Below are 144,179 nucleotides of genomic sequence, written 5' to 3'. Positions count from 1 at the left end.
TAAATAGAAAAATTGAGTAATCTTTGAAAGTATAATTGTATAAAACGTCAAAACAATAGCATTAAAATATTTGCTTTTTATCAATATATATATATATATATATATATAAACTAGATTACTATCCCGTGTGATACACAGGTTGGATATATAATATTTTGATTTTAATAAATGAATATAAAGATTTATAAAGTCGAATTTATTAGAAATTACAGAAGAAAACCAGAATCATGATGAAGTTATCATAAATCTAGAAAAACTGTTTATATATGATTGTGCATTTCTAGCTGGTAATACCTGAATTATATAAAAAAATAATATCATTAACCAAATATTTTGGTTCATAAATGGTATAAAAAACAAATATATTAACATGTTTTTCATATAAAGTTTCGGGATACATCACAACCGTAAAGAAACTTGATCATATTTAAAAAGTTTGTATAGGTGTATCTGTTTATACGAGTAACATTAAATTAAGTTGGCCCTATTTAAAAAGTCTATAGAAGTGTATCTGCTTTTGCTAGTAACATTAAATTATATATGTTTGATTTACAAACAAAATATGAGAAACTACCAAAAAGATTATCAGATGATTATGATAAATGGACAAACCAATATAATCTTAACAAAAAAAAGTTACTCATGCTTACTACGAAACACATATGATTATTCATAAATAAATACATATATTTATTTTACTTATATACTCTTTACAAGAAATAATGTACGCTAACTTTGCAGATAAGTTAGTTGCACAAATAAAAATGTAATATATAGATCTGTAACACCGTTTTGTTTACAATATAAAAAAGACAAATTCTTACACTGTTCATCGGTTAAATCAACAAAGTAGACATGTTCTATGTAACACCCTAGGCAAATCTCACATCGGCCGTGGACAGGAGAGATCCTTGATTCATAAGTAAATGCCCCGTCTCTTAAATCACCAATGCGTTTTGGGCTTAATGGTAGTGGATGATAGGAGAGCTCTATAGTTAAGCGTGCTCAGGTGGGAGTAGTAGCAGGATGGGTGACCTCCTGGGAAGTCTCCACATGGGCAACCAAAAACAAATCTGTGAGCTCTTCGTGGGCAAAGCGGAAAATATTGGTGGTGCGAGGGGCCGGATGTTACAAGTGGTATTAGAGCCACTCTTGTGCCGTTCGGGATGGTGGGGGTAAACCTCATCAGAGACGGTGAGTCCTCTAGGGTGTCGTCACGAGGTATACCTTAGGCAAATCCCACATCCTGGATTGGATGGTGGGGCAAACCTCATTGAGGACGATGAGTCCAAAAGGGAGGGTGTTTGTAACACCCTAGGCAAATCCCACATCGACCGCGGACAGGAGAGATCCTTGGTTTATAAGTAAATGCCCCGCCTTTTAAATCACCAACGCGTTTTGGGCTTAATGGTAATGTACGGGAGGAGAGCTCCACAGTTAAGCATGCTCAGGTGGGAGTAGTAGTAGGATGAGTGACCTCTTGGGAAGTCTCCACATGGGCAACCAAAAACAAACCCGTGAGCTCTTCGTGGGCAAAGCGGACAATACTGGTGGTGCGAGGGGCCGGATGTTACATTCTACAAATGCATCATTATCGGTTCTCAAAATTAGTCATAAACGTAACATTTACATCATATTTATTAAGTTTGTAAAGTCGTCTAATCAATTTTTTTCCCAATTTGAAAAATAAATGGGAACCTTTTGGGAACAAAGATCCATTGATATGAGCATATGCAACACAATTATCAATACAAACACACATATATAGCGTTAGAAATTAGAAACTAGTATTTAACAAATTCAATAATACTGTAAAAAATTTAAGACATTAACTTAGATTATCATAACTTCAAACAAAATCAAACAAGTAAACATATCGTAAACCTTAGAGGTTTATATCGAGTTTTGGAGAAATCATGAAAGTATTTATAGATAAATCGACATAACTGAGATTTGATAGATGGATAGCTTGGATTATGTGATTGATTTCTGATTCTCCAGATAAGATTTCAAACTGTAACTTTTTTGTGTCTGATACCATTTATGGAGAAAGTCAATTACGTCAGATATGATTTAGGGGGACACGAAAAGTCATCATGTGCGTTATAAATTATATGGAAATCAATACAATTTTTTTTATAACAAAGGATTGGTTACGGGATACCCATTTACCAAGTTTGATTATTTTTTAAAGAAAAAGAGTTTTAATGATTGAAAATAAAAACTTGCAAAATTGCACATATAGACATATATACTCTTTTTCATTACATGTGATTATATTTTTAATGCATGACGTATAAGTGTTTATGCGATTCTCACAATTTTCTACTTTAAATTAGTTTTGAACTGGACACGTGTATGTATAATATGATCAATTATAAAGATTACAGTAATATTGAAATGGTAAAAATCGAGCACTGATTCTTTAAGCTAAATCTTTTAATTTTGTTTTCTTAAATAATGATGATGATGATTTATGGAAGAATAATATGCACTCATGTGATTCATCTCCGGTGGAGATACTTCCATTCTTGGGGTTTCAAAAATTACAATAATATTACCTTACAACGATGCACCATTATTATTAACTAATTATAAAATAATTAATTCATAATAAGAGGGACATATTTAAAGAAAGGGCCAGTTACGAAATAATTTACCAATTTTGATTATCCTTTTATTTAATAAAGAAAAACTTACCAAGTTGCACAAATATAGTGCAATTAGGTGCCAAGTGGCACAAATAGGTTTTTGTTTATTATAATAGTAGAAGTAGATAGAAGCTTTTGAATGACCTTTTCGATTAACGATTGATATTTGTAAAAAAAAGTGTGAACAACCGCAACAAGATTTGTCACAGGCAAGTCCCCGAAAAGAAACGACGGGCGAAGTGAAATGTTTGGTAAAAACAATGAGGATTACGAATATTAATGTATCACACTGAATTTTGATTTCAATAAAGCAAAGAACAACATAAAAATTGAGGTTGAGATCGAATATTCACGTATCACCATGAATTTCGATTTCAATAAAACAAAATACAATATAAAATTGAGGTTGAAATCGAATATTCATGTATCACCATGAATTTCAATCTCAATAAAACAAAATAGAACATAAAAATTGAGGTTGAAATCGAATATCACGTATCACCATGAATTTCGATTTCAATAAAACAAAATACAACATAAAAATTGATATCGAAATTGAATATTCAAGAATCACCGTGGATTTCAATTTCAATAAAATAAATGCGACATAAAAATTGAAGTTGAATTCGAATATTCATGAATCACCATGAATTTCGATTTTAACAACACAAAATACAACATAAAAATTGAGATTGAAATCGAATATTCATGAATCACCGTGAATTTCAATTTCAATAAAAAAAGACAAAAAAATTGTAACATCCTAAAATTTTAATGATGAATAAAGGAAGTTATGTTTAGTGATTTCGCGTAATTAATTAATATCGGGTAAGGAGCGGGTCTTGGACTTGGATTAATTGAGATGGGTTAAATGAGAATGGGATTTCAGGGATATAAATACCCCCAAAATCCCAAAATATCTTCATTTTTACCATACTCTCTAACACTTCCAAAACACGCACACCACACACCTCAACCGCTGGCGGCCGGAAGAGAGAGGCGAGATCCGAGAGTGTGAGAGAGAGAGACTAGTTGTGATTAAGCAAATAAACAAGACCCAAACAAGCTCAAAAAGGTATGATTCTTGATCTTTGAAGTTTAAAGATCCGAGCTTTTAGTGTATAAACGACCGAAAATGGTCGGGAAGCGTAGTGGGTGATGTTGAACCGTAACAAGGGTGTTAAAATCGCTCGAAATGTTGGACAGAAACCGAAACTGCGGTTATCTGGGCAACTTCGCCTTCATCTGGGCAACTTCGCCTTCAAAGCGATGAACTTCGCCTGCAAGCCAAGTTCGCCTGATGAACTTCGCCTGCAAGCTAAGTTCGCCTGATGGCAACTTCGCCTAAAGCTAAGTTCGCCTGATGACAACTTCGCCTAGAGCTAAGTTCGCCTGAGGCTTAACTTTGCCTAAAGCTAAGTTCGGCTGATGACAACTTCGCCTAAAGCTAAGTTCGCCTAAGGTTTAACTTCGCCTAAAGCTAAGTTCGCCTAAGGTTTAACTTCGCCTAAAGCCAAGTTCGATTAGAAAATAAATTAAAAACCTAATGAAAAATGTGTTAAGACAGTTAAGACAGCTCGACCCCAGCCAGGGGCTCTGCCCCTTGGACCCTGCTAGGGGCTGCCGCCCCTAGACCCCGCTGCCAGGGGCGCTGCCCCCGGACCCCCGTTCGTTGTGGGTCATATAAAGATAGAAATACATTATGAGAAGTGATAGTTAATTGATACGTATACTTGTTATACAGTCAGCCGTGCACAACTGAAGAAAGGGATTACGATTAACGGTGAACGTAACCGTGTTCAGGTGAGTTCTAGCCCCATTTATGTGTTATGTTTTCGGGGCTGTGTGCATACTCGATATGTTTGTTAATACGCTTATCCTAAGAGATAAGTGTATGCCTTATGTGAATGATATGATATGTAGGAATGATTGCTTGATGGTACGTGAACGATCTTCGGATATTGCACGTACTGTCAGGTTGTAACGCTATGTGTAAGGTAAGTATGATATGTATGCTTATGTGTATGAACGTGATAAAGTTAATAAAAGAAGGAAATGACGGTTGCATGGTTGTATGGTTACGAAAAGGGTACCGAGCCCTAATAATACTCGTGGTATGATGTATGGTTGTATGGTAACGAAGAGGGAATCGAACCCTACTAATATTCGAGAACTAAGGAACCGAACCCTACTAATATTCGAGGAAAGAGGGAAACCGAGCCCTAATAATACTCGTGGAAAGAGGGAAACCGAGCCCTAATAATACTCGAGGAAAGAGGGTACCGAGCCCTAATAATACTCGAGGAAGGAGGGTACCGAGCCATAATAATACTCGAGGAAGGAGGGTACCGAGCCCTAATAATACTCGAGGAATGTAGGGCGTAATGCTCTTTATAACGTAAGATATGAAGGTAAGTTAATACAAAAGAAAGAATGAAAGTATGAAAGAATGAAAGTATGATAGTATGAAAGAATGAAAGTATGAAAGTATGAAAGTATGAATGAAAGAATATAAGTTTATGTGTATTGTATAGTGTATGATTAACTAGAACTCACTCAGCGTAGCTGACTTTTAGTATGCACGCAGGTGAGTAGGATGAGGCAGCTCGCTTGAGGAGACACGTGGCATTGAACAAGGGTCTGGCATCTGAAGACTTATGATGTTTTAATTTTAATGCTTTAATGTTGAAAGACAAAGGATGTTTTGAGACAAGTTATGAATTATGTAATGTTTTATGAAAGTTTTATATTCCGCGTAAATGTTTTAATTAACTATGATATTTAGAACTGTGTTTATGAGTAAATCCAACACGAAAGTAGGGCTACCGGTAACGGGGCCTTACAAAAATTGAGGTTAAATCGAATATTCACGAATCACCATGAATTTCAATTTCAATAACACTAAATACAACATAAAAATTGAGATTGAAATCGAATAACCATGAAACACCATGAATTTTAATTTTAATAATAAACGCGACATAAAAATTGAGGTTGAAATCTAATATTTAGTTATTCACGAACAACCACGAATATATAATATTAAGTTCGGAATTGAAGTATCCATGAACCACCATGGATTTTCATATCCCAACACAAATTCAAAACAAATAATGATATCAAACTTGAAACTGAGTGTTCATGTATCACCACCACTTATCAGATTTCTAGTTAAACCACATTGAAAACATTGAGGTTCAGAGTCATACATTGTATGAATCACCATGACTTGTATGCAATTTTTAAGAGTGGGAGTGCAACCATTTTCCATTCACAAAGGGAAGATGGTCACCTTGACGGCTTAAAGTGGAGGTTCGTATGGCGTTTGGTGGAGTATGTTTTGGCCTAATAGGTTCCACACCCTTTCCGACCCTCCCCCCCCCCCCCCCAGGTAAGCAACCAAGTCCCACGGCTGATTGGGATTTATGCGCATTGCTTATCCTTAGGTTTTGAAAACCTTGGTGTCAACGGTAGGGAAAACAAGGGTGTCCCCCTTCTAGTTACCATATACCCGCCACATAAAACCATCTTTAAGTATGGGAAAAATCGAAATCGAGTATGAGGATCGAAAATTTTTGAAAGAAAAACAAAATATAGATTTAGGCATAAGCCTTGGACTTGTGTGTGATGCTTGTGTGCATGATGCAAAATATAAAAATGCTTGTGTACATGGGGCAAATTATAACAATGTTTGTGTACATGAGGCAAAAAATAACAATAGTAATATAAAATAACATGTGCTTGAACAAGTAGGACACCACACAAAAAGCATGCAATTTGGAACTGATGCGGTGTGTGTTGCGTAGGTAATTAAGATTTGTTGATTCACACAAGATTGTGTTTTAAATTTATAAAATGATTTCTACTAGGACTAAACCACACACAAATAGGCAAGTGTACCTATCGTATATGTAGAATAGTATTGGTAAGAACCAAGTATCGATCCGTTGACACAAATAGTTTCTAATAATGAACCTTTGTTTATATAAGCCGGAGATAATAATCATTTAACGGTGGTTTTTAAACTATTTATTTTTAAATTAAAGTATATAAAATAGGTGAACAAGGAGATAAGTTTTTAGACGAGAAAATCAATAAATTAAAGGTTACCTTAATAAATCAAGAATTCACTTTATTCTTTCTTGACGATTATTATAATGAATATGTGATTAACTTGCTTTAATAATATATGACAGAATAACCCCTCATCTCTAAGTGAATTATCCTATGACAAAGAAGAAAGTAGAATGCGTATCTTCATGCGTATAATGAAAATGTCAATTTAAGTAAGCAAGTAGTTTTAGTGAAGTATAAAAATTAGGATTAACTTCGATTTCTCAAATACCAATTCTAACAGCTTCGGGTGGTTATAGTTTATTCACACAACCTCCCCTTGGTTGATTTAAGTAGATTATAATTACACATTCCTTTAACATATGACTTTTTTTACCTAGCATGATAACCTAATCAATCGTGTTAACAATTTTATTTCATAATTACCAAAACTAGAGAAATTGATCATAACTTGTATCTCATCATTTCTAAGTACAATACAAGGAAATATGTTTTGGATAGAATATCAAGATATTCTTTTTACTATTTCTATTTTCCAATAACATAAGTGAATCATTAATGAGTGTTAATCATCACTCTTGAATAAATGAATTATAATGACAAAACATATCTTATCAAAGGATAATTGCAAGATAACCATGTACTTCACGAAAACTAACTCACATATTCAATATAATTATCATTTAGTACAAAGCTTCTTCAAAGATTTTAGATGGTAAATGGAGGTTTAGCTCATAATGAGCATAATAATGAATATCAAAGGAGATGAAGATAACAAAAACATGACTAAACTAGAACACCATATGGATGAATCTTCCTTCTTCAATGGTGATGGATGATGATGATAGCCTCCAAGCCTTGTAACTCTCCAATGGATCTTCAACTCTAGTGAAAAGTGAGTATTTTTTAGTGAGGGCCCATCCTAAATCTCTCTAAGCATACTTGAAACAATGCAACATGCACTCCTATTTATAGGCTGTCTGGAGAGTCAGGCACGCCTCAGTGCTTGTTGAGGCACGCCCCATGTCCGGCTGTCCAAGCGCATTAACTGTTCTATCAGATCGTACACGCTGAATCACCATGGGGGCGTGCTTGGTGAGGCACGACCCCGTGTTTTTGGTGTCAGAAATATATTTTGTTTGTCTTTTCTGAACGGTGACCACAGGGGTGTGCTTCATGAGGCACGTCCCCGTGTCCAGCTGACATCAGATTTTGTCTCTTTCATTAGATTTTTGTCTTTTCTTGCATAGAGAAACATAGGGTGTGCTGCTTGCAACATGGGGGTGTGTTAAACTGTTTTCTTTGATTTTCTTTGTTTTTCTTCGCGTTTTTCATTTGTTTTTTCGTTTGAGGCTGGAATATACCTGAAAATAGAAATTAACATAATAAGTAGTTATTTAAACTAGATAATATAATAAAATATGCAGTTTTGGAGATTATTTGATGCTTAGAAGATTATATTTTTATATACATCAGGAACCCTAAATAAAATAAAACTATAACTAAACTAGAGCTTACATCTAACGACCTATCTTATAGTCACGGCTTTGATACCAATCTGTCACACCCCAAACGACGGCGAAATTTACAATCGGGGCATAACGTATAAATTGCACAAAACACATGTGACACTATTAAATTGGCAATATTATCATTTTCATATTAAATCTCAAGTACACAAGTTCGAAATGAAAATAACAACATAAGAAAGCAAACTAACTATTACATTATTTTATTAAAGTAATCTAAAGTCAAGCTGTAAGGCCCCGAGCACAGTGCCCTACCTTGTTATTGGATTTACTCATAAAAACAGTTCAAATATCAGAGTGAATTAAACTTTTTCGCGGAATAATAAAAGATCAACCATTCATTACATAACTTAATATTCTTGTTTAAAACATTCAAATTGTCTTAAAATAAAACATTGTGTCTTTCTTCTCTAGATACCAGCCACTCAGTCTATACCATGTGTCATTCTCAAGCCAACTCCTTTAACCTATTTACCTACGAGCATACTACAAGTCAGCTACACTGAGTGAGCTATAGTTAATCAGGCAGCATACATTACATTCACACGTATCCGAAGATACCCATTTCATAATCAACCTATTTGTCTTTCTTTCATACATACATACATACATACATACATACATTCTTTCATTATTTCATTCTTTCATACTTTCGTACCTTCTTATTTTATCTTACATAATGTATACATAACAATATTTTACTTTTCAGGAGCCTTTCGCCCATAACCTCAAAGATATTATAAGGGTCTGGTCCCTAACATCACAGATATTATAAAGGTCTGGTTCCTACAATCACAGATATTGTAAGGGTCTGTTCCCTGACATCACAGGTATTGTAACGGTCTGGTCCATAACATCACAAGTATTATAAGGGTACCATCACAGATATTATAAAGGTCAGGTCCCTTTTTTCCATACAACCATTCAACCATACATTCATCCCATACTTTAAGCTATATACTTTCACAAACATTTATATATACTCTTAACTCTTTCTATATCATGCAATATCATTTATAACACATACATATGGCATACGTTTATCACTTAAGGTAAGTGTATTAACTAATCATATAGGAGTATGCATAGAACCCCGAAAAACATAATAAGGAAAGGGGGCTAGAAACTCACCTGGATCCGGCTCCTTTCCGAATCTATGGTCACACCTCTTCCAGCTAGGCACGACTAACTGTGTAACAATTTCCAAACATCACTTAGCTACTCCTATTTAAACCATACTTCTAGGTTAGTAAAACCCCTAACGAATGGGGGTCTGGGGGCAGCGTCCCTGGTAGCCGGATTCTAGGAGCGGCAGCCCCTAGCAGGGTCCAAGGGGCAGAGCCCCTGGCTGGGGTGGAGCTGCCATGTCAGCTTGGAAAAAGTTTGTTTTCATTAATATGTCTTTACTAAAAATTTAATCAAAAAACGAATCGAATTTTGGCAAACGAATCGATTTGAGTTTTCAAACGAATCGAGTCGAGTTTCCAAGCGAAACGAATTGAATCGAATTTCCAAACGAATCGAATCGAATTTCCAAACGAATCGAATCGAGTTTCCTTAAACGAATTGAATCGAATTTCTGCCAATCGAATCTAATCGAACCTCTTCCTATCAAATCGAGTTTTCATGAACTCGATTCAAAACATGTTTTCGCGTCTTCCAGCTATATTCGCTTTCTTTTACCCCTTCAAGGTCCATTTAACCCTTTTCAACGAGTTCTTCGCCATAAGCACTTCATTTCTTGCTTTAACACGGTCCGAACGTCACTTGTTCGTCCCAGTTCATTCCAAACAACTTGTTTACAATCAAGTTTACGTTTTTCCAAAACTCTAAGGTCTGATTCACTATCATACCATGTTTCATAGCAATCCGACCTCAAATACTAAACCTTTAAATCAAAAGCGTACCTTTCTTGGATCTGGTTTGGTTCGGATCTGAGTTAACACGTGATCTAGATGGGTTTCCCGTTGTTTGGTGATGCTTGAACACGAAATCTGGCCTTCCTTTACTCCAGATCTGAATCCGGGACTAAAGGGGTGCGTTTGTGTGTGTTTTTGAGTGTGTATGAAGGCTAGGTGGTGGAAATGAGGAATTAGGGTTTTAAGAAGGTTTAGGGGTGTTTAGATACCCCCAAGCCCATGGACCTAAGGCCTATCACCATTAATCCATCTTTTATTTTTCCAAGTCCACGCTCTATTATTATTATTTACCCAATTAATTAATAACACACCATTAAGTAAACAAAATTCTTTTATTTATGATTATCAAAAGTAGGGTGTTATACAATCTAATGTCTTCGATCTTGGTAAATGCATCAAACTATTTTACCTGTAGCATATATAAAAAAAAGGTCAACTACAAATAGTTGGTGAATTTTCCACAAGTTTGATATAATATAATATGAGACAAAAATCCATACAATTCCATGAGACAAGTATGATATCTCAAGCGTAGATGAATTATGTAAAAATAACAAATGAGGCTCTTTTTTATTTGACACTAAGTCTTAATAATAAGAGGAACGTATGATCATATTTATTGAGTCAACTGCGGCTATGAGACAACAACAATAAATAAATAACACAAACTAATAATCGTTCGATGAGGCACAAAACATCAACAAGTGATTAACACACAAGTCCATGTATGAATTGTAGTTTTGAGGCAATGAGGCTAAAATAAAGTGTTTTTCTAGTTTATATATGCTACCCCCAAAATATGTAATAGATTAAAAAGGGGTATGAGAAACTCACTTGTTAAGTAAGCGAAAAATGATTAAGCAAGAGAAGATGTCTTAAGCGAGTGAGCCAACAAAGTTCTGTTTAACGAGCGACCTTAGATAAGAAAATAACTAGGGTCAAAATGAGGTTGAGGAAAGATAAGAAAAAGATGGCCGACAAGTTTTGTTTATAAATTCATAAATAAAAAGTTTGTTAAAAATATAATTTTATTCTATTTTTATAAGTTAAGAAAAAAACAAGTTAGTTATTTGACTTTTAGTCAACTTATTTTAGTTTTTGGGAAAATATAGGTTATAATATTTATTAGTTAATTTTAATAAGTTCGGTTTGTTGCCGAACCGATTATTATTTAAGAAATCAAGTTAATCGAGTGGTTCGTTTTTGGTCGGACATGAACTCGTCTTTGAGTCGGGTTTATGTCTAACATATTTGAAATTATAAGATGAAGTGCATGTTGGAAAGGTTTTGTTTGGTTTTATTAGTTTTGCAAAAGTTAGTTTTTTTAATATAAAATTTTTATAACCTAACATTAGACGGACTGACAAGCGGTAGTGAAACACAAACATTATTGTTGAGATAAGGTGTCAACATGGTGAATATCACACGATGTGTTGTACAGAAAATAATAAATTACCCGAGGATGAAATAAAAAAAAAAGAAATAAGAACTTGAACGGTTTAACTTTCTTGGTCAAACTTGGACTTTAACACTATTGCAACAAGCTATAGAGCAATATAGACTTTGAGTAAGAAATGAGTTGGGAAAGGGAAAATAATAGATGGAGGTGTGTTTATATAGCCATAAATCGTTAATAACAATGCAAAAAGAATTAACTTCAAGAACTAGTCAAAAGGCTAGTCTTAAGCAATAGTAATGGAGAATTAAATGGTTTGGTCTCAACTAATAAAAAATGAAGATATTATAATTTATAATATTTGAATATGGTCTAAGTACATAAGGATAAAACATTCTTAAAAATAATAAGTTTAAATAAATAAATAAAAGTGACTATATCAACTTATATATTAGTAGTACACATTTCATTTGATAAACTATATATTGTTTATCAGAGCTTACAAATTGACATGATATGAATGTTGTTTCATTAATCCGAGCGTAAAACTATTAGTGAATTCACAAACATATAAGACTTAAAGTTACTATAAAAATAACTAATATACATACATGAGAAGTAAATAAATTAATAGTGAAAACTTAGTCAAAAATCGTATGATTATGTAGATAATAACAACAACAACAACAATAATAAATTATAAAAAAATAATAAAAATGACATAAAATTAATATTTTTATTAATAAATCCGGATCCGAATTATATGAGAATTTTAAAATTGGTCGGGTTTCGGGTTTGAAAAATGACGAATGTCACATAACCCCTATAGGTAACTGATGTGCTAAAAGTAATCTAATAATTATTAACTAAAATTACGCTAATCTAGACACTAAGTAATACTCTAGACTCTCTAAAACTCGACTAAACTACTAACCGGCAAGTGAACCGATCGACTCTAGTAATCTAAGTAAGTCCGAATATCGAACCCACTAGACTCTTTAAACTACGTTTATTAGTTAATTAGACTCAACTACAGACACGACTTTATTAATTTATATTTAGTTGGGGGGGGGGGTTTCTTAATTAAAATGCTAATTTTAAATTATTATTATAAACTAATTTAAGAAAACAAGTAAATTAAACGAAAACACAAGTTTGACTAAATAAGATGATGTTGAGAAAACTACCAAGGCTAGAATCCCCTAAATTTCAGTTGTTTAATTAACCGGGAAAATATTTAGTTATGGACTGGAATTGTAAAATAGATACCTAAGAGAAAACCCGAACAGGACCCCTGACCCTTCTCAAGAGACACCTATGGGTTTCTAATAAGTTTTAACGCACACAAGTATTAAAAATCAAGTTTCCTTACGGTCACCTAATTATTATGACTTAGTTCCTTTATGCGAAATCCTACCTTATAGCGCCGAAATCAAAGGCAGTTTAATATATTTAATTGATTCAATAGACAATAATTAAATAATCAAACCTAGACGGACTCCTTACGAAAAACTAAATCTAGCAAGATCAAATAATAAAGATCTATCAATAACCTAGCACTTTACAAATTTAGGTTAGCAGTACACTTAGGTTTATTAATTAATAATTATTATTCCTATGATCTTATTGCAAATCAATCATAAAATAATCAAGAACACAAAGTACTTGACCTAATAGCAACCTATCATAATGACAAACAATAATCAAGACAACTACGGAATAATAACAACTAATCAAACAATCCTAAGTATCCATATGCATCAATTTAATATAATTAAACCTTTTGCTAAATCATAAAACCATAACGATAAATAAATCCCAAATCAAAACACAACATCAAAGTAGGTTCATCATAAGCCTAGGCAGTCTATAATGTTTAGCCTAGCATCTTAAAGTAAAACAAAACAATGATAAACGAAATCATGGTGAAAATAAATAAGAACGGAAAGAGTAAAGGCGATAAAACCCGTGGTCTTCGTTATTGATCGATTGGCACGTCACCGTATGATTCCAAGCCTCCAAATCCTCCAAAAGATCACCTCTTAAGCTCCCAAATTTGTCTCAGCCGTCTAGGGTATTCAGGTTATGTTTAAGGTTGAGTTTAGGGTTCTTTAAATAGGAAAATATCAAGCCCAAAGCCCAAAATTCGTAGAATCTTTTGGAAGGATGACCACAGCACCGCGTGGTGGGCTTTGGCCTCCCCACCGCGCGGCGCTTCGGATGAAGAGAGGGGGGGGGGGGGCGACCAAAACCAGTCCAGTTAGATTCTGATCTGGTCCGGTTCGTTTCCTAATGGTCTGGTTCGCCGGTTTAGCTCATTTTTGCTTGTTTTTCGCTCTTTTCAAGCACGAACAAGTCCCGAGACCTACATTATTCAAATATGTTAGTAGTATACAAAATCTAATAAAAACCAAACATAAACTAATAAAATATTATATAAAATATACAAGGGATTTATGTATATTAAGCATTATATTAGTAACAGACAAAAACAACAATCAAAACCTCTAAAGATACAAGTCTAAAATTCCATCCGCTAAGAACCAACACAGAAGAAACAATGGACTGGGGGGTGGCTGCTTTGGAAGGTAAGGCAGCAAACAATTCGCATAACTCCATAAGAAGGCAAAGCCAATCATTCGCAGAAGCGGAATATCAGCCGCATATGAGGCATAACCTTAACGGAAGAAATACTTTATTCGTAATAACTCAAAGAGTTAGGAGGAAGATACGTTGTGCACTAAGGGCGGAACAACGCACATCTAAGAAAGGAAAGACCAATCACAGGTCAATATTCCCTTGATGCCCATGATTGCACGGTGGACTAATCACAGAAAGCCAACATTGTACCTGCCAGTAACGTACACCACCATACATCAGCTGTCCGCCAAATCAGAAATCGTTAGCATGCTCAGTCATGAAAATAGAAGGTTCCATTGAGAAGGACAACTAGGCCGATCCTTCTCATTCTCTTCGGCTATAAATACTGAGAGATGATCAATGGTAAAGGGATCTGCAACCTTATTTCTCTAAGAATTACTCTACCACTTACCTTACTGATTCTCACGCCGGATGGTAGTTACGAGAAAAAACCCCATTCCCCTACTCGTAACAAGCTCACGGTGTTCTGTTTTGTAGGTGGAAGCTGCTAAAACTCATAACGATACACTCACGTCCACTCTCGATCGAGATACTGAACTAAGCCTTTGTGGGATTAGTTTGGTGTTTCTTCGTAAAGGTTTTGACACACAAATATAATAGCATGGTTAGTTAACGAGTTAGACCTAGACAACTTGGAAAGTAGATGATTACCGGTAATTCTAGTCCCATATTCATTGACTATCCGATTACTCATTACTCATAAGGTATTATAATACATGTTATTTTATTAGAAACTACCCGTTTTCATAGATGCATTTCTTACTAACCTTAACTTTTATATGATTTACTGAACAAGAAATTATTAATGTAAAAATTAAAAAGCCGGTGGATTAGTAGAATATCATTTTACAATATCACGAAGAAAAAAAAAATAATACGGGTAATCTTCCAAGTAAACACTTATGCCGTGAATCGGATTGCTTATCATCTAATACCATACAAGTCCTATCTTTTAAAAAACTAATTCCAAACCCGAACACTCATCTTTTAAAATTTACTTTAATTATTATAATTGTCAAATATATTTTATTAAGAGAAAATTATAGTTAATATAGTTCATAATGATATATTAAAACCATCATGTCTGATGAATTAATTTCTGATAACATAAATGTTATTTAATTGTATTATCAATTTTACAAATGGATACAACATAAAATAAAAGAGGTTTATGCCTTAATCAAATCGATTCGTTTTGAACCGGTAAAAAAAAACATCTTCTACTTTATCAAATTTTGTTTAGACTATGAGTTATACTTCATTTTCACTTTTCTAGACTATTCGTCTCATCAGCGCCTCAGTTTTTTCTTTACCCTTCAACCTTACAATTCAACATATATGTTATAGTTCATTCTTCACAATTTCATTTATTTATATTATTTAAAAACAAAAACACAGTGAAAAAAATCTGGTTAAACAGTAGTGCTCACTCATTAAGACCACGCCACTAGTGATGTGGAGGTAGGGACACGGTGCTCCAGTGTCCTCGTGCGAGCCATGTAGGCTCCCCGCCTGTGTGTACTTACACATGGCCCGAAGACTTATGAGTTAAATGTTAATTATTATAATTAAGCTATATGATAAAATCATGTTTTATATTTATTTTGAGACGTGACGGAACTAAGGAAGTTTATTTAACCTTATGAATATTCAACATGTGTATCTCGCGTTATGCATATATTAATGTTGTTTTTTGAGAAAGTGAAAAGTTGGTGAAGAGACGTTATGTCATTGTGACATTGTGTCCATAGGTAACTATCTCAACTAACTACTACTACAAGAAAAGCTTGAAACACATGAAAAATGTGATAAGTTTGACACAATAAAATCAATATTCATCATTTATTTATTATATTATCTTTGATAAAATTTAAAGTTGCACTACTATTAGATGTTGCTAACACGTTAAAAATGTCACTCAACACATTCCATTGTCACATCTCTAAAAGTTGCACGACAAAGATCTATGTTTCTTTTACGTTTTCTGGTACATTCCTTCTTGTTTTTTCTACGTGCACAATGAGATTAATATCAAATGAGTGATTACGTTTTTACATATAAGTTAGTTCCACAGGGTCGGCCCTAAGGGGGGCTTGGGTGGTCGACGGCCTCCAACCCGACACCCCGCTAGGTATGGATTTTTTTTTTAAATTTATATGTATTTTTATGAAAAATGAAATGTATATTTAATGTTTAAACTCAATTATATAACAACTAACTTTGTCTAGTGGTAAAGGGATATGACTCCCAACTAGGGCTGTCAATTTTACTCGAACCCGAAAACACTCGTACCCGAACTAACCTGACCCGAAGAACCCGAACCCGAACTTAAGTATTCGGGTTGGTTCTCGGGTTTTGATTTATAAGTTTTGGGTCAAGCCGAAAAACCCGAATAAACTTTTAGTTTTGAAATTAAATATATTTTTAGGTATAATAGGCTAAGTCTTAGGTGGTGTTTGTTTTTTGTCTGAAGATCTTCCTCGCCTCTTACGTCTGCATCGCGTATACCACACGCAGATCTTTAGGCTTACAGACTGTTTGGTTTTCTGAAGACATTTTATTAAAAAAAAAACGTCTTCGCGCCCTCTTATCCTAGAAGATACCTTCCTCTTTTCAGATTTTCTGCATAATCTATCTTATTCCAAACCCAGCCCCCTTTCATTCTACCTTCTCTTCCCCTTCACCACCGCGACCTCCACTGCCGCGCCGCACCACCGCACCACAGCGACCACCACCGCGACCTCCATCTCCGGCGCCGCAATAGCCGCCGCTCCTCCCTAGCCGACCGCAGCCGCTGCTCCTCCACCTAACCCAGCCGACCGCCACTGCTCCTCCACTTACCCCAACCGACCGCCGCTGCCTTCCTTTCTCTCCACATCACCACCGTCGCACGCTGCTCCGCCACCTCCAGCCCTAGCTGTCACCTCCACCACCATCTACCTTGTCATGCTTATTTCTTCAAGATTTGTTAGTCTATTCACCATTATTGTAATTTTTCTATTATTATTAGTTTGTTGTTGAATAAAGTTTGTAGAAGGTTTAGATTTATGAATGCGTTTTTGATATTTTGTTAAAATTGCACAATTATTACTAGTTTGTTGTTGATTAAAGTTTGTTGAAGGTTTATGAATGTTTGTTGTTTAATTATTGTTAAAATTGTACAATTATTACCAGTTTGTTGTTGAATAAAGTTTAAAAAAATCAGTTTATTTAATTTTCTGTTTATTATAGCAGTCTGCAAACGTTAAAAAACAAACAGTCTTCTTGTTGCAAACTGCAGAGGTTTGGTCCACCTCTTCAGTTGCAGATGCCTGCAGATATGGTCCGCAGACTGCAGACATTTTACCTCTTAAAAAACAAACAGCACCTTAGCCCCTAAAGTTATCAGAATCAAGTTCTAATCGACTGTGGTCATTAACTCATTATAACTATTATGGATCGAATGCTTATTATTAATTTATGTTTTTCGTTTATCACTAATAGCAACCGTAATTGAATAACCAAATCACGCTCGATTGAATACGATTATGGTTCAAGTTAGTTTTACTCTTCTTTTGAATTGTTTTATCAAGTTATGTTAGTTTATTATTTGATTATTTGTATTATAAGAAAACAAGAATCTGTTTTAATTTTAGCATTATCGTTTTTTAATTTGTTTTGTTTTTGTGTATTTTTTTCTAGGATACTCGAAACCCGATTAATCCAACCTGAAAAAACCCGGACTCGAATTACCCGAACTCGAAAAACCCGTGAGAGATTTGGGTTGGGTTTCGGGTCAAGATTTAAAACTTTGAAACTTAAAGAATCCGACCCGAAAAACCCGAAACCTGAAAAACGAACCCGTAGAGCACCCCTACTCCGAACCAAAAGGTTGTCGGTTATAGTCTCAGTTTAGAAATGTTTAAACCTATTTTTTATATAAAAGTTTTTTACACAACCCAAATTATAATCTAAGTCAATTTCAAAATTAATTTTTTTAAACCCAACAAAATAGTCTTTTTAGTTATGGTCCAGAATATTTTTTTGTCTTCGGCCTAATTTTTTTTCAATTCTCGAAGCCGACCCTGGTTTCACTGGTTTGGTTTTATTTGAAGATTTTCACGTATACCAACAAAACAAGTGATTCTTTTATGTTCATGTGCTTAGACCAGCGAACCAAATGACTCTTTTTTATGTTCATGTGCTTAGAACTATTACTGTGGCTTGGAAATGTTGGTGTGCATCTAACAGAATGTGAATATATATAACGAATATTGGATTTTAATATTCACAATTTTTATCCATTGGTTGTCGTTAAGCTCAACTTAAAAAAATGTATCATGACTTTCTTAATTAATTTCAAACTTGATCATAATAGTTATAAATTTATTATTAAGGTGGTCTAGTTGTATGAATTTTGTAACTATGATCGTCCTTACCAACTAATTTCGGTAAAATTTTCGGTTAAGTCTATGTAAAATAACCAAACTACCCTCAACAACAACGGCAATGACATATAAATGACCCCATTGCCACCCCAACCCCATCCTTACCTTTCTTCTTCCCCTACCCCCACCGTCCACGACCACCCTCTCATAAGAATAATTATAACTAGGTATTGAGGTCGTGTGTTGTGACGACATTCAATAAATTATAATTGCTGAAAGGTGTAACAAATTTGAGTTTTTACATCCTTATAACTTATAAGCGTTACAAAATAATCACTTATGTTAGAACTGCTTCTGTTTCTATATTAAGTACTTAGTTACATACATAAAACTATTTTCATAAAGCAAATACTATAAAAAAAACCATCTTTTGCTCATGAAAGTCCTTCTACTCTTTTCTTACATATAAAAGTCCCTTTACTTGGTAATGTTGAACATAACTATGAAGTGGCCTACAATAGGCCGTTAACTCAGTTATTAACAAATAAATTAAAAGAAATATGTTTTTTTAGGTTATCATCACCTAGCTTTGTAACATATAGGGGTGTTCTTTAGGTTCGTTTTCGGGTTTCGGGTTTTTCGGGTCGGGTTCTTCAGGTTTGAAAGTTTTAAATTTTCACCCGAAACCCAACCCAAATCTCTCACGGGTTTTTCGGGTTCGGGTAATTCGGGTTGGGTTAATCGGGTTTCGAGTATCATAGAAAACAAACAAACAAAAGAAAAAAAAGCGTAAAAGCAAAAAAATTTTAAAAACTACAATGTTAAAATTAAAACAACATATTCTTCTTGGCATATAACACAAATAATCAAATAACAAACCAATATCTTGATAAAACAATTCAGAGAACAGTAAAACTAACTCGAGCCTTAATCGTATTCAACCGGGCATGATTTGGTTGTTCGATTTCGGTTGCTATTAGTAATAAACAGAAAATATAAATTAATAATAAACAATCGATCCATAATAGTTAGAATGACAACAGTCGAATAGAGCCAGATTATGATAACTTTAGTGGCTAAGACTTTGCTTATTATACCTAAAAATATATTTAATTTCAAAACAAAAGGTTTATTCGGGTTTTTCGGGTTCACCCGAAACTTATAAATCAAACCCGAGAACCAACCCAAATCACTTCGGTTCGGTTTCGGGTTAGTCTTTTCTTGGGTTCGGGTTCTTCGGGTCGGGTTAGTTCGAGTTCGGATGCGGGTTTTTCGGGTTGGGTTTCGGGTAAAAGTGACAGCCCTGGTAACATACACCACCTGACCACCATGAAAGCCCCGTACATGCACCACAAATTTTTTCAACACAATAGCTACAAGGTTTAACTCTATACTCTTTTTTTCCTTTTAATGTCTTCCATGGCTTTCACACCTAAAGCTGAAGACAACTTCCTCATCAACCACGGTTCAAAGACGAACGCCATGGTCGTCGGCAAAGAATTTTCTTTCCGATTCGAGTAAACTCAGTACCAGTTTTCTATCTTCACACAAATCAATCCGTCTCTCCACACTTTTTCTAGCATTACCGTTAGGGTTTATCAGTGGCGTTTTGATATCAATTAAGCTAGAACCCACTTGGTTCGTCCCCATTTCTCCCCTTTTCACACTTGTGATATTAATTTGAGCAATTCGAATTTGAGTGTTTCGACAAATAGAGTTTTAATTTTGTCCAATTCTATGTTAAGGAATTTATAATCATTCAAACTGGCGGCTATTATATACCAGCAATCTCAAAATCCGGTTATTGACGGTTAGTAAAGTCAATTATTATTTTTTTTTGGAAATTCAAGAACTTAAAAACCTTTCATGCATCTCAGATTTTGAAAAATGTTAATATAATCAATGTAAGAGGTATGCCGAACTTGTAAGCCAGAGTATGTGACCGGGTGGGTAGCCGATGAGTTAGTTGACGGAAATATGGTGGTGTTAAAGCATTCCCGTCCTCTCTATCTCTAAATCCAAAATTACACTAAAAAACATTATATTTTCTTTTTCTTTGAATTAAATAATACTCGTTATACCTTTATCATTACCATTTTCTCTCTCTTTCACTCACAACCACTTTAAACAAATATTAAAAAATTATAGTGGGTGAACAGTAGCTTTTCAAATATACAGAAAATCACTGCATTTTCTTTCTCATATATTCACAACACCTTAAGCGACTTTCTAAATTATAAGAACCACACTCACAAAGTTTGATGGTTTGGATGTGAATGCTCCTAAATCCTAATGACTTAAAAAAACATATTTCTTTTTATTCATCTATTAATAAATAAGTTAACAAGCTCTTGTATGTCAGTTCATGGTTATTCTCAAAATTACCAAGTAACGGGACTTTTATATACAAGAAAAGAGTGAGGAACTTTCATGAGCAAAAACATAAAATATGTTTGTTTTCTATGGTATTCGTTCTTTCATAAATTGAGTTGCTAGTATTTCTACTTCCATAACTTACATACAGAATTACCTAATTACATGCATTGATAATGGAAGATATTCTTTTATTTAACGTTTGATATGTCAGAATGGGAGATAGAATAGAATCGACCATTGTGAGAGAATGAAAAGAAAGGTGTTTGGTTGGTTAATGGAATGGAATCACCCATTACCATGTCCATTCCATTCCCTCTAAACACCTTAAGGGTCTGTTTGGTATGGGGTGATGGAATTGAATGAGCGAGGGAATGAAATGGACGAGGTAATGGAATGATTCATTACCATTCCATTGAGATGTTTGGTTACCATGCAAGAATGAAATGGATTATTACTTTGTGTTGTTTGGTAGCCTAGAAAAAGCCGGATTAAAATAAAAATGGTGTTGAGTGACGGCGGGTGGTGGTGGTTGGAAAGTGTTGGAGGTGATATGGTGTAAAAGAGGGATGGAATGAAAAAAAAAACAAGGGTGATGGATGGAATTAATCTGAGGTGTTTTAGGGGGAATTAAATGGACATTGTAATGGTAACGGGTGATTCCATTCAATTTACCAACCAAACACCTTTTTTCTCATTCTTTCACAATGGTCAATTCCATTCCGTTTTTCATTCCTGCATATCAAACGCTACCTAAATTCATTCAATCCATCATCCTTATTTTTTTTTTCATTTCATCCTCACACCACATCACCTCCAACACCCACCCTCCCACCACCACCCATTTCAATCTCACCACAACCACCACCCGCCGCCCCACCACCGCTTCCACCACCACCCACCTCTCCGCCACCACCACCGCCACCCACCACCATCATCAACCTGTCACCACCACCTGCCAGCGCCGCTCACCACAGCCACCACCAACCATCGCTCCCGACCATTACCACCACTGCCTGTCGCCGCTACCACCTGTCACCCACCACAACCGCTTGTCACTACCACCTATCTACCCATCGCCACCAATCATCCCTCCCAGCTCCCGCCCATCGCCACTGCCGCTCACCACCACCACCACCTACCACCACCACCATTACTGCTCGCAGCCCACCACACCCGTTGTCACTCACCGCCATGTATATTTTAATCCGACCTTTTCTAGCCTACCAAACAACACCATGTAATAATTCATTTCATTTCCGCATGGTAGCCAAACATCTCAATGGAATGGTAATGATTCATTAGACTATCTCGTTCATTTTATTCCCTCGCTCATTCCATTCCATCATCCATTATCCAATATCAAACAGACCCTAGTTTTTCGAGTGAAGGTTTTTCAAAAGATTTTAAGCTTGTTTTGTACACTAAAGGAGAGTAATAATGTAACGCCAGCCAATTAAATTAAATAAAAGGATTTATTTAATAATAAATAACTACAGAAGAGTTTAAATACGGCTTTTAAGTAATGGTATGATTATGGATTTAGTAAGTGTCATTAATGACCAAGCTCCATAACCCTCCACCGCAGTTACACCTTAAAACACACGTTTAAGGTGGTGTTTGTTTTCTAAAAACAACTATGCTAGAGCGCTTCTATATGCACTGCGCAGACATGAGCTTTTACAGAGTTTTTTTTTTCTTGCAGACGTTTCATTGAAAAACATATGCGCGGGCTCTTCTTGGTGCAGATCTGGCCCAACATCTTTTTACCTCTTCTAACCTCTTTATAACCTCATACCATTATTCTCTTTCACAAACTCTCAACCCTAGCCACCACCCCTTACTCTTCCACTGGTCGTCGCCCCTCCATTGTCCGTCGCCCTCCACCGGCGTCTCCTCTCCACAACCCCTACTCCACCGATCGAAATCCAACACTCGAGGCATAAACCTATTGTAACCTGCTTCGTTACCTCTCGTCCCCGCTACTCTCTGCCACCGTTTTCTTTCTCTTCCAAACTTCAATGTTGACTGCAAGTGAAATTAACAACCTTTGATTTTTTTTATTTGCTAAAATTTTCATGTGATGATATTGAAATTAGTCATTAGGTTTTTGTGTATTTGAAAGTTGAAATCAATGTATATAGCATTCAATGTTGACTGCAAGTGAAATTAACAACCTTTGATTTTTTTTATTTGCTAAAATTTTCATGTGATGAGATTGAAATTAGTCATTAGGTTTTTGTGTATTTGAAAGTTGAAATCAATGTATATAGCATTCAATGTTGACTGCAAGTGAAATTAACAACCTTTGATGTTTTTTATTTGCTAAAATTTTCATGTGATGAGATTGAAATTAGTCATTAGGTTTTTGTGTATTTGAAAGTTGAAATCAATGTATATAGCATTTGAGAACTCATATTAAAAAGACCAAGGTTTGATTTTTGGTTGAGGAGATTCAAAAGTCCTAGGTTTGAATATTCTCAATTGATATAAATATGCTTAATTACTTTAGCAGATTGCAGAAGTTAAAAAAAAGCGCATTCTTATTAAAGACCGAAGACCTTTAGTCCTCTCTTTTTCTACAAAAGTCTACAGATGTGGTCCACGGACTAAAGACATTTTACCTTTTATAAACAAACTACACCTAAGTCCTCATCTTTCTCTAATAGAAAGTATCTTTTTAAGCTCATAGTCAAGTAGCAATCGTTCCATCGTATAGATCTATCCAAATCAACAAGAAAACGTGAAAGGGTCGACACCAAACAACATTTACAAAATTGAATCTAGCTCGATTACATTTAAGCTACGTTTAATTAAAAACGATGTACTAATCAAGCTCGTTTATAAACGAAAAGTTGTTGAACAATAGATCGGGCCATGTTATTTTGTAAAATTGCAAACTTGGTTTAGAAATCAAGTTTAGATCATGATATTGCAAAATAGGGCCTTTGAGTAGACTAGATCTCGCTTATAGGTCACGAGCTAGGACCATGCAAAATACTAGATATTCGTGATCATCTTGGATCACGCAAAAGAGATTTGGGTGATGATCCAGATCAAACGAAGTAGAAGAAAGGCGTGAGCCTCTCATGCGTATTAACCTTTTTGCGAGCTGGCCTCAATGCGCAATATAACCTTATTGCGCGTAACAATTCATATTTTGTGAAACTAGAACGTGTAAGCCAATAATGCGGAACCTTTATTATGTGAACTCCCAATCTGCGAGAATATGTCCAAATTTTGCATGAACTCGCCATGTTTTGTGTAATTGACCTTTTGCGAAAATGATCAATGATGTGTAATGGTTTGGTTGGCGATTGATCATTTATGTGTGAACCCATATTTCGTGATCCTCAAAATTCGTGATCATGGCCTCCGTGCGTGATGGGGTCCAAATAATTGCGTGACCAGTTTTGCAAGGAGGGTCCTTGACCCCCGTTTTGTGTATAGGATCGCTGACCCATTATGCGTGATGGGTCTATTTCAGTGTAAGTTAAGGTTCAATGAGAAGTAAGGACCAACTAGTATATATTTAGATCAATTTTTAACAGTTAAGGGCTGTGCAACGGTTCGGAACCGCGAGAACCGAACCGGAACCGGAACCAAAAATGACTAGAAAATAGAACCGGAACCTATATAGTAAACGGGTTTGGTTCTAGATCCGGTTAAGTCGGTTCTCGCTAATCGACTCTGTGCCAGAACCAGCTTAGTTTATTTATGAAATAGGTTGTGCAAATTTTGCAAATTGCAAAACATGTTTATATAATTGTATATCTTCTTTCACGATAAAATTAATTTAGATTACAACATGAACATCCATTATATTTTTAATTAAAACCTAGTTATTGAAGTTAATTAAATCATTAGTGGCCATAGATTAAAGAGATATCATATCATTTTATATTATATTACCTTGAAAACTTGAATCAAAATTGATCTTGGTTGCTATGTATAGAACGCAAAAAAATAATATTTGAATTAAATAATGATTGAATGGATGCCAACTAATAAGTTATCTTGTAAAAATGAGGATTGGTAAATTTACTTAAGAATTTTTAATATTCCGGTTCTTTGGTTTCACATCTAGAACCGTCGGTTTTACCTAGAACTGAACCAGGAACCGTTTAATACAAATACTAAGAACCGAGAACCGTAAGGTAACACAAATTAGCGGTTCTGAGGCACCGGCTCGGTTCCGGTTCCTCGGTTCTAGCGGCTCCAAACCGTTTCTTGCTCGCCCCTATTTAAAAGTAATTCGAGGGAGCAGTGTCAAGAAGTATTCCTAAACCAAAGTACTAAATGAATCAAGTGAATTTCTAGACCCCCTTCTCTTATTAATGTTTTAGGGCTAGTGTGTATATGTCATGTGTCAGTTATTGTATTAAAGCATTCAGTTGATAGTCGAATATTAGGTCGGATGGTTTAAAAGATCACACATTTGGATTTGATTCTTAAACGACAATTGAAAAATGGGGTTCGGGATATACACAAGTTAAAAGTTTGAAAACAAGATTTGAATTTGATAAAGTTATAAATTTTCAAAGGCTATTCAAACAAAAAACATGCATAAATCATACCAATTGGATATAATAAATCTTATATTCTTTTTGGAACGGCTTTAGTGAAATTTGTTGCCGCAGGACTCTGAAAGACTAACCACTTGCATACAACTCATCTTATCCGAGTTTGAAATGTAGAATAATGATGTTTCCTTTATTGGAATCAAGCTGGAACCCCATAAGGGGGTGGGGGTGGTTTAAAAACCATCACTTGCTCCCACCAATACAAGTGTGCCACCTCACCCCACCACTTTCTATTACTAGTGATGGAATTTTGGTGGGGGTGATGGTGTGGTGTGATGGAAATTTTTTTTTTTTGATATTTTTTTACAACTTAAAAATTAAAAACAATAGTAAATTAAAAAAAATAAAAGTTACATTAAACAATCTACTCCTCGTCCGAATTCGGAAATTCCAAACCTAAAGAACCTACAAGTTCAACTAGATCATATCTCAACCGATGGTGAATATCTTCGTTCCGCAAGTCTAATTGCACGTTCTCAGGAACGGGAACTTGAGTAGGAGGATCCGGCACCCAATCTGAAGAAATTGCACGTCCGTCTTCTTTTATTAGCATATTGTGCAATATGATGCATGCATATAATATGCTAGAGATCATGGGTTTTTTCATTGCACGAACCGGTCGACTAAGTATGCACCATCTACCCTTTAAGACACCGAAAGCTCTCTCGACATCTTTTCTTGCCGATTCTTGCAACTTCTTGAACGCCTTTTCCTTGACCTCGACAGGAAACAAAAAGGCTTTCACAAAAACAGACCATGCCGGGTAGATACCATCGACAAGAAAGTAGCCACGTCTGTAATATCTCCCGTTGACAAAATACGGACAGAAAGGTGCGGTACCATCTGTCACGCTTTGAAACAACGGTGATATGTATAGAACACTGATGTCGTTGTTTGAGCCAGGAACACCAAAATAAGAATGCCAAATCCATAAATCATTTGACGCAACCGCTTCAAGTACGATAGTCGGTCGTTTGATATCACCCCTAACATACGCCCCTCGAAACTCCCGTGGACAATTCCTCCATTCGATATGTGTACAGCCGATGCTACCGAGCATCCCTGGAAAATGCCTCTAGCCTCATGCGCAGCGTAAAGACGTGTAATGTCGTGTCTTGATGGTTTTCGTAGAAACTCTTTGCCATACAATTTAATAATCGCGATACAAAAGAATTTCAGACATTCACGTGAAGTTCTCTGAGACATTTGTAAGTATTCATCGAATTGATCGGGTGGGATACCTGTCGCTAATTGACGAATAGCGGATGTGCATTTTTGAAGCGCCGTAAAACTTCGTTTGCCCTTCGCGTCGTAAGATTCTTGAAACCATTCTTTGCTTGCTTCGACGTCCGCTACAATCTTTAAAAATAAAGATTTCGGCAAACGAAACCGATCCCTGAACGTCTCGTCATTGTATTTCGGCTCCTCCACAAAATAGTCGTTCATTAGCACTTCGTGGGCATGTATACGATCACGATCCACCATTTTTTTCTTTGGACGGCTCGGGCCTTCAAGTTCGTTATATAACAACGGGAACCATTCAACAATGTCATCGTCCGAAGACGAAGAGCTATCGGTGTTTAGCGGAAACGAGTTGCTCGGAAAATCCATATTTTTTTGTTTTGAATTGAAGTGGTGAAGAAATAGGTTTTTATAGTAGAAGATTGAGAGTGTTTTGAGTTGGATTTGATTTTGAGTTGGATTGAAATGGTTGTTAATTTATATTGTTTAAATTTTATTTTTTTAAATTTTTTTTACACCCAACGGTCGGATTCCTTGGTATTCACCACGTGATGGCCATCACGGCCGGACCCCCATCACGCGTGATAGGGGGACCGGCGGCGGTGTTTGTGAGGCCATCACGCGTGATGACACTTGTATAACGGACTACTCCGTCCCCTCTAAGCCTTCTGTATAACTCTTGGCATATACTTGGTTGGAAGTTGGAACCTCGTGTATTCCTATTATTTTTACACTTAATCCAGCTGGTATTTGCTAACTTAACCAAGGATTATTGGCTAATATTTCTCATATGACCTCCTTTATTATTTTATATAAACTTGTTTATTGCGCATATAAATAAAAAAGGAAAATCCCAATAAAATAAGTCCTATTTTTTAAATATAAAGTGGGTTGAGATGCCATTGGGTAAGGGGGCAGCACAAGATGCAGGGGTGTCCTTGGAGCCTGGCATACAGGAGACAAGCGTGTGGGCATGGGCCCCACTGCTGAGATGCAAATCTCAATTAACCTCGTTCTTCGTCTCACCCACCACCGACGTTTGATGCTTCCTCGTCCACATGTAACATTTTAGCCTGCTTACACTTTTTTTTTAATTTTTTTAACGGCCAACAAAAAAACATTTTATAAGTAGAAAGGAGAAACATTACAAGTAAGGTACTCATAACAAAACACCTGTTACAAGTGAAAAAACACCTAGGAGACCCTCCTTTTATATATTAAATGTGAACCCGCACTACCTTTCCCAAGTTAGCGTTGGGATTTCCCCCCTATTTCTCACCCACAAATAACTTAGGGCCTTGATTTCACCAATCACGTTAATCAAGTTAACCGTTTTCCGTTCGAACACCACCGCATCCTCGCTCTCCATAAACACAAATCGTAGTAAGACATACCGCATGAAACACTTTCGCCTTTCGACTAGATAGCAATGAGTGCCTATGTAGTTCCAACACATCTTTGACAGAGAACGCGTAAATGGAAGGTACCTTGCACCATGTTTCTATGACACTCCAAACCGATTGAGCGAAATGGCAAGGGATAGTCACAACCGATTGAGCGACTAGATAGCCTGGTTACACTCAACCATTCCTCTCGTTTATATATATATTTTTGAAAATATATGAAAAAAAATGTCGAACAATTGCAAAACTAGTAAATGCGACAAAAACGGGAATTAATTTAAAATGATATGATTAAATGGCCTTTCTTCCACCGGTATCAAAAAGTTAGAAAAGTGCTAGAAATTGTAACAGCTATGGTCTCTAACTCTCTATGCTCTAGTAGTTTCAAATTGCAAGTTTGTTTAACTTTAAGAGCTTACATCTATAATCCTTAATAGTGTTAAATTGTAACAACCATGGTCCTTAAAATGGATGGGTATTAGTTTTTCCGATTAAATTCATATGAAATGACTAAAATATCCTCGTATGTACATTCATTGTGGGCGGGAAACCACTTAAAAGGAAATAACTAATGCCTATTTGTTTTAAGGATTATAGATGATGTAATTTTAAACTGTTGAAAATTTGAAACCCATAAATGTAATTTATTATTAAAGTTAGAGACCACACTTGCAATATGAACATAACATGGGACCATCATGCAAAAACTCTATAGAAAAAGAATAAAAGATAATGGAGAAAGGTTGTGCACATAATAAGGTTACTATAAAGCTTGATGCATCCGATGGAAGCCGGTTTATTCCCGAATCCAGACAGAGATTCTTGCATTTCTCACTTTTACCCATGTTTCGGGGCAAAGTTTGTGAACCTTACGTCGATCACGTGCCTCTACCCCACATCATCACGTGATTTCCTACCTTTTATGTATTTTTCCTACTATAACTCAAATTGACGTAGAATGTTATATTTGTTTTAAATTTTCATTTGTGAAAATATTTAGTGAGATTTTGTCAATAATTAAAATTATTAACAGATTTAAGGAGTAAATATCCAACAAAAAGATACAGCAATGTTTGGCACAAGGCAGTTGCTATTAAAAAATGGGGATAAATCAAGTGTCTTACGCAATTTCCGATATAAAATTGGCGATGTGTTAAAGTTTATACAAAGTATTTAAATAATAGTTTGTTATATAAAATAAACTTCAGTTTATAACAATAATAAGAAAATTAGATTAATTTTTAAAGCACATGAAATATCTTTTTATTTTTATAGGTTGTTTATTTTGCCACTGCCAAGGATATATATTAGTTTACTAATGGTATATGTAATACCAGCATGTAGTGCTGCAAAAATCCCGACTAGGTATCGATTAATCTCCGATTAATCGCTAGTCTCTACTTCACTGATTATTTTAGGCTAGTCGTCCAATTAATCGGTCAACTGTCAAATCCGGCTAAAATCAGGGGTTTCCAGTGAGTTTCCGACCAAAATTAGCGCTTTCCGGTGAGATTCCAATCAAAATCAGCGGTTTCCGGCAAGATTCCAGCAAAAACCAGCGATTTCTAGTGAGATTTCAGCCAAAATATGTTTTTGTATGTATAAAACTGAAAATTACATATAAAAATGTGTGCGTGTATATATAAAACTGAAAAATATACATTAAAGTCTAATCCGATTAATCTCGATTAATCGCTAGTCCCCACACCACTGCCCGACTAACGACTAGCGATTTTTACAACACTGCCCGCATACACGTCTGATTTTTATTCAACCATTATTCTTATTTTCGTTCATCCAGTTTAATTCTAGTAATTTTATCTTTTGGAAAATAATGAACTTTTATTTTAACTATGTGTTTGGTGATATTATTTAAAATTTGAATACCATGCAAGACTAAGTGTACTTCGGGTGAAAATCGCCTCAACGTCACCGTGAACACCGTCCCCGACGATTTTGGGGCGGGGGCTACATGTATTTGTTGCTGGGAAGGTTTGAAAAATAATAATAGTTTGGGCGAGAAACCACTATACCCTAAAATGAAAATCACGCCCTCTACTAACGTGACACCACGTGTCAAAAATCTCTACCCCACCCAAAATGTATTCGGGAAAATCCCCAAAATAGCCCATCTACAAAATACGATTCCAAATTTGTTCCCTAAACTTAATATTTCCAAAAATGACCCTCCCTAACTCATCTTTGACCATGTATTAGGAAATCTAACGCGTCTTTGACGACCTGTTAGCATTGACGACTTGTTAGCATAACACGTTGTCAAAGACGCGTTGGATTTCCTAACACATGGTTAAAGACGCCAACACGTCGTCAAAGACGCGTTGGATTTCCTAACACATGGTTAAAGATGAGTTAGGCCTCCAATGTCAAAGATATGTTAGCATCAAACGCGTAGTCGAAGATATATTAGCTTTTTTGTTTGTTTTTTTAATATTATATTTTTATAACTAGTTTAACTTATATTTGTTTTTCTTTTATAACTTTTAATATATAAAATTTTATATTATTTCAAATATACCGACGAGAAATGTTTACTTTTATTTAAAACCGAGCGGGGTCAAATTTTATTAAATATTTCGATATTGATTTGGCACGGCTCGAGTTTGAGTTAGTTTATGTCAGTCAGTAGGTAAAAATAAGCATGTCTCGTCGGTATATTTGAAATAATATAAAACTTTTATATATTAAAAGTTATAAAAGAAAAAAAAATATAAGTTAAACTAGTTATAAAAATATAATGTTAAAAAAACAAACAAAAAAGCTAACATATCTTCGACTACGCGTTTGATGCTAACATATCTTTGACTACGTGTTTGGAGGCCTAACTCATCTTTAACCATGCGTTAGGAAATCTAACGCGTCTTTGACGACGTGTTGGCGTCTTTAACCATGTGTTAGGAAATCCAACGCGTCTTTGACGACGTGTTGGCGTCTTTAACCATGTGTTAGGAAATCCAACGTGTCTTTGACGACGTGTTATGCTAACATGTCGTTAAAGACGTGTTAGATTTTCTAATACATGGTCAAAGATGAATTAGAAATGACTATTTTTAAAAATATTAAATTTAGTAAATAAAATTAGAATCTTGTTTTGTAGATGGGCTATTTTTGGGATTTTTCGAAACGTATTCCCCTACAATACACATGGCTTACTATTAACTTACTTTTTAGAATTTATATACCGTCATAAAGTTTACACACTTTATATATAGTGGTGATGGTAATTTATATACCCCTATTTAAAGAATGGGTTGAAATATATATATATACACATTATAAAATGATGATATCTTTATCTTAAAAATAAAAAAATGATAATGATACACAGAGAATGATGGGACGGGAGGATATCTTCCGTTTGACAAGTAATACGATGATATTCTTTTGGATTTGGTTGGTTGGTTGGTTGGTTGGTCACCCGGGGTCCAAATAACCGGGAACAACCGGTCACTCACTCACTACTACTACTACTGGTTAGAATCTGGACCACCTGAAATTACTCACTGCACCACTTTTCACCTCCATCAATATCATCTTTCTTCTTGCCACAACTAATTCATTCCATAATCATTCACACAGATCAGCTCAAATTTTAGGGTTTTGGTGAGAGATCTGCGTTGAGAGTCGATTATTATTATTGTTGTAGTCAAATGACTTCTTCTTCAGGTGATTCACCAACTGTTACGCCGGTGTCCGCTGCCGGCAAAGGTAGTTATTACAGTTTATATATATATATATCAGTTCGTTTTCCGGTGCCGGTGAAGGTACTTCCGGTGACGTAAGATTTATTAACCGTTTTTTGCAGGTGATGCTGATGCAGCTCTTTACAAGGAGCTATGGCGAGCGTGTGCCGGTCCGCTTGTTACGGTGCCTCAGGAAAAAGACCTGGTGTTCTACTTTCCTCAAGGACACATAGAACAGGTTTATATAATATATTTGAATGTTTATTAATTTATTGCTAATTTTTGTGGCTTTAGTGTTCGGTTTTTATCGTTTTTTGGTTCAAAAACTGTTTGAATTTGTGTGAATTTTGAAACATAATTTGAATTTTTAGCTCTTTGTTAATTTATTACCAATTTTTGTAGCTTTCGGTATTTGGTTTTATCATTTTTGGTTCAAAAACTGTTTGGATTTGTGTGAATTTGAAGCATAATTTAGCTGTTTATTAATTTATCGCTAATTTTTGTATCTGTCTTGTTTAGTTTTGTTAATTTAAGGTCAAATATTGTCTGAATTTGTGTAAGTCGAGTTTCAAAATTGTCTGAATTTATCGCTAATTTTGTTTGTTAGGTTAAGGCATCAACCAATCAGGTAGCGGAACAACAGGTGCCGATGTATAACCTTCCGTCAAAGATCCTCTGCCGTGTTATGAATGTGCAACTGAAGGTAAAGTTGTTTCAGATTACTGATTGGTTGTTGCTTTTTTGAATAATATTGGTTGTGTTTGGTATGTAGGCTGAGTTAGAGACAGATGAGGTGTTTGCTCAAATAACTTTGATGCCGCTATCTAATGTGAGTTTTACCTTTATTGTGTTTAATGATTAATCCACTTGTTGTATGTGTTCATATAATGAAAATATTTGTACAGCAAGATGAATATGCAGTTGAGAAAGACGAACCACTGTCTGTGCAACCTCGGTTTCATGTGCACTCTTTTTGCAAGACTTTGACTGCTTCTGATACAAGTACTCATGGCGGATTCTCAGTTTTGAGACGCCATGCTGATGAGTGTCTTCCACCATTGGTTAGTAACTTACGGTCTTACCCTGTAAAGACTCACATTCTTGAGGTTAGATTGATTGTGTTTTGATAATTAAAACGGTGAATCATCTGGTTGCTACAGGATATGTCAAGGCAACCTCCAACACAGGAGTTGGAAGCAAAGGATTTGCATGGAAATGTATGGCGTTTCAGGCACATATTTAGGGGTAATTTGCGGCTTTCTTTAGTTTTTGGAGCTCGGTTTTGTACAATTTGGTATATGTATATGTGTATGTGTATGTGTAGAGTGTACAAACAAGGTTGAATAGGAAGTCATACTTTGGTAATCCCTATTAGGCTTGTACACGAACCGAACGAACATGAATGGAGCATGTTCATATTTATGTTCATATTTGTTCGTTTAATTTTACCGAATAAACGATCGAACACAAACAACTAAACAAAGAGGGTTTTCTTGTTCATTTTCGCTCGTTGAGAAAATGAATGTGTTTGTGTTCATTTACGTTCGTTCGTTAACACTATAAACGAGCGGTTGATGAACGTAAACGAGTGAACATAGATGAACGAACATAACTGAGCTAAAAGCCTAAAACCAATTAAAAGTACAAGAAAACAACAGTGTGTTGGGCCTAACAAGTTATTAAAACTAGACTAAGTTGTAATGAGCCTAAAAATTTTAATGAATACATTAACGAACGTAAACGAATGAACTTAAACAAAAATAAAATAACGAACATAACTGAACACAAACGAACTAACCTAAATGAATTTAAATGAACGAACGCTCACAAACATAAATAAACGAATGAGACATGTGCTGATGTTCGTTCGTTTAGCTAGATGAACACAAATTTTTGTTCATGCTCGTTCATTTATTAAATAAACAAACTTCCTGCCAAATGGCTCACTGAACGCTCGGTTTGTTTACAGTCTTACATGCCTACTTATTACTTATTAGGCAATTGAATTTGTAATCTGTTTTGTTTTTATTACATAAAATGCGTTTCTCAATTCGTTTAACTCAATATTAGGCCAACCGAGAAGGCATCTACTTCAAAGTGGTTGGAGTGTTTTTGTTAGTTCTAAAAGGCTCGCTGCTGGAGATGCCTTTATCTTCCTGAGGTAATAACAGATCTTTTTCTGTTTTTCATTTATTTTTTAATCTACTTATTTAAATACCTGACAAGTAAACATGAAATATAGAGGTGAAAATGGGGAGCTTCGTGTAGGGGTAAGACGTGCAATGAGACAGCAGGCAAACGTGCCATCATCTGTTATATCCAGTCACAGCATGCATCTCGGTGTCCTTGCGACCGCATGGCATGCTATTCAAACAGGAACAATATTTACAGTTTACTACAAGCCTAGGTATGAGATCAATACGTGGATCTTAATTAGGCATGTAAACGAACCGAACAAACGAGTTTTGTGTAACTCTAACCGAACAAATGAACAAACATAAACACTTAAATGAACGGATTTTCTTGTTCATGTCTGTTTGAACGTGTTTGTGTTTCTTTGTTAATATTCTAAACGAACGCTTCACGAACATAAATGAACACCTGCGAAAAGTAAACGTATTCCCAAGTAAAGTCTATGACTAAAATACCATGGCCATTACATCCACTAGTTCAAAAGTAAACAAAGATATCAAGATATTAAAATAGATCTTAATATAATATTGGTAATTAGAACCATTATTTAAATGAACGAACATAAATGAGGATGTAAACGAATGTAAATGAACGAATGTTCACGAACATGTCATTTGTTCATGTTCTTTTGTTTAGTTAAATGAAACAAAAGTTGTGCTCATGCTCGTTTGTTTATTAAATGAACGAACATAAACGAACTTCCTGCCGAACGGTTAACCAAACGTTCGGTTCGTTTATAGGATAATTGATTGTACAAACTTTGGCTTCTACTAATATTAGCCCAATGTATATTCTCTCAAATCTAAATGCTATTTCTTTAGATAAAAAACAAATGTCTGATTTCAGCTTAATTATGTTTTTTGTTTTTACCTAATCGTTATTTTCCAATTTTACACTAATATTTTATATTTGTTCAGAACTAGCCCTGCAGAGTTCATTGTTCCATATGATCAGTACATGGAGTCTATCAAGAACAACTATTCTATAGGAATGAGATTCAAAATGAAGTTTGAAGGTGAAGAAGCTCCAGAACAAAGGTAGATTTTGACTGATTTTTTTTTCTGTTAAATCTGTTTTGTTTTGTTGTGACATGATATAATCATGTAGATTTACTGGAACCATAGTTGGGATTGAAGAGTGCGATCCTAAGAGTTGGCCTGAATCTAAGTGGAGATACTTGAAGGTATTACTAAATCATATTTTTCACTCCATATTACATTTCATGCAATTAGGCCTGTAACGAACCGAATGAACACGAACGGGGCATGTTCTCATTCGTTCGTTTAACTTTATCCTAACAAACGATCGAACATGAACACTTAAATGAACGAGGTTTTCATGTTCGTGTTTGGTGGTTAAGAAAATGAATGTTTTCATGTTATTTTGTGTTCATTTGTTTTACAACATAAATGGTTCACAAACGTGAACGAACGCGCAAATATAGCTGAACACAGATGTATGAATATAAACGAACATAACTGAGTAAACACTAATTAAAAGTAAACATGAATATCAATCTTTTGGGTCCAAAAAATTAATAAAACTAGACTATATGCACGTAAGCTAACGTTCACGAACATAAATGAGCGAACGGGACATGTGTTCATGTTCTTTCGTTACTAAGTAAAAAAATATATTCATTCATGTTAGTTCATTTGTTAAATAAACAAACATAAATGAACTTTCCGTGTCCTTTACAGGCCTACATGCAATCTTATCTTTTTTTATTTTAATTTTATTCTTTTATAGGTAAGATGGGATGAAACATCCACAATTACTCGTCCAGATAGAGTTTCACCATGGAATATAGAGCCTGCTCTTAGTCCTGCAATAAATCCACTTCTAGTACATAAACAAAAAAGGCCTCGATCAAACATGTTGCCTTCATCTCCTGATTCCTCTGTTCTTACAAGAGAAGGTATTATTATCAACCCGCTTACTTTTAAGTGGGTGGACGGGGTTCTGTTTTGTCTCAAATGGGTCAAACGGTAAACTAAATAAGAATAAACCAGTAAGGAAACAGGTTAAATGGGTAAAAAGCTGCCCAAATGCATATTTAATACATACAAGCTACAAGAGAAAGTACAATTATCAACCCGTTTACTTATGAACAGGTGGATAGGGGTTCTGTTTTATCTCAAATGGGTCAAATGATAACTAAATAAGAATAAACTAATAAAGGAAACAGGTTAAATGGGTAAAAAGCTTCCCAAAATGCATATTTAATACATGCAAGCTACAAGTTACAGCCATGTAAAAGTATGAGATTAAAATAGTATATATATATATGTGTGTGTGTGTGAGAGAGAGAGATCTTATTTAATACATACTAATTACATATTAACATTTGGATAAAAAGTGTTTGGGTCAACCTTACCTGTACTGAATTACCAGTTTTGACCTGTTACCCAAAGGAATAAGGTCAAATGGGTCGAAAGTTGCTTAAAATGTGTTTTATCTCTAATGGGTAAAATGGTCAACTTAAAAGAATAAGGTCAACAATCAAATGGGTCGAAAGTTGCTCAAAATGCGTTTTTATCTCTAATAGGTAAATGGGTAAACTCAAAAGGATATGCTAAACAAATCAAACAGGTCAAAGGTTGCTCACAGCGTATTTCTAATGCATACACTGTTCTACAAATAAAATATAGATTATTATTAGCACACTAATTACTTTTTAAAAGGTTTTGAACAAAAAAAAGTGGTCTCAGGTCAACCGATCTTATCCGTACTAAATTACCCTTTTGACCTGTCTCCCAACCTGTCTATTAAGAAACAAATTATTGTTCCATAATAAGCTAATAACTTGAATATAGGTTCATCACGGGCCGCTGCAGCAGACCCTTCATCCGCAAGTGCATTTTCAAGAGTCCTTTTTGCAGAAAGCAATGAGTCTCATTCATGTGGTAGACCTATTCAATGGCCATCTTCATTAACAGATGAAAATGACAAAACTGACCCTGTGTCCATCATTCAACGTTACTCAGTAATCAATAAAATGTTACCATATGGAAGGCCCACCGAATCATCTTTCACCGATCTATTATCTGGTTTTGGATCCTCCACTGGTCAAAGTCAAACTGAAGGAAAGTTCAACATACAGTCAAACCCATGGTCAACTCTACCCTCTAACCTGTCACTCAACTTAATGGGCTCGACCATGAAAAGTGCTTCAGGTAACGAGCAGCAACATGGGAAGTGGTTAATGCCGCCACCGCTTACAAATTCTTATCTGCAAATTCCAAAAATGCCCCTGGTTCAGCAAAACGTGGTTAGGAAACCAGAAGACGGAAATTGTAAAATATTTGGTGTACCTCTAGGTAACAAGGTTGCTTCAGATGCAAACCAAGAGTTGAAACTACAACAATACTCCTCCTTGGAATCTAGACAGATCTCTGAATCATTCACGGGTCTGAAAGCTATTGGTAATTCACCAACTGGCAAAGATCAAAATTCCCAGCCACAACTGAAAGTACAGGGAGGTTCAACTAGAAGTTGTACAAAGGTATTGGTTGTATACTTATATTATATGCTGAGGTGGCAGCTTCAACTAGTAGATGAGCCGAGCCGAGCCGAGCCGAGTTTGAGCTTGCCTAAGCTCAAGATCCGCTCGTTTAGCTTAATAGCGCTCGAGTTCGGCTCATTTATTATTTTTTTATTGTTCAATTATTTTGTTTATGTACATATATAACTACTTTTAATATATATTAATGGTTATAATTTGATACATATAACATAATAATATATTATCTTTAATTTTTTTATGTAATATGTATTTATTGTGTTAAATAAAAATTATTATATTTTTAAATATTAGGCTCGCGAGCCTAAACAAGCTCGGGCTTGTTTATCAAACAAGCTTATATATAGGATGGGGCTCGAGATCATTTAAGCTTTTCAGTAGGGGTGCAAATGAGCCGAGCTACTCGAGATCGGCTCGTTAAAAAGCTCGATCGAGCCGAGCTTAATCGAGCCCGAGCCCGAGCCCGAGCCCGAGCCCGAGCTCAAGCCTAAAAATAAGCTCGTTTAATAAACGAGCCCGAGCTTCACTTATCGAGCTCGAGCCGGCTCGCGAGCCTAAACTAGCCTACCATTTTTATAATTTTAAAAAAAATATATTTAATAATTATTAATTAATATATATAATGTTATGAAAAAATAAATAGAAATAACTAAATAATATATATTCTTTTATACATAAAGTTATAATAGAAAAAAATCATATAAAAATAATTATAATTATATAAAAAATAGTTGATATATAGTAAACGAGCCGAGCCCGAGCCGAGCTCGTGCTTGAAAATCTACTCACGAGCCGAGATCGAGCTTTGAAAATAGAGCTCGAGCGGAGCTCGAGCTCGAGCTCTGTGTAAGCTAAACGAGCCGAGCTCGAGCCTAGTCGAGCTCGGGCTCGGCTCGTTTTCACCCCTACTTTTCAGTGACTAGCGAGTCTATCTCAAGTAGCTCACTTGAGGCTCGAAACATTTACACTCCTAACTAAGACTCTTAAATTGATTTTATTCAAAGATTTTGGATTACTTTTGTAGCGCTATGCTTTTTCTTGTATTCATGACTTGCACATTCAGTATTTATAGAAGAGTATCTTTCAATTTTAATCCTTGAGGTTTGACCCAAATTTCTAGTTACATTTTTTTTTAAATTTTGCCCGAGGTACTCTGAAGTTAGCAAAATGTTGCCACATGAATCCAGCTGACTAACTGCATCTGTTTATTCTGTTAAGTTGAGGCAACTAGTCAGCCGGATTCAAGTGGCAACAAAATGCAAATTAGCCATCGAGTGCCTAGCCAAATTTAAAAAAAAAATGATGTAACAATCAATTTGGGCCATGAAATTTATTCTTTATAGAATATTTTGACAAGATGGCCAAGTTGACCCGACTGACCCGTTTTGACTTTTGATAAAAAATGACCCGATACCCCATCCTGCCACCTAATTACTATATTCTTCTACATATTTTCTTGGTGTTTTAAACTTATATAATCATGTTGGTTTCAGGTTCAAAAGCAAGGGATTGCCCTCGGTAGGTCTCTGGATCTTACTAAATTCAACAACTATGATGAATTGATTGCTGAACTAGACGAGTTATTTGAATTCAATGGCAAATTAAAAAACCGCAACAAGACTTGGTTGGTTGTATACACAGATGATGAGGGTGACATGATGCTTGTTGGAGATGATCCATGGCAGTAAGAACTCATATCACAAAATATTGATTATAATATCTACTTTAATCCTAAATATTCTCCTTAACGTGTTTTACATGCATTATTAGGGAATTTTGTGGCATGGTCCGCAAGATATATATTTATACACGAGAGGAGGTTCAACGAATGAATCTCGGGACTCTAAATTCAAGGGGCGAGGACAATTCTTCGGTTGCGGAACATGCATAGGATTTTTATAACTATATCTAGGTAACCAACACTATTCTTTCTAGCTTAGTAATTATTTTTAAAGTTTTGAGGTTTTTTTTTTTTGATAAGGGTACCACAAGAAAACAACATGCATTCTGCTTTTATCATAAAAGTTCTTTTAAAATGATAAAATTTGAAAAAGAAATATACCTCTTATTATGATCGGATGAAATCATGAGAACATTATTTGACAAATTACATCATAAAAGTGATAAAATTCATTTGTTTATAACCGATTTTAAATTTATACAGTCCATTTGATATGCCTTTTGTTTTATTTTTTTTAATTTTATTTTGAGGTAAGTCATCCACACTCACGTATTTTTTTATATATTGTTTTTTGAAAAATTGTTTTATCATTATCAACTTACTGAACTAAAATATTGGAAAAGAAGAGACGAACATTGAACATTGAACGGATTTTGTCTTGCCACATTTTTAATTTAAAACATTGATAAATCTCAAATCTTTTTTTGTTAACAGGTAAAAATATTCTCAATTTGTTCATATTAACATGTGGAAGGACTTTCATACGTAATAATTTGTTAGTGGACTTTTATAAACTATATCTAGCTAACTAACTAACATGTGGAAGGACTCCCTCAATTCAAAATTTTGATTGAGATATTTTGTTCTACAGATCAAAATCTACAATATTGAAGAAGACAACTTACCCGAACAATAAATGGAACAAGAGATAATCGAGGGTTTTGAAGCTTGAAAGTCAACAAAGCAATACGAACTTGCTAAAATCTTGAAGAAACCGACAATGGGGAAAGGAATTTCGTGGATTACTGGTATAGAGGCTGGTATTGAAGTAATAATTTAGGTTTTTATGATATGCCTTGTTTAAATATTAAGGGTTAAGACTTGTTTATTAGGAAATAACTATTTTAGGAAACCGAATAATCAATTAATGACAAAATCGGGTATAATAACTTAAAGATTCGGTTTGGACAGCAATAAAACGAAATTAGAATGTTTTATAAAATTAATTGACATATCTTGGATCTTAAATTTCGTTAATTTAATCGAAAATAGGAAAGAATTGGCAAAACTAGTCCCTATAGTTCCTGAAAATGCGATTTTTAGCCGTTTTAAGCGATTTTAAAGGTTTCTAAGGACTATTTGGCATAATTGAAAGTTATTAAATTATAAAATAAGTTGAACCAAGTTAAATTCCAATAAATATAAGTTTTAAATAGTTCGAAAGATCCGAATTACATTCTCAAATCGGTTTAAACTTGAATACAAATACGAAAAATCCTAGATGTTACATGAAGGAGTTAGGAAGGAAGAAATATGCAATTGTTCCAAAGTTGAAATCGTTATCTCAGAATTTGAAAAAGTTTCAACAAGTCAGGTTTTAGGGCTTGTTAAATTTAGATATATTTCTATATGTCCAGCTCGTGCTTCATTACCAAAAACTCATCACAAACTTAGACAATCATTACATTATTACCAAATCTAAACATCTTTCCAAAGGTGGGATTTTGGAGTTTTTCACGAAGTGTGGTTCTAAACATTTGTTACAATTAAATGGTCGTGTCTCAGTCCCGGTGTGGTTGATCATCCGAAAAGACCAGCTAAGCATCGTTGGCTTGGTCAGCCTTTGCCTGATATGAGCTAAAAATTCCTCAGTAGGGCTGTTATTGTGACATGTTAGACAAATCTCATGTCTATATGCATCCTCTGTCTATAAGAAATTTCCAGGCTTTTGTTTAGTCAAAGCAAGACACGAATTAAGTAAAGGTGGGCAAAATGAAGGAAAGCGTAACCGTGATGATCTAGTTGAACATTGCAGTTTCTATGGAAATGACGGGCATAACCAGGATGGTTGTTTCAAGCACATAGGTTACCGGTTAGGTCTGGAAAGGGAATGAAACGAGAAAATGCAACAAATATAAATTTAAGTAGGGTTTCATATTAATCACTATTCAAGCAACATGGTTGATATAGGTTATTAACATTTGTTTTAATAATTTTATTTATCCATATACCACGCATGCTTAATTACCACCATATTCATCTCTAGGTTAAATGATAGAAATGTTAGTAACAAAAAACACGTTCCAAAAGTGTGGTCTCAAGATTAATTACTATTAAAGAAACAAGGTTGGATTAGGTTTCACAAGATTTACCGTAATTAATCTGTTCACAGAATATAGCTTTCATTCTATTACCTCAAATCCCGCACCATGGCTAAATGTGTAATCGTTATTATGCATTTTAACATGTTTCCACATGTCAAGACTTAGGGTTTATCACTATTCAAACGGCTAATTTGGATCAAGGTTTTATATATTCCTTACTATTTGAGTTATTTCCACTCAAACTTCTTGCGGTTGAGTTTCACCATACTCACCGCTAGGTTAAAACATTCAAAACAATACCAACAAATTATACACGTCTCAGAAAGCCATGTTTTCAAGTTTTGTCACTGATTCTATCAAGAAGGTTGGCCTAGGTCAAATTCATTAAATATAAGTTTATATCCACATGCATCACTCATGTTCCATCACCAAATAATTATCACTAGGTAGACAATTAAGTGTTATGACCAAATCAAAATACGTTTCCAAACATGGAGTTTCCGGGATTTGTCATTCTCTTTGGTTTCTAAATATTCCTTACAATTACATGTGCTTTCATGGATATCTCTCTCACTCTATTAGCTCCAATGTTCTCAAGTTAAAAAAAAAAAAACTATCACTACTATAGAATTTAAGCATGTTTCCTGAAGTTGGAGTTGCCTCGCATTTAAGAAACAACGCTGGCTTAGGCTTTTTAATTTATGCTAAATGTGAATACTTCGGCTCTATTACATTATACTCAACACTAGGTTAGATAATCAGGTGTTTTAATCAAATCTAAACACGCTTCTAAAAGTTGGCTTTTTGCATCGATCTAGGCAACAAGGTTGGATTAGGTTACATATAAGCTACAATTATAGTTATTTCCACTTGTGTCGCTCCAAGTCTGTTACCTCCAAAATTCACAATGTTACACCGCTATTATAATAAACACGTGGCTTCAAAAGGCAAGTGTTCAGGATATTTCCCTAACTCAAGTAACTAGTTTGGTTAAGATTTTTACACATTCGTAAAAGTTAAATATTGTTTTCACATATATTACTCGTGTCATAATACACCATATTCAGTATGCGTGTAGGGCCAATATTATATATTGTTTTTAGGATTGTATATGTCGTTTTATTTTGCTTTAGTCGGTGTAGTACGTACTAGGTACGTTTATTTTGTAAAGTTTGGAGAAATGAGGACCCTATATAAATGACACTTTACCCATTTCTCCATAACTCTTTCACAACAAAACACTCACTTTGGAAATAAAAGAAGATTCTCTCTCTAACTTCTTCCTTTTTCTTCCTCCTTTCTAGCAAATAAACCAAACAAAACTAAGATCCGAGATCCGAGTGTCGTTGGTGATTTCCGCTAACCAACAACACGGATTGATCCGAGTCAAGTCTTGAGATCCATTTAGAGGACCTACAAGTGGTATCAGAGCTTTCAGCTCGACTTTTTGTGGTTTTCGGGTCAAACTTTTCGGGTTTTGATCTTAGTTTTTGTTGGATTTGAGGTTGATTTCGTGTTACTCACCTTTTTTGGAGTCCCTTACACCTTGGAAATACACGAGAATCACCAAATCTAAGTTTTTAGTGTTTTAAGTTTTTGTGTCTGAGCTTAGATTCGGCTTAAAAACTCAGATCTAGGCTGATTTATTGAATTTTAGACTAAAGTCTTTTTGACTTTTTGGAAGTTTGGGTGTTAAATTCTCAAAAAAAAAAAAAATCGCATCGGGGGGTACTGTAGCAGTCGCTTCCGAGGTACTGTAGCAATCGCCGGGGGGTACTGTAGCAATCGCATAGCCGAGGTACTGTAGCAGTCGCTTCGCACGAGGGTACCGTAGCAATCGTTTCGCTTCGCACGGAGGTACTGTAGCAATCGTTTTGCTTCGCACGGGTACTGTAGCAATCGCTTCGCACGAGGTACTGTAGCAATCGCTTCGCACGGGTCTGTAGCAAATCATTTCGCTTCACACGAGGTACTGTAGCAATCGCTTCGCACGGGTCTGTAGCAAATCATTTCGCTTCGCACGGGTATTGTAGCAAATCGTTTTGCTTCGCACGGGGGTACTGTAGCAATTGTTTCGCTTCGCACGGGTACTGTAACAATCGCTTCGCATCGGGCACTGTAGCAACTCATGCAAAACACTTTAGCGACTCATGCGAAACACTGTAGAGACTCGGCACTATAGCAACTCGGTACTGTAGCAAAAAGAAAAAAAAAACCTTAAATTTCTTTTCTCTTTCAAAAAAAAAAAAAAAAACCCGAGTTAAAAAAAATGTCTTATGAACCTGAGCTTGTAGGAAATCTGGATATGGGAGAAAGCCGAAAGAAAATATTAAAAGAAGAATTCGACATGTTTATACATATTAAAGGAGAATCGGTTGCCTCTCTCATCAACAGATTTGAGTCACTCGTTTCCAAAATGAGTAGTGTTGGTATCATTAATGGTTTGTTTGAGATCAATATGAAGTTGTTGAATTCACTACCTTACACATGGAACATCAATGTGGTTACCATCAAAAGAACTACAAACCTGTATACCATGACACTCTCAGAGTTGGCTTCTACCATCAAGTCTTTTGAAATAATGGAAGATAAGCTCCAAATGAACAATCAGTCCAAAGAAAATAAAGTTGGGACAAGTAATAAGGTTGGGACAAGTGCCACATGTGAAAGCAGTCATGCATGTCTTATCATTCCCGACACATCACCTTGCGATGAGGTAAACCACAACTTATGCACGCAGGCTTGCATTGATAAGGTTACATATTATAGATATCATCAAAACAAAGTTTTGAAAGAAAATGCAAAACTTCGACAATTAAATGCTGAATATGTAAAAGCTGACAAGATTTTCGTTAAGAGAATTGAGACTCATCGAGATGATGTGGCAAATCTTAAACTTAAAATTTTTATAAAGGAGCATGATGTTATCTATTATAAAAATATAATTTCTGAACTAAAAGAGGAAATTGAGAATTTGAAACTTGATGTTTCTGACAAAAGGGAAAAGGAAAAGAAAGTTGAAAGATTTGAAGCATCATCTGAGAAATTGGATGATCTTATTGGAGCCCAGAGGGGCTAGGATATGATTATTCAGCGGTACCTCCACCGATGAATGATAATTACATTAGCTTGCCCCACTTTAGCTATAATACTTTTCCAGACGAGGAAATGGAATACGGGGTTGGTAGAATACCAAAGCCTGTGAAATTTGTTCCTGCTGCCTCTCAAACTGCTGCTCCAGTCTCATCATCTGATAAATCTGACATCAATGTGTCTTGTGTAGCAGCTGGTGATGTAAATGGTGGTGAATGTGGGACGGTTAACCTGGGTTGTAAGCTAAAAAGAAAGTTAGAACCACGTTTTGAATCATGTGTGGATCTAACAAAAACTATTAACAATCCAGTTTGTAATAAAGTTTGTGAATCCATGTTGGGAAGTTTAAACTCAGGGTCAAATTATGTATTTTGTGAAAATTCAAGTGATGATAGTTGTACAAACGTTTGCAATGAAAATGAATGTTCTTCTTCTGACTCAGATTATGAAACCGTTTGTGATGAAACTTTTGTTGAAAAATGTGTCAACGAAAGTAGGCCTGTTGAGGTGAACATATCAAGTTGTTCATCATTAAGTTGTGAGACTGAGGATAATTAAAGTAAAAGCAAAGTTTTTGAAAAAGAAAAGACAAGTACTTCGTGTAAATACGTTCCACCAAATAAACGATCATTTTCTCAAACAACCAATCAATTTAGAAATCCTCAGCCATACAACTTCTGTGACAACAACTACTATGGTCATTATCAACAAAATTTTGTTGATCCATATTACACAAACGTGTTTTATAATCATGTTCTTTTCCAAGGATCACCTTTCCCACCACACCAACCACATTAAAGTTCAGATGAGTTCTTTGGCACTCCCAGGAGAAAGTGTTGTTTTATGTGTGGTCACTCTTCTCACCTTGCAAGACATTGCAAGCACTGGTTCAAGCAACAGCTTGATATTCAAAGGCAGCTTAGTCAGTCCCCAAAAGAAGCTTTTAGTAGCCCTGATTCAAGGACTGATCAAGCTGATAGTGAACCCAGTGAAATGGATGTGAGATCCAAGGTTAATAAAGTAAAACACAAAAAGAAACCTTTTTGGAAAACCAAGAAGGATAAAATCAAAAAGGATCCTAAGACTGTAAAGTCTGAGGATTCACCAAAAACAATTTCAAAAACAAGAAAAGAAAAGTCCAAAATTGTCAAAACCAAGGAACAAGTTTTTACTTGGATTCCTAAGGACCGCTCTTCATCAAGTGAGGCTCCAACAAGAAATAAATGGTTTTCAGGAAATAAAATTAAGTTTGGTCGAATTACGGTTGACCTTCCTGGGACAAAAGTGTGCCGGGAACCCATGTCTATTTAAGCGCTTAGTGCATGCAGGGTCAATCAAGGAGGACTATCAATAGTATTAAGTACTTAGATAGTGATTGCACCCAACATATGATGGGAGACGAACCCATGCTATTTGATGCTAAACCATTCAATGGCGGATTCGAGTCTTTCATAAGTGACATGGGAGGACAAACTTCAAAGAAGGGAAGCCTTGTTTAAATGGTTCAACAACAACTTTTCGAGCGTTTCTCAAAGTAACCTCGTCCAACTACTTCTCTCAAGTGATGGATCCTGCATCAGCTGTTGGGTCTCGGTTTGAATCTCTTCAACTTTGTCATACAATGTGATAATGCTTGCTTAAGATAGTCCATCTGACAACAACTTTGCTGACCTTTTCACTAAAGCCATCTATCATGCCCGGTTCGAATTTCTGGTCGAATCGCTCGGCATGATCAATTTTGATTAAAACAACCTATCTATCCTTTTGTTTTAAAATTTTAAATATTTTTCAAATATGTCACAATTTTAGAGGGAGAAAATGCGTTAAGTTTAACTCACCAAAAAGATTTTCAATTCATCTTAAGAAAAGCTAAAACAAATCATTTGATTTACCAAAAAGATTTTATATTACTTTTAAGAAAATCTAAAAGAAATTGTCCCGTTTAGAGGGGCTCCTGCTTAGAGGGAGTCGGATAATTAAAATTTTCAAATTTTGAGAAATTGATCCGACCATTGGAAAATGATAGTACATTGATATGCAATTATCCTAGCGCATGAAAAAAGTAGATCAAAAGTCTACAAAATTACTCACAGATGTGTAGATAGGCTTGACAAACAAGTAAGTGTCGGGTGATATAAACCTAAATTCCTGCCGGTACTAGTGGATATACGATTATGAAGCGGTTGCATGATTTCGTGAAGTCATATTCATGAAGGCAGAAATGTAATTATACATGTCATACCCAAGCCTCTCTTTACCTGATCACAGTTGTCTTATGAAATAAGTGTCAATTTTTAATCTTTATTTGAGTCAAGAAAAACCTCATAGAAAGGCAAGAAAAAGAAAAACAAAAGAGTCAAGAAAAGAAATAGAAAAACAGAAAAACAAAAGAAAAATCAAGAAAAAGAGTCGAAAAAGAGTCTATCTTAGGATTTTAACTTCTGTTTTATTACTTCATTTATTTTGATTCAAGTCTTTGACTTTCTCTGTTTGTAGTCATACAAGACCTGATTGTTAAGGCCCTGAATCTTCTGCTTTCTTTTAATCTTTCTAGATTGAGTCAAGTGTGCAAAAATAAAGCATAAAGTGTCAAGTATGTTAATAAGAGTACTGTGATCAAATAAGAAATGTTTAAGTCAAGTTGAGGTGATATGTCAACACAAAGTAAGCCCGAGATATGATGGAATCAGTAACATGTCTGATTAAGTGGGGACCATATAAGCACCGTGCCTAATTGTACTTTAAACGTATCATTTTGGCATCAAAACACTTGTCAGGTTAAACAAATGGACGATATCTACAGTCAATGATGAAATTGTGACATAATAATATCAAAATGGAAACGCGATCTAGGGTTTTGCAAATCAATATGATTCCATATTGTGATCTTTCTCACAAAAATATTAAAATCATTAGAAAATTCTGTAGATATTATTGATATATAATATTAATTTCATCTTTACTCCTATCTTTTATTGTTTATTTTGATTTTGTTTTATTTTAGTTTCAACTTCAAAATGTTATGTATATATTTTCGTTATTTTTAAAATATATGAAAATGCCAAAAAGATTTTAAATTTTTATTATGTTCGTACATATTTTGTTAAACTTTGTTTCATTCAAAATCATGTGTTTTGTTGTCAAGGTCGTTCATGCAAAGTTCGTTGGAAATCTGGGACTTAAACAAGTTGAGGGACTGAAATTGGGAGGGCCTATGAACGATTTCTTCTTGACCCTCGAGAGGGTCTGTGAGCGAATCTTATCGTTCTAAGTTTTGTGCAGCTATACATGGACAGATAGATCAAGATCAAGTCTGCTTGGAGTTGCAAATGCTGAAATGCTTAAAAAAAAGAGAACGTGAAAGTTGGTGATTGAACCTAAAGATGAACTGATTCTTTCTGAAGACAAGGAAAGAAACCAGTCGGCTCAAGAAAGTCAAAAAAAGAAAATTAGATGTTGAGCCTCCCGCATCTGATGTTTCTAATATTTGCTGATGCCGATCCTTCCCAGAAAATAAGATTGAAGTTTAAGTCTACAAGGCTGGAAAATAAAGAATTATCCGAGATCCAATCTGGTTCAAGATCCTGGATCAAGACAAGTACTAAGTTTCAAGAAATAAAGACGAATCAAAGAACTTGACGAAGGTTCCACGACATACTCAATCCTAGAGGGAGATTGTAGGGCCAATATTATATATTGTTTTTAGGATTGTATATGTCATTTTATTTTGCTTTAGTCGTTGTAGTACGTACTCGGTACGTTTATTTTGTAGGTTTATTATGTAAAGTTTAGAGAAATGGGGACCCTATATAAAGGGCACTTTACCCATTTCTCCATAACTCTTTTGCAACATAACACTCACTTTGGAAATAAAAGAAGTTTCTCCCTCTAACTTCTTCCTTTTTCTTCCTCCTTTCTAGCAAATAAACCAAACAAAACTAAGATACGAGATTCGAGTGTCGTTGGTGATTTCCGCTAACCAACAACATGGATTGATCCGAGTCAAGTCTTGAGATCCATCTAAAGGACCTACAATGCGCCTTTTGAATTTGTCATCGATTCATCAACAAAGGTTGGATTACGTTTCAAGACATTTGTTATAAGCATTCCCAATGGATTCTTCAAATTATGTGAGGGGGTTCTCTATTTTTTAGAGATGGTTAAAGTGGTTGTGAGATGATGAGAGAGAAAATGTTACTGTTCATTGTTAAATTTGGAGATCCATACTATTCATCTCTATAATTTATTAATGTTTTTGAAAGTGGTTATGAGTGAATGAGAGAGAAAATGTAATGATAAAAGTATAAAAAAAGTATTATTTAATTAAAATAAGAGAGAAAAGATGGTGTTTTTAGTATAATTATAAAGATGAAGATAGAAAATTGAATGAGAATGCTCTAAATGTACTTTCATGTATATCTCTATCACTATATTAGCTCCAAAGTTCTTGACGTGAAAAACTATAACCACATATTTTAAGCATTTTCCATAAGTCTGGTCTTGACCCTGATTTAATCAACAATGTTCACTTAGGTTTTTAAACTTTTGTTAAAAATGAATACTAGCTAGAACTCTATTTACCAACATATTTATCACTTGGTTAAACAATCAAAATTACCACCAAAACTAAAAACCTTTGCTAATGTGGGGTTTTCAGGATTTGTCATCGGCAATGTGCGTTACGGCTTCTAAGTAGTCGTTGTAGTTACACTTATATCCATGAATGTATTTCTTCCAAGTTCGTAGGCGACATAAGAAATCAAACCATTGTTATCAAAGTTTGATACAATAGCATCCAAGCGTAGAGTTTTCAGGATCTCTCATTCATTCAATAAACAAGATCACTTGCTTATGCGTCTAGGCATTTTTTAAAATTAACCTTTTTAATTCATTGCATATATCACTCATGCTCTATTACAATTAAATTCATCACTAGTTAGACAATCAAAATGTTATCACCAAATCTAAACACGGTTTTTTAGTAGTGTTTTTTCTTCGCATCGATCCAAGCAACAAGGTTGGATTTGGTTTCTAAATATTCTCTCTGATTATAATCATTTTCATGTATATCGCCCTAACTCTATTACTGGCAAGTTCCTTATGGTTAAACCGTTATTAGAAAACTAAAACATGTTTTCTAACGTCAAGTTTTCCGGATTCTTAACTGACTCAAGCAACCGGGTTGGCTTAGGATTTTAACCATTACGTTAATGCTAAATATTGATTTTGCATATATCACTTGTGTCCTATGATACCATGTTCATAACTAGATTCCACAAATTAAATGGGGTTTTTAAAATTTGTCATCAATTCAGGAAATAAAGTTCATGTAAGTATCACATAATATTTTTCATAACAAAATTCTTTATGAGCATTGGTCCTAGAACAACAAACCAAATGAAACCACATACATAACCAGTCGTGTTAAGCACTCTTGAATTGCCTTAATTTGGGCATGCGAGTTATGGTTTGGACTTGTAGCTGGACTGGATTTTCCAATTTTTCTTTCCAAATTTCTAAGTAGATATATATATATATATATTTTTATTCTAGATTTCCGTTATTTTTAACATTTCATATCTAAATCAAATCCATTTTTGACTTTCCTACCATTGCACCAGAAAGGTTACTGGTTCATTGATCGGACCGATTATTAGAAAAAATGGCTAGAGACGTAATCTCTATATTGAATTCATAGTCATTACGCCAAAACATTAATGGAGTATGATTGTCTCAAGCATTCAACATTAATGGGTTCAAGCTACAACTTGGGTTCAAGCTACAACTAGCTTCTACCTGCTACATACGGTCCAACATAACCGCAACATAGTTGAACCATGATTGTCTCAAGCATTCAACAAGACCTCTACATACATTAAAAATAAAAAAAATTCATTTCATAGAGAAAACATAAGTTGGGTGGGTGGGTGGGGGAGATACATAATAGTTAAAATTTCGATAAACTAAACTCCTACTAGAATCTGTTGACTTAACCGCTCACAAACCAAACCACGCAATGGTATCCGGCCTTTTCAAGCAGCATCGCCTTTATCTGGTCTTCGTGCTCATCATGGATTTGCTGCAAAATCCAAAATAGCCAAAAGAAACAAAACAATAATACAAAATACTAATAAATAAATCACTTTGGTCATGTTTATTTTGTAACAAAAACTACAAATTAAGGTTTCATAGTTAGAAATGTACCTTTGCATACAAGAGTATGAAGCCACCAAAGAGCTAAACTGAGATTATTTAGAGTCTTTGTGATTAAGGTTAAGTTTACGAAATTTCTCGGTGAGATCTTTTAGATTGTCAATTGCATCTCCATCTGTTCAACATAATGTCACATTATGTAAATGAAATTATAACATGAGGCGTTGAAGAGCAACTCATGAAATATTTCTTACCAGGAACATCACATCGGCGAGAGAATTGTCGTTCATTCAACTTTCGTCGGCGTTTCCTTTCTGCAAATAACTTCTTAGCTGGAAGACAAGAATTCTTTCTTTTTCTATACCTGTCACCACTGGAGCTCTCTCCTGTTACGTCATTGCTTCCGGTGGAAGATTCATCACCATCTATACTGATATTCTTGATTTCATTTCCACCATTGTTATCCATGCTGACGAATTTTTAGAAAAACTTGAAAATTAAGGAGAAAGTGATTATTAAAAAAGGTACATTTCATATAGGGTGGCTGTGATATATACATGCATACAATTATACAAACTTAGCTGGATTTTTGTTTAGAAGTTTTGAATATCCTTCACATGTGAAAGACGCGAAGCATATGCTACAAGAAATTGTTTGTAACGGATTCTTTTTTTTTTTATTACCAGAGTTTGATCATGAAACATGTTGAAGTTATATGATTAGTTTTTATTAATGATGATTTTTGTCATTTCACCAAACAAATTATTCACATGGGTTTGATGCATTGTCACCCAAGCTCGACTTATCTAAAGCTTGAGTTGTGTAACGCTCACTTTAAAGCAAAACTACTGTGACAAAGGGTCATGATTTTCTGCCCAAATAATCAAAACTGCTCACTGACGAGGTTATTCATCGATGATTAAAAGTTATTCGACTTCATGGTATAGATATACTGAGCATTTCTTTTTAAGTAACGACTTCATATATAAACATTTTAACCATGCAATTAGTTTAAGGGTTATAATAATAAACATAACAAAGGTTTTTTTTAATCATTTGAGATAACAAAATTTAATTTTACTACCATCACATACAATATACCTACCAAGAGCTATAAAGGCCAATATCATGCCCATTTGCCAATCATAGTTGGTATAATATGAACCTCCTCTTGTTCTTTTCTTTTGTTTTATTATTATTATTATTATTATTATTATTATTATTATTATTATTATTATTATTATTATTTCAAAAAAAATGTTTTATCTTGATCTTTTTAATAAGTTATATCATATCTTATTGCACCAAATTATAACGCAATAAAACGATTTATTACATACAAAAACAAAAATTGGAAAATTAAAGTATTACATTTGATACAAGTAGGAAATATAGGTTTTATTATTGTTATAAAAGTATAAAAACAATATATCTATATTAAAGAGAGAGTGTTTGACACAAGCCATCTTTTCAAAAATTGAAATGTGTCAAAAAATTGAAATATGAAAGTAAAAATTTAATTGGAATCTCCATTTGTTGGTTAAAGGGCATTCGTATCTCTTCTTCTATCTTCAAAACTAAAATTACAATAAAAATCACTATATTTTCTCTCTTTCTATCTTTCAATTTAATAATATTTTTTTATATATTTATCATTAAATTTTCTCTCTCATTCACCCACAACCACTTTCAAAATTTATTAAAAAAATTATAAGGTTCTACAAAAACTTTTCGAATATACAGAAAAATCATCGCATGTTCCCTCTCCTCTGCTCACAACACCCTAAATCACTCCTTAAATTATACAAACTCCAATCACATAATTTGATGGGTATGATGTGAATACTCTAAGCAGAAATGAAAGTAATTCTTTTTATGAGTTGGAAACGCTAATGAAATGAAATTTACTCTTTTAAGAGCATTCCTAGCAGTATCTTTATTTGCATTTCTATAATCACACTAAAAAAACTATACTTTTTCTCTATTATTCAAATGAATAATATTTTATCATTACATTTTTTTTTTATTCACTCACAACCACTTAAAAAAACATTAAAATATTAAGAAGTGTAAACAGTGTTTCTCCACTTTTACTCATTAACAAAAGTTTCTTTATCTCCTCCATTCACAACCACTTACAATTACTCTATACAATATACATAACTCACTCACAATAATTTCAAAATTTGAAGGACCCCATGAGAATGCTCTAATCCGTTTAGATAAAAGCTAAGTTATCAGCCCTAAACTTTAGCTAGGTATTCTTTTAAGGTTAAACCATTAATGATAAGTTCTAACACAATTTTAAAATTCTGGGTTTTAGGATTTCACCAAATATATATGAAACGAGGTAGCCTTAGGTATTTCACATATTCGTTAAAATTAATTGTATCTTTTTTACACGTGTTACTCGGGTTATATTATCACCATATTCATTACAGTTAATTAAACTTATATTAATGCATATCGATTTTCTCCTTATAAGTAGGATAAGAGGTCAAACCGATATTACTCAATTTAAATACGCTCCCAAAGTGTTTTTAGGGTTCCTCACTTATTGCAGCAACAAGATTGACTTAAATTTCTATAAATTTGTTAAAATTAAATTTATTTCGAAATACATCATGTGTGCTCTGTTAGCGGATTCGTCGCTTTTGTTATAATTAACTTTATTTCGACATACACTGCATGCTCTCTATTAGTGGTGAATTCATCACTAGGTTAGTCAATCAAAACATCGCCAAATGTAAACAACTTTCTAAAAGTGGGGTTTTTCGGGTTATGGCGTCGATCCAAGCAACAACGATGGAATAGGATTCCAAATATTTGTTATAATCGTAATTACTTCCACATATATTGATCTCTCTCTAATTATCTCAGGTTACCCTACTAACGGGAAGATTTAACACATTTTTAAGATAAACATAGCTAGGATTACCGGGATTTTTCCCATCTATCTCTCGTACCTCATTTATCACCATATTCATCACTATAGGTTCCAAAAATGGGTTTGGGAATTTGTAAATGATTCAACTATTCAAGCAACATGGTAAGTTTACATATCTAAAGGTTTTTCACAATTCAATTTAATTCTACAAAAAATATTTGGTGTCCAATTTTCTTGATGAGCATTGTTCTCATAATTGGACCAACTAGTCAGACCGAGAACCGGACACGTAAAGGTTGTGTACTTGTGTTGAGTACTTTTGAACTGTTTTTGTTCTAGATTGAATCACACGGTTAGAATCGTATCCTCGGTTTATTTTATTTTTTTTTAATAAAGATTTTCAACTAAAGTTATATTATTTATTTCATAATTAATTCATGTTTTGTATTAATGCAAATCCATACGAGCATTGTTCTCATAATTGGACCAACTAGTCAGACCGAGAACCGGATACATAAAGGTTGCGTTGAGTATTTTTGAACCGCTTTGGTTCTAGATTGAGTCGCACTATTAGAATTGTATCCTTGGTTTATTTTATTTTATTAATAAAGATTTTCAACTAAAAATATATTCTTTATTTCATAATTCATAATTTGTATTAATGCAAATCCATACGAAAAGACGAAGTAGCTATTAAATTTGTATTATTATTAGTTATATATATTTTCAATTCAGATTATTTATGACCTATATTCGTTAAATTAAGCCGTCCAAGAAGTGTACTTTTTATAAAGAAAGAAGGAAAGAGAGAAAAAAAAAAGGGAGGGGAAATAAAAAACCATTCATTTCACTAACAAAACATAAGTCGGATGGACAAAAACATAGAAAACAGTTCAAATTCAGATAAACTCTCTTTTTCTACTACTCACAAGCTACGCCACGCCATGGTTTCTGACCGTTTCTAACAGCATCGCCTTTATTTGATCCTCAGGCACGTCACTGCTTTGCTGCAAAAACCATAAGAAACAAAACATTAACACCGAATATTAATTAATAAAACCACTATGGACATGTTTATTTTGTCAAAAAAACTTCATATTAAGGTTTTAAAGTTATAAATGTACTTGACCGCGGTATAAATTAAGAATGAAGCCATCGAGACAGTTATACACAACATCTTGGGAGTCTATACCAAGATTATTCAGAGTCTTTGCGATTGAATGCAACAGACCCGGTCTCCAACTGCAACGCATATGTATAATCACTATCCCGCCTTCTCGTTTCCTCACCTCGATCTACGCATAATACATAAAAAAGATTTTTCACCAAAACAACATTATTTTTATAGATTTTTTGGTTAATGTATCATTACTCCTCTTATATACAATAAAGTACAATTAGTAAACAATTAAACATACCCTAGTTGGATGTTGAGAAGCCTCTTCTTGGGCGGCAATAGGGGCGACGGCTGGCGTCGGCAAAGGAGCTGACTCAAGTTCGAGCTTAAGTTTATTTATTTTATCCGATAGATCTTTAATATGGTCGATCGCATCCCCAAGAGTGGATGCCCGATCCAACTGTTCAGCATTATATAATTTGAATAAATCATAAAAACATGAAGAGATAGATATATATACCATGAGGATCATGATCACATAAAATATCAATAATTATTTCTTACCTTAGTTATTTTCGGAACCACAGACCAAAGGGATATTAGTCGTTCACTCAATTTTGCTCGGTGTTTCCATTCTGCTGGCAAATTACTCGACGGACTCCCCTTTGCTTTTTTACTTTGGCCACCGCTACAGCTACTTTTTGTGACCAGTGGCGAGTCCAGTATATTTTTCCAAACAGAACATCATTGATTTCAAAGACGTTTTTTGCTAACAAATTCTTTGACGGAATCTCCTCTCCTTTTTCATTCTGGCCACCACTGAAGCTACCTTCTGTGACCAGTGGCAATGGCAAATCTAGGATTTCTTTCTAGATGTTGGGAGCAGTAGCACCATCATCGAAATCAATGGCCTTTTCTCCTAAGAAATTATTCAACATAATCTCCTTTCCCTTTTTATTCCTACCACCACTTGAGCTACCTTCCCATGAAGGGAGCATTATTATCGATTTCCATGAAGATTTCTTTGTTCATCCCATATGATATCAAAGCAGAACTATGAAATTCACCAGGAGCATCCAAATCTTCCATTATCGGAAACCAATTTGGATATGCGGGAGGGAAATTCTGTGATGGTCCAGATTGATCAAACCATGCATGATTAAAGTCTAGATTGTTGTCAAACATAGATGAAAACGAGTTGATTTGCAAACAGATTGTCTTCAAACTCAACCATGATGTTTGGCAGATTAATATTGTTCATTGCATTTTCATTTTCTCCATTGTTATTCATGTTGAGAGTTAAGATGAAAAGACAATGGCTGACTGTGATATATAATTATATATTAGCCGGAGTTTATAATAAATATTTGAATATGTTACAAAATATATTATGATGCCTGTGTTACAATATTGTTTCACTGTTATAACTAACTTTTTGTTTTTATTCACTTAAGATTTATAAATTTTTTATTTTAAAGTGGTTGGACTAGTTTTTGTTAATGTGATTTGTGTGACCTACTAAATTCTCAAGGTATGGGTGTATCATCATACAAATTCGAATTACGTAAAGCTCAAGTTGCATAGAGCTCACCTGAAAGATAAACTAGTGTGATGCATGATCATGGTGTTTTTTTTTTTTTTTTTTTTTTTTTTACAAAAAAAAAATTATATACATACCTATTTGGGTATATATTATACCAAAATTTAAAAATTCAAAAATTTAAAAATATAGAAATAAATTCACATACTTTAAACATAACAGGTTATTAAAATAAAAAAAAGGTATATTGGTTTTTAATGACCCCAACTATTGCCTTTTGGTCACTGCTGGTCCCAACTAATGAATTGGCTACTAATGATCCCAACTTTTAAAGTATTTGTTCCTAACGGTCCGCGACTAACAGAATCCTAACGTCGTTAGTTTCAGATCGCCGAAAAAACGGTTTTAGCCGGAAAACTCAATTTTTTCTCGAAAACTCAACATTTTCGTTCCAAACATCTTGGTAACTTCATATCCAACCTTTAGGAACCTTTTTCTAGTAAAAGCCCCGATTATTGAGGTCGCCGGAAACCTTAGAACCATCGTTGGAATCGGTTGATGGTGCTCAAGTGGTGGTAGTTGGTTAGCGGTGAGTCAATTGGCGGTGGTTGCGGTGTTCAAGTGGTGTTTTTCAGCAATAAATTTGAATTTTCCGGCCAAAAACGTTTTCCCGACGACCTGAAACTAACGGCGTTAGGATTCTGTTAGTCGCAGACCATTAGGAACAAATACTTTAAAAGTTAGGACCATCAGTAGCCAATTCATTACCAACAGTGACCAAAAGGCAATAGTTTGGACAATTAAAAACCATTATACCTAAAAAAAATATGTGCGCATATTTAAAACTTTAAAGTCCTAATGTGGAAGAAGATCAAATACCTTTTTTTATAACGGGTTGTGTTTGTTTAAACACGCGAATATAATTGGCATGCTCAAGTTCGCGCACGTGACACAATATTTGGGTTTGTGTCGGATTCAACTCACTCACCACCCATTAATTTAACAGTTGAAGGTGATCACTTGATATCAAAACTTGATAACCATGTAATTGGATTTTAATAGGGTTTATTACACCATTTATACATATGATCCAGAGTCGACATTTTTGGTTTCTATATATTATTTTTGGCAATGTCGCAAGGTGTTATTGGATTCTACTCTGGCATGATTAGGTTTGCGTTTTAACAGTTTACATAATTTACTTTCCTAATTGAAGTTGGTGTTCATCGCGTGAACTGTAAGACGCTCATTCTCATTATCTAATGCTTTAACATTAGATTTTCACGCGGTTCATTGCGCTGTCACGATGCATCACATGGTAACGGAATGAAACGATTTATTACATACAAAAACAAAAATAGGAAAATTAAAGTAGTTACATTGCTATAAAACAATATATCTATATTAAAGAGAAAGTGTTTGGCACAAGCCATCTTTTCAAAAATTGAAATGTGTCAAGAAATTGAAATACGAAAGTAAAAGTTTAATTGGAATCTCTATTTGTTTGTTAAGAGCATTCGTATCTTTTCTCCTATCTTCAAAACTAAAATTATTTTAAAAATCACTATATTTTCTCTCTTTCTATTTTTCAATTTAATAATATTTTTTTATATATTTATCACTACATTTTCTCTCACATTCATCCATAACCACTTTCAAAATATATTAAAAATTTTATAGGAATCTACAGAAACTTTTCAAATATACAGAAAAATCACCGCATGTTTTCTCTTTTCTATTCATAACACCCTAAATCACTCCTTAAATTATAAAAACCCCAATCACATAATTTGATGGGAATGATGTGAATGCGCTAAGCAGAAATGAAAGTAATTCTTTTTATGAGTTGGAAATGCTAATGAAATGAAATTTACTATTTTAAGAGCATTTCCAACAATATTTCTATCTGCATTTCTATAATTACACTAAAAAAACTATACTTTCTCTCTATTTTACAAATATTTAATATTTTTATCATTACATTTTCTCTTTCATCCTCACAACATTTTTAAAAAAAACATTAAATAAATTATAAAGCGTGACCAGTGTTTCTCAACTTTTACTCGTTAACAAAAGTTTCCTTGGCTATCTTCTCCATTCACAACAACTTACAATTACTCTATATAATATACATAACTCAATCACAATAATTCATTAATTTGAAGGACCTGATGAGAATGCTCTAATCCGTTTAGATAAAAGCAAAGTTATCAGCCCTAAACTTTAGCTAGGTATTCTTTTCAGGTTAAACCATTAATGACAAGTTCTAACACAATTTTAAAAGCCAGGTTTTAGGATTTCACCAAATGTTTATGGAATGAGGTAGCCTTAGGTATTTCACATATTCGTTAAAATTGTATCTTTTTTACACGTGTTACTTGTGTTATATTATAACCGTATTCATTGTAGTTAATTAAACTTATATCGATTTTCTAACCTTATAAGTAGGATAAGAGGTCAAATCGACATTACTCAACTTAAATACGCTCCTAAAGTGTTTTTAGGGTTCCTCACTTATTGTAGCAACAAGATTGACTTAAATTTTTATAAATTCGTTAAAATTAAATTAATTTCGAAATATATCATGTGTGCTCTATTAGCGGATTTGTTATAATTAACTTTATTTCGACATACATTGCATGTTCTCTATTAGTGGTGAATTCATCACCAGGTTAGTCAATCAAAACATCGCCAAATGTAAACAACTTTCTAAAAGTGGGGTTTTCCGAGTTATGGCGTGGATCCAAGCAACAACGATGGAATAGGATTCCAAATATTATATAATATATATAAAGAATAAGTTTGGTGCCACTAAGTCGTCGTTGGGTCACTTGGCGGCACCTTACTTGTCCATGGAATTTTGGTTTTTTTTTGTTTTTCGTTTTGGTACCGTAACGAACATATTGGAAGCTGACCCTATGACAATTTTTTTGTTAGTTTTAATTCCGATAACATAATAGAAGTGACGGAAACCGACTGAATTTGCATAAACTTACTGCCTCAATGCCCTGAACCGACAACGCTCGAGTTTTACCAACACGTGAGTTTACCGACCGACGTTACCCTTTGGTCCACTCATTTTTTATATTTTTCCCTTTTGTAGCTCCGGTACCATAACAAGAGTAGCCTTAACTGACCGAATTTGTGTTCAGTTACCGTCTCAATGCCCGCGAATGACAACGCTTGGATTTTACTACCGCCCGGGTTTACCGACCAAACAAACATCTTGTTATATAATTTATTTTTTATATGTTGATTTGATGAATATATATTTTAGGTTTAGCACTAAGGTTTTATCAACAGTGTCTATACCATAACGAACATAAATGATACCAACTGAATTTGCGTCGACTCACCGACGTAACGTTCGGGTTTTACAAACATCTGGTTTCAACGTTAAGGTTTTACCAGCTGCCAACGCGCCGGGTACAATACTAGTTTGTTATAATCGTAATTACTTCCACATATATTGACCTCTCCAATTATCTCAGGTTACACTACTAACGGTAAGATTTAACACGTTTTAAGATTAACATAGCGATGATCGTTGGGATTTTTCACATGTATCTCTCGTACCTCATTTATCACCATACTCATCACTATAGGTTCCAAAAATGAGGTTTGGGAATTTGTAAATTATTCAACTATTCAAGCAACATGGTAAGTTTACATATCTAAAGGTTTTTCACAATTCAATTTAATTCTACAAAAAATATTCGGTTTTTCATAATTGGACCAACTAGTCAGGCTGAGAATCGGACACATAAAGGTTGTGTTGAGTACTCTTGAACTGTTTTTGTTCTAGATTGAATCACACGGTTAGAATCGTATCCTCAGTTTATTTTATTTTTTTTTAATAAAGATTTTCAACTAAAGTTATATTATTTATTTCATAATTCATATTTTGTATTAATGCAAATCATACGAGCATTGTTCTCATAATTGGGACCAACTAGTCAGACCAAGAACCGTATACATAAAGGTTGCGTTGAGTATTCTTGCACCGCTTTTGTTCTAGATTGAGTCGTACTATTAGAATCGTATCCTTGGTTTATTTTATTTTATTAATAATGATTTTCAACTAAAAATATATCTTTATTTCATAATTCATATTTTGTATTAATGCAAATCCATACGTAAAGACAAAGTACTATTAAATTTTTATTATTATTAGTTATATTTATTTTTACACTTCAGATTACTTATGACCTATATTCGCTAAAGCCATCCAAGAAGTTTATTTTTTATAAAGTGAAGGGGAGGGGGGGGGGGGGGGGTTGGGTTAATGGTTAAAAATATTGATAAGGTAAATAACTCAAAACCATCATGTAACTAGTCTGGTGTGGCTACATGTGTTCAAGCATCAATTTCTACACAAACCACTAGCCACACAAGGATCACCAACATAACCTGAACTTTGTGGAACCATGATTAATGATTCTCAAGCATTAAACAAGACCACCATTTACATAACAAAGGAAAAAAACACTCATTTCAATAAGAAAACATAAGTTGGATGGACAAAAACATAGAAAACAGTTCAAATTCAGATAAACTCTCTTTTTCTACTACTCACAAGCTACACCACACCATGGTCTCTGACCGTTTCTAACAGCATTGCCTTTATCTGATCCTCGGGCACGTCACTGCTTAGCTGCAGAAAACGTTAGAAACAAAACGTTAACACCGAATATTAATTAATAAAACCACTATCGACATGTTTATTTTCTCACAAAAAATCTTCATATTAAGGTTTTAAAGTTATGAATGTACCTGACCGCGGTATAAATCAAGAGTGAAGCCATCGAGACAGTTATACACAACATCTTGGGAGTCTATACCAAGATTATTCAGAGTCTTTGCAATTGAATGCAACAGACCCGGTCTCCAACTGCAACGCATGTGTATAATCACTATCCCGCCTTCTCGTTTCCTCACCTCGATCTACGCATTACATAAAAAAGATTTGTCACCAAAACAACATTATTTTTATAGATTTTTTGGTTAATGTATCATTACTCCTCTTATAAACAATAAAGTAAAATTAGTAAACAATTAAAAATACCCTAGTTGGATGTTGAGAAGCCTCTTCTAGGGCGGCAGTATGGGCGACGGCTGGCGTCGGCAAAGGGGCTGACTCAAGTTCGAGCTTAAGTTTATTTATTTTATCCGATAGATCTTTAATATGGTCGATCGCATCCCCAAGAGTGGATGCCCGATCCAACTGTTCAACATTATATAATTAGAATCATAAAAACATGAAGAGATAGATATATATACCATGAGGATCATGATCACATAAAAATATCAATAATTATTTCTTACCTTAGTTATTTTCGGAACCACAGACCGAAGGGATATTAGTCGCTCGCTCAACTTTGCTCGGCGTTTCCTTTCTGCTGGCAAATTACTCGACGGACTCCCCTTTGCTTTTTTACTTCGGCCACCGGTATAGTTACTTTTTGTGACTAGTGGCGAATCCAGTATATCTTTCCAGGCGGAAGGAGCACCATCATTGATTTCAACGACGTTTTCTGCTAACAAATTATTTGACGGAATCTCCTCTCCTTTTTCATTCTGGCCACCACTGAAGCTACCTTCTGTGACCAGTGACAGATCCAGGATTTCTTGCAAGATAGTGGGAGCAGTAGCACCATAATCGAAATCAATGGCGTTTTCTCCTAAGAAATTCTTCGACATAATCTCCTTTCCCTTTTTATTCCTACCACCACTTGAGCTACCTTCTGTGACCAGTGGCGGGCCCATGATTTTTTTCCCCGAGGAGGGGGCATCATTATCGATTTCAATGGCGATTTCTTTGTTCATCCCGTATGGTATCAAAGCAGAACCATCAAAAACACGAGGAACATTTGAATTTCCTCCACCGACGTTCACCTCAACCGAATCTTCCATTATCGGAAACCAATTTGGATGCGCGGGAGGGAATATCTGTGATGGTCCAGACTGATCAAACCATGCATGATTAAAGTCTAGATTGCTGTCAAACATAGGTGAAAATGAAGTGAACGGGAGAGGGTTGTCGAGTTGATTTGCAAACAGATTGTCTTCAAACTCAACCATGATGTTAGGCAGATTAATGTTATTCATTACATTTTCATTTTCTCCATTGTTATTCATGTTGAGAGTTAAGATGAAAAGACAATGGCTGACTTTGATATATAATTATATATTTGCCGGAGTTTATAATAAATATTTGAATACGTTACAAAATATATTATGATGCGTCTGCTACAATATCGTTTCACTGTTGTAACAAACTTTTTGTTTTTATTCACTTAAGATTTATAAAGTTTTTATTTTAAAGTAGTTGGACTAGTTTTTGTTAATGTGATTTGTATGACCTACTAAATTCATGAGGTTGGGGTGTATCATCATACAAATTCGAATTATGTAAAGCTCAAGTTGCATAGAGCTCACCTGAAAGATAAACAAACTAGTGTGAAGCATGATCATGGTTTTTTTTTTACAAAAAGAAATTATATGTATACCTATTTGGGTATATATTATACCAAAATTTAAAAATTTAAAAATATAGAAATAAATTCACATACTTTAAACATAACTGGTTATTAAAATAAAAAAAAATGTGTACAGTTAAAATTTAAAAGTACTAATATGGGAAAAAAAATTCAAATACCTTTTTTATATAACGGGTAGTGTTTTCTTAAACATGCGAATATAATTGCCATGTTCAAGTTCGCGTACGTGATACAATTTTTTGGTTTGTGTCTGATTCAACTCACTCAGCACCCATTAATTCAACAGTTGAAGGTGATCACTTGATATCAAAATTCGATAACCATGTAACTGGATTTTAATTGGGTTTAATACACCATTTATATATATGTTCAAGACAATGTTGGTTTCTATTTATTATTTTTGGCAATGTTGCAAGGCATTATTGGATTCTACTCTGGCATGATTAGGTTTGCGTTTTAACAGTTTACATAATTTACTTTCCTAATTGAAGTCGATGTTCATTGCATGAACCGTAAGACGCTCATTCTCATTTTCTAATGCTTTAACATTAGTTTTTCACACAGGTTCACTGCCCTGTCCGACGCACAGGTACATTTACTTACTAGCTATGTTTATCACATTGAATGAAACAATTGTAAATCAAATTTGTATATATTACAATAATGAACAAACCCCTTAATTACTTATTATCGAATAAATATATTTCGTTTAAACAAGCCACAAATTTATATTCCATATATCAACATCAAACAGCAAAATTTTCTTTTTATATATATATTTTTTTCAGATTTTGGAAAAAAATTTTGCAAAATAAAATGAAATTAAACAATACACCAGAATTACAACAAGGCGTCATCCTCGGCGGAATCTTTGGTATTTTCAACTGGTAATGAAGCCGATTGATCGGTTTCCTTGCGGGATGCTTCCCATAGCTGTTGTTCTATCCCTAGCTTCCTCAATTCTGTTAACCCTCGTTCAACTGTACGAAACATAAAAAATATATAATATTGGAAAACAAAAAAAATGTTGAAACAGTTCCGGGTTGGATTGGTGGACTCGCAAACATTTTGTTCATTTTTCCGATAAATAGTCATTCTGTTAAAAATGATTATAAAAACTATACTGTTATAACTAGGCGTCAAACGGGTTGAATTTGACCCTAAGTCAATTTTGAATGTCTCCTACATCATATCATTCAACAATCCAGATTATTATTGTGATGGCCCTATTTTTCATTTAAAATTAACAAATATTATAAAATCTGTACAAAAAAAATGAATAAATACTGTGTATGTGGTTCAACCAGCCCATTTACACCAGCACCAGAAATGGTATGTTTCAACTCGAACCCGTTTTTGAGCAATTATCAAACCTCTGCCTATATGGTCAATTCTAGTTAATATTGTTCATTCTATTCTTAAATAAAAGTAAAAAAGGAATAATCATATCTAATTCTCTTTTTGGTGTCTTCACTATCTTATGGAAAGTTGGATAAATAAATATACCGTCAACCGCATCATGAGAAGTGGGAGACGTCGCACTACGGCTTATCCAAAAGTGAAGTCGATCTTCAGCGATATCCTCTTCTACACCATGAACTTTCGCTCTTCTCCAAAAATATGTAAGCCAAGCCTGCATAACAATACGTATTAGCCTAAACGGCAGGATTGAATACTTGGTCTACACAGGTTGAAATGGGATGGTTTGGGTTTGCCTACAAACATTTTATGCCAAATTTCGATAAATAGTAAATGCGTCAAATCTGAATACAAAAACTATTTTATTACAATAACAATTTTAATTTTGAAACTAAAACAATTAAGGATGCTGTAAGCGTTAAACATACTTTCTAGGCAAATTTCAACCCGTTTGGCCCGATTCCATTTTAGCTAAAATTTTGATTTGCCCCATTTGAGTTATAAATGCATTATATATGATTAAAAAAACTATAATGTTACAATAGTAACATAGTTTCTTAGCATAAACACATTTTAAGAGGTTGCATGTAATCGAACGCATTGTGTGACTTTTGACCTGTTTTGAGGAGCAAAACCTTTACAGACAATCTCCCTCTATCCCTGACTGACATCAGTCATAAAAATTGTCTGACCACTACACATTGAAAAGAATGTGACAATTAATGCCATCAATTTTCCATTTATTGTTATCGTTATTGTGTTATTGTTTGGGTGGAGGGGTACTAGAAATGGATGATAAAGAAGCAGCAAACCTCTTTGAAGGAAACATCTTCAGCCTCCTCAAGACTCAACTCTGCAATAGAGTTGGGTTGGTCAAAACATAAACTAAATTATTTATAAAATTGGCAAAGCATGTGTATCATGCAGTTGAGAACTATACAAACATGTGGAAATTATATAAAATCATACTAAAACTGTCAAAGCAATCAAATAAGATCATTACCAAATCCCTCCACAAACTTTGTATCTCCCGGGGATTTTGGATCTGCAGGAAATTAAAAGTGGTAAGGTGTGATTATGATCATATGGTTGCATTATGAAATTGATTATGCGATTAGTGCTATTTCATGTCATAATTATTAGTTTCTAGTGTATGGGTTAAGTGATGTTTATTGAACTGTCAATTTCATAAAAAATGAATATTTTATGGAAAACTATAATTACTTGCTTAGACGTCGTTATCACTCTATTTTTAGGACTTCATCCACCTTTCTCCTATGAAGAATAATAATAGGAAAAAGACATATGTTCAAACAGAGAACAGGTGTTTTTTTCAAATATATATATATATATAGAATATAAAAACTAGAACTAAGGCCCCAGTGGTTTACACATACAATTAATTTGATACAACTTTTTAAAAATTACACCTTTAGTCCAGTGAGGACTTGAATGGGATTACCTTTTCCTGTTAAATAGATGTGAAATGACCAAAATACCCCTGTACTATTATAAATTAGAAAATAAAAAACCTAAAACTAATAAATATACATAATATTTTATACTACAATATATAGACCCAAGGGTATAAGGTATTCTGGTCATTTCACACCACTTAACCTTTTGAGTAATTTATTGATGAGATAAATTGTGAGTCATACCAGGAATAGATTGGCGAACTAAATTAGGACGACGTTGTTGGGCCATTGCCAGCACAACAGCATCTTCTACCTTCAAATTCAAATATAAAACACATTTTATGAATTAAACATATATTTAACCAACAATCATCAGTCCAAAAATTAAGGTTTTGTATAAACCTTCAAGGATGCTATTTCCCTCAAACCCATCTCAACTGAAAGCATGCTCTCAATATTTCCTTCCCCTGTTAAGTCATTAATATCACGAACAAGTTTTCTCCTGTCAGAATCATCGTCACCTGCTCGCATGCATGATAACATGTTGAAAGGAATTGCAGCCAATAAATTTGAGGTGGAAAAATTAGACCCATTTACTTATAAATAGATCGATCTGGTTTGTTAATTATCTCAAAAAGTAAAATTAAATATTTTGAAAAACTGGGTAACGGGTTAAACAGGTTGAAACTCGTCTCAAGTCTATTTTTTATGTATACAACTTTCAAAATTGTGTTATTAAAGAACTGATATTATCATCGGAACAATATTATTTTTGCAATCACAATTGAAGGCCATAATTATTTAGGATTAGACAAACGTGGACGACCCAAGTATCCAAAAGTCTTGCTGGGAAATTATATTAATCACAAAAGTGCCCCTGAATGTACTCAAAGAAAACAACTCTACATGGACTGTCGAGAATGTTTGAGTATATTCAAGGCTAATTTTATCAATTTAATAATTTATAACTATAAATGTGATAAGCTTCAGATTTTGGAGCATTTTGTCATTTTACAATTTTCAACAAGGTTTTTCCCATGATAGGCATAAACAGTATTAATCTGCTAAAAACATGGGTAAATATTTTTTAAAAACATGAAGAAAAAGTAGTGTGTGGGCCAACCCAAACCGTTTTTAAGATGACCCATTTTCAACCTGGTCATGTTTTGACCCATTTATATTAACTGAAAGCAGTGAGTTGATAAATGTTGAATTAGCGAACTTACCACCATGCCAAGACTCCTCTTTCGCCTTTTGACCAGCCGAAATGACAACTTCAAATGGCAAGGGTGCAAATGATGACCAATGTTCATGCTTTGACCCCGCTATGTCAGCACAGATACCTTAAAAACCAAAGGAATTCAAGGTATCATACATGTAATTCAATTTCCAGTTTTTGGTATGACATGTGGCATAAAGATTACCATATTGTACAGCTAAACCCCAATAACGAGAAAGCCAACACCTCTTTAGAACTACCTCTTCCTGAATGAATTCAAAAACAAAGAAAATACAATAAGATATACAATAAAATAAATAATAATAAAACGGCAGCCTCAGAAACCATATAACACATCAATTTGAACAAAAATGTTGTTGGCAGAACAACTCAACTCAACCTGATATAGCCCGTACTAAAAAGCAATCATTTCAACCAAACCCATTTCACCCGTTAACCAATCCGTGGAAAAATCAAGCTTACCATCTCTTCATGAGTCAAAACCATTCTCTGTGTCATTGTGCGAAGAGCTTTTGCTTCAGATTCAGCTTCCTTGAGCTGCTCCATGGCACCCAAGGTCTCTTCTCTTGTTTTCTAATTCAAAAAAACACAAAAAGAAAGAAAATTGTCAGCACCTAAAAAAAAACAAGTAATATTTAAGAAAAGAACTCATTGAGTCAGTATCTACCATGTATTTACCTCAAGTTCTGCACGAAGGTTAGAAACTTCTACATCTCTTCCATCTTTTGTCTGTTGTGCAGCTTTTAGAGCAGCCTGGAACAAAAAGTAATTCAGAATAAATTCTTATGAAGAAAAAAAAAAGAAAATCTTAAAAAACAATTTGTAGTGATAGTTATTGTTCAAAAGACTTTACTATGAAAACAGGTTTAAAGGCCACCCATTATTCAACTTGGTTTCATTTATCCCATTTTAGACCAAAGAAACTTGCCTAAAACTGCAAAACGACAAAGTGCTCGTAAATTAAAAGCTTCCGTCACATCTGGAGTTATAAAATGACAATAATACCCCTCAAACTACACAGATTAATCAACTCATGATAGATTTACAAACATAATTTGATAAGATTTGAGGTATTCTTTTTCATTTTACAATTCAAGAAAATTTAGAGCATTTTGTATATTACAATCTTCAAACAATTTTTTTGCCGGAATAAAAAATGATACTTGGTTGGCCTCAAAAGTTGTTTTAGGTGGCCTATCTATATATGCTCCACAATTTGTAATTAAGTGCCAAATTTATGTTGAACTTGCCTCTCTTTGACGTATTGCTGCTTCTTTCCTGTGCAAACATATATTGTATCAGTTTCTATAGGTTATGCATAAAAAATGATATAACATGCTCTTAATTCTTAAACCAAAATATATTACCTGCTCAGCAATTTGGCCTCCAAAGATACGCCTTCTCCTAGAGAAGCCACCTTTATGATGCATGTTTTGCAGATTAATGCAATAATATGTATAATTAAAATTATTAAGTGCCAACATAAAGATTATTTGTGAATAACCTTTAAGTTTATACCTGCTTCTCAAGCTCCCGGGCCCGAGCCTCCGCTTCTTGACGCTTTTCTTCTACACGACGAAGCTGAAATAGAAATATAACTAATTTGTTATACAATTACCTATATATATATATATATGTATATATATATGTATATGTATGTATATATGTATATATATATATGTATATATATATGTATATGTATATATATATATGTATATATATATATATGTATATATGTATATATATATGTATATGTATATATATATATGTGTATATATATATATGTATATCATTAAAATAAATAGATAAATAAATCAGACGGCACTTGCCTTATCTATAACAATGTCATGCTCTTCTTGTAACATATCAAGCTGCAATAAGTATCGATTTACATCAGTTAAGACATGTAAAAATTCATGTGAATGCTAGTTTATCGAATAAGCCCATTATGTATCATAACAATATATAAATTTTCATTTTTTGTGTCATAACAAGTAAAATTTAATTTTAATAACATATTCATACTTCATCTCGAAGTGCAGATGCCTCATGCTGATCTCCCATTTCTTTGCCACGTCCAGCGTCCGGTGTAAATCTACAATTTACAATCAATAAATAAATACTTCCCTCAAACCCTTTAGCTAGTACAAACTAACTATCTGTTAAGTTCCTAATCATTTATACAAACAACCTTACGTGGCATACAGGCATTCATTCATTAATCAAACATCCAAATATAAACAGGAAACACATTTATTACCTTCTTTCCCGGCGTTGAAGAGCGGCAGGGGGGTCTATAGGGGGTGGAATGGAGCCCGGTTGTCTCAAAGATGGTCTGCTAGGTGGCATGGTTTGTCCTGTTCTAACAGATACTGATGGTCTTCCTGCTGATGTTGAACGGTTAGACGGCGTGTGCTCCATAAAGTTCCGACCTAACTACATAACATCATAACAAAGTAGTTGGAACATCAACACAGACCATAAAAAAACATATAGTGTAATTAATGAAGTTAGTTACTTAATTATGTAATATTCAAAATCAAACTGCCATATTAGTTATACCTATCAAGATCAAGGTTCTTCAAACAACAAAAGCAACCTCAGTATATACGTAATCCCCAATTTTGAATAATATTTACAAATTTGGAGTCGCTGAGATGTAATTGGCATAGTTATCAAATGTGCTAGGCGCATAGGCCTCGCCTAGGGCCTAGGCGCAATACGCAAAAAAAGCGAGGGCTTCAAAATAAAAAAGTGTGCTTAAATAAGAAAAAGAAAAATGCATTATCTATAAGAAAAATAACATTTAATATCATCTAACTAGTACCTAAAGTTCTAAAATAGTCAAGAGTCAAATGCAATTCCAAAACATGAATAACAAAATGTTCAATGTAATTCCTTTGACCTCTCCTAGATCTAACTTTCAATCGCACTCCTTGCGTTTCTGTCGCCTTCTTGGTTCCACATAGCCCTAATCTTCGGCTTTTTTAATTCGCTCATATAGCGAAGAATCAGATGGCACCCTTCTCTACAATTGCACGGCTTGATAAGTCCAGGACGCAGCGTTTGTTGGAATCGGTTTAATTCTTCAAGCACAATTCTTAGTTTTCAAATTTAGGATCAGTATACTATAATCGCAATTTTAGATCGATTTTTTTCCCTCTCTGTTTTTTGAAGGGCAAATGAATCCTCCAAATCGACTACTGGCAAAATTCACCACACATCGGGATACACTCGTCTCCGAACCGCGGGAAAACCCTCACTAGGGCCAAAGCGTAGTGAACACTCGCCCGAATGCACGACAGTGCAATGAGATAAAACCCGTTCAGTTCAAGGATCGAACTAGTGATCGTTGCCTGCTCGCCTAGTCTCCCATCATCACCAGATGCCGCCAAAACTAAATGTTGGGAGCATGTATCACTGGATCACATGGAACACCAGGTCTCTCCCTCTCTGCCTAGACGAACTAGACAATACTGAAGCGCTCGCATGGTAACTCAAAGCACATTTATTGAGCCTGGCCTGAAAAAAGGAGCCTAGACGCAAGAAGCAAGGGCTTTTAAAACTACGGTAAATGGAATCTGAATTCTCGAATATGCATTGTTACTGTACATGCAACTCTAAATCAAGCAATTTATTTCAATTCCTATAGCTAATTATTAACCTCTAGTTGAAACTCTACTCCTATCAGTTAAGAATCTAGACACCAATTACCTTTGATCTAAAGTCTCAACAAAGTCAAACTACAAGGTCAAAATATGCAGTGAGAATTTATAACTAATTATGGATCTAAAGTCTCAACAAAGTCAAACTAAAAGGTCAAAAGCAGCGTTGACTTACCGCAGGCGACGGCGATCTATTAGGTCTGGCAAACGAAACACCAGACAACGCATTACCAGCACCGTTACTATTATTCCCAAACGACGTCGGAGCGGCAAACCGGAACCCTAGGTCATCATCATCTTCGTCATCATCATCGTCAACATCAGTAGTCTGTGACGCCATGACTTTGGCCAACCGCTGAGCCGCAGCCTTGGCAGCAACGTTCTGAGTGCGCTTAATGGTTGAGTATCCGGAAGGTTGACCTAGCCTTGACCGAGGGTGAGCCGGAGACCTGGCCGGTGAGGAAGAACCGGTGCTGCTGGAACCGCCGCTCCATTGGCGTGTGTAGACCGGACTCTCGGTCCGCTAGAGTTTGTTGAATTGCTATTGCTAGATTTTGGGATCGAGTAATTAGCAGCCGGAATTGGGTATTTTGGCAGACACAATTATGGAGTTGAAACGGCTTCGAGTGCGATATACTTGATAAACTACCTTTTCCGTTTTAATATTTTTACTGATAGATGTAAAGCAACAAATGTCGTTGTAGTATAGTGGTAAGTATTCCCGCCTGTCACGCGGGTGACCCGGGTTCGATCCCCGGCAACGGCGTATGTTTTGTGTTTTTTAGATTTAACAAGTTTCACCCTGCAAGTTATGTTAATTTGATATTTATGGGTCTGATAAGTAGTAAACTAGCACGTTCGGCCCTTAAACTTTCATTTGTTTATCAAATACATATATGAGAGACCTTCAAATATCAAATAATATTGTTCCTTTGATAAGTACTAGAATAGTGGCCCGTGTTACAAATTATTGAATTGCTAAAATAATAGTCATACTAAAAAAGAAAACACAAAATCAGTTATAAATAATTAATTGTAGTTAAAATCGGTTTTTAAATCATTTGAAAGAAAATAGTTGGTTATGATTCTTGGAAACATTAATTAGTGATGTTATGATTCTAGAAAAAATTAATTAGTGAATTATGTGGCGATTCTATAGATGAAAACCAAATGACTTGGAAGCCTATGTGGACATGCTAGTTAAAGGACATATGGACATCTTGTTTTGCTTTAATAGTATAGTAAGATTATTACTTTCTTGTTTTTTTATTTCTTATTTTTTCTTTTTGTAATTTCTAGCTGCATAAAGAGTGTTTATGAGTAGCCAAGAATAGTTGGTTCTGGTAATTTCTAATAATACATTTATGATATTCTTGGTCCCGGGTAATCTATACAAAGTAGCCAAGAATGGCGAATATATTTTTTAATTTAGTGTTGAGTTAGGAGGGCTTTCCAGTTGTGGGCTTTCTTCCGGGTTGATGAACCAGGTCATCACGTTCTGTTCTTTAAGCGGAAGGGTGATCCCGGATGTCCATGACTTTGTTGTTCAGAAAAAATTAGTGTTTTACCAATAATTAAATGTGTGTTACAAAACTTGTTTGTGGAATTGGAAAGTCCAATTTAAATTGAACAGATGAATGTTTATGTCTTGTTTCTTGTCTATCTTTTCTATTGACATATTCTAGTAAATTTTCATTCCACTTTATATATGTTTTATGTATTGTTTTTTTTTTCAATCTTTTCTATTAACATATTCTAATAATTTTCATTTTATTTTATATATAATATTTATTTAAGAAGTAGTAATTATATGTCAATAAACATATTCTATTGACATATATTTATAACTATCTGCTGTATGAAAAATTGAGTTAGTTCGAGTTAATTATACTCTGATTTAGCATTAAATGTTCTCTACTATCAAACATGTGTGCGTATGTATTTACCTGTGTGAATATTATATATGTCTTCGGTACATGATGCATCAGCGTTCAAGGGTACAAAACATAGAGATAGCGTGAGAGCATGGGTGGGATGCCCGGGTCATATAAAATATATAATCAAACTAAATTTCATATAATCAATAAAAAGTATGTAAAACGTCGTTACAAATGCAAAGTGGTGAGTCATGACTCATGAGTCAGATTAGGGCTATTGGAGTTTCTGATTCAGAAATCAGAGTGGCAAGTCACGAATCATGAATCAGACGATCGGAAATCAGGATATGTCTCAAGCGAAGGGCAACAAATGTGTTGCATGCGTAGTCAGAAGTTGTTGGCGTCAGCGAGCAAGGCTTGTGCTGTCATGAGTTGTGCCGATTGCAATTCTTTGGACTGAAGCTTGTTTAGTTGTTTGTTTTTGTTTACTATAAAGGTTTAAATTTAGAAAACATGACCTTGAGTTAAATAATGAAACATTTGAAAACTAGGCCTAATTTTTAAATATGGACTGACTTGGTAAAACATAAAAACTTTGAGCCTCATTAAAGTTTTAATAAGATAAGATTATGACATTTTCCCAATGATTAGGAAGATTATATTTAACATTTTATTGAGATAGAGTATTTACATTAAATTTATATTGAACTAGATTTTGCCTGGCGTGTTGTGTCGGGGCTAGTCAGTTTATGATAAAACATAAACATCGTCAATCCCGGGCGATAAGGTGGTAAGTTGAAGCCAATTTGGTCGGTTTTGGTTACAAGCGTTATGGTACTGGTACTAAAACCATAAATAAAACAAAAAACAAATAGTAAAATTGAATGGATCAATGAGGTAACATTCTTCAGTAAAACTCGAACGTTAGTAAAACCTGAACGTTGTCAATCCTGACCATTAAGGCAGTGAATTTACGCAAATTCGGTTGGTTTACAATATTTTCATTACAGCACCGGAACTAAAAAAAATCAAAAACAAAATTGGCATTCGGTCAGTTTTCAATACCTTTATTATGGTAGAAGTGTTTGCCTAGCTAGTAGCTACTATGCACTCACTGGCTAAGGGAGTAGTTTCCATAACACCCAGGCTAAATATTTGACATGATGTTTTGGAATGCAAAATGATTAATTTATAGTATTTTGAAATGTGGCGTATTGGATATCTAAAGTTGTTACACATGCATGATGTCGACAGATATAGTGTAATTCATCTTTATGCGAGCTTGTGTCACATAACACGTATAAACATACACGCATCACAATATATACACAACAGGTTCATACACACGCACACACTCATAACACACTAAAACACACACACAAACACATTAAAAAGACATGTAATACACATACTAACACTATCAGAGGCTGTGATTAATTTATAATATATACATATTCGTTGTTAGCTAAATAAATTAAATTAGAATAATATATACTGGTGTATCAATAACTGATAATTCCAATGTACATGCTGGGCGATCACATTGGGCATGCATCCGACATACATACCAGGCGATCACATTGGCATGCATCTGATAGAAATTGAACCAACAAATTCACAAATTATGAATTAGGTGCTTTAACTACTCAACTATGGATGTTTAACGGGTCATAATGAATAACTAAATTATTATATATAGATTTAGTTCTCACAAAATTCCTATTCAATTTTCTGCACAAGGGCACAACTACAACCAATAATGTCTTTCATTTTTTTTATTACCCAAGCTTTAGTTTATTATTTGTTATTTTTATATATATTTTTACACTATCAAATCATTTATTTTACTTTTCTTTTCATCTAATTATAATATTTTAAAACTATATTTTTGAACCTTTAATTTGGACGAGTGTCGCTTTTACATGTTTTATTTGTTGGTTAAACGATTGTCTTAGAGCTTGCTTTCATATTTTTTTATAGTTCGTCTTTACAATGACTTAAACTTTTTTATGATTTACAAATATCCCATCATCACACATGTTTTTATCTGTGTTTCGAGTTTTGATACTGCACACTTAAAGTATGTTTTTTTTTGCTTATTAATATATGTTTATGGATTAGTGTCGGTACCACCGATACAAACTGAAATCGCTTCGGTTCGCAGCTTTAGCGTGCCGGTTTTTTTGGTTCTACGTATAATAATTTATTGTATTTTATCATTGAGGGGTTTAGTTTTAATTCCGTAACCCAACACCAACTGAATTCGCGTTGACCTACAACATGTTCGTGGTTTAACGTTTTTACATATTTTTTATTCGGTTTACAATCCTGTCGCAAAACATGGGTCCTAAATACTAGTTCTAATTTAAATAGAATCTTTCAACTAAAGCAATGAAATGTTTAAAGGGAATTCTTTTAGTTCTAATAAAATAGAAGGAATTTATTGGCAAGACATGAAATTTAAGTCCCAAAATCAAAAAGGCCATTACCGCAATACTGATTTAAATTTGAACAAAAACATTAGATATACTATTAGCCGGTGACAATATTGTTGTTCATTTTACATAACCGGAACTAGTTCGGTGAACTGTTCACGAACTATTTGACGGGAAGTTCGTTTATGTTCATTTATTTATTAAACGAACATGAACACAAAAATTATGTTCGTTTAATTATACGAACAAACATGAACACATGTTCCATTCGTTCGTTTATGTTCATGAGCATTCATTTATGTTCATGAGCGTTTATTTATGTTCATTTATTTAAGTTTGCTTATGTGGTTATTTATGTTTGTTTGTATATTAAAAGAAAATAATTAAATATAATATGGATGAGTTATCTATTTAAAGGTTTTATATTTGTTAATTTGTCTTCATTTAAGTATTTTCATTTATGTTTGTTTGTGTTCATTTACAATTGTTCCGTTATGTTCGTTTAGATTTTAAACAAACAGACATAAACGAAAACAAATGTTCATTTTTTAAATAAACGAACATGGACATAAATATTTGTTCGATTAAATGTTCGTGTTTGTTTAAAGTCAAACGAACGAACACGAGCATGCCCAGGTTCTTGTTCGTTCGATCTGTTTACAGGCTTTCGTTATTCACATTATTGATGAATACATCTGTCTCAATCTCTAGGCTCTGCCGCTTTTTATTTTTGTTTGTGAACCGTTCGTGAATACACTCATTTCCTTAATGAACGAACAAGAGCATAAAATGTCGTTCGGTAAGTGTTCGTGAATTAGTTATTTCCTTAACAAACAAACATGTACAAGGCATTATTTGTGTTCGTTCGGTTCGTTTATGGCCCTAACCGAAACTAAAAGTACATATAATTCGACACTATCTTATATTTGCGAGGGCAGTGTAAATGAATGATGGCAATATTGTAAATTAGAAAAACATCAAAATTTCCATTCAAATAATGTACGGCTGGCAACAATCGAAGAGCCTTCAAATGCGCATGCATTCCCACCATTAATCCCACCTTCATCCCCTCTTACTGTCTCTCTCTCGCATTCATTACATCTCTAATTCAATCACGATGGAATTCACGGATAACTCACGGCAATCTCTCATCCCAAACTTCCTCTACTCAGCAAATGGATTCGGTGCCATTCACAATTTGTCTACGAATCAACAGAAATCATTTCCCTCATCAATTTCACCGTCGTCATCGGTTACCAAAAGAGCTTTCGTGGTTCCAGCTCCGAGTGAGCCACGAAAGATCGCGATGTTTTCTCCGGCGTATTATGGAGCGTGTACAGCTGGTGGTATTCTTAGCTGCGGTCTCACGCATATGGCCGTAACACCACTGGATCTTGTCAAATGCAACATGCAGGTTGAATTATGTGTTCTTATTTGTAATGTAATAAATTACTTCTTAAGGTGATCAAATGGCGTAAAAGACCAACTTATCCTCACGTGCAACGTAAAATACCAGACTTAATTGAAAAAGTTGACGTGGTTAAGACAAAAATTAAACACACCGTATAAAAAATAAAACATAAAGGAAAATTATTATGCAACGTCTGAATTTTATAAAAATGTAAAGAACGAATAGTGCAATTCACTCGTAACAACTCTGAACTAAAACATAAGTAAAGTTGCAAATGCATATCAAAATTGTAAACATGTATTAAATTATTGTGATGCCATCTAATCACATATCTTAAAACATTGGGTAATAATTTAATGAAATCTTGTTACATTTGCAAGAAACACATTTCCATGTATTAAAAATAAGGCTACTAAAGAGGTCCGAAGTTTTATTGTGCCCAAGATTATATATTCCTTTATTTTTGTTTCTTGTGTGTATATGCAAAGTATGAGGGTGTTTGGTTGATCTTTTAAAACTAGCTTATTTGTTTATTTGTTTGTTAAAAAGGAAAAGGTATTTGGTAAAGCTTCTTCAAGAGCTTCAAAATGAAGCTTTTCAAAAGTGTCTTTTGCTTTTCAGAAAGCAAATAAGTAAATTTAAAAGCTCATGCAAACACCCCTATTTAAATTAAAAATATAACGTTTAATCCCATCTATTACAAACTTGTGTAGTTTATCATTGTCGGTCCTAGTCTCGAATAAACATGGAGGGTTACAAGGCTACATTTATTTTCCTTAAAGATGCTTAAGACATATATGAATGTTATGGATAAATGACTCATGATCTTTGTTTAATGATCCAACTTTTCAGATAAACCCAACAAAGTACAAGAGTGTTTCTTCTGGTTTTGGGGTCTTACTCAAAGAACAAGGAATGAAGGGATTTTTCAGGGGCTGGGTTCCAACTTTATTCGGTTACAGCGTACAGGGTGCTTGTAAATTCGGGTTTTATGAATTCTTCAAGAAAAAGTATTCTGACATAGCGGGCCTAAAGTATGCAACCAAATATAAAACATTGATCTTCCTTGCTGGGTCCGCATCCGCTGAGTTTATTGCTGATATTGCTCTTTGCCCGTTTGAGGCGGTTAAGGTTCGCGTCCAAACAAAACCTGGATATGCTAACGGTCTGTCGGATGGCCTTCCAAAGTTCATTAAAGCTGATGGTGTGTCTGGGTAAGATTTTGTCTTTAACTAATTTTCAGTGTTTTCATAACCGGACACGTTATTAAACCGGATGCCTCACATATCCACTGGTCAAACTAGATGATGTCATAAATTATATATATAGGGTTTGGATCTCTTGAGAACTTCAAAAACTCCTGACACCAATCGTTTTATTTATTTGTTTTATGCATTCAACGTTATTTGTGGGTAGTTTTGCCATTTATTATATGTGATTTTGCGATTATATATATGTAGTCATAAGTTTACATTTATATAAAAACTAAATTGCATGCATGTATATGTGTAATAACGAATATATAGGGGAAATATAAAATGAAAACTCATTTGAGTCGTGAAAACCCATGAAAACCCTATGTAACATCGTTTTTTTTTGTTTTTTTGCACATGCAATATATGTTGTTACATATAATACAAAACATCGAAAAATTAAAAAAAAATGTTTTGCAATTTTTAACATTTTTTTATTAATTTTATATGTGTTAAAGAGAGAGAAAAAATTATATTTACTTTTACATTGTTTATTAACTTTAATTGTGTACCAAAAGTTTCAAACTTTAATTAAAAACATGTGGTTGAGAATGAGTTTCTAGAGTTTTCACAACTCAAGTGGAGTTTTTATTTTAGCCTTACCCTATATATATATATATATATATATATATATATATATATATATAGGGGAGATTTCAAATGAGAACCCCTTTGAGTTTTAAGAACTTGAAAGAACTCAGTGCAACGATTTTTTTTTCGAAATTTTTTTTACACATGTGTAATATGTGTAAGTTACATAAACGTAAAAAAATTACAGAATTTTTTACACACCGACTCGACTTTTTACACATGTGTAACGGACATAAAAGTTAGTGTAACCACTTACATCTTTTCTCTCTCTCCTAATTTGACTTTTTTGCCAGATTTAATCTCAACCACATACTCTAATACATTTAATTAAATGTGTGGCCTAGAATGGAGTTTTTAAGTTCTTAAAACTCATCATGGTTCTCAAAATATCCCTCCCTTATATAAGAATACATATAACAAATAACAAAACTACCTTCAAATTATATTAAATATAATATATAATAAAATATAAAAATGAAATGATTGTTGTTAAGAGTTCTTAAACTTCTTATATTGTTTGGAATTTTTGAAATGAAGCAGATCTTGTATGTAACTAATTTATTTTTTGGTGTAGATTTGTAATACTAACTGAATATAGAGATTGAAATAAACAAATATAGAACATGAAGTGGTAAAGGAGACTCTAAAATCAAAAATAAAAATATAAAAATAAAAATATTTGAAATCTGGTCCAACCAGTAGTCTAGTTTAGCCAGCTCGACTATAACCGGCCGGTTGAAATGAAGGCGGTTCAAAGGTACTCAATTGGACCGGTTATTCATTTGGCCTGACCAACAGGTTAGGTCCGGCTCTAACAATAGTAACTTTATCTTTTTAACTAATTTAAAAGTTTAGTTGGATAAGTATTTGGTTCTCATATAGTTTTGATATTATGTTACAGGCTTTTCAAGGGTTTAGCTCCTCTTTGGGGAAGACAAATTCCATGTAAGTTCTTAACTACTAAAGTTAAACATGTTTCATAGAGTTTCTATATAATCATGCCAAGTTAAAATGGTTTACATTTGTAGATACAATGATGAAATTTGCATCTTTTGAAAAAATTGTGGAGTCATTGTACAAGTATGCCATCCCGAAACCTAAGGACCAATGTAGCAAAGAGTTGCAGCTTGGAGTGAGCTTTGCTGGTGGTTATGTGGCTGGTGTGTTTTGTGCCATTGTCTCACATCCAGCTGATAATTTGGTTTCTTTCCTTAATAATGCTCCAGGGGCTACTGCTGGTGATGTAAGTACTATATATCTCCATATTGTTTTTACTTTTTATAAGTGTATTGAATCACATGCTAAAATGCAGCAAAAGTTTGTTACCTTCATAGTTCATACACATCCAAACATGTCCTTTAAAACATGTGATGCAGGCTGTTAAGAAACTTGGTTTGGTTGGCTTATTCACTCGTGGTCTCCCTCTTCGTATCTTTATGATCGGGACTCTTACTGGAGCACAATGGGGAATCTATGATGCTTTCAAAGTTTTTGTCGGCCTGTAAGTGTCTTCTCCGTCTAATTCAATCAAAACACGTTTTCGGTCAACCTGACCCGACCCATTTTGACAAAAGGTGTTTCAGGTCAATCTAGTTTTTCAATATTAATTACATATAAAACAATCAAATATATGTGTTTTCAATTGTATTAACATTTTAGTTATGCATAAAAACAACTAATAATGGAGGAAGGTGATTTTAGTCGACCTGACATGACTCGACCTGTTTTTACATGTTTTCCAACTCAACAAGACTATGTTTTTTCTACAATGATGAAAGAACAATTTTGTTTGTAGGCCTACAACTGGCGGTGCTGCTCCTCCCGCTAAGTAAAACTACGGGCAATCAGTAAAAGCCAATCAAGCGGTTTTGTATGGTGAGGGGCATAAAGAATGCTCAAGATATATAACGCTAGGTTAGCTTTTGTTACACTCGGTCTGTTATCTAGTCAGACACATCACACATTTATAGATATACAAAGAACGATATGATATATATGTATATATGCATGTATATACTTTCTTAAAGTATAAAGCAACTTGTTGTATAAAACAAGTTTAAAATTTTAAAGTTATCATCAATGTTATTGCAACGGCTTAACGTTAAATACAGTAATGTATATGTATTACATTGGTCACTTAAGAGGGATAAATTCCTTCATTGCTGTTAAAAAAATGAAAAATAAATAAACTTAAAGAGTGCATTACTTTCTGTATTATAAATAGAGCCATAGAGCCTTGATAAAAGAATATTCCCGTTAGGCATTAGCGATTTCTTTTTATTTAGTGAACTTTAGATACACTAATTTTTATTTAAAAGCTAATTTTTTCACCTTATTTTTGTCCTCATGTATCAAGTGAGACTAAAACTCACAACTATTTGGTTGAAAGTCATACACCTTTTCCCCTAAACCAAGTTAGTTGTCTTGAATACACAGATATGTTTTAAGTCCATATGGTATCATGTATATATCACGAAAGTTTGATTGAGTGTCAAAATAAAGGTCCCCGCAATTAACGAGGTTAAGTTTTTTTGTTAAGTGTAAGGGCAAAGTGTTGGCTTAAAACATATTAGGGAGTTCTTAGTGGAACGTTTTCCACCAAAAACATCATCACAGCATTACGGGTGAGGCGTTTTCCACCAAAAACCAGCCTGCACGTTTGTGCCACGATGACATCATGCGAGATTGAAATTATAAGGTTGGGTGTTGTGGACAAGAAAAAGGGTGCCCTCCATGCTATATAGGCAGGATGGCGCCTAACAGAACCCGGCTCCCACTTTTTGAATGACACCAGCCTGATAATGACGTTTTGAAGATTGGATTTTATGTAAAAGTGGCGTGAAGAAGAAGAAACATAGGACAGATAAAATAATATTAAAACCCTAATTTCAGGTGGGCCGATTCTAACTCTAATATGGTAATATCTGGTGGGATGATTCAAAGAAAGAATGTATATGGTGGGTTTTATTTAAAACCCTAAGATTTTCCAAGAATATAATTGATGGACTGATTAAATAAATGTAATTGGTGAGTTGATTCGAACTATTTTTTTAATGTGGGGAGGGAACGAAATTAGTAATAAATCGCAATTCATATATATATATATAGGGTTGGATCAAATACAAATGAAATTAGCGTGCCAATTGTGAGAATCAAGTAGAGTAATTATATATACAAGTAAAGTAATTATGTAATTACATATGATGTAATTACATAATTACTTTACTTGTATATATAATTACTCTACTTGATTCTCACAATTAACACGCTAATTTCAGTTGTACGCTAACTTCCCATATATATAAAGGGTATGGATATAATAAAAACCCAAGCGAGTTAAGAAAACCTCATTAGAACCTTTGATTCATTAAATTTAACGTCTAGGATTAAATATGGATATGTTCAATTACTTTATGCTTTTTTTATGTCATTATGTAAGGCCCTGATTTCGGTGCCCTGCATTAGGTGTTGGATTTACTCATAAACACAGTTTTAAATATCAGAGTTAATTAAAAACTTTTGCGGAATATTAAAAGTCAACCAATTCTTACAAATCATAAAACATGTCTTAAAACACCATAAATAGTCTCAACAATAAACATAAACGACACATGATTCTTTTTTCTTTCAATGCCAGTCTTCCCTTGAATGTCATGTGTCCCTCCTTAAGCTATCTTCTCATCCTACTCACCTACGTGCATACTAAAAGTCAGCTACGCTGAGTGAGTTCTAGTTTAACAAGTCACAGGTTAGTCTTACACAATCATCTTACCTATTCGTACCCGTAGATACCGTTCCTACTTTTATCCTGTACTTGTTCTCTTTAGTCTTACATACACTTTGTTTTATTCTTTCATATGCATACATTTATTCTTACACATTCTTACATATTCATACAAATATTTCTTTGTACTATTCATGCATGTATAATTACTCTTACACTTTCTTACATAACATATAATTATTCTTACATTATTGCACGTATATTATAAGGGTATGTGTCCGACCTCTTGCACAAATATTATAAGGGTGCCACCCGACCTCTTGCATCGATATCATAGAGTCGGCCACTCTATTCTTGCCCAGACATTAGAAGGGCCTGTCACCCTGACTCTTATAATCACATTTTATTAAGCAAACTAGACACATATAAGTTCTTATAAGCATTCTTTCATTCTTGCAATAGTTATTCACATTCATCATATATATATATATAGTCTTACAAGTATACACTATAAGACCCCGAATCCCGAGAATCTTACAGTTGGTAAATCATATAAGAAACTTATAAAAATTTAAAACCAAGAAAAATTTCGTTTTATTTAAAACCGATTTAGAGTAAATAACGGCGGAATAATAAGTGCCAAGATTCCAAAAACTTAACAAAATTTTCTTTTAAACTCAAGGCAACCCATTTCATTTTAAAAACTAGTTCAGAGTATAAAATCAGCGGAAATTCACAAGCACTAAAACAAGTTCCCAAAAATCGGGAAATATGTCCAAAACCAAATTTAAATGCGTTAAGTAATAACTTAAAAATAAACGGTCTTTGTTATTAAATTTTCCCAACTAGCTATGCCTTCAACCGACCGAGTAGTCTCGAGCACGTCCAAGCGGTAAGCATCCGCCTCTTAACCTGAAACTCACACTAACATACACACAAAGACAGCTTGAGCTGAGTGAGTTCAAGTTTTAAATATTGACATCTATATAAATCATTCCAAGTGTTTAAAATATTGACATCTATATAAATCATTCCAAGTGTTTAAAATATAATACGGTATATGAACAGTTAGGCCATAATAAACCATAAGTAGTCATACTTATATATCTATATAATTATATCCCTATGCTTATCATCCCAGTAATAACATCAAGGTCGAGAACACGTACAACCCAAACACGTAACATCCGAGTAATAACATCAGGGTCGAGCACACGTACAACCCAAACACGTAACATCCGAGTAATAACATCAGGGTCGAGCACACGTACAACCTAAACACGTAACATCCCATCCAACGTATGCAAACACAAAGTAGGCATACGCAAACATCCTTAGTCGATAACGACTAATTAACATCGCCAATAATTGGCCCTAAAATAACGCATGTATAAACATACGTGTATATATATATATACACACACACACACATCATTCCAAAATATACAATACTAAAAGTAAGCCTATGGTCATAAAGTAACACATGCGTATACATACATAAATATCATCTCAAGACATGCTATGATACGAGTAAGCCTATATCGTTGAGCCTAGGCTATAAGTAATATATATAACCTTAAGGAATATATGACCATAAACGAGTCTTAAATATCCTAAGGCATAGAATATAATTCACACATAGTTTCATAAGTCCACAAATATAAATAAGGCTATGTAATACCATCCAAAGAGTTTAAATGAGTAAAATCGGGTAAGATTGTAATACGGTGTGTATGCTAGCCCAAAACTTGAAAAGAGTAAAAAGGGGCATCATGAACTCACTTGACACGAGGCACACAATCACAACGGGCTAGAGGACCCTTAAGTACTCCCATAACTCAAAAGCCTGTCGGATTACGAACAATAATTACTAACGGTACCGAATCGACTCGTTTATCCTACGAGGCGTTCTAATATGGTTTGATGGACCTAAAGACCCAACCATACTAATACCGTTTACATCAGCCCCCGAGGCCATGTATTTACGAAAACCACCCTTAGTTAATTCCGGGGACAAAGGATTTCCAAACTACACCCGAAAGTTGTTAATTTTATCGAATACGCGCGTTAACGGGTTGTTTATGCACTTAGCAACCAACTCAGCCCCGTTTGGACCAAATTTAGTAAAATCACAGCCAACCAGTCCACACGACGCTACACGAGTTGGATGGGTCGGTAATTCGCAAGCACGATGCACGAATTACCAATAAATGCGAATTCGCGTTGTACCGACCCGTTTGAGTAACCGACAACCAATTCAGGCCCATTAACATAAAAATTTAGTTTTTCACAGCCCGTATAACATATCGAGGCTATACAATCTGAATTGGTTGTTAATTCCCTCAAACAACACGCTAAACACAACAATCAACAAACTAGACAAACGAAATCCTAGTTTTTCAATCTATTGACAATTGATCAATCAAACGAGCTTCGTAGCCCACGATACTAAGGTAAAACACATATGACATACCTAGGAAGATGACGGAGCAAAACCTCACTTCAAACAGCCCCGACAAGAACACAATTGAACATCCACCGGTTAAGCCTAAAACGAACGTATCGATCAATAACAAGTATAACATGCAGATTTTAGCATGCAAAAATGTATTTTATTACATAGAAAAACCATAGAAATAAATTATGAAATTTTTACCAAAGTTTAATAAATGTCTTAGGCTTATAAAGATATTTTTTTTTTATTTTTATAGTGCACATAAAAATCATAAAAATTCCTCCAACACAGAAAGGTACGTGCAGCTATTTCAGTGCGCAACAAAATGGTTTTATTTTTATAAAAACCATTACCCAACCAAATTAAACGATTCCAATTGGGTTTGGTTCCTAACTCAAAATATTAACTTCCAGAAGTGGAAACAACCAATTTGGACTTGTCGAAAAAGAGTTATGATGTCGGGAAGACAGACCAGAATCCGTCATCCCGCATCAGCTTTGACACTCGATCTTATAAAATCATAAAAAGCATTCAAATCTCATCCAAAAATTATATATTATACCTTTCTGGAAACTAGACTCAAATTAGAACATCATAGAAACAAGAATCGATCAAAAACAATATATTTTCATCGAGTTACAGACCGAACAATAAACGAGTACGAATCTGTCAGAAACTGTTATGAACAAAACTCAAACCCTAACAGGTTTATGACATCTCTAGGGTTCTAAATTATCAATTAACATCATAATCATCAAAATTATAGAAGTTTGGACATTTAGGGTTTATCAAGAACTCATCAAGACATAAAATTGATACATAAAACTTACCAATGAACGTTAGCAATCCTGAGAATCAATCAAAGGCACCACCAATTGCAAGACCCAAGGTTGAATTGAAGATAACTAGGGTGTGTTGGTTGTTTGAAATTGAGAGTGAGGGAGAATGGGTGCAATCATCGATGGTTTTGGGGGGAATTAGGGTTGGGGATTTTTATTTTAATATTCTTTTAATTCTTAATTACAATAATAGTCCTTGTTGAATCAAGTTTGGCTTTAAACGGACTTTTTAACAATGAACCGGGTTATAACGAACCATTGTGACTAAAATACTAACCCAAGTTAGTAAAAATAAAGCCTCGTCGGTATCTTTGCTAAAACTATTTTATAAAAGCCGAAAATGTACAAAGCATGCGCAATCGATCGCAATTTCATGAAACGAGCTATAAACTAAACACATAATCATTTAGAATGAAATTTCACACTGATAATATTATAAATATATGCTTGAGGTATTATTTCATATTTTCACCAACGTTCGGGTCAAACTCGTGTGATTCGATAATTCTCCAATTACCACAACGTGAATGTTTGTGCAATAACCGACACACTTAATTTACCCCAATTAAGTAAAACGCATAAATGAGTGTTTGAGATAACAGAGATTGTATTAACGGTGTTAACCATAAATTGTCGGGTGTCGCAAGCCGCACCTGCCCCCACAGGTGTCAGCACAGAAAAAAACTCCATATTCGTTCGCTTTACGCGTTACCAGTCGAATAACTCAAAACCCTATCAAACGAACTCCGCTTTGGGCAAATAATATATCCACACGTTTTTCTCGACAAGACCCATCAAAGACACCTGTTCTTGTCACTAGAAACTGGCGTCATCGTCGCCGGAAAACTAAACTGGCACCGGATTTTAATCCTAAATGAAGAATTGATCAATAAACGATCATAACAGGCGGATAAATGGACTTATAAAACATATTAAAAAGGCTCCTAAATTAGAAAGGTGAAACCCAGCCTATAAAAAAAACTTTTATAAACGATCAAGCCGGTTACCGAAATTTCCGGGCGTTACATACACATAGCCCTGAAAAACATTTTCAAAGAGAAATGAGGCTAGAACTCACCTGGAGTCGGTTCCTTTCTGAGTTTATGGTCACACATCTTCTCAACTATGCACGGAAAAATTTTATTTTCGTTAATAAGCCTTTACTAAAAATTCGTCAGAAAAACGAATCGGGTTGAGTTGTATAACCAGTCGGATCACATACGAAACCAATCGCATGGATGCAAACCAGTCGCATCGCATGGGAGCAAACCAGTCACATCGCATGGACGCAAACCAGTCGCATCGCATGGGAGCAAACCAGTCGCATCGCATGGACGCAAACCAGTCGCATAGCATGGGAGCAAACCAGTCGCATCTCATGGGAGCAACCAGTCGCATCGCATGCCAGATGAATCGCATTGCATTTCCAAAACTAATCGCATCGCATGCAAGTGCGATGCGATTCTGCCCTGTGCGATCCGATTAATCGTTTTCTTCATTTTACCATTCCTTCAGTTATTTTGCCCTTTAGCCATTCTTTATGACCCGTTTTACTATTCTAATGAGTTCTGGGTCGTAACGACTTTGTCTACTTGCTTTTTCATGACCCGATTGTTACCCGAATCACCATTGTGAACTCATTTTTCATCAAGTTTATGTTTTGCTACCACTACAAGTTCTTACTTGCCTTCATATCAAATCTTAAGACCCACCGAGGTCTAAAACTTGCCCTTCACATCAAAAGCATACCTTACAGGCTCCGGTTTGGTTCGGATCTGGACCAACCCATGGATCTAGATGTGTTTCTTGTTGCTTGATGATGCTAGATTACGAGATCACCGTGGTTCCACTTGGTTTCGGATCTGATGAGAGGAGGAGAGCTTGTGTGTGTGTTTGAGTGTGTGAAAGGAGGTAAAAGATGAAGAATGAGAATGTTAGGGTTTTAAAGAGGTTTAGGAGTTTAAATACTCCAAGCCCATGGACCTTAGGCCCATAACCATTCTCAAGTCCATGCATTAATCCTAAGCCTACCACTCAATCCCATTATTACTTAACAAAATTAAATAACGACACACATTTAATAACAAAACTTTCTTCAAGTTATTATTCTCAAAAGACGAACGTTACACGTTAAAATACATGAAAGGTAATACGGTAAATGCTTTGGGATGTCTTTATCATCTGCCATGTAGTCATAATATCAAAAGTTAAAAGCTTTGATTTTAATAGATAATATAATCGGTTACTTTGAGAAAAAGAATGAGTTTCGAAATCTCCTACACCAATATATGCTTGATGATTTTACTTTCTAACCTATTATTGTTTTTATTTTTCTTACTCTAATATCTATTAAATTAGTTTATATGTATAAACATAAGCTCCTATTTTTAGGTATGATAATGATTATTTTATTTTCCTTACTTTTTATATTTGTTTAATGATTATGGAGTATCTTTCGAGGATTAAATATAAAAATAAATTAATTAAACATTATAAATCAATTCTTAAAAAATCAAACGAGGATGCATTAGTATTACAAAAAGAAAATATATATTTAAATATCTTCGTATTATAATTTTAAAGTGAGTAATCATCAATGTTTATATGTGTGACTAGTTTGTCATGCATATTTAATTTATTTTTACGTAACTTATTTTTATAATAAGACTTTTTAAACTTGCTTTTTAAATGTAACGTCCGTGTATTGAGATTTAGCAAATAAAATAATAATATAAGTTTTATTTAATCATGTGTCGTGTTATGTTATTTAATTCAATTAAATAGTAATGATACGAAAGGATAATATTAGGGTTTGTTATGGGCTTAAGAGTGATTATAGGCCTAAAGCTTTTGGGCTTAACATATTTAAACCCCTAAAAACCCTAAATATCTCATTATCATCATTTCATCATCATTATCAGACACACACACTCCTACGTATACCTCCTGCTCATACACACCCAAACATTCCTTCCTATTCATATCCATCCCATGATCTAGAGTAGCAAGTTGATTTCATAGAAGAAGAAGCTTGTCTAGGAATTTCAAGTGAATCAAGGTCTAAACACGCCAACCATAAGGTATGTATTATGATTACAAGATTTGTCCTTTTCATCTCATCTGCACCTTAATCTTATTTGTTAAGGTGAAATAATGGTTAAACGAACCTTGTAAGTTGAAAACGAAGTGAACCCATAATAACTGACATTAATGGACTTGTTTGAACCGTGTAGTGGGTTTGGATTTCGGTTCAACTGATTTTGGTTCGGTTCAAGTAAAATACGGATTTCGAACCCAAACCGGTTCCAAATAGGCATTGGAACCCGAGCCCCAATTGGACCAATTAAAGGTGATAGACTAGAACCAAAAGTGGATCTATTAGGTTTATAGGGACTCGAACCCGGTTCGATTAAGTTGTGGGACTCGACCCGAATCAAGTCAACTGGAAACTATGGGAGTCGATCCCATTTTAGGTTCGAGTAAAGTAAGAGAATTCGACTCAATTGAGTTGATTAAATTATGGTCGGCTCGAGTTCATGGATTTGCCCGAGTGGAGGAATTGGAACGAGTCAAATGGGGTGGTTGTCGACTAGATCGATTGAAATTTGACTCGACTCATCGAGTGGAGTCGAGTGAAAGGCCTACTCGACTGGTAAGGGACTCGACTCACACGCTCGAGCCGATTGGATCAGGAACACTCGACTCAAGTGAGTCGACTGGATTGAAGATAAGAACTCGACTCAAACGAGTCGAGTAGGTGCAGGGCTGGGTCGGCTCGATTGGATGGTGAAGATCGGTGATGTGCTTAAAGTAGTTTAATAATTATTAACTAAATTAACTAAAAATAAACACTAAGTAATACTCTAGACTCTCTAAAACTCGACTAAGCTACTAACCGGCAAGTGAACCGATCGACTCTAGTAAAGCTAAGTAAGTCCGGATATCGAACCCACGAGACTCTCTAAATTACGTTTATTAGCTAATTAGACTCGACTATAAACACGACTTATTAACTTATATTTGTTTGGGGGGTTTTTATTTAAAATACTAATTTAATACTATTATTAAAAACTAATTAAGAAAACAAGTAATTTAAACGAAAACAAGAGTTTGTTAATTAAAATAAGATGATGACGAGAAAACTACCTAGGCTAGAATCCCCTAAATTTCAGTTATGAATTAACCAGGAAAATATTTAGTTATGGACTGGGATCGTAAAATAGATACTTAAAAGAAAACCCGAACATGACCCCTGACCTTTCTCAAGAAGACACCTATGGGTTTCTAATAAGTTTTAACGCACACCAGTATTAAAAATAAAGTTCCCTTACGGTCACCTAATTAATTATGATCTAGTTCCTTTATACGAAATCCTACCTTACGGCGCGGAAATCAAAGGCAGCTTAAAATATTTAATCGATTTAATAGACAATAATTAAATAATCAAACCTATACGGACTCCTTACGAAGAACTAAATCTAGCAAGATCAAATAATAAATACCTATCAATAACCTAGCACTTTACAGATTTAGGTTAGAAGTACACTTAAGTTTATTTAATTAATAATTATTATTCCTATGAGGCAACTATGAAATAATAACAATTAATCAAACAACTCTAATATCCATACGCATCAATTTAATATAAGTAAACCTTTTACTAAATCATAAAACCATAACGATAAATAAATCCCAAATCAAAACACAACATCAAAGTTGGTTCATCATAAGTCTAGGCAGTCTATAATGTTTAGCCTAGCATCTTAAAGTAAAACAAAACAATGAAAAACGAAATCATGGTGGAAAATAAAAGAAACGAAAGATTAAATGCGATAAAACCCGGGTTCTTCGTTCTTGATCAATATGCTCGCCACCGTATGATTCCAAGCCTCCAAAACCTCAAAAAGATCACTTCCAGGGCTCCCAAATTCGTTCTGGCCGGCTAGGGTATTAAGGTTATCCTTAAGGGTGAGTTTAGGGGTCTTTAAATAGGAAAATACAGGCCCAAAACCCAAAATACGTCAAAAGAAACTTCTGGAACACCCCGGCCGCGCCGCGCGGCGGGCTTGGGACCCTCGGTCGCGCGGCCCTCCGGTAGGGGGAGGGGGATGGCCGGCCTAGCATGTCCGGTTCGATCCTGGTCCGGTCCGGTTCGTTTCCTGATGCTCCGGTTCACCGGTTTAGCTCGTTTTTTTATCATTTTTCGCCCTCTTTAACCACAAACAAGTCCCGAGACCTACATTTATTCAAATAAATTAGTAGTATACAAATCCTAATAAAACCGAAAAAAAACTAATAAAATATTAATTAAAATATACAAGGGATTAATGTATATTAAAAGTTATATCAATCGGCTCGACTCAAATTAGATAAGGGGTACTCGACCCAACTAATCGATCCAATTGGAAATACACACTCGACCCAATTGGTTCAAATGTAATATATGTATAAAAATGCATATTGATACTCGGCTTGAAATCCCAGTCACATATAAACAAGTGGACTCGGCTCGAGTCATGTCAAATAAGACCAATGTGTGACCCGATTCAATAAATTGAATGACAAAAGAAACCCAAACCCGATTTAAATAAAAATATAAACCGAACCTAAGAACCAACTCGTTAAGAGAACTTACACATATACGCTCGTTAAGAATACTTAAGCATATGAGCTCGTTAATAAATGGTTAACTTATGAAATTATGAGAACTTAAACCGAACTCTCTTAAGAGACCATTAACTCGTAAACTCATTAAGGGACGTTAAACTAATGAAGTCGGTTCGTCAAAAATAATAAAGTTAAGCCTCGCTAATGGTTATAAGTTCGGTTTCGTTAACCAAAAAAGTTCGGTTACGTTACCTTAAGAATGTAAGATATTTAAGATAGAGAATTAATACGTGTAATTATTAAACAGTTTGCCATGCTCAATTGAATAAGGGTATTACGATTAACTCAGATGTAAGGCTCCGAACCCCGGGTACCCTACAGTTGGTATTCATACAAAACACTTGTAAAAATATTTAAACTTGAAAATAATTCATTTCATTAAAATCACCAATTCAGAGTATAATTCAGCGAAAAACATAAATAATAAAATAAGTTCCCAAAACCCTGGGAAATTATGCCCAAAACCAATTTAAATGTATTTTATAAAGCTTTTTAAAATAAAATGTTCAATAATAAAATCTTCCATCCACGTATGCCCTTCACCGTCCAAGTAGCTTCGTGCACGTCCAAGCGATAAGGCATCCTCCTCCTAACCTGAAACTCACACTAACATGCACACAAAGTTAGCTTGAGGTGAGCGAGTTCAAGTTTTTAATAAATAACATCTATAATAAAAATCATAACAGGCATTCCAAAGGTTTTAAAATATAAAAGGAGTACACTAGTTAAGCCATCATCATTGGTAAATAATCATTCTTATATATATATAAACATCTTTATAAATACATTCCTATATATATAATTATATATATATAACATCCAAGTAATAACATCAGGGTCGAGCAAACGTACAACCCAAACACGTAACATCTCATCAACGTATGCAAACACGAAGTAGGCATACGTAACATCCGTAGTCGATACGACTACAACATCGCCAAATATTGTCTATACAATAATATATATATACATACCATAACATCCCAAGGCCAACTATATACTAGCAAGCCTATATAAAATAGTTTAAACGTTTCATCAAGCAATTCGCTTTAGGTGTTCATGTTAGCCCAAACACTTAAAAAGAATTAAAAGGGGCATCATGAACTCACCTGACACGAGACACGGATTCACCACGAGCTAGAGAATCCCTAAGAAATCCCAAGACTCAAACACCTGCCGGTTTACATTCAATCAATACTAATGACATCAAGATGACTCGTTTACCCTACGAGACGTTCTAACGGGGTTAGGGTCACCTAAAGCCTCGACCTCATCAAACTAAATCACAACAGCCCCCGAGGCCTCACATTCACCAAACGACCCTCAGACACTCCCGGAAATAAAGAATTCCCAAATTACCCCCGGAAGCACTAGGTGATACCAATTAACGCGCGTTTAAGAGTCGTTTAGGCAATTAACATCCAACTCAGCCTCGTGTGGACCCAACATGATAAAGTCACAGCCAACAAGGCCACACGACACTACACGAGTCAAATGGGTCGGTAATTCGCAAGTACAATGCACCAACTACTCAATAAACGCAATTGCGCGTTGTACCGACCCTTTGGAGTAACCGACAACCAATTCAGCCCCATAACTTATAAAAATGATTTTTCAATAGCTCGTACATCAAACCAAGTGTCCCCGAGCTGAATTGGTCGTTAATCACTTCAACCCTCGCGTTAAACGCACCAAACTACAATTCTAGTCAACTGAACACAATCTTTCAAACGATAACTAGTTGACCAATCTAACGAATCCCAATGAATATGGTTTTTAAGTATGATATAATACACATACCTAGGAGGATTTTGGTGCAAAAACCTCACTCAAAACAGTCCCGGAAAAGCACAATTGGACAGCCACCCGGTTAGCCTACAACAAGCCATTAATCGATCAATACGCGTGTTATAACGACCAATTATGGTGTAAAATACTTGGGGAATCGTAGTACTAACATTTAATTGATGTTTTACGCTCACGACTTGGCCGGAAAAAAGAAAAATCGCAGGGGGGGGTGCTGTGTTGCGCCGATCGGACAGCAAGAGAGGGGGGAAGAGTTAGGGTTTTAAGTATTATGTTATAACATAAAAATATTTCATTCTAGCCCCTCTAAATTGAATAATAAGGCAACTTGGAAGAAAGTTAAACAATTAAACGTACCGTGATGACGTAAAGGCTTCCGAGAAACGTCGGTTAAATCCCGAGAATTATACATACTCTACAAGCTTTAAATCTTTGAACCGAGATCAACGGGTGTTACATCGGAGAGGAACCGACTACATGTGAGTTCTAGCCCCTTTACTCTATGACGTTTTTTGGGGCTGTGTGCATACTCCTATGTGATAGTTAATACACTTATCCTAAGTGATAAGAGTATGGTACGTGTATGATTATGTATTGAATGTTATTATTATAGAATGTTTACATGTATGAAAATGTATATATATGTTTATATTCTTAAACTAGAAGGGATGAAAAGTATGCACGTATGATAATGAATGTATGGTAATGAATGTATGGATGATTGACGAAATAGGTATGGTTATTCGAGATAGAGGGACCAGGCCCTAATAATATCTGAGACAGTAGGGACCAGACCTTAATAGTATCTGAGACAGGAGAGACCAAACTCTAATAATATCTGAGTCAGAAGGGACCAGACCCTAATAATATCTGAGACAGTATAAATAGATTTGCTTATGGTATACCATAGGGAAGTATGAAAGAAAGTATGTAAGTACGCATGTATATATGTAAAGTATGTATGAAAGAAGTAACAGTAAGTAAAGTATGAATACGTATCTTCGGATACGTATAAGTATGGATATGAATGTAATGTATGTTAATTGATTAACTAGAACTCACTCAGCGTAGCTAACTTTTAGTATGCACGCAGGTGAATAGAATGAGGCAGGTTGCTTAGAGGGGACACGTGGCAATAAAGTAAAGACTGGCATCAAAGAAAGAAGATTCACGTGTTATTTATGTTAAACGTTAAGACTTATGTTATTTTGTTTAAAGCGAGTACTTGATTAATGGTTTGAATGTATGACTTTTATATTTCGCGATTAGTTTTAATTAACTCTGATTTCTGAATTATGTGATGAGTAAATCCAACACGACGATTGTAGGATTCCCGGGACTGGGGCCTTACAGGTTGGTATCAGAGCATAAGTTTGAGAGAATAAGAATTCTATATGCTTAAACTCGAGCAGATAATAGGACTTAAGGAAGAAGGAAAGAAGATGTCAATTAGAGAATGCAGGTGTCACTCAAGCAAGCTTAAATACATGATTTACTTTTGTATATAAGGATAAGTAAGGAAGTTTAGTTAAATTGTTAGAAATAGAATTGCTTGTTTATATTTGAAATGCTTGATTGGCTAATTGTTATAAATAGAAACGAACACAAGTACACTCACGAAAGGAAGTGCATAGGAAACGGAGAGTAACGTGAGCAGCTAGTCACAGCTGGCCACTGTTATTACCTGCAGTCTTACTATCCTTGTACTAAATAGTTACTCACGTGACGATGTTTATGTTTTTTTTAGATTTAGATGGCTAGTGCTAGGACGACTGTTGGTCAGGGAGGGCGAACGGGACGCCGTGGTAGGCCACGTATCCACCGAGTACCCTCCGAAGAGCCGATTACTGAGCCTAGTGAAGAACGGAGCATGACTGTGCAAGATGAAGGGTTTCAGCACGACCTTGCTATTCATGTTGCTATTACTCAGGTAGTAGCCACTACAGTGAATAATCTCCAACAAGACAAGTCTACTGAAAGCCATCCAAGACCAATGAGAAGACAGGAGAAAGTAGTAAGAAGGATGATGAGACTGAGAAGGAAGTGTCAAGTGAGGTTCGTTATGTGAAAGTTGATGATGGGAAACGAGGCCGAGGTGGGTGCAGCTACAGGTCCTTCAAAGGTTTTGACCCACCAAAGCTGACTGGTGTGGGTGACGTAATCGCTACACTCCAATGGATAACCGCAATGGATAAGGTTATCCGCATTAGCGAGTGCCGTCCCGACCAAGCTGTAGGCTTTGCTACTCAGTTGTTTCATTTTTAATTTAATACACACTAATGCAACCTCGGTAGGACGATGGCCCCTGCATCCAAGATTTTTGAAACTGTTACTTGATGATCATTTGTTTATGTTGCTAAACATGTACAAGAACCTAGTGATTATGAAGATGTACCCAATGAACGACATCATCCAGTTATAATCAAAGAGTCTGTGTTTGACTGAATACTGAATCTAACAAGTCACAAGTATTAAAACAAGGTGCCATGGACGAAATTTGGGAGGTTTGCTGAAACCAAACCTCCTAGTAATGAAAGAGAATGAGAGCATGAAACTGTTGTTGAATCAGTAGTTGTTGAGCCTGATACTATTGAGATTGAAGTAGATGCTCCGTTGCTTGAACCTACTTAACACACTGGTGTTCCTGCATTTACTCGTTATAAAAGGAAAATATCTGACATTCCTCCTGTCAGTGTTTCCTCTCCTTCAACAGGTGACGAGCCAGAGCAGCCCTTAAAGAGAATAAGAAAAGTTGATGGTTTGAAAAAGAAAAATCAGTCCCGAAAATAAAGTTTTAACGCCAAGACAAAGACAATAACTCAAATCACTCAAACGACCATTGCTTCAATAACTTCTCCTACTGATATCACTTCTTTGATGAACATGAACTTCGATTTGGTAAGAGCGACATCATGAAGTTGTACCAAATAAGAAATCTTGAAGATGAAGAAAGAAATTTTGTAAAGATTGTTAAAGCCTTCAATGCCATAGTTCATCGCATTGTTCATCATCGTTTGTATGTTGAGGCATGTCCGTTTGATTACCGTGCCAAAAAGAAGACCAATCATGCTTGGAGATGAAAGCACTTAATAATATAAAATCCTAGAGGGAGATTGTAAAACTAAATATGATAGGTTTATGTATTAGATAATATCTCTATGTGATTTGTCGCTTTTTTACACTTTCGTTTAATCATTGTATGGGCCCAAGGCCATTTTAGTTGTAAGAAGCCCAATAGATAATCCTATATGGGCACATCTACTGAAACCCTAGGATCCATGGAGTTCCCTATATAAGGTTCACTCCATGGCCTCATTGGACACTTTTGCTTATTTCTCTCACTAAAACTTCATCTTTCATTTTTCTTTATGGTTTTGCTTAGACTCAATCCGAGATCCGAGTGTTGTTGATGATTCTCGCTCACCATTAACTCAGATTGATTCGAAACAAGTTGTGAGATACATCATGTAACCTATTGTTTGCACTTTCTTATGCATCAATAGGCTCTCTTTGAAAAAAAAAAGCGTGCTCACCTTGTAATTGATATTGACTAACAACTTTCCAAAGCAATCGTTTATACATTTTGACCTATAGATAAACCGTAATTATATATCAAACGTCTAGGGTATGTTTGGTTGGAGATAATGGAATGAAGGGGGAATGGAATGGAAGAAGGAATGGAATGGACAAGGGAATGAAATGAATCATTACCATTCATTTTCCTTGTTTGGTTAACCTATAGGAATGAAATCATTTATTAATTTTTATTGTTTGGTATCTAAAAAAATTGTAGAAATGAAATAGAAATAATAAAAACACTTCTATCTCAAAAAAGTGAATACTTTTTAAACCAAAAAAAAAAAACCTACAATGGCGACGGTGGTAGCTCCGGCGACGAAATTGGTGGTGGCGGTGGTGATGGTGGTGGCAACGGTGGTGGTGTCGGCGGAGTTGGTGGTGGTGCCGATGGTAGTGGTGGTGGTGGTTGTTAGGTGATGGTGTTGTTGAGAAAGTAGGGTGAAGGAGGAATGAAATGAAAAAAAAAGGGGGGGTGGGAATGAATGGATTTGATTGAATGAGATTCCATGTGTAATGGATGATTTCATTCCATTGAGCAACCAAACATCATTTTTTTCATTCCTACGTAATGAATCATTCCATTCCTATTGTCATTCCTGCATACCAAACGCTATCCAAGATCAATAGATGTAGTATTATATTACTAGATCATCACATGTCCCGTTTTAAAGGTTCAAACCTTGTTCAAAATGTTAATTTCGTTTAATGGGTCTAAAAACTAGCTTTATAATAATATAAATATTCAGACAAGTCATCTGAATGATTAGACGATCAGACAATTAAAGTTTAGCTTGAAAAGGATTAATATTTAATGTCAAATCTTTGTTATTTATTATCCATCGTATTTATACTCTTCTAGTTACAGGTTATTACTATGACGGTTAAATATAATAATAATCGTGATAATAATAAAATAATAATAATAACTCAATATACCATTGAAGGATTTTGAGACTTTAACCATTAACTAGGTCTAATGACAAAGATGTATAATCTTTAATAAAATAGCTATATGTTCTCAGCTTGAGACATAGGGATAAAATATGATGGAAAAAAATTAGTTGTAAAAAAAAGAAAGAAGTTTTGAGCTATATATGAATGTGCTTTTTCATAAATTGGTCAAAAATACATAACATATCCATTTGTTATACTTTTTAGAATTGACAACTTTTTTTTGTTTCGACCATTGTACTATTTGGGAGCTTCGTTGCTTCACTCTGGTCAGACTATATTGTCTTAACCGTTCATACTGGCTTCAGAGTTTGGTTTGGGTGTTTCGTAGGAAACCATATCACCGGCAGCCACTTAACAGTCGTTGTGTCACTACAAGAGCAGAACTATTTGGCGTAGAACACGGTGGGACAAAAATCCGGGTGGGCCTAGGATTCGAACTGGCAACCTTGCACAAAGCTAGCTCAAACTCTTCAATTCCATAATCTACCAAAAGTAACACAAACGAGAATCAAACTTAGGTATTCACTAAAGAACTTAAGCCTTTCTATCACTAGGCCACAAGTGATGGACTAGTGGATACATACATATCCACCTGTTATAATTGAGAAAAATGTTTATTATGTATAAATATTTATAACAATAGTAATAATAAATTTAAATGCATAAAATTATAAAAAAAACTATGTTTTTGTGATAGGTAACATAAAAAAGGAAATGGGATACACATATTTTTTTGTAATTTAAACAGTTATTGACTTATTGCAGATTCATAATTAAAATATATATAACCAAAAATCTTTAATATCTTGTAAATCCAATCCACCATTAGCTTCTGATTATTCGGTACTCGATAGATAATGCCATCATTCTTTTATATATATATACAGGTCGTCTGGTCCATATATCTAGAGAGATAATTAAGGTGCAAAAAGTTAAGAATGTCTGATGAATCATCCATGAAAAAGTGTGGTTATTGTGGACAGACTGGTCATGCTTCAACAGCATGCAATAATGGAAAAGTTGGCATTCTTAATCTTTTTGGTGTAAGGATGGATCCCGCAGCAGATAAAAGTGATGACGACGTCGATTTGCAGGTCGTTAATGGCGTGTCTAGTTCAAATCATGAGCCCGAAAGCATGCAGGTTTTAAAGATATACAACAATGAGCATAGTGGTACAGATTTAGTGTATGTGTCTGACGAACATAACCAAGTTAACAATAAAGGTGAGATTTTTATAATCTTTCTTGACACTCTTTACAAATTTATTTAGTATTGCGGTTGGTTTTGATATGTTTCGATTTATTAGGGGTGCCATGGACAAAAGATGAACACAGATCATTCTTGACGGGCCTACAAAAGCTCGGAAAAGGTAAATGGCAAGCAATTTCTAAGAACTATGTGCCATCAAGAAAACCGACACAAGTAGCCAGCCATGCCCAGAAATTTTTCCTTAGAATGAACTCGATGGAGAACAAAAGGGTGTACAAAAAGAGACGTCGATCAAGCCTATTTGACATGCCGTTAGATGAATGCGTGAGTGATTACTTTTAATACCTTGTGTTTTCCGCCTTGGGGAACCCTTGATAATCGTAACTAATGCTTCATGTTATTGTTGACAATGCAGTCCACATCACAAGGAACATCTGTTAGATCCCCGGTTGCACCAGTCGCTCAAATCTATGGGATTGAAGAAAACCAGGTTAGAAAACTACATGTGTAATTTTAGGCAAGCAAGCTCAAACTTGCTTGTCTCGAGGCCAGTGCCGCCGGCCCTAGGGTGGTGTGAGCCGGACAGCCGGTCATGACATATAATTTTCGGGGGTCAATATATATATATAGGATCAAGATCATGTGAGAACTTTTTGGGAATTGAGAACCATGAGAACTATTTTGGACCACAAAAAAACCCAAAAATAAAAAAAAATCATAAAAAAAAACGTAAAAGAAAGAAATTCTCAATTTAGCTAAATTATACATATATGTATAATATGCACATATATGTAAACACATGTTTTTTTTCCTATACACATATGTATAATTTAAGGTAAATGATAATGTACATATGTGTACATTACGTAATTAGAGATTAAATGAAAGTATAAATATGTGTATAGGTATAATACGAATTAAAAAGAAAAAAAAATCGGTTTTTTTATTATGCATATATGTATAATATGTACACACATGTTTTTTCCTATACACATATGTATAATTTAATGTAAATGATAATGTACATATGTGTACATTACGTAACTAGAGATTAAAGGAAATTATACATATGTGTATGGGTATAATACGAATTAAAAAGGAAAAAAATTCATTTTTTTTAATGAAACCGGAATGAAATATAAGAATTTTTTAGAATTGTTGTTTTTTTTATTTTATAATTTTTTAAATAATTTTTTAGAGGTTTTTTTTAGTGGTCCAAAATGGTTCTCAAAGTTCTCAATTTGCCAATGGTTATCTTAGAATCCTTACCTTATATATATATATATATATATATATATATATATATATATATATATATATATATATGTGTGGATATATATATGTGGGTTATTTTACAATAATGACTTATCGTACATTGCGTACGCGACACTCCTGAGCATCGATTTTAATTTCATGTGGTGGCAAATTTGTAATTTTAAACATAAATCTAATTCGACGGCGCTATCTAATTCATCGATTACAAACTTCCTTCAATTTCAATTTCAAACGATGACAGATTTCAAGTGATTAAATCTAAATCGATAAATTTCAAAATTCAGTTAATTGATTTGAGGTTCATGGTTCTCTACAAATTCAATGTATAAGACTTGCAAAACCAATTAATACAGTGTAAAAAGTTGAATTTTTTCATTTACACGTTCTCTATATGAGATTCAGATAATTTGTGCAGGTTTTGAAACAGAGTGTGGAAAACAATCAGAAAAAAATTCTGACCAAATTATATACTTAAAACGTTCAGAGCAAAGAGCTAAAACGTTCAGAGCAAATTTCTAACCAAAACAAACGCACTAAAACTTTCAGAACAAAAATACAAGAAGTTCATAACAAAAATTAAAACATTAAGAACAAAAATCTAAGAAGTTAAAGAAAAAAAACTAAAAAGTTCATAACAAAAATTTAAACACCCAAAACAAACAAACTTTAAAACACTTAAACAAACCTTTAAATGTTCAGAAGTTCATATCTTAAATTAAACGGTTTATAAAGTGAAGTTGAACACTAAAATCACTTCATATAATCTCGTAATCAACAAAAAATCACCAATCGACCATCGAATTGATCATCGATTCTATCATATGAACAAATATGGAACGTATTTAAACTTTTACCAATTGAAATCAATTCCCAGTTTTCAATTCAATTGAAGTGGTATCTGGAATGGCGTCAGTGATGATGGTTGAATTATCGAAATGGTTAATTATGATGGAAACGAATTGAAATACTTAACAAATTTGTCACCTCGTGTTTTTTGAAATCAAGGGTATAAGGGTGTCACGCACGTAATATACAATAAGAATAATTGTATTGGATTCTCTCTCTCTCTCTCTCTCTATATATATATATATATATATATATATATGTGTGTGTGTGTGTGTGTGTGTAGGGTAAGGTTAAAATGAAAACCCACTTAAATTGTGAAAACCCGCGAAAACCCTATCTAATATCGTTTTTTTTGTTACATGTAACATTTAATAAAAAACATCGAAACATCAAAAAAAAATGTTTTGTTATTTTTTAACATTTTTTTACTAATTTTTATAAATGTTTTCAGGAAAGAGAAAAAGTTATATTTATATTTACATTTTTTATTCACTTTAATTGCGAACCACAAGATTTAAACATTAATTAAAAACATGTGGTTGATAATGAGTTTCTAGAGTTTTCACGACTCAAGTGGGTTTTCATTTTATACTTAGCCTATATATATATATATATATTGAGAAGATCAAGAGAAAACTCATCATTAGAGAGAAAACTTAAAACTCCTAAAGAATTATTTTAAATAAAAATATAAAATATTTTCAAATTTCTTTTTTTGCCATTATTCTTATATTTTGTTACCCGCTCGAAAAAATAAAAAAAAGACATTGTAATGCACATACGTATTACTGTGCGATACTGTTGTATTAAACATGTGTATTACTCTGTGTTTTATGCTCAATAGTGTTTAACTGCATTTATTCATTATTTGTGTATTATATATGTGTAGTAGTGTTGTATTGCAAAAAATAAAAATAAAAGTCAATGTAGCGCACATGTGTATTAATGTTGTATTACACATACGTACTAACGTGTATTTGAAGTGTGCATTAGTCTTATATTGGATTTATATAATAGTGTGTATCAAATATGTGCAATAGTGTGTATTCTATGCAATACAACACGATTGTATATATGCAATGCACACTACACCGACGAGGTTTTTTTTTTTGAACAATATCAACATATATAAGAATAATGGAATAAAAGAAACTACAAATTTTTTTTAAAAAAAGTTAAAAATAATTCTTCAAGAGTTTTTAAGTTTTTTCTCTTTAAGAGAAGTTTTCATTTGATCTCATCCCTATATATATATATATATATATATATATATATATGTTTAAAAGAAAACTCCTAAAAAATGGGGAACTAGGAAACCTCCTTCCTAACCCTTATCATCTTCCTCAATCTTATGATGCACTCTCGATCATCCACGTCATATCATTTTTGTAAGAAAAAAAGAAACCCTCCAAAAAATAGTCAAAAAACATATAAAACAAAGAAAAACAAAAAAAATAAAATAAAAAACATCCCATATATATTGATATAGAGGGTTCAAATAAAAAAAAACAATTGTTTTGTGAGCAGTGTGAGAAGACTTTAAATTAAAGTACATCATCTAAATAGGACACTACACCATGTAAATAGAAAAGAAAACTATACGATTTATGAAAACTACTAATCTCAACCACTAGATCATAGATCCAATGGCCTAGATCTATTCTTATGCTTCTCACAAAACTATTGTTTTTTACGTTAACCCTACCCTGGATATAGTGGCAGGTTCAAGAGGGAAGCACAAAAAAGTGGGGAACTGAAAATCATGTCTTTTACATGCAATAAAATAATTTAAAAAAAATCATTTTTACATGTAAAAAACACATTTTTGCATAATCTTTTTAGAACATATAAGCACATGTAGAAGCCGTTTTCATAATTAAAAAAAAATCAACTACAAAAATATAATTTTTTTTTTAACATTTTGAAAATTAAATTTTTTTTATTCGAATGGCTTCCACGTGTATTTATAAGTAAAAAATTCAAAAAAAATGCTAAAACTAATTTTACATGTGAAATTGAGCTTTATAATATTTTTTTAGACATGTAAAATGCATAGTTCTCAGTTCCCCATTAAACATTCCCTTATATATATATATATATATATATATAATAGGTATGAATCTTAATCATTTTAAATATATTGGACCAAAAACCTTTTTTTTTTGTCCTAACCATATAAGTTATTGAGTCAAACTAAATTTAAAAACTAGCTTATATATAATGTTAATAGTCGTTTAAAAAAATTAGCTTATATATTCCGTTACTCGTTAGGGTTTATGGGTCATTTTTATTTCGGCTCGGCCGCAACATTTAAATCTTCGAGCCGACCCTATTGGAGGCTTAGGCTCGAGAAAAAGGCGAAAGCTTGAGCTTAACTGACGGGCAACATTCAAGTAATATTTAGTAATGAAGTCATTTCCAAAATTTATAATTACAATTTAGGGATTGTTTGGATGATTGTTTCTAATGGTGTTTTGAGCATTGAGGTTTATATAATAGTTGGTTATTAATACTGTTTAATCGCATAATCACTTTACCCATACATCCAAACAACCTCATGGCCTAGTTGACTTGACTCGTTAAAGCTATTGAAACCAAGTCAAACCGGACTTGGGTTGAGTTGATGAGAGTCAAACAAACTAGCTAGTTGTAAGATAAAACCAGCCAAGTAAATTATACTTTTGCATTTTGCAGATGGGTTATCATAACCACCACATTGCTTCGACAAATTACATGTTCGCGGAAAGGGTTTATCCACTTGACCGAAGGATGGAACATTTTGCCACTCTTGTGCCTCAACCTCTACTCATAACTAATGGGGAGAGGTGTACCACACAAGAGCCTGAAGTTGAGAGGACAAAAGAGTAGTTTTGGTTCATCTTCTATAAAAAAAAAGTTTGTGCCGTATTGGTTAACAACTTACATATATGGTGTTTTGACATCGTTTAGAAGGGTCTAAGCATATACATAGAAAAGTAACATCTAATGATATTGTTTTAAATCAATTTGCTTATTTACTAGAACCTACAAATTGGCATCGATGAACCTACAAATTGTCATCGGTTTCGGTTGTAACGAGTGGTGGTGATTGGTATCCTACCCATTTTTCTAGATTGGTTTGCTTTTTATTTTTGGTGGTTTGACTTTGTTCCTTTTTATTGGTTTAATGGGGGTCTAGCTTCTTACTAGCCTTTTTTTCTAATAAAATTTATTTTTATTTTGTTGTTCGATAAAAAAATAGTTACAATATATTAATTAGGGTGAATTGTAATAATCACTACAATAATTAGACTTTATTTTTTTTATCTCCATAATCTAATATATGCACTTAGTCAACATCACCAAACATGTACACAGTAGAATTCGAATCATCACCACCCAAATGCCCTCATGAGAACCTCTACAATAACAAGATGATGTAGACTTATTATGTTTTCTTTATTATTATTATTATTATTATTATTATTTGTAAGTATTGCTATTGCATTCATATATATTGTTAACTAGGATAATAATCCGTGTTACACACGGGTGGAAAACATATCAACAAACAATATAAAATATATACTACGCATTCGGTTAACACAAATATTTGACATAAGTTTTTTACCCTCAAATGTTACAAAAGATGTTAAACTATATCTATAACATAAAAAGAAAATACTTTATAAATAAACAATGCAATGAATAAGAAATAATATAACATAAATGAACCATTAGACCTGAAAAAAAAATAAAAAACACATATTAGTAAAATATTTTGTAATATTAATTGAAAACTAAGTTTACAAATACATACCAACTTTAAACTGTATCACATTAAGTTTTCAAAAATCTCTATATAAACAGCTTTATTTAATTTTTTTTAAATGTTCCTAATTGTTCTAAAGAACGTTTTTTTTTCTTTTTCATTTAGAGCGTTTTTTATAAATAATTTTCAGAGATATCTATATTTTTATAGCATTTTTCAAGTCATTTCTTAATAAATAAATAAATAAAACTTAAAGAACATTCGGTTTAATCACCATTCACCGGCTCTTCTTCTTTCCTCAAAAGTAAATTAAATTATTGACAAGGTGGTTATTAATTAGAATAAATAGACTTAATCATGGAGTTAATGACATTAATTTGAATAAATAGATTTACTTGTAGAATTTATTGAATTAAATTGGAATGCTTATTTTAATTTAGTGAATTAAAAATAATTGTGAATATATGGAAATTATTGATATGAAAATATGATTACATGGAATCCTATGTGGATAGGCAAGAATAAGGACATGTGGAGACAAGCATCATGCTTTAATATATTAGTAAGATGTTCCAAATTATTCTAAAGAACGTTTTTTTTTCTTTTTTCACTTAGAGTGTTTTTTATAAATAATTTTCAGAAATATCTATATTTTTATAGCATTTTTCATGTCATTTATTAATAATTAAATAAATAAAACTTAAAGAACATTCAGTTTGATCACCATTTACCGGCTCTTCTTCTGTCCTCAAGAGTAAATTAAATCATTGACAATGTGGTTATTAATTGGAATAAATAGACTTAATCATGGAGTTAATTGCGTTAATTTGAATAAATAGATTTAATTATAGAATTAATTGAATTAAATTGGAATGATTATTTTAATTTAGTGGATTAAAAATAATTGTGAATATGTGGAAATTATTGATATGGAAATGTGATTACATGAAATCCTATGTGGATAGGCTAGAATAAGGACATGTGGAGAGAATCATTTTGCTTTAATATATTAGTAAGATGTTCCTAATTGTTATAAATAACGTTTTTTTCTTTTTCCATTTAGAGTGTTTTTTATAAATAATTTTTAGAGATATCTATATTTTTATAGCATTTTTCAAGTCATTTCTTAACAAATAAATAAATAAAACTTAAAAAACATTGGGTTTGATCACCATTCAACGGCTCTTCTTCTTTCCTCAAGAGTAAATTAAATCATTGACAATGTGGTTATTAATTGAAATAAATAGACTTAATCATGGAGTTAATTGCGTTAATTTGAATAAATAGATTTAATTATAGAATTAATTGAAATAAAATTGGAATGCTTATTTTAATTTAGTGGGTTAAAAATAATTGTGAATATGTGGAAATTATTGATATGAAAATGTGATTACATGGAATCTCTATGTCGATAGGCTAGAATAAAGATATGTGGAGAGAATCATCTTGATTTAATATATTAGTAAGATGTTCCTAATTGTTCTAAAGAACGTTTTTTTCTTTTTCACTTAGAGTGTTTTTTATAAATAATTTTCAGAGAAATCTATATTTTTATAGCATTTTTCATGTCATTTCTTAATAATAAATAAATAAAACTTAAAGAACATTCGGTTTGATCACAATTCACCGGCTCTTCTTCTTTCCTCAAGAGTAAATCAAATCATTAACAAAGTGGTTATTAATTGAAATAAATAGACTTAATCATGGAGTTAATTGCATTAATTTGGATAAATAGATTTAATTGTACAATTAATTGAATTAAATTGGAATGCTTATTTTAATTTAGTTGACTAAAAATAATTATGAATATATGAAAATTATTGATATGGAAACGTGATTACATAAAATCCTATATGGATACGATAGAATAAGTCGAGAAAATAATCTTGATTTAATATATAAGTAAGATTGTCAAATAATAATATATAATACCGTACGTACTTCCCATTATGCTATATGGTACCAAAGTTTTATAGTTACTATTGTATCTCTCGTAATGCCCATCTCCGTGCCACCACATATTGGTTGGTTGTCGACTATCTTCATCGCCCCTTTGTGTGATGACTTTCCATCTTTCCTTCACTATGCCCGCAGGCCCGTTTTTATTATTTGTATTCACACAACAGAAGCCATACTTTGTTTACATTTAAAAAAAAATATGGTATTGAAGAGGTAGGTCCCAGCAGAGCCCAGTTGGACCCGCAGACTCACCTTGAAAAGGGACGTCTGCGCAGTTCAACCCGCAAGACTCCTTAACGGACGTCTGCGCGGTTGAACCCGCAAGACTTAACTAAAGGAACGTCTGCGCAGAAACCAACTGGATCAGCAGGACCTACCACGCTCAGAGACGTGACGTCCTCACGTGCGGTACGCAAGCTGTCCCCGCAGGAAACGCCTCCCAATGGTTTCCAGGTACTCCGCCTGTTCCCGCAGTTACGGATACCGGCCATCAGGGAAGGCTACCCGCGCAGCATGGCTACACGCACAAGGCTTAACTCTCATAATAATTCAGCAGTCACCTGAAGAAGGAATGAGCAAGCCGGGAACAGTCCCGCACAAAGGCGGGAGGGGGAATACTCCCGCCCAAATGAGCCAGTCCGTACGATACTGAGGATCTTTTGTACTGTACCTGACGAGGTATGGGCAAAAGATCTGACCAAAGATACGACAGCTCATTGACAACAGTATGGCGAGCAGCATGCTCTTGTACTGTATGTCACTATTAGCCGCTACCTACTCACCAACTCCTGACATACCACGTGCATAGCATGTAGTTGGTGGAAAAGGAATAGTACACAGCAGGCCTGGTCACTATCAGCCGCTGCCTACCCACCAACTACCAGCATGGCACGTGCGTAGGCCACAGTTGGTTGAACAGGAATACTATTCAGCAGGCTACACCTCCTTGGAAACCTACCTTCGGCTATAAATACCCCAAATGGTATGATCATCAGATCTTATCTTGTATCTTACATATTATACCTGATATCTGCTCTAGCAATCTCTTAATATACATTTATATTTAAAGAGCAATCTAGTCTGATTCTCACGCCGGAGGGTGGTCACAAGGAGGAACCCCCCCTTCTCAGTGACGAGCTCACGGTGTCTGTTTTGCAGGTTATCAGAAGAACCATCTTTGCCGGGTCTAACCCCTCGTGGGAAACATCTATTCAACCCCCAGGTTACCCGTAATCTGCCCGGGGTCCGGTTAGTGTTTCTTCATTGGCGCCATCCGTGCATAAAAGCTAGAACTTCATTTCTTTTCAGTTTTTTCAAACTTCTGGAAAGATGGTTAAAGAAATTCCGGTAACCACAACCCCAGCTACTGGGGGGAATACCGACTACACAGTTTTTACAAACACTACCCCGGTTACCCAAGCCGGGGCAAGTGCAGTAAATTTTACGAACACTACCCCAGTTACCCAAGCTGGGGCAAGTGCAGTAAACAACCATCCCCTGGGATTCAATAATACCCAGGTGGAAAGACAACAGACAAGACTCCCCCGCCAAACACTTGAACAAGTTAAAGCGTGGGCGGAGGCACGTCAGAAGGAATTCCAAGCTGAGTTGGACAAACGCTTGCGTTCCGTCCAACAGGCTGACGAATTTGGAAGCACTCGCCAACAGCTCAACATGAGCAGTGAGTGCGAGTCCTCGGACGATGATCAGGAGGAATCCGACACCGGCGCAAACCCTCGCCTTAGGGCGAAAGGGAAGCGTAAGGAAACGGACTTCCAAACAAGAAGGAATTTCGGAGAAACCTTCAAACAAAGGAACGCGGGGGGAAACCCACGTGACTTCTCCAAAACCTTCAGACCAACTGCTGCAAACGCGGGAACATCCAAGTTTGCAAGGGACACTGCGGAAGCAATCGCCCCGAAAAGTGCCAAGCAGATGCCCAACATCGGCACTTATGATGGTATATCCGACCCAGATGATCACCTGAACAGATTCATAGCGGGGGCAACCGTCACCAACTGGACGGAACCCACGTGGTGTTATATGTTCCAGATGACACTGGTTGGAGCGGCTAGAGCGTGGTTTGACCGTTTACCGGTCCACCACATCTATGATTGGGCGGACTTCCAACACAATTTTAGCCAACACTTCAGTCAACAGAGGAAATATATTGAAGAACAGTGGACGATCCTCAACTGCGTTAGAGATAAGGATGAACCTTTACTAGACTTCATCACCCGCTTTAACTCGAAAAAGCTGAGTCTAGGCGTTATAAGCGAGGACCTTGTTCGCGCCGCTTTCATCCAAGGCGCCGAATACCCAGAGCTCATCCGCACGTTGACGGGTAAAGATGGCATGCCACCCACATGGGATGCCATCATGACGGCAGCTAAGCGCTTTGCCGAAACGGAGAAGCAACTGGGTGGGAATCTGCCCCAGACTACAAACTTCTACACGCAGAGGACTAGAGAAAACAACGTCCAGACCGCCTGGCAAAACAAAAGGAGGAAGCCAAGCATATGGCAGTCAAGGGTAAACTTTGACACCTCATCCAGCTCTCGCTCCCTATTAGGCGGAAGGGGTAATACACACCCATCAAGCCAACACCCCAGGTGGACGCCCCTCACCAAAAGCGTCACGGAGATATTTGCCACTGAGAAACTCCCATGGCCAAAAGCTCCAACGGTCCGACAACGACCTGACGCGGACCAGAGCAAATACTGTGACTTCCACGGCTCAAAGGGTCACACCACTGAGAAGTGTTCATCTTTGAGGAATATTATCGAAACATTCGTCAAGGAAGGCAAACTTACACACCTGGTGGCATCAATCAGGAATAAAGGGAAGAATGACAACCGATACAAAAGCAACGGACGAAAGCCCGTTGACATCAGCATTCACATGGTTCGTGGTAACATCAGATGAAGAAAAAGACAGAAGACAGAACCATGCGCATGGGAAGAAGCTGAGGTGCGCTTCCCGCGAGTGCCAGGAGGACCCAGCAAAGAAGGCCCTATCGTCATCAAAAGCCAGCTGGGGCACTACATCATTTCCCGCACTCTTGTTGACAACGGTGCCTCGTCAACAGTTATGTACAGGCAGTTCTTCGACAAGCTAGATGATGAAGACAAGGAACGCTTGGAAACGGTCTACGCCTCGATGGAAGGGTTCGACGGCAGCACAAACACCCCTCTGGGTATCCTATCTTTCCCCGTCACTCTCACAGACGGAAAACTCTCCCGCACAGAGGATGTGGACTTTGTCGTAATGAGGAAGCCACACCACACGTACGACATTCTCTTCGGGAGAGACGGGATGGCAAGATTCAATGCCGTAGTATCTTCAGTCCACGGCATGATGGGATGGCCAACAGCTGAGGGCGTGGCGATGGTCACCGGTATTCCCCAGGTATGCATCGCATCTGTCTCATCAACACCCAAACCAAAGATGGCTAAACCCACCATCACCGAACCAGAAGAATTGGGCTTTTAATGGAAAATACCCCGACCAGGCGGTTACCATTGGCCCAACAATAACTGATCCTACGCGCACATTACTCAAACGCTTACTACAAAAAAACGCTGACATCTTCGCATGGAAACCAGTAGACATGACTGGTGTACCTCGAAGTAAAGCAGAGCATAAGCTCAAGTGTGACCAGGCTTTTACGCCAGTCATACAAAAGCGTAGAGTAATGGGGGCGGAACAAGCTAACGCGTGTAGAACCCAAGTCAAGGAACTCCTTGACGCGGGCATCGTACGCGTTAGCAGATATCAAACTTGGGTTGCAAATCCCGTTATGGTACCGAAGTCTAACAAGCAATGGCGCATGTGCATAGATTTCAAAGACTTGAACAAAGCATGCCCCAAAGATTGTTACCCGTTACCCGAAATTGATCTTAAGGTAGATTCGTTATCACCGTTTCGCCTTAAATGCTTCCTTGATGCGTATAAAGGGTACCATCAAATCCACATGGCCGTTGACGATCAGGACAAAACCGCATTTCGGACGCCCGATGGCACATTCTGTTATCAAATGATGCCATTCGGACTTAAGAATGCCGGGTCCACATACCAACGCCTGATGGACAAAGAGTTTCATGCCCAAATTGGGAGGAACTTGGAAGTATACATGGATGACCTGGTCATTAAAAGCCTTAACCCAGAAGCGATGTTGAAAGACATCGAAGAAACATTCAACACACTCAGAAGGATAAACATGAAGCTCAACCCGAGCAAGTGTTCCTTTGGGATGGAAGAAGGGAAGTTCTTAGGAGTCATTGTTACAAAAGATGGCTTCAGAGCGAACCCTGAAAAGGTCTAAGCCATTATCAAAATGGAATCATCTACTACCATCAAGCAAGCTCAGACACTGAACGGACGCCTAGTTGCACTTAACCGCTTCTTGGCAAATCATGCGGATAGGTCGTTCCCATTCGTGTCGACGCTGAGAAACTGTCTAAAGAAAACGCACTTCCGCTGGACACCAGAAGCGGAAGCAGCTTTTCAGGAAATTCGGTCACGTTTGATCGAACTCCCAACGCTCACAACACCAGAAGCGGGAGAGGAATTAATCCTATACCTCTCCGCCACAGATAGAGCAACCGGGGCCGTCCTGTTAGTCGAGCGAAAAGGCATCCAGATGCCAATCTACTATGTTAGCCGTCTCCTAACAGACGTCGAAACTCGGTACTCTACCCTGGAAAAATTAGTCTTAGCACTTGTACAGGCTTCATGCAGGCTAAGACGATATTTCCAAGGTCACCCAATTACTATTCTCACCAACTTCAAACTTGCAAACGTTTTAGGCAAACCCGAACTTTCGGGACGCCTAGCCAAATGGGCAATAGAATTGGGAGAATACGCGATAAAATACAAGCCAATGCCAGCTATAAAAGGCCAGGTCTTGGCCGACTTTATTGCCGAAGTCCCCGCATCGCGGGAGAAAGAGTGCCAGGACGAGGCTCAACCCTCTCCAGCACTAGACATCGATGAAGTCTGGCGACTTTACACTGATGGAGCGGCCAGCAGCGAGGGCTCAGGCGCAGGGTTAAAACTTACCAACCCAGCAGGCCAAGAATACACTTACGCTATTCGACTAGACTTTCCAAGTACGAATAACGAAGCTGAGTATGAAGCATTCTTGGCCGGGTTGAGTATTGCGCGTAAAATGGGAGTAAAGAACTTGGAAGCCCATGTGGATTCCATGTTAGTTGCCAATCAGATAAACGGGACGTACACGGCCGTAAACGACACAATGGCCCTGTACCTCGCTCAAGCAAAAACCCTCATGCGCGATTTTAATGATTGTAAAGTCATACACGTCAAGCGTAGCGAAAACAAATCTGCGGATGCGTTAAGCAAGCTTGCGTCATTAGCTTTCACTCACTTGGGAAAGGACATCCGCATTGAACTCCTGGGAGCACCATCAGTCCCACACAAGGAAGTCTGTGTCATCCGAACCGGCACAGAAACATGGATGACACCAATAATAAATTACCTTACGGCGGGCATACTACCAGAGTCAAAAACACAGGCAAGAAAACTACGCTGTAAAGCACTGAACTATCAACTCATCGATGACATCCTTTACAGACGTAACTTTCTTGGCCCCCTCCTCAGATGCGTTGACGACCAAGATGCCAACTACCTCCTAAGGGAAGTACACGAAGGCATCTGTGGGATACATGCAGGTCCACGCGCAGTTGTAGCTAAGCTAAACAACGCGGGATACTTTTGGCCGGGGATGCATACGGATGCACTGGCGTACATCAGAAAGTGCAGGTCTTGTCAGCTCTACGCACCCAACACGCATCGCCCGAAGAATGAACTTGTTCCAGTCACCTCTGCATGGCCATTTCAGAAATGGGCCATCGACGTAACAGGCCCATTTCCCACAGCAGCAGGGAACGTCCAGTTTCTAGTGGTCGCCATCGACTACTTCACCAAGTGGATAGAGGCAAAACCCTTAGCCCAAACGACCGCGAAACATATCAAAAAATTCATTTGGGAATTTATCATTTGTCGTTTCGGGCTCCCACAGAATTTGGTGAGCGATAACGGCACCAACTTTGCTGACAAGAAGCTACAACAGTGGCTTAAAGAACTTCAAATCACCCACACCTTTACCTCGGTGGCGCACCCGCAGGGTAATGGTGAGGTGGAAAGAGCAAATAGGAGCATCGTCGACGGCATAAAGAGAAGACTATTGAAACACAGATCCGGCTGGGTGGACGAAGTTCCACACGTACTTTGGGCACACAGAACGATGAAAAAGGCAAGTACGGGAGAAACCCCGTTCAGCCTCACTTATGGCACTGAAGCCATGGTCCCGGTCGAAATTGGTTTACCCTCACCAAGGGTCATGATTCAACCAGAGGACAATAATGCGGAAAGACGGTTAGACCTTATGCTAACCGAGGAACGCAGAGACTTAGCCGCAATGCGTGAAGAGAACTACAAACGACAAATGCAAAAGTACCACAACACGCGGGTAAAACTCTGCAACTTCAACGTAGGAGACTACATATTGCGTAACAACGAGGCTTCGAACCAAGATCGCCCAGGAAAGCTGACCCCTGTCTGGGAAGGTCCGTACGTTATCAAACAAGTGCTGGGAAAGGGCGCATACCGGCTCGAAAGGCTCGATGGCACTCCCGTCCCAAGAACATGGAACGGAGCTCAATTACGCAAATGTTACATGTAGATCAATTCCAAATTTGTAAAAGGCCCAGAGCCACTTCTAATGGAAATGATTCTCCTTAGAACATTGACGCTGATGATTTTACATTTATACTTATAAACTTTCCACACGGATATGCCGGTCTTCACCGCATAATTACGAGGAAAGTCGTTGCGTGGGGAAGGCGGCAAAACCCGCACAAACCCAAAAACGGCAAACCTTCACGCAGGTCAGTCATAGGTAAACTTTGGTCATTCCACTAAATGAAAGTGCCGGTCCTAACCGCACAAATCATAAGAAACCGAACCTATTGACAACCGCGCGTCGAACGGTTAACTTATCCAAAGCACTGGGAAAATTGCTAAAATAAACTAAAATATGCATGCGCAATTCATATAACGTTTATAACGCAAGTCTCAAAGATTCAAAAGTAAGCGGGAATATACCCCTTACCTTGGCAACCAAGTAACTATAAGACGGGTGCGGGTACAGTGTCAAGGCAAAACCCTTCACATACTTAGCACCCGCAGGGAATTGAAGCCAAGAATACCTCGACAACCAAGTAACTATAAGACGGGTGCGGGTACAGTGTTAAGGCAAAACCCTTCACATACCTAGCACCTGCAGGGAAGTGACGCCAGGAATACCTCGGCAACCAAGTAACTATAAGACGGGTGCGGGTACAGTGTTAAGGCAAAACCCTTCACATACCTAGCACCTGCAGGGAATTGACGCCAGGAAAACCTTGGGAGTAAAGTAACTATAAGACGAGTGCGGGTACAGTGTCAAGGCAAAACCCTTCACATCCCTAGCACCCCGCAGGGAAATGAAACCAAGAAGGATCTTCTGGGCCATGCTTGCGCAAACGGGAATAACATCCCCGCATAGCGGGAACGTCGAGAACTAGATTGTTTGAAACTTCAAGATGGAATTGGTGGTTTTAACATAATTGATCACTATGTTCAAAACTACCAAAACCTCATGGAGAATCTACACAAGAGGTACTCAACGCTCCTGACTTGCGAGGAGGTTACAGACCTACCCGCATCATACCCAAAGATCAAGCAGAACAGTGGGAAATTCTGCGTGACATTAGGACTTCCGCGGGAAGAATCCCCATGGAAAACCTTAAAACTAAACCCTTTTCAAAAACCCTTTGCTTAAGTCCAAAAGTACACCTCACTTTATTAAACATTCATGAGAAGAACATTGGACTGGGGGGACTTGAAGAGGTAGGTCCCAGCAGAGCCCAGTTGGACCCGCAGACTCACCTTGAAAAGGGACGTCTGCGCAGTTCAACCCGCAAAACTCCTTAACGGACGTCTGCGCGGTTGAACCCGCAAGACTTAACTAAAGGAACGTCTGCGCAGAAACCAACTGGATCAGCAGGACCCACCACGCTCAGAGACGTGACGTCCTCACGTGCGGTACGCAAGCTGTCCCCGCAGGAAACGCCTCCCAATGGTTTCCAGGTACTCCGCCTGTTCCCGCAGTTACGGATACCGGCCATCAGGGAAGGCTACCCGCGCAGCATGGCTACACGCACAAGGCTTAACTCTCATAATAATTCAGCAGTCACCTGAAGAAGGAATGAGCAAGCCGGGAACAGTCCCGCACAAAGGCGGGAGGGGGAATACTCCCGCCCAAATGAGCCAGTCCGTACGATACTGAGGATCTTTTGTACTGTACCTGACGAGGTATGGGCAAAAGATCTGACCAAAGATACGACAGCTCATTGACAACAGTATGGCGAGCAGCATGCTCTTGTACTGTATGTCACTATTAGCCGCTACCTACTCACCAACTCCTGACATACCACGTGCATAGCCTGTAGTTGGTGGAAAAGGAATAGTACACAGCAGGCCTGGTCACTATCAGCCGCTGCCTACCCACCAACTACCAGCATGGCACGTGCGTAGGCCACAGTTGGTTGAACAGGAATACTATTCAGCAGGCTACACCTCCTTGGAAACCTACATTCGGCTATAAATACCCCAAATGGTATGATCATCAGATCTTATCTTGTATCTTACATATTATACCTGATATCTGCTCTAGCAATCTCTTAATATACATTTATATTTAAAGAGCAATATAGTCTGATTCTCACGCCGGAGGGTGGTCACAAGGAGGAACCCCCCCTTCTCAGTGACGAGCTCACGGTGTCTGTTTTGCAGGTTATCAGAAGAACCATCTTTGCCGGGTCTAACCCCTCGTGGGAAACATCTATTCAACCCCCAGGTTACCCGTAATCTGCCCGGGGTCCGGTTAGTGTTTCTTCAGGTATGCTTACATATTTAATATCATATCAGTTACAATTTTACCACAAAACCAACCCACTACAATGATACCCTTATGTAATGGCACAATTTACAGGTCTAGCTTTGGTTGCTTCATCTTGATGTAAGCAAGGTTTTTCCTTTTATTTTTAAGATCTGATAATGTAGGATTTGAATCAATGATCACATGGGTAGGTGAAAATTATTGGTGTTACACGTGGCCCTTGTTCTTATTCAACTAAATATTCAATTGTAATACTGTTTTCAAGTCCCAATCAGAGTCCTTTTATGTCCCAACAGTCATAAAGCAACACAAAACATATTCAGAAAGGATGCATTTATACAAAAATCTGAATGTAACATGAAACTGGAAACTAGAACTACCCTTTTCAAGATGTGTCAAATCAACACCATACCATTTTCTTTGAATCTTTGCCATACAAAACACACACAATCAATACAACTTCATGAAACCATAGTACTTGCCTTATACCATGTATGCAATGATGATAACATAACCACATGACAACATACCATATGAAGCCTTCAAACATTCTTAATTCTTATATCTATCTACAAACAATATTCAAGATGCAAAAAAAAAAATGCCATTTAATCATTACGTATGCAAGAAACTTGAAATCAAGAATGGGTTGTTATATACAAACACCATCCCCATGGTGTGTGAATAAGGCTATACGGCACGTATAGGGCCTATACGAGTCGTATACGCCTAACTTATTAACATGCATACGGAGGTGACAGTGTGACAGCTTTTTACAGTCTATACGAGCTGTATAGACATTCTTGTTCGTAGACCCTGTACGAGCCGTATAGGGTCTATACGACTCATATAGACTGCATGTCTTTTATAAACGCATTGACAAACGTAATTATTTTTATGGCAGTTATATTTCAAAAGCTTAGATAACTCACATGGACGTCAACCAAAATGGATTGCATGACCATATAAAAAGTCGTTATCCAAAAACACTCATGTTGTTCGTATGTTTTTATGTATATAGCAAAATGTTTACTTTTAAATTTCGTGTTTCTATTTTGTAAACAACTCGGATATTATTTTTAATATTTTGCAATTAAAAAAAACTATACGAGTCGTATAGCCCCTATACGGCTCGTATAGGGGCTATACGATACAAATAAATGAAATCCGACACTCCTGACTTGAAAATGACTTGACACTACACCTATATGAGTCGTATAGACCCTATACGACTCATATAGGCTTTGAATAACCTACTTGGTGTATGAATAACCTAAGCCTTCAAAGTAACCGGAAACAATCAAACAAATCTCAAAGATTTATGAGTATTTTGAGTTATAATATAAATAAACTCTTTCAACCTGTCTGTTCTAAATAAATATATTGCTTTCTTTTTAGACAACATCAGCCAAGTTATTACTACTTTCAACTGTCATCTGTATACCATAAACTCACATATCATTTGAAGTCAAATATTACCATCAAGAAAGCAAAAAAGAACAATTTTAGTACACGAAAAGGGCCAAACCGAACCAGATTCCGACATTCTGTCCTCACGATTCAACTTTCCGATCCAAACATTTTGAGCGTCCCGCTTCAACTCAAGAATCCAATATTTCAACAACCATCACGAAAACCCTTTACCGAGCTTCTGAATCGAACAAAACATTTTCCGCCTGGACCCAACCGCATTAATCCCCATATCTTTAAGATCCTCCAACGTCAACAACGGCAAAACCTCATCATCAACCTCATGAACCTCGAAAATCGAGAAATACCTACCCAACCCCAACTGATTCAGCCAAACCCTCACCCCATTCCTCTCCAAATTACTATTATTCCAATTCCTCGCATCCGTATCCGACGGCCCGTCCAATTCAACCCCATCCGAAGCCCGAACCCTAACCCCATCTCTATCCCGGTTCGCATAATCCATGGAAAGATTCAAACTTTGATCCTTCAATTGACTCCCGGACCCATCACGATCATAATCCGAGTACCTACCGGCATCATCGAAATCATCTTCCTCACCAAACTTGTCATCTCCATCGTCCATCTTCGACCCCCAATTTGTTCTCACTCTTTTCGTCGAAATCGAAAACCCCCTTTTCGGTTTCGCTGTATCCCTAACCTTCCATCCGCCAATCGGACCACAACCCAAATGATTATTATTATTATTATTAACATTACTAGCATTATTACCTAACTTTCCGGCGTCTTTATCTTCAATTCCGGCATCTAGGGTTTCGCAATTCTCAACACCAGAGAGATTCATGAGCTGTCGAGTTTTGGTGGCTTTTGAATCCTTTGAATTGTATCTCCATTGTTGTGGTTTGCTTCTTCGGTGATTATCGTACGAGGGTTGATCTCCGATTTCGCCTAATCGGACGCTCGGTCGCCGTTGTCGTTTGAGTGGGCCGGCGGCGGGTTCTGCCGGGATGGTCGCCGGATCTAAGCCGCCACAGGCGCCGCCGTTAACCTGCAGGTCCATCGGTGGTTGAAGTTCCGCCATATTTTTGGTGGAGAGAGTAGAGTGATTTAGGTGTGTGACACGTTTGTTTGATTTCGCATCAAATGATATACCCTTCCATTAAATGGTATAAAATCATAATTAGGTTAGTTTGCTATCATACCCGTACTAGCTTATACCCATTTTATATTTTTTAATATTTGATGTCGGTATCAAAAATATTTAATTTGGTACAGGTACTATAGGCAACTTCAGTAAATACCATTTCAAATTTCCCATTTTGATTGCAAAATTTTTTCTTTGGTATTGTTCAGTGTTCTAAGGTGTAATCCGATAGTGGTACCGAAATATTCGTTACTATTTGCTCATCCCTGATTAGATCTCACAACTTAGTCCACTATTCACATTTTTATATTTTTATTATATAAGTATAATCAGGTTGATTAAAAAAACGATGTGATACTTTTTAGTCAGTTACTACTTACTAGGCCTCTAAATGAACCGATTGTTGAGTAAACTGTTCGATGGAATATTTCTTTCTGTTTATTTGTTTAATAATGAACAAACATGAACAAAATATTCTGTTCATTTAATTAAACTAACAAACATGAAGTGTAAGAATAAATATATTTTATATATTTATTTATATGGCCATCATTATCATTTATATAATAATAGATCAAAATAATTAAATTATATCTTATTATATTAGTTTGGTAATTGTTGATGGGTCATATTACTATTACTAGCTAATAAAGGGTTTCACCTTAGGTGTATATAAAGAGCGATAAAGATTAACATCATAACCTAACCACACACACATAACAATTTTATGTGTCTCCTATATTCTAAAACCGGGTTCCTCTCAAGAACCCCAACATCATCCTTAACTAGACATCCTAAAGGGGAACTCGGCCAAAATGATAACTATATCGTCTAAATCCTTCTTCGATACGATTATCACTCTTCATGTTGTAACATGTACGCATATGATTAATGGGTTTATCATATTATCATGTTTTCCATCATCACCATGAGGAATTGATCAACATGTGGTATCAGAGCGATGTTGTTTAATCGGTTCTTCATGGTTTTCATTAATCTGGATTTAAACCGGAAGACATGAATCTAAAGTTTTGATAAACCCTAATTTCAATTTTTATTATGCTTGTACTTATTGAAAGCGGTTTATATATAAACTATTTAAAAATTTTAAAACCCGATTTCACACTAAAAAACATGTTAAAAAATTGATGGTTTTTCGGTGATTTTCTTCATGTTTATCATGGGCTTTTTTTATAATAATACATATTTTGGTTAAAATTCTGATTATGATTGTGTTTTTCTTAAAATAATTGGATAAACAAATCTCCAAAGATTTTTTGAAATTTGAATAATTATTAAGAATATAAATTTCAAATTAAACAAATCTTGAAGATGAAATTAATCTCTAACAATTTGAACCAAAATATAAATAAATAGACACCCAAGAGTTAGTTAATATTTTTTATAACTACTTTTATACACATCAAGTTTTTGGCGCCGTTGCCGGGGATTCTTGGTGATTGCGTTTATTAGCTTTGATAAGACTTACTTGCTATACCCGTGCTATTTGTTTTGTTTTTGAGTCATAGGAGTAAGTAATTTTATTTTATTGTTAATTTTTTCTTTTGGTTTTTTTTTCAGGTCCGTTTTGAGTCGTAGGAGTTAGGTTAATATAGTTTAGTTTAATTGTTTTAAATTGGTATATATTTATTTAATATGTTGTTTATTTTACTATTATTTGGTGCTCGTGATCCTTTTTTGTTTAAGTTTATCTTTACAGTGACTTCATGGAGTATTACAACATGAAACCTAAATTTTGCCTGGTGTTTGATAAGACGGGGAATGTTATCGGTTGTAAAGACTCATCTGGTGCAATGATGGATTACATACAAAATCCAGAAGAGATATTAATGGATTTCTTACGTGTCATTTACAGCATTAATGCAAATGCACCCCTTTCGAATGTTATAGAGGATTTTCAGCTAGGCTTAAAGAGTCAAAATTTAGTGAGTTGATCGAGTTTAAGGATGTTGGGTTAAAGAATCAAACAGATGAATGCATTCCCTTTTGGGAGGATGAGTTTAGGGATGAATTTGGTCAAAATTTAGTGGGTTTAGCCGATATGGATGAGAAAGATTTTAACCCCGGAAAGAAACCTTGAAGAGCTTGAAGTATTGTTATTCGGGGAGCCAGATAAGAAATTAAACATCAAAGAGGAATCACAAGAGATATCCGAAGAATTGAAGAATAAAGAACTGCATCTCATTATGAAACATCATCCGCATATGCGCGGTAAAGCTGACAGGTTTTTGGAAATATTCGTTCGTGGATCGCCATGTAAATCAAGAGCCCCAAGAAGGAGGATATCTAGACTAGGGTGTCACACCCCAACCTAAGGCGAAAATGCCGGGGCGTGATCCGATTGCTCACAGCTTGAAGATACTATCATGAATATAAATGACAATATCTATTTAATTATTTTATTTCAAATTATACACATAATATCCAATTATAGCAAAACAATTCAAAATAAATAAATATAATAAATTTAAATTATGTTTGTCTTCATTAAATCCTATGGTCTCGTCTAAATATCCACACTTCATTCTTCAGTTCACATAATAACCTGCATATGCGTAGAAAATGGAAAGAGTTTGCAAACATAAAGTTGAATGAGATTATCACTAGTTTTACAATGAATACGAGTTCGAAAAATTTGAGATGTTACAGTCTCCCCTACTTTAGGAAATTTCGTCCCGAAATTAAGGAAAACGAAAACATCATTGTTAAATAATTAAACTTTTAAGGAAAATATCATAACATAGAACTTCTAATAATCGGATCACGCCCCGACATTTCCGCCTTAGGTTGGGGTGTGACAGATTGGTATCAGAGCCGAATGTTATAAAATAGGTCGTTAGAAATTGTCCTAGCCGTATGTTAGGACCCTATACGTGCTATTTATTTGTTTATAGCTTATGTAGGTGAAGTATTTAATTTATATTTTATTATTATCTATTGTGCAAACACACACGAATTCCGAGGTTATGTCTCACTTTCAAAATAAATAAATATAATAAATTTAAATTATTTTTGTCTTCATTAAATCCTATGGTCTCGTCTAAATATCCAAACTTCATTCTTCAGTTCACATGATAACCTGCATATGCGTAGAAAATGGAAAGAGTTTGTCAACATAAAGTTGAGTGAGATTATCACCAGTTTTACAATGATATAAATAAGCATAACGTAGTAAATTGCGGTAAATGAATCAAACCATAAGCAAGTAGTTAGACCGTTTCCAAGAGAATCGGGCGTTGGTCAATAATATGAGTACCCTATACAAGGGAATACGTTGGACCCCTCCGAATTATATAAATAAATGAATATTAACACAAGTAAGCATGTAACACGTATATTTGATTAAGTCACACACAGTTACACGTTTGCTATTGTTTGATATATATACATATATAGTATGAAATAAGAATAATACGCATATGTCCACAAAACGTTTAGAAAACTTAGTAAAATAAGGGAATGATAGAACTCACCTTAGATTAAAGGCAAGTGAATACAATTAAGGATAAACGAGTTAGCGAATAAGCGAGTCGTCCACTAATGTGTTAAACGAGATAAACAATCAGAACCTAAAACTTTGGGATATGATAATACAAGTAAAAACGAACTAGTTTCCACTGGAATCAATCTGAATGGATGTTTAGAACTCTAGTTATGTCAAATTAAACGTTTAAGCGAGTTGGTACTGAACAGAATCCGAAGAGCGAGTTGGAAGTTGGGTTTTGGTCAGTAGCTTTAAAATTTCGTTACAAGAATAAAATTCTTCTGTACCGAATGTTGAATCCGATCAAAAGTATGAGAAAACGCAAAGTCAAACTTGTTGACTATTTTGCCCTTTAACGAGTTATAAACGAATTGACCACTCAACACCCTTCAACCACCGAAATTTATTGAAGGTTATTGACTAGGGAGTATGTATAAATGATTTCTAAGTTTACAAATTACCTGGAAAGTGAAAGAGTCAACCACAACGAAGAGTCAAAGGTTCAATTATAAGGAAAGTCAAACGAACAAACTTGTATCTTCAACAAATAAGCAAAAACCAAAGAGTTTGATGATGATCAGAGGAAGGTGATGGCTGAGAATCAATATTAAGGTTTATGGAAGTTTGTGGCAGGAGAATTATGATGTGTTTATATTGAATAAGCAAAAACAAACCATATTTAGTGTGAGGATGAAGCAGCGGAGCAGTATACTTTTATGTTTATTTATTTGCTGTTGATATTCATGTTTTATTTATATTGGTTGTGTTGGTTGGCTTGGTAAAAACACTTTAATTTCTTAATATCTATCAAATTGGTTTATTTGATAAGATAAATTATTAGATATGATTTGTTATATTTTTTCCGTTTCCGTTCGTGTGTGAGAGAATGAGGTGTTTTTGTTGAGTACGCTCGGAGTTGGAGGGCGTTCATGGAAGAAGACTTTAAGCGTCGTATTTCATGCGCATGTTACCAGCTAAGTCTTTTCCATTATCTAGTTTGTTTAATTTTTATTTTTTTTATTTTTAGGTTTTTAGTTTTTTGTAGTCCGACTTTATTTTTATTTTTCGTCCTTATCCTTGCATTGAGGATGCTGCAAAATTTAAGTGTGGGGATAGGACACTTGAGTCGTAGTTAAGGTTTTATTTAAAAAAAAGTTAAAAAAGTTTTGAAAAAATGTCCCTTGAATATGGTTTTTTACTCCAAAATGGGAGATGATGATAATTATCGGGGAATTGGTTTTTCAAACTACTAATAACAAGATTATTTATAAAAGAAAACGCACTTAACTTGGGATGTGTCGGTAGGCTCAGCCTTGAGAATGAAATGGCAATTTGATAGTTGGTTTTAAATCGAGAAATATGATGCTAGTGGGAAATATGTTAGTCCATGGAAAATATGAGATGAAAGGTGCAAAGGCCCCGTTCCCGGTGCCCCACATTTGTCGTTGGATTTACTCATAACACAATTCTAAATATCAGAGTGAATTAAAACTTTCGCAGAATAATTAAAAACATCAACCTATGTATTACAAAACACAAATCTTGTCTTAACACAAGTTAACTTGTCATAAACATGTAACATTTCGAGTTTTCAGTATTTGTAATAATATTCTTTTCATCGAATTTCGAACTTATTAGGATCCTTATTGTTAATAATATTAAGTAATTATAAGTATTTATGAATTATATTTTCACTTTATTCCCTTTATATTTCCTAAGCTAGTTATTCTCTGATTTAACTTTAAAAACAATCAAAATTTAAACAGTTAATGAAGTTCAGGGGCTAAAGTTGTAAAAAAAAGAAACATTCCACCTTGAGCCCAGAGCGCCGCGCGGCTGGACCACCCCTAGCCGTCGTTCAATGCCACCTAGTAGCTATGCAGGTTTGTTTAATTTATTATTGATTCCTAGTTCGTTTTTGGTCCGAAATCGCTTAGTTTAGGACATAATCGAGTGAATTAAACCCCAAGAAATCCCCCAAAGCCTAGATACATGTCCATATTCATTAACCCTTGTCCAAGAACGAATTTTACTAATTTTAATGTTGATTTGATCATTAAAACTCGATTCGGTTTCTTAAACGATTGAATAACCATAAATAGTTCGTTTTAGTGTTTATTGTCACACCCCAACCTAAGGCGGAAATACTGGGGCGTGATCCGATTGCTCACAGCTCGAAGATACTATCATACATAAAATGTGATAATATCTAATTAATTATTTTATTAAAAATAAATACACACAATATCCAAATAGAACAAACAATTTAAATACATTAACGTAAGCTCAAATAATGATTATCTTGTTTATATCCTAAGGTCTTGTCTAAGTGTCCAACTTCAATATTTAATACAAAGCATCCTGCATATGTGTAAAAAATGGAGTTTTTCATCAACACATGTTGAGTGAGATGGTCACCAATTTTGACACAACAAATAGTTATATAATGAATAATAAATGATAAATATTAAATACACAAACAAACATATGTGATAGTAATCAATAAAATCATAACAACATATATCAACCATAAACACAACCAAATACGTGCTAGTGTGCCAATAAATCGTTGCCAAGAGAATCGGGCATTGATTACGATGACTAAAATTGTCGTTTTACCTTCGCCAAGCGAATCGGGCTCCGGTTACTAAGACGGTCGTGTGATCATACTAATGAGAACCCTAAACAAGGGGATATGTTGGACCTCTCCGACAATGATAGAATATACACATAAGCAAATTGCAATTAGCAAATAGCATTTAATTTATATACACACAATGATTATGTTTGCGAGTTTGTGTGTGTGTGTGTGTGTGTATATATATATATATGAAAGAAAATATGAATAAGTACGCACACGTCTCCAAAATGTTTGAAACAGTGTATAAAAAGGGGAATGATCAAACTCACTTTAGATTAACGACAAGCGATTAATAAATGCGATTAAACGCGCTAACGAATAAGCGAGTCGTCCACTACACGTCAAATGTTATAAACAATCAGAATATGAATCTATGAGATATGATAATACAATTAAAAACGAACTCGTGGCCGCTAGAATCAATCCAAACGGACGTTTAGAACTCTAGTTATGTTTGTTTTAAGATTTAAGCGAGCTGGTACTGACCAGGATCCGAACAGCGTGTCGGGAGCCAGGTTTTGGTCAGTAGCATTGAAATTACAATATGAGAATAAAAGTCTTCTGGACCGAACGTTGAATCCGACCAGAAGTATGAGAAAACGGATAGTCAAACTTGTTGACTATTTTGCCCTTTAACGAGTTTTAAGCGAATTGACCAGTCAACACCCTTCAACCACCGAAATTAATTGAAGGTTATTGACTAGGGAATATATATGAATGATTCTACAGTTTACAACTTACCTGGAAAGCGAAAGAATCAAGAGATATGATGAGTCAATGATCTACACGCATGCAAAGTCAAACGTCTAAGAGTATATCTTCAACCAAATAAGCAAAAACCGAGAAGAATGATGATGAACAAAGGGTAGGATGGCTGAGAAGGCTCCTCTAGGGTTTGTGTAAAGTCTTTCGGTAGGAGAGGGTTGTTTATATAAGAATAGCAAAAACGAACAATATTTGGAAGATTTACTCGTTTAAGTAACAAAATAGGATTTTAATGAGAATATCTATGAAATAAACCAGAGATTTCATGATTGATTAATAAGTTAAGAGTATGGACTTGTATTTTGGTTAATATCCCTTTCTTGGATCTTAATTCACTCGATTTATGCCTAAAATAAGCGATTTACATGCTAAAAACGAACTAGGAAACGAAATAACTTAAACGATATGATCAGAGTCCCCATAGCACCACGTGGTGGGGGAAGGCCACCCCATCACTTGGTGCTCCGGCTAAAATAAGAGAAAATTCATTTTTGACGCTTTTAGTCCTTGTAGTTTAAGAATTGGATAAAAGCGTCAAAAACGAATTTTCTATTAAACTACAAGGACTAACCCTAATAGACCTCCTCCAGCCGTCACTCATCTCTGCCTTTTATCATCTTGCTCGGCTTTTTATTTTGCATTGAAGATACAAGTCTAGACGGTTGACTTTGCTTGCTTTGGGATCTTTGACTCTTCGTTTCTCTTGATCCTTTCACTTTCCGGGTAAGTTGTAAACTAAGATATAGTTCATACATATTCCCTAGTCAATAACCTTCAATCAATTTTGGTGGTTGAAGGGTGTTGGCTGGTCAATTCGTTTAAAACTCGTTAAAGGGCAAATCAGTCAACAAGTTTGACTTTATGTTTTCTCATACTTCTGGTCAGATTCAATGTTCGGTCCAGAAGACTTTTATTCTCGTAATGAAATTTTAAGAGCACTGACCAATACCTGTCTAACGACTCACTGTTCGGATTCTGGTCAGTACCAGCTCGCTTAAAACTTAAATATAACATAACTTGAGTTCTAAACGTCCGCTTGGGTTGATTCTAGTGGAAATGAGTTCGTTTTTGCTTATATTATCATATCTCAAAGTTTCAGGTTCTGACTTGTTAATCTTGTTTGACGCGTATTGGACGACTCGCTTATTCGTTAACTCGCTTATTTGTATTTATATTCATTTGTCTTTAATCTAATGTGAGTTTTATCATTCCCCTATTTTACTAAGTTTTTTAAATGTTTTGGGGACATATACGTATCTCATATTACACACACACACACACACACATATATATATATATATCAAACAATAGCAAACGTGTAATTGTGTGTGATTAATCAAATATACTTGTTATGTGCTTACTTGTTTATGTGTGTATTCATATTCGGAGAGGTCCATCATATCCTCTTGTATAGGGTTATCATGCTATTGACCAATGCCCGATTCGCTTGGCAACATTCTTCTTATTATTTGCTCATGGTTGATTTACTGGTGCCCGATTCACTTGGCAATGGTTTAATTGACAACTTATTTGTTCATGGTTTGATTCATTTACCGCATTTATCACGTTTTGCTTATTTATTTTATTTATTATATTAAAATTATTTTATTGCAAAACTGGTGATAAACTCACTCAATATGTATTGTTGACAAATTCTGTTTTCTATGCATACGCAGGTTGTTATTGAATTGAAGTTGAAGTATGGACACTTAGAAAGACCTTAGGGTTTTATCAAAGACAAACATAATTTAAAGTTGTTGTTTTCATTTGTTTGAATTGTTTTGCTATATTTGGATATTGTATGTACATTTGGAAATAATTAACTTAATAGATATTGTCACATTATATTTATGATAGTATCTTCGAGCTATGAGCAATCAGATCACGCCCCGGTATTTCCTCCTTAGATTGGGGTGTGACAGATTGGTATCAGAGCCGAAGATTATAAGATAGGTTGTTAGAAATTGTCCTAGTCATATGCTTAGGACCCTATACGTGCTTATCTGAACTGCCTTATGTGCTATTTATTGTTTACAGCTTATATTGGTTAATTATTTTATTGTATTGTATCTTATTTATTTATTGCACACACACACACGAATTTCGAGGTTACGCCTAACTTTCAAAATATTTTTAAATCCTCTTATTTTTGGTAGAATTGCGTTTTATTGTGGGAAATTCCACCAGAATTCCCGTGTTTTGTTTCGCTCCTTCACCTTGAAGTATGGGGGTATGACAAATGTCGTACAACCATAACTTTAAGTGGTACACGTAACCGGCTAAACGGTTGCGTGGTAAACATAACAGGCTAAACAGCTACACTTTTTTTATAAAACCGAATTCACGGTGATTCGTGGCTAAATTCGGAAAACTTCCAAAATTGTGTTTTTAATTATTTTTAAATTATTTGATTTGTTGATTCGATATTTAGTTGGGTCGGTAAAATGCCGTGTAACGCTCATGGTCCGACCAACACCATTGATTTGATAATTCGTTAATTAGTTGGGTCAGTTAAACGCCATGTACATGCTCATGGGCTCACCAACTCAATCGTTTGTTACTTGTTATTTTAATTGGGCCAATAAATTGCCATGGAATGCGCATGGGAGGCCAATGTCACACCCCAACCTAAGGCGGAAATGCCAGGGCGTGAGCATGATTGCTCATAGCTTGAGGTAATTATCATACAATAATGGTGACAATATCTAATAATTTATTTAATAAATTCCAATCACAATATCAATAAATAGGCAAATAATCCATAACAATATCTCATAACAAAAATAGAAATAATCCAAATAACTTAAATTAAATTGTTCTTGATAATAAAGCCTATAGTCTCATCTAGCAATCCAATACTCCATCCTTAGTTCAAGCGATAACCTGCATATGCATAGAAAATAGAATAGTTTTGTCAACAATAATGTTGAGTGAGCAAGTCATCAGTTTTGCAATGATATATATATATATATATATAGGGACCGCTATTGTACAAATTAATTTTTCATACTCATCGTGCGAACCAAACAAACTTTCAATTGCAATTATGTAAATACTTCAAATATCCCTTTCCACATAAAAACCTAGTTTCTTCGATATCAAAACAGAAAAACCCCAAACATATTCTCTCCAAACCCTAACAATTCTTTCAAAACTATCTACAATCACCGATCAATTTCATTTTTCAGACGCTAAATCATTCAATAAAGATGACAAACAAAGGTAAATTTCATTTTGTTGGTCATATGTTTGAGTGTTCGTATAGCTCGGGTTTAGGTCAAGAAAAATTGATTACATATCTCTAATGTTTGATGCATTTTCTACACATAAATACAGATACGGATAAATGAATCAACAGATACAGATTATAGTGAACGAAAAAGTAAGCAATATCATGATAGACCTGCTCTTCGAGCCGCAATGGGTAATTACTCTGTTTGCTGCTTTTATAACCTTTTCAAGTAGTGTAATTATCATAGTTGCATGCAGCGAGCCTGTTTAGTATTTTTGTAATTTTAAAACCGTTGATAGCGTAATTACAGATAGTGCATAGAGTAATTAGCTGTTTTTTTGTCTGTTTATGGCTTTGTGTAGTCTGTTCTTAGGATGTAGTGTAATTATTTTCATGACTAGAGTAATTTTCATAGGTGTAGTATTTGTTTGATATATAGTGTATCTAGTATGTATAAGTAGAGTAATTAATAACATGTTTCTAACTAGTTGTTTTTTGTGTGTAATTTGCCTGTTTATGGCTTTGTGTAATCTGTTTTTAGGATGTAGTGTAATTATTTTCATGACTACAGTAATTTTCATAGTTGTAGTAGTTGTTTGATATATAGTGTATCTAGTATGTATAAGTAGAGTACTTAATAACATGTTTCTAACTAGTTGTTTTTTGTGTGTAATTTGCCTGTTTATGGCTTTGTGTAGTCTGTTCTTAGAATGTAGTGTAATTATTTTCATGACTAGAGTAATTTTCATAGTTGTAGTAGTTGTTTGATATATAGTGTATCTAGTATGTATAAGTAGAGTAATAAATAACATGTTTCTAACTAGTTGTTTTTAATGTTAATTAAATAGTGAAACGAAGGAAAAGTGAAAGAATATCCATAAAAATGGCTTGTAGATATTCCAATGATAAATCATCACCTATTGTTTTAGGTGATGATGGAGAAGAAACTACCAATGTAAAGATCAGAGTACCAAAAAAGGCTACCGATAAAGGAAAGGTAGTTAAGAAGGATATGGTAAAGAAGGATTTAGGAAAGAAACAAAAGAAGGATGTGGGGAAGAAGGATGTAGGGAAGAAGCGGAAGCAGTTGGTTGACTCAGATGATGATTTTGAATCACCTAACAAACGATCTAGGAGAAGGATTCCAGAGCCAATCCCTAGGAAGCCATTTAGGGATTTTGAAAACAAGAGGCTGAAATTACGCTGCAACCCGGGAAAGTTCATTAAATCATTATCTGAAGAACAAACTAAAGCAGTGAAAGAAATGGGATTTGAGAGTATACTATCCTTCAACATCGTTGCTCCTCCTACGCGTTTAGTACTGGCTACTCGTGAATTATGATGAAGACAGAAATGAGCTCAATATAGGAAATCGTATAATCAAAATAACACCGTCACTTATAAAGGAATGCATGGGGATTCCGATGGGTTCTTTAAGAGTTCTTGAAAAAAACAAACTAAGAAAAGGTGCTGATGATAGAACAGATGAGTTCAAAAACCAATTTGAAGAAACTAGGATAAGTGTTTACAAAGTGAAATAGATTGTTGAAAAAACTTCAAAAGGTGGACGGCTTTTTAATACAAACTTTCTGGTCATATTTACAACTATGCTGGGATTAATAACCCAATCATCAACTGTCAATCAAGGGTTCATTAGATGGATTGAAAAGGATTCAGATATATGCAACATGAATTGGTGTGTATACATGATTGAATTATTAAATAGAACAAAAAGAGCTTGGAGGGGTGTTAATGATCAATATTGTGGGCCAATATCGTTACTACTGGTATGATGTAATAATAGAAGTAACTTATAATATACATTATTAAGGTCTCTATATTGAAAAAAAATGTTTATTTATGTATGATAGTTACTGTTTGCACATGAGTATCAAAAAGGGCATGGGATTAAAGTTCAAACACCTGCAATAAAGTATATCACAAAACAACAGTGGATGAAATAGAAGAAGCACTTTTTAAAGTTCTTGATGAAGATGAAGACGAAGGAAAAGACGGAAATGAAATGGAAAACAAGAATGAAGTGCAAAATGAGAATGAAGTGGAAAACGAGATTGAAGATGGAACTTATAATGAAAATGAAGGTACATTTTCACTTAATTTTGTACATAACTACACTATCGTTAAACATGTTAATGAGTGTTGTTTCACTTAATTTTGTAGATGATGATTACCACTCACTAAAATTGGGATTTACAGTTGGAACAAACACGCAAAAATATATCGATGGCTGGATTACTACACCAATGGAATTAAAATTAATAGGAGTCTCAGCCTACTTGGGCTCAAACTACAGAAAGGGGTGCAGTCAGAGTTCTAAAGAAGAAGAAAAGGTAAATATTTACACTAAATAATATTATAATTACAAATGAAAAATATGTAAAGATTGCATTTAATATTGTAGACTTAGATAAATAAAATGAACAAAAATCTTGGAAAATTCAAGAAGATGGTGGCTGATATAAAAGAAATGGTCAAAGAAGGAGAATCTAACTATTGGTTGAACGATGAGATCAAAGAAATGTGTAACAATTGGAAAAAGGAAATTTTCTGGAAAGAAGTTTTCGAAACTGAAAATGTTGAAGATAGAGATATTGGCCATGGTATGAATGAAGATGTTGAGAATGTGATTAGTTTGAAGGATGATGGTGTGGACGCTGATGACGGTGTAGAATTGGCAGGTATGAGATTATTATAATAACTAAATATGTTCAACTCAAAATAATTACTCTACACCTAAAATAAATATTTTTTTGATAATGTTGAAAGGAACAAATGTTCAAGATCCTCGCGAGGAAGTGGGAACTGTTAAAGACTGCGGTGATATTGTAGGCGAAAACACTGAGACTATAGCTATGAATGTTGAGCATGATGGATCATTATAAGGTATGAAATTATGATAAACCTAGTATGTTTTGATTCAAATAATTACTCTACAAAAATAAAAAGATACGATTTTGATAATATCGAAGGAACAAATGTTCAAGATCCTCCCAAGGAAGCGGGAAATGTTATAGATGGCGGTGGAATTGTAGGCGGAAACATTGAGTCTGTTGCTGTCAATGTTGAGCATGGTGGAGCATTGGAAGGTATGAAATTATGATACAACTAATATGCTTTGATTCAGATAATTACTCTATAAAAATAAAAATATACGATTTTAATAATGTCGAAGGAATAAATGTTCAAGATCCTCCCGACGAGGCAGGAACTGCTAAAGATGGTGTTGAAATTGTAGGCAGAAACATTGAGACTGCTGCTGTGAATGTTGAGCATGGTGGAGCATTGGAAGGTATGAAATTATGATACAACTAATATCTTTGATTCTGATAATTACTCTACAAAATAAATATATATGATTAATTTGATAACGTTGAAGGAAAAAATGTTCAAGATCATCCTCCGAAGGAAGCGGGAACAGTTAAAGTTGGTGGTAAAATTAAAATATATATGAAGCGGAATCTAAAGCTTAATAGAAAAAAAGATGTCGGGGATGCAGGAGCAAAAGGTGAAGGTGGTGGTGCAAAGATAGGTATAAAATCATTCTACAATAAATTATGTTTAATGAAAATAATTACTTAACATTTATAATAGGTACTTAATCTATGACTTTTCTAAATACAGGGGATAAAATAGATGCCGGGAATGCAGAAGCAAGTGAAGGTGGTGCAAAGACAGGTATATAATAATCTTACAATAAAATATGTTTAATGAAAATAATTACTCCACTTTTACAATAGGTACTTGATTTATGACTTTTCTAAATACAGGGGATAATATAGATGCCGGGAATGCAGGAGCAAGTGAAGGTAGTGGTGCAAAGACAGGTATAAAATCATTCTACAATAAAATATGTTTAATGAAAATAATTACTCTACTTTTATAATAGGTAATTGATCTATGACTTTTCTAAATACAGGGGATAAAAAAAGATGCTGGGGATGCAGGAGCAAAAGGTGAAGGTGGTGGTGCAAAGACCGGTATTAAATATTTACTCTACTTTAATATCAATAACTTTTCTATAACTAAAATATACTTTTTTAATAAAGTCGAAGGTAGCAATGTTCAAGATGGTGCTAGCAAGGAAAGTAAAAATGTTGATGGTGGTGCAAAGACGGGTATAAAATAATTTTATTGGTTTAATGAAAATAATTACTCTACTTTTATAATAGGTAATTAATCTATGACTTTTCTAAATACAGGGGATAAAAGTTTTGGGTTTGATAAATGGGCTGCTGAAAAGGATCCATGGAATTTAGTAGCTAAAAAATCTCCTTGTATGTAATCACTATACAGACTAATTATTACTCTACGGCTATAAATAATTACTCTACAACTAAATTATGTGTTTTGACATTGTTGAACATTTCCTTATATGTTATTAGGTGGCAAACCATTAGAAGTTGATGTAGCGTCAGTGGTAACAAATTTACCATTTCTTCAAAAAACAAACCTTGAATCAGAAAAGACCCCCGAGGGAAAAGCAATTGAGAAAAGAATACCGAAACTAACCTCAGCATTTAAATCGCCGTATGTTAAACGCCATGTTGAGTTGGGGCCAAAGTTCTCAGAAGATGAAATACTTGTATCAAACTATATATTTGCTTCTATAGAAGAAATGTAAGTACTCTCCACAAATTAAGTAATTTTGGTTTTTGTTTAGTTCATCTATCTAATACTTTAAAAACACAGTGAATTTGTCTATAAGTCTGAGTATCAATCAACTGGAATGAAAGTAATGTTTGAGAGCTTACATGGAGGTGTTAAAGTTGCTACAAACCTTATAGATGCCTGGATAGAATTACTGAACAGTGAAGAAACTAGACGAGGCAGATTCTCAGTAAAAAGGCTTTTTTGCACAACATCAATGTTGGTATGTAATCAAATTACTACTAAAATTGAAACAATTTTTAAGTGCAAAAATAATTACTCTATTTATATCAACAATTACTCTATTCTTAAAATTTTAGCCTACGGATCATTATGATGAGAAGATTAATGATGAAAGTAGACTAAAGTTCTTTAAAAGCAAAATGGATGAAGTTATTCGAAAATTTAAAGGGAAAAGCTTAAGTGGAATAGACATGTTGTTTATACCAATGGTGATATCAGATCACTATTATGTTTTGGTTTTCCACTTGAACGTAGGAAAGATTGAATTGATTGATAATAGTAAAATTGGTGAAAACTTCAAGGAGAGATATAAAGATATACCAAAAATTATGGTAATACTTATTACATATATTTTAAATTATATTTAGTACCAAAGCTAAAGTCTAATATATTTTGAAAAAACTACAGAGAAATACATTGTGCAGCTACTTACAATCCTAGAGATACAAAATTCATAACAAGTTAAGAGTTGTGGAAATGCCCTGGAGGACCGAGAGAAACAAGATCGACTGTGGTGTTTATTTAATGCAGCATATGGAGACATATAAAGGTGAAGATGCATGGGTTTGTGGGTTCTCAAATGATGAAAATGCTCAACAAAAGCAAATCAACGAATTGAGGCATAAGTTTTTGTCAAAGATGCTATTATCCGACATAAACAAAGCAAAGGACGAACTTGTGAGAAAAGCATTAAAATTTGAAGGCATTGATCCAAAGGAACATGAGAAATTGAATGAGAATCGTTTGGAAAACATACAAGAGAGGCAAGAAAAGTATGCATGAATTTGATAGCTTGTATGAATTTGAAAAAGTCTGTTTTTTTTCTTGTTTATCTGTCTGGAAAAATTTAGATGTCGCAGGTTGAATTTTGAAGCATGTAATGCTTTTGTTACACTAGAATTTGCAGCATGTAAAATTACTCTTGTTGTATGTTTTTATTACTCTAGTTATGAGATTTCCTATGTTTGTTGACTTATAAAATGGTTTGTCCAAATATCAAATTATGTTGTACAAAATAACTGTACAGGTTAAAAAGTTTATTACACTAGTCATCACAACAATTACTCTAGTTATCAAAAGAAAGTTATATTGCAAACAATTAATGTGTTAGAAAAAAAAACCTATAATTGCAGTTGTTTTTTATTATTTCAAGTATTTGTCATACCTTTTATTACATTCTGTAAAATCTTAAAAACAATATAGTATATATCTAGTATAAAACTATGGTGCGGGTGGATAAACAGGCAATTTTTCGCATGTTCTAATATCATGACCTCCCTCACCGCACACCGAGCAAGTTCTTGATCGTTTCCCAATACGACTAGCTGCTATTTCTTTTAATGATTTAATTCTTTTGTGAGAACCGCGCTCTTTATTTCTAATACCAATTGGAACTCGAATAGTAAACGTTGACGGTTGATCATATCCAAGAAGAGAAGCCAACATATAATTTTTCTTTAAAATTGGTTTAGCTTGGGAACCCTCTTCTGCCTTTCCCCTTATGCCATCAATTTGATCTCTAACTTTGCTTAATGCTTCTATGTCTGTGAAAAATATATTACATATATTTTCAGTTGCAAACATTATATCACGGACAATCTCATTAGCCTTATCAATGTTGCCATTAGCAACATCTTTACCAAAAATCGAACACTTGCTTTTAACTGAAACTGCATCCCTCATCCAACGCCTCAAAATATACTTCTTTGGAATTTCATCAATCTCAAGAACTCTAAACGCAACAAAAACATGCCGACACAACAAACCATATTGCTCAAACCTTTTGCAACTACATGAAGCAGAAAAATCATTATCATCAACAATGACGGATACCTATGAAATAATAAACAGTTAGTTAAAAAAAGCTTCAATAAATAATTACTCTACTTTTAGAAATAATTACTCTACTAACAAAATTATGGTTTTATTTCAAAAAATCTATACACTACAGAATTATTTTTCTTATATATCATAATAAACATCATAATTACTCTAATTATACTCATAATTACTCTACAACTGAAAAAACAAAAAAGATCATATTTGTCACAACTAACATCATAATTTCTCTACTTATAAAAACAATTACTCTACAATAAAGACAACAAAACATTATTCATAAAAAAACACTAAAAAGTACCTGAATGCAACCTTTTCCAAAAGCTTCTTTATCTTTAACATAGATTGTTGCATTTGGTCCATCTTCAACAGTGTTAAGGGGATAACATCTGTTAATACTACAATATATTTCTTCTTGAACATCCCAAAAAATTGTCTGGGTGTATCTCTTAAGAGCATCAACCTCTAGTTCTGATTCGGTACATCCATCGGGTTTCGTATTTCTCGTGTCATGATCATTTTTTCGATGAGCATATCTTTGAGTTTCAAGAGCCATATCAAAATGACTAAAAAACTCAACAAGAGTTAGTTGTGAGTTTGAAACAAGACCAAAGAATTGATTTTGCTCTCAGACCTTGATGTAGTGTGCATAAGACCCAATAAAGGCTCATCGCGGTAATATGCTGGAATCCACATTGATCTTAAACTGAACATAGTTGATATCCAAGAATTATCAATAAGACCAAATTATTCACTATTTCATGCCACTTCATCTCAAACTCATCAGGTTCAATGGAATCTATCCAAACTGTATTACAAATATGACACTTAAAATGCTCATTGTTACACAATGCGGGCCCAACCTGAAAACAAAAGAAAGATTTAAGATCAAACTATAAAATGCTTAAAAAATAATTACTCTACTTAAAACTTTGCAGTATTATTTCTCAATCTTTACACTAATCTAACTCTACTAAAAGTTATGAGCAGATATCACAATTATTCTAGTTACTTATATATTCTAGTTATATAAATAATTACTCTACTTAAATCTAAACTCTACAACTTATAATTATTCTAGTTACACACATAATTGCTCGACTTGAGTTTTTAATCATAGTATAAAGTTATGAGCAATCTCACTAGTTAAAAAATAAATATAATTACTCTACTTACGAAAATAATTACTCTACTTATAAATAATACGAACCTTATCAGCTATTTTCTTCATGATATGCCACATGCATAATCTATGGCTGCTCTTGGTAAAAACGGATTCAATAGCTTGCTTTATAGCGGGATCTTGATCGGTAACAACAACCTTTGGTTGATGCCCAAATGCTTTCAAAAAACATGTTAGTAACCACGCATAGGATTCAATCGTCTCATTTGCAATAAGACCAGCTCCAAGATTAACATTGCGAAAATGATTATCAATTCCGGTGAATGGAACAAAAACCATCTTGTATCTGTGGACAAAAAGAATCAAAATAAAAGGAAATGTAAAATGTTTGACTCTGCAAAAAAATAAATAAAAAGGAACAAAACCTTACTTATGGTATTGAATGTTGCATCGAAAGATATTACATCACTAAAAGTCAAATAATTCTTTTTACAAACTTCGTCTGCCTAGAATAATCCAGTTAGACAACCACTCTCGTCCACAGTAAAGTACAAGGAAAAATCAGGAAGATATTCTTTCTTGTTTAATAACCGTTGAACAATCATTTCGGCATCAAATTCTCTAATATAGCAATTTATATTTCTTTTAAAAATCTTGCAGTCCGCAACAGTTACACCAATATCATCAAAACCACCATATTCTGTCCTCAAAATATTAAATGATCTAACAGGACCTAGATTTAGCGTGGATAAAGAATATAACCTCTTCAATAAACTTGTATATCTTGTATGATTTGCCACCATCAACTGTACATAATGCAATCTGCGCTAGACAACCGGTTCGAATAGAAGGCATGTTCCTAAACTTCTTTGGTTTTTTTCCTTGATGAACTTCTTCAAGAGAATCAAATTTCTTTTGTGGCTTAGATTCCTCTTTTGAACATATAAAATACTTATATTGAATAATACCATTCTTTTCAGTTTGAGAACCTTTACGTACCGAAAACCCGCCTTTATTAGCATATTCTACATAAAACTGATATGAAGCATCCAAAGATGGAAAAGTCATGCCTTCAACTGGTTTTATTGAAGAAGATACAGCAGGTATGAACTCTCTTCTAACAGTTATGTCTTCTGCTATGTTATCTACATTATAAGATCAATCAAAGGTATAATTATCTACATACAATGATTAAATATCTACAATAAGATCAAACATATAATTACACTACATATGATTAAATAATTACTCTATTTAGATTAAACAATTACACGTGCCTAGTTATACAAAGTAAAACAATTAAACTACTTATTCAATAATTACTCTATTTAGGATTAAACAATTAAACTACTTATTCAAATAACTATTCTACTTATGATCTAATAATTACTCTACTTGTGAAAATAATTACTCTAGTTATACGAAGCTAATTGAAAACGATTGATAACTTATACAAAATACGCTAAGTATAGGTAGTTCGACAAATCAATAAACTAATTGCACGATTAAACGAAGCTGATTGAAACCGATTGAAGAACTACATACCTTCAATTTCAGTGTCCATGTCTTCCGCCATTGAAGACGTCGATTAATCGATACGCGATAAGATTTGAGAAATTAAGAACAATTGATGTAGTTGCAGCTAATCTATAATGGCATTGTAATCTGTTTTTGAATTGATGGAGATTATGTGACTTATAAATCATCAGCGCTGAAGAAATTGTTTGTGTTTGATTAATTACGAAATTGCCACCGTCCAATTCTTTGATTCGCACGTTTACGAAATTGCCACCGTCCAATTGTTTGTATTTGTATCATACAAAGTGAAAACTTGTACTAAGCGTGCGCACTGAACAAAAACTGAAATTTGGGAGATGGCATAATTGTAAATAATAGTAAATTGATTCTTCACCTTCACAAATACAATCGATCGACATCTTCATCAAATTTGATCACTTCCATCAAATTGTTTCCCAAACTCCATCAAAATCGCCCGGCATCTTTATCAAATTAGTTTGATTTTAGAACTGAAATCATCAAATGAAATTGATTTAAGAACCAGCATCATGAGTCGCACACTTCAATTTAAGTTTTGCGATCGTTCAATTGAACTCACATAATGAACTAACCAGTCGCTTAAAGTTTCAGAAGTTTTAGGGTTTTTAATGATGTTCAGGTGTAGAAGAAGACAATGATAATTACTCTGATAGAGTAATTCTTTATAAACTAGAGTAATTATAAAATCAAACAATTACCACAAACTGATCTAGAATTGACGAACGAACCATTAAGGTAACAATAGAACCCCCTGTTTCACAAATTACTCTACTTATAAATGTTTATTACTCTACTTGTAATATAAAATTACATTACTTGAAATTGAAAATTACTCTACTTATAATATAAAATTACACTACTTGAAATTGAAAATTACTCCATTTGTAATAAAATTACACTACTTGATAATGATAATTACTATACTTATAATATAAAATTAAGCTACTTAAAATTGAAAATTACTTAAGTGTTATGTTTACTCACAATACCAGTAACATAATTACTCTACTTATAAATGTTTATTACTCTACTTGTAATAAACATTACTTAAAATTGAAAATTACTCTAGTTATAATATAAAATTACACTACTTAAAATTGAAAATTACTCTATTTGTAATAAAATTATATTACTTGATTTTGAAAATTACTATACTTATAATATGAAATTACGCTACTTAAACTTGAAAATTACTCTAATGTTATGTTTACTGACAATACTAGTAACATAATTACTCTACTTATGACAAACTCTAGTTATATGTTTAGGATATAATATCCAATTATATAATTACTTTAGATATCATTTGAAAACATTTGAAGTATAATAACCAGCAACTATTATACTCTGTTTTTTGAATTTTTTGTTGTTTCAAAAAATCACAGTTACAAGCTTTAAATCATCAATCAATTTCATTTGCAAAAAGCTTTAGTTGCTCAATTAGTTCAATTCACAAGTTTCAATTGATGGATTAGTACAATTTGCAAGCATCAATTTGTCTCTGTAGTGAACTTTTGTTCATGAAATTGATTCTTTAATCGATAAATTGATTATGTATTTACGGTTGACCGATTGATTTGGTATTTACAATTGATCGGTTAGGTAATTTATATTTAATCTATTGCCTTGAAAGCTTTAATTGATCAATATGTTTGAAGCAAGAGGATGAAAGAGAGGAAACCATTTAATTACAAAAATGTCACCGCCAAAAATTTGCAAATTCTTTGGTTCGTACGTTTTGTACAATATTTTTGTTTGTATTTGATCCAACCCCTATATATATATATATATATAGGGGATGGTTCAAATGAAAACCACTCCCTAATTTAAAAACTATAAAAACCACCTTTAACCAATCAAATAATTTACACACTTTTTTTATTTATTTAATTCAAAGGGTGGTTTCGTACATTTGTACACAAATAATTTATGATATTTAAATACTTTTGACTGAATCCTAATTTATCTCCTTGTAATCTGAATTTTAGTTTATCTAATTTTTCAATCCATTAAATTCTTCAAAACTGGAACTTGATTTTAGTCTACGTTATTCGTCTTTTTTTTAAGCCTAAAACTATGATTTATCTCTAATCTTAAATATTAAAATATGTAATGTGATTTGGTTTCCTAAGAAAAATCAAGATTTGTGAGTTATTTTTTTGGGCTGGAACAACTCTAGATTCGCAAGCCATTATGCCCGACACATCTTCATTGTTCTCAATTGTTGGTTTTAGGTTCACTGCATATTAATAGTCATTGGTGGATTGTTTAATATTTTGCATTGGGAAGAAATAGTCAAGAAAGGTAAGTATTATTTAATCTATTTAGTGAATTCGAATAGCGAGTTGTAAATGAAGAAAATCAGGAAAATTTCTACATATCAAGTGGGGTACATGTGTATTTTAGTAATATGTACGAATAGCGATATTCAATTGTTTTTATTTCCATTTTTTATGGATCCGGAAGCATATGAGCAACACATATATGTACGTTGGTAAAATACATATATGTATCCTCGTAAGATACATATATGTAGCCCATTAAATATATATATGTGTCGTTGAATTTACAATAACAATAAATATTTTGGTTATTTATAATGTAAAATATATAGTTTCTTTAATTTTAATTACAAATAAGTGAATTACTCATTTGTTGTGTTCATTAACATGTTCCGTATTAACAATTGAAATAAAGAAAGGGAGGAGAAATTTTAGGGATTAGTTAACTAGAGTAGTTTCCAAATCAGTTTCCATTTTACCCTTATTTTCTTATAAAAACTCATAATCTTTGCTTTAATTACAAAAATGCCATGTTTAATATCCACAATTGAATAACTAAGATCAAGGGTCATGATGAGTTATATTGGTTTTCAAAAAAACCATGGTTCTCATGGAACCATCCCCTATATATATATATATATATATATATATATATATATATATGTATGAAACATAGCAAAACGTAAGTAAAACGGTAAATGTAACGAAACCAATGAGCAATTAAGTGTCAAGTGAACCATTGCCAATCGAATCGGGCACTGGTTAAACAAGACGGTCGTATGATCATACTATATGAGAATGTGGTAGACCTCTCCGAATGCGTAAAATAACCAAATAAGCTACTAGCAAATATGTTCAGCAATTCACACACAATACAACGTTTGCTACGTTAAGATATATATAATACGAAATACTATAAGACGCATACGCCCCCAAAACGTTTGAAAATAAGTAAAACGGGGAAATGACAAAACTCACCTTAATAATAAGCGAGTATATGTTAATTATTAAAAATAAATATGAAGTCTTCCGATTAACGCGCCGAACGAGACTAGTCAGCGGGACCTGAAACTTAGTGATATGAAAGTATGAGTAAAAACGAACTTAATGCCGCTAGAATCAATCCAAACGGATGAGTAGAACTTGAATTATGTTAATTTTAATGTTTAAATGAGTCAAGTCTGACCAGAATCCGAACTTCGAGTCGGAAGTCAGGTTTTGGTCAAAACCCTTAAAATTTTATTACGAGAAGAAAAGTCTTCTGGACCGAATGTTGAATCCGACTAGAAGTATGAGAAAACGAGAAGTCAAACAGATTGACTATTTTGCCCTTTATCGGGTTTTAAAGCAATTGACCAGCCAATACCCTTCAATCTTAGAAATTGACTGAGGGCTATCGACTAGCGAATGTTTATGAACAAAGACTCAGTTTACAACTTACCCGGAAATTGAACGAACAATGAGATATAACGAGTCAAAGGTCCTTGAACTTGCAAAGTCAACCGGTTCTAAACGGTTCTTCAACAAAGCATCAAAAACCGAACGATTTTAAGATGAGCAGAAGGTAATGACGGCTGAGAATGATAACTAGGGTTGTTGTAAAGTTTTGTGACAGATATTTGAAGGTTGTTTATATAGAAAACGCATAAACGAACTAATTATGGGCTTCTTGGCTCGTTTAAGCAAGTAAATACAAATTTAATGAAAGAATAACTGAATATAATCATAAAGATTTGATCTTGAATGATAAGAAACGAATTTATACATAGGATTTAGTTATAAGTTGATGTATTGGTCCTTAATTCTCTCAAGCGTGCCTAAAATACATGATTTTATACCTTAAACGAGTTTAGAAAGCAAGATCTCGCGAACAAACTGCCCAGCACGTCCAAGGCGCTGCGCGGCCAGCCAGGAGACCACCACCGCGCGGCGCTCCGGCCACCAGAGGGGTGGTGTTTCCTGTTTTTCACTTCTAGTCCCTATAGTTTAGGGATGAGCTCGGTACCGCCGCCGTACCGAAAATAGCGATCCCGAAAATCACCAAATCTTGGTACCAGTACCGGGACAGTACCGGTATTTAAGGTAAAATTTGGGAAATACCGGTACCGTGACGATCCCGAAAACTTAAAACCTTGGTATCGATTCAGTACCGACGGTACCAAATCGGTACCGCTTTCGGTACAGGTACCGGTTCGGTACCGATACCAATCGGTACCGTACCGATTTTTGCTCATCCCAACTATAGTTTGGTTCTTTGATTATTTAGTGCATTTTTGATATTATAAATCGGAAATAAACATATGGGAAACATAAAGGGCCTATAGTGAATAAAAGAGAACTTAATTACTTATAAGTGCCAAATATTATTAAAGATTAGGATCCGAAATAGGTTCGTACAATGACAAAAATGAAAATAAACAGATATGGTAAAAACCCAAAATGTTATAGTATCCCCTACTTTTAGGAATTTCGTCCCGAAATTAGAGAATAGCTGTGGCGAACAGATGAGGATACTTCTCCTTCATTTGATCTTCACGTTCCCAAGTAAACTCCGCTCCTTGCTTCGATTCCCAACGCACCTTAACTAACGGTATACGAGTATGCTTAGTAACTTTATCCTTATGGTCCATGATCTCAACGGGTCTTTCAACGAAATGCATGGTCTCATCAATACGAACTTCATCGAGAGGTATTTGGAAATTACCCTCAGCAAGAAACTTCTTCAAATTTGAAACATGGAATACCGGATGAGCATTTGAGAGTTCAGATGGAAGTTCATGTCTATAAGCAACAGGACCAATACAATCAATGATTTCAAAAGGACCAACGAAAAGTGGAGACAATTTCCCTTTCTTTCCAAATCTCACCACACCTTTCCACGGAGATACTTTGAGTAGAACACGATCACAAACATTAAACTAAAGAGGCTTCCTACGCTTATCCGCATAACTCTTTTGACGACTACGAGCAGCGAATAAATTTTGGCGGATTTGAGCAATACGATCATTCGTTTCTTGAACTAACTCCGGACCAGTAACTTGAGATTCTCCAACTTCATTCCAACAAATAGGAGAATGACATTTGCGGCCATAAAGAACTTCGAAAGGTGCTATACCAATGCTAGAGTGAAAGCTATTGTTATACGAAAACTCAATTAGCTGTAGATGAATATCCCAATTGCCCCAAAAATCGAGGACACATGAGCGAAGCATATCTTCTAGAGTTTGAATCGTATGCTCAGATTGACCATCAGATTGCGGATGATAAGCAGTACTAAGATCCAAACGAGTTCCCAAAGCGGATTGGAGAGACTTCCAAAAACGAGAAGTGAAACGACCATCTCTATTGGAGACAATGGTTAATGGAGTTCCATGATGACAAAAAATCCTTTCAACGTAAATATGCGCCAATCAATCAACCGAATACGTTTCCTTGATGGGAATGAAATGAACAGACTTCGTCAAACAATCGATGAGTACCCAAATACTATCATGTTGCTTTCGGGTAGAAGGAAGCTTAGTAATGAAGTCCATAGCAATATCTTCCCATTTCCACTCGGGAACGAGAGGTTGCTCGAGCAAACCATAACGTCGATGATGCTCGGCTTTGACTTTAGATTAAGTGAGACATTTCGTAATGTAGAGAGCAATGTCTTTCTTCATTCCGGGCCACCAAAAGATGGAACGAAGATCAGCGTACATTTTATCAGCACCGGAATGTACGGAATATCGTGACTATTGAGCTTCGTCCATTATGAATGTGCGAAGGTCATCACGATCGGGAATCCACAAGCGATTAAGAAAATAAATCAAACCATTGGGCTTGGTTTCCAATTGAGATTCCGTACCACATGATGTGCTAAAAGTAGTTATAAATTTATTAACTAAAATTACGCTAATCTAGACACTAAGTAATAATTCTAGACTCTTAACTTAACTAAAACTACTAACCGGCAAGTGAACCGATCGACTCTAGTACAGCTAAGTAAGTCCGGATATCGAACCCACGAGACTCTTTTAATTACGTTAACTAGCTAAATTAGACTCAACTACAGACACGACTATTTATTTATTATTATTGGGGGGTTTTACTAAAAAACTAAGATTAACCTAATATTAAAACTAATTAATAAAACTAAAGACGACTTAACTTAGGATTTGGATTTAGCTCAGGTAATGATAAACAACCACCTAGGCTAGATTCCCTAATGTATCAATTATCAATTAGTTGGAAAATGCATGTTATAGAACCGGGATCTTAAATTATTCACTTAAAGAAAACCTGAACAGGACCTCTGACCCTTCTCAAAAATACACCTATGGATTTCTATTAAGTTCTTAAAAACACCAGTTTAATTAGACTCGCTTACGGTCGCTAATTTATTTTATGATAAGTACACCTCTATAAGAAATCCTACCTTACAGCGCGGAAATCAAAGGTAGTTTAAAATATTCACTCGACTAGATAAACAAGGCTAAAAAACCAAACCTAGACGGACTC

At 34.7% G+C, this 144,179-nt stretch overlaps 7 protein-coding genes and 1 non-coding gene across 8 annotated transcripts; 4 read left to right on the top strand and 4 right to left on the bottom strand.

The window, feature by feature from the left end:
* The first annotated feature begins 32,017 nt into the window (after nt 1-32,017).
* On the top strand, nt 32,018-39,529 carry LOC143543524 (auxin response factor 2B-like). Its single transcript, XM_077035831.1, has 13 exons — nt 32,018-32,137; nt 32,507-32,602; nt 32,672-32,728; nt 32,805-32,960; nt 33,060-33,144; nt 33,970-34,060; nt 34,142-34,306; nt 35,010-35,129; nt 35,200-35,275; nt 35,842-36,010; nt 36,909-37,597; nt 39,109-39,299; nt 39,386-39,529. Exons 2-13 carry the CDS (start codon nt 32,549-32,551, stop codon nt 39,504-39,506), a joined length of 1,974 nt encoding a protein of 657 aa, XP_076891946.1. The 5' UTR covers nt 32,018-32,137; nt 32,507-32,548; the 3' UTR covers nt 39,507-39,529.
* Nucleotides 39,530-54,685: 15,156 nt separating this feature from the next.
* LOC143543531 (transcription factor SCREAM2-like) lies at nt 54,686-55,959 on the bottom strand. Its single transcript, XM_077035839.1, has 5 exons — nt 55,850-55,959; nt 55,435-55,564; nt 55,172-55,330; nt 54,878-55,048; nt 54,686-54,760 (listed from the first exon to the last, which is right to left on the bottom strand). The coding sequence occupies exons 1-5, from the start codon at nt 55,957-55,959 to the stop codon at nt 54,686-54,688; spliced, it is 645 nt and encodes a 214-aa protein (XP_076891954.1).
* A 7,690-nt stretch (nt 55,960-63,649) lies between these two features.
* Nucleotides 63,650-71,141, bottom strand: LOC143543522 (coiled-coil domain-containing protein SCD2-like). The gene is made up of 17 exons (XM_077035828.1): nt 70,828-71,141; nt 69,248-69,423; nt 69,013-69,082; nt 68,817-68,858; nt 68,506-68,568; nt 68,355-68,404; nt 68,238-68,265; nt 67,666-67,740; nt 67,450-67,560; nt 67,172-67,232; nt 66,974-67,090; nt 66,150-66,268; nt 65,991-66,060; nt 65,333-65,374; nt 65,142-65,182; nt 64,417-64,543; nt 63,650-63,890 (listed from the first exon to the last, which is right to left on the bottom strand). Exons 1-17 carry the CDS (start codon nt 70,990-70,992, stop codon nt 63,751-63,753), a joined length of 1,497 nt encoding a protein of 498 aa, XP_076891943.1. The 5' UTR covers nt 70,993-71,141; the 3' UTR covers nt 63,650-63,750.
* A 205-nt stretch (nt 71,142-71,346) lies between these two features.
* Nucleotides 71,347-71,418, top strand: TRNAD-GUC (transfer RNA aspartic acid (anticodon GUC)). The gene has a single exon. It is a non-coding gene; the product is annotated as a tRNA-Asp (tRNA).
* Nucleotides 71,419-76,081: 4,663 nt separating this feature from the next.
* On the top strand, nt 76,082-80,051 carry LOC143543523 (mitochondrial phosphate carrier protein 3, mitochondrial-like). The gene is made up of 6 exons (XM_077035830.1): nt 76,082-76,378; nt 77,228-77,589; nt 79,121-79,164; nt 79,248-79,462; nt 79,596-79,720; nt 80,015-80,051. Exons 1-6 carry the CDS (start codon nt 76,082-76,084, stop codon nt 80,049-80,051), a joined length of 1,080 nt encoding a protein of 359 aa, XP_076891945.1.
* Nucleotides 80,052-98,181: 18,130 nt separating this feature from the next.
* On the top strand, nt 98,182-103,442 carry LOC143543530 (transcription factor MYBS3-like). The gene is made up of 4 exons (XM_077035838.1): nt 98,182-98,467; nt 98,551-98,777; nt 98,869-98,943; nt 103,269-103,442. Exons 1-4 carry the CDS (start codon nt 98,182-98,184, stop codon nt 103,440-103,442), a joined length of 762 nt encoding a protein of 253 aa, XP_076891953.1.
* A 13,434-nt stretch (nt 103,443-116,876) lies between these two features.
* Nucleotides 116,877-117,761, bottom strand: LOC143543529 (uncharacterized). The gene has a single exon (XM_077035837.1). The coding sequence runs from the start codon at nt 117,759-117,761 to the stop codon at nt 116,877-116,879; it is 885 nt and encodes a 294-aa protein (XP_076891952.1).
* Nucleotides 117,762-134,099: 16,338 nt separating this feature from the next.
* Nucleotides 134,100-137,416, bottom strand: LOC143543521 (protein FAR1-RELATED SEQUENCE 7-like). Its single transcript, XM_077035827.1, has 7 exons — nt 137,386-137,416; nt 136,574-136,985; nt 135,928-136,186; nt 135,483-135,580; nt 135,352-135,423; nt 135,019-135,283; nt 134,100-134,711 (listed from the first exon to the last, which is right to left on the bottom strand). The coding sequence occupies exons 1-7, from the start codon at nt 137,414-137,416 to the stop codon at nt 134,100-134,102; spliced, it is 1,749 nt and encodes a 582-aa protein (XP_076891942.1).
* Nucleotides 137,417-144,179: the final 6,763 nt, after the last annotated feature.

This window comes from Bidens hawaiensis, unplaced genomic scaffold (genome assembly GCF_021521415.1).
Source record: "Bidens hawaiensis isolate Kalapana, Puna unplaced genomic scaffold, B.hawaiensis_p1.1 tig00013130_1, whole genome shotgun sequence".
In the NCBI taxonomy this organism is placed as follows: Eukaryota; Viridiplantae; Streptophyta; class Magnoliopsida; order Asterales; family Asteraceae; genus Bidens; species Bidens hawaiensis.
This window is presented reverse-complemented; position numbering and strand designations above follow the sequence as displayed.

Excerpts from the sequence above, each read along its gene's own strand:
- LOC143543530 (XM_077035838.1), top strand. The coding sequence starts at position 98,182 with ATGTCTGATGAATCATCCATGAAAAAGTGTGGTTATTGTGGACAGACT. Across the intron at positions 98,468-98,550 it reads TAACCAAGTTAACAATAAAG|GGGTGCCATGGACAAAAGAT; the intron begins GTGAGATTTTTA and ends TCGATTTATTAG. Across the intron at positions 98,778-98,868 it reads ACATGCCGTTAGATGAATGC|TCCACATCACAAGGAACATC; the intron begins GTGAGTGATTAC and ends TTGACAATGCAG.
- LOC143543521 (XM_077035827.1), bottom strand. The coding sequence starts at position 137,416 with ATGGCGGAAGACATGGACACTGAAATTGAAG. Across the intron at positions 136,986-137,385 it reads CATGGACACTGAAATTGAAG|ATAACATAGCAGAAGACATA; the intron begins GTATGTAGTTCT and ends CTTATAATGTAG. Across the intron at positions 135,424-135,482 it reads GATGAGTTTGAGATGAAGTG|TTTAAGATCAATGTGGATTC; the intron begins GCATGAAATAGT and ends AACTATGTTCAG.
- LOC143543524 (XM_077035831.1), top strand. The coding sequence starts at position 32,549 with ATGTATAACCTTCCGTCAAAGATCCTCTGCCGTGTTATGAATGTGCAA. Across the intron at positions 35,130-35,199 it reads GAAGAAGCTCCAGAACAAAG|ATTTACTGGAACCATAGTTG; the intron begins GTAGATTTTGAC and ends ATAATCATGTAG. Across the intron at positions 35,276-35,841 it reads CTAAGTGGAGATACTTGAAG|GTAAGATGGGATGAAACATC; the intron begins GTATTACTAAAT and ends ATTCTTTTATAG.
- LOC143543531 (XM_077035839.1), bottom strand. The coding sequence starts at position 55,959 with ATGGAAGATTTGGATGCTCCTGGTGAATTTCATAGTTCTGCTTTGATA. Across the intron at positions 55,049-55,171 it reads CTTCTCAACATCCAACTAGG|ATCGAGGTGAGGAAACGAGA; the intron begins GTATGTTTAATT and ends TATTATGCGTAG. Across the intron at positions 54,761-54,877 it reads TTAATTTATACCGCGGTCAA|CAAAGCAGTGACGTGCCTGA; the intron begins GTACATTTATAA and ends TGGTTTTTGCAG.
- LOC143543522 (XM_077035828.1), bottom strand. The coding sequence starts at position 70,992 with ATGGCGTCACAGACTACTGATGTTGACGATGATGATGACGAAGATGAT. Across the intron at positions 67,741-68,237 it reads CAGCAATACGTCAAAGAGAG|GCTGCTCTAAAAGCTGCACA; the intron begins GCAAGTTCAACA and ends TTTTTGTTCCAG. Across the intron at positions 66,061-66,149 it reads GGGAAATAGCATCCTTGAAG|GTAGAAGATGCTGTTGTGCT; the intron begins GTTTATACAAAA and ends TTGAATTTGAAG.
- LOC143543523 (XM_077035830.1), top strand. The coding sequence starts at position 76,082 with ATGGAATTCACGGATAACTCACGGCAATCTCTCATCCCAAACTTCCTC. Across the intron at positions 76,379-77,227 it reads TTGTCAAATGCAACATGCAG|ATAAACCCAACAAAGTACAA; the intron begins GTTGAATTATGT and ends CCAACTTTTCAG. Across the intron at positions 79,721-80,014 it reads TTCAAAGTTTTTGTCGGCCT|GCCTACAACTGGCGGTGCTG; the intron begins GTAAGTGTCTTC and ends TTTTGTTTGTAG.
- LOC143543529 (XM_077035837.1), bottom strand. The coding sequence starts at position 117,761 with ATGGCGGAACTTCAACCACCGATGGACCTGCAGGTTAACGGCGGCGCC.